This window comes from Pelophylax lessonae (assembly GCF_965119305.1).
Source record: "Pelophylax lessonae genome assembly, chromosome: 12".
Taxonomy (NCBI): domain Eukaryota; kingdom Metazoa; phylum Chordata; class Amphibia; order Anura; family Ranidae; genus Pelophylax; species Pelophylax lessonae.
The window spans coordinates 213,258,725-213,402,903 of record NC_138779.1 but is presented as its reverse complement, the minus strand read 5'-3'; the positions used below and the strand labels follow the sequence as shown (position 1 = coordinate 213,402,903).

Here is a 144,179-nt window from a genome sequence, read left to right as displayed (position 1 = left end):
CCATAATGAGCTAGTATGCATCGCATACTAGCTCATTATGCAATACTTACCTTAGAACGAGCCCCCGCCATGCCGCTCACTCACCTCTATGACGGGCGACATGTCCAGTCACCCGTCTTCCGGGATCGCGCCATCCGGCCATCTGATTGGCCGGAGCCGCGGTGACGTCACTCCCGCGCACAAGAGCCGACAGTCACGGCACGGGACTCTGAAGGAACGGCACGATCGGCCGTTCCTTCAGAGCGCATGCGCCAGTGACGTCACTGGCTGCATGCAAGGTAAATATCTCCTAAACTGTACTTGTTTAGGAGATATTTACAGTACCTATAGGTAAGCCTTATTATAGGATTACCTATAGGTACAAGTTGTAGAGGAGGGTTTACTTCCTCTTTAAGTCAATGACATCTATGGGCATGTGGCCATGTTAAGTCAATGACGTCTATGGACGCGTGGCCATGTTAAGTCAATGACGTCTATGGCCGCGTTGCCACTTGAAGTCAATGACCTCTATGGCCATGTGGCCATGTTAAGTCAATGATATTTATTGCCATGTGGTCACGTTAGGTCAATGATATCTATGGCCATATTACATCAACATTATCTACGGTTAAGAGGCCACATTAAGTCAATGATCTCCATGAACTAATATAGCTATGTGGCCGTTATAGGTTAATGACATTATGAACCTAATATGGCCATGCGGGCATATTAGGCCCATGATGTTACAGGTATTCCCATCCTTTTGTGTACATGTAGCAGCGGGGCCTCCCATGCCTGATTAATCCATCAATGACCGGTTCCTTTCAGGTTCAGACTGAACCCAAGCTCATTCCTACTAGAGACCAAATTAATACATTTGTTTAATATATTAAATGTTATATTTTATTTATTGTTTTCTCAACTAACACAAGGGGGGCTGACAAGCCCCCCCCAGTGACATAGCAATGGGCAGTTGACAGGTACTCTTTATGAAGACATCAGGGGTCTATTAGACCTCTAATGTCTCCCCTGCACTGCCTTGTTCTGCTGTACCTGGCCTCAAGCTGTGTTTAACCCTTTGGCTGCCAAGTAGCCATGAGCTTGTGTTTTTACCAAACCAAACCATGTGCCCATATGAGGTCATGAGCATCTCGCCCCCTGCTTTTTTTTTTTTTTTAGGTCAGCTGCAGGACAGGGAATCCCCCCAACTGCAGCTGATTGGTCTATGATGGTAGATACCTGGGTTCAGAACAAACACAAGCTCATCCCTACTGCCTTCACGTCACGACAATCAAAGGGTTAAACCAAACCGGGTCACGAAATGTAAAACAGCAGTTCTTGTTTTCTTGATCTAAGGGTGGGATTACTGCTTTAAGGGTATTCAAAAAAAAAAAAAAAAAAAAAGGCACTACAAAAAGCAATGGAAATGTACAGTATCCACAGCAGCTGGTTGGAACCACCCAACCGCTTTAAAGTACAGGGACACTATGAGTTAAAGGGGTTGTAAAGTCAGAGTTTTTTTTTTTGTTTTAATATCTTAATGCATTAAATTAAAAAGCCTTGTGTGCAGCAGCTCCTCTCAACCCCCTAATACTTACCTGAGCCCCCTCTCTATCCAGCAATGTTCACAAATGCCTCCAGCGTCCAGGACTTTCTCTCCTGATTGGCTGAGAAACAGCAGTGGCACCACTGGCTCCTGCTGCTGTTAATCAAAGGAGAGCGAGGGGGCGGGGCTGAACGGCAACTCCATGTCTGAATAGATACATGGAGCTGCAGCTTGGCTTAGGTGTCCCTATAGCAAGCAGCTTGCTATGGGGGCACTCAACAGGAGGGAGGGGCCAGGAGCTCCAGCCAGGGACACGAGAAGAGGAGGATCTGGGCTGCCCTGTGCAAAACCAACTGCACAGAGGAGGAAAGTATAACATGTTTGTTATTTTAATACAAAAAAAAAAAAAAACAAGACTTTACAATCACTTTAAGCCCAGGGAGGTGCATGATATCTCCTGAACTTATCTCTGTTGCTTCTATCTGACAGAATAACAGCTGTGCCGGAGGAGCTGTGAGAGGCAAACAGAGCAGCTATGCCTGTCCCTCCCCTCTGCTGCCCGTCTGAATGAGTCCGAATACCCGAATTAGTTCACATAATACAGAGGCGTTCTGTGATTGGGCAGGAGGATGGGAAGGTGCAGGCATAGCAGCTGCATCAACTCTAATTTTGAAGAGGATTAGACATGAAGCACCAGCATTGGGCTCCTGGGAATACAGCAATTGCACAATAAAAACTATAAAACTGTCAGATGTAGATAATAGAGATAAGCCCAGGAGATGTCATGCACCTCCTTAGACTTAACTCATAGTGTGCCTTTATTTATTTTTTTACAAAGGAGCTAAAATTGCTGAAATTTAGCTTTAATGATAGTAACTGGACATCTTATTTGTTGAGGTTTCTTAAAGCTGAACTTTTGTTGAGGTTTCCTAAAGCTGAACTTCAGGCAGAATTAATGTCATTAGGCATATATCAAAAACTAAGGAGCAGCTAGCACCTACTTATCCAAAATACTAGACCAATAAACGCAGTACTTTTAGAATTTGCATATATTAAAAACATAACCAAACGCATTTTAAATCCCTTTCTGCCGGAGGGGGGAGGGCCTTGAGTTTCCCGATCTTGTGATCAATGTCATTGGCTATCACAAGATTGCCAGCCTGTCCTATCACCTTCTGATCATACACATTGACCAGGAGATGTCTGTGGAAGTGGGCACAGTACTGAACAGTAATGCCGGGGGTACACATGTGTGGCAATACAAAATTACATAAAAACGTATATGCTAATTAGGTCAAAGCGAGCGCCAAATAAATTCTTAGGAGCCCAGAGTCTTTATTGTTCAACTGGTTCCAAGAAGCAGGGCAAAAGATGTCCAACTCGTTTTTGGGCCATGCCATCCCCCTTCATCATGGCCAAATAAAATGGCAGAATGTTACATGGACAGTATAAGGTCCAAGCCTTTCCACTTCTACTGTGCACACCCGCACTAACTATGGTCCTCAAGCTGTTCAGGAACTACAATTCCCATGAGGCATTGTAAATCTCTGACATTCAGAGACATGACCAGGCATGATGGGAATTGTAGTTCCTGAACAGCTGGAGGGCCATAGTTTGGACATAGCTGGTTTAGAACATTCTCACATAACATCTTTGAGTCCATTTACCAGTCTGGCATTTCACCAAGCCCTGATTAAGGTAGATTGCGTGGCCCCTGAAACACGTTGCCCTGCTTGGTATAAGTAGTTGAACAAGACTTTGGACTTTCATTTGGTGCTCTCTTTGACCTAATAGACTTGGACTTCTGAACTCGAGGGAATGTCCTCTTCTGGGGGGTCCCCGTCTTTGTGGTGAGCTGCCACATACAGGTCACTTGGGGTCAAGTAATGACTTTGTCCGCATTTTGAAAACCTGTGAAAATCTGCGCTCCTCTACCACAAAGTGTATGGCCAACGAGTATGAGTTAAATAACTCTCCACGCAACTAAGCTCAAGCTTGCCATACACAAATTTTTTGCCATTCAGCCCAAATCTAGCCGATTCCCCCATCCATGCTACACAGCGCGGAAGGGGCAAGTCTCTTAATGCAGCTGTTGTATTTTGACAGCTGGTGTCACGTCGGATAATGCCTTCTGTCGGATAGTGCATCCGACGGACCGCGCATGCGCGGTAAATGACGTCACTCCAGCTGACTGCTCCGCTCAGCTGGGGTTGAAGTCATTATTGCGCGTGTGCAGTCCCCGTCAGATGCATTTTTCGACGGGAGACAGTGCATGGGAAGAACTATAAGACATAGCAGCAAACAGCTGACTGAGAGGAGGCGGGGCTGCGGTGGGACGGAGATGCCGCCACGTCATCGAGGAGCTGCTATGTCGTTTAATTCTTCCCGTCTAAAAATGCATCTGATGGGGACTGCGCATGCGCAATAATGACGTAAACCCCAGCTGAGTGGAGCAGTCAGCTGGAGGGACGTCATTTACCACGCAGTCCGTCGGATGCACTATCCGACGGAAGGCATTATCCGACGTGACACTGGCTCCACCACCTGTCAAAATACCCAAAAACAGCTGCATCTGGTTGGATGAAGGCGCTGTTTTGACTGAAAATTTTTTGCCCAGCTACTTCAATTTTTTTAAATCAAGGAATGTCAGACAGGAGATGGCCGACTGGGCCACCCCGCTGAGCAAATTCAACTGGTGTAATTCCAACTTAAGTGCCAACTTCTTGTAAGCCCCTGTACAGTAGAACGTGGAATGGAAGAGGCAGCACTGCCAGCCAATCCAGTAAGCTGAATAGATGTGTTGACAAGAAACAAGTTGACATAGGGTAGAGACCAAAGTAGGTGGAAAGGTTTGTAGCTGCTGCTCCTTCTCTGTCCAATCACAGGCGAGCGGGTGGGGAGTTGAACTAGCTGTCATGCTTCACTGCAACAGAGAGCAGACAGGTCACCAGCCAGGCTGTACTGCCTGGCAGAGCTGTGCAAACCTTAAGGCTGTCTGGACAGAATTACAGGTAAAGTAGTCCATATACCGTATTTTCCGGCGTATAAGATGACCCCCCTAATTTTCATCTACCGGTAATACCTATACTTAGGTTACCTTGGAGATATTATACTCGGCGTATAAGACGACCCCCCATTTTTGGGGGATTTTTTTGAGGTTCAAAAGTAGTCTTATACGCCAGAAAATACAGTATATGCATTTCAGTTTTGAATTTAGTGGTCTGCCTGGAGTTCAGCTTTAAGGTAGCCACTGACTGAAGATAGTTGGCCGATCCACCATTTACAGCCCATTCAGACTGGCGCGACATGACTGTGGGGCGACCTGTGAAGTCGCGGTGCACAGCGACTTCGGCGCGACTTGCACGGACTTCATATAATTGAAGTCAAGGCAAGTCGCCTCCAGGTCGCCCCTAAGTAGTACAGGACCCTTTTTCTAAGTCGGAGCGACTTGTGTCGCTCCTATTAGAACGGGTCCTGTACTACTCAAAGGCGAGCGACCGACCGTGACTTGTCAGGCGACCAAGTCGCCTGACAAGTCGCGCTAGTCTGAATGGACTCTTACCATCTCAAGTCTGTGGGTACTTACAGGTGGGACCAGCTAGAGACTAAGAATTGAAATTGGCATCCCAGTCATATCTGTGCCACCTCAATCTTCTCGCTATACCTGGTCCCCTCTGATCCAAATTGGTAACCCTAGCATGGTCATCTCATGGAACTCCACTCTACACTGTACATCATGACTGCTCTTTGTAGTGCCCTTGAGTTGCCATACATGGTCTGTTGAAGACCCGGACTCAGGTATTGCCTGCGAAGGCGAGGCTGTGTAGGGGTTCACCAAGGCAAAAAACAAGCCATTCTGACCATCAGAGGAGCTTGTTGTTGCCCACAAAAAAACTTCAGTACCAGAAGGTTCCAATTCATCTTTTGGCGCTTTTTCACTGCATGGAACCGAACGGTTCGGCTCGCTTTTGTGCTTTTCCACTGCTGGTACCGCATGGTACGGTGTAGGAACGGTTCGGTACGGTGGCGCTTTTCCACTGCATGGAACCGAATGGTACGGCTCTCAAAAACAGTACCACCTCGATTGTGGTTCCAAGAGGTAGCATACCCGGTACCATATCCCACAATCCTTTGCATGCAGTCACTACTAGCCACTGATTGGTCAGAGAATCCCACCCACCCCGTTGTTATCCCACCCACTTAACTTTAGTACTACTTTAGTGGAAAAGCAAACCATACCGTACCGAACCGTTCCAACACCGTACCATGCGGTACCAGCAGTGGAAAAGCAAACCGGGCCAAGCAAGGTCGAGTAGAGCCGAGCCGGTACTTGCAGTGGAAAAGTGCCATTTGATTCACTCTTCCATAAGTGTACATGTGTGGGACCTCTGTTGGTCAACCAACTTGCACTGAAGTCTGCGACAGGTTTGAGGTCAGTGAGAAAGGAAGATAGGTCGACCGGAGTGGCACATCACACCAAAACCATCATGTAAAGAGTGGAAGCAGCCAAGGTGGGGGTGAAATGTCTGGGGCATAGTCTAGGCTATGGCAGCTTCCACTCTTTACATGATGGTTTTCTATGATGTGTGACTTCTGGTACTTCTCTTCCTTACTCATTGACTTCTATGGAGATGAGAACAGCTCTTTAACTGCCTGCACTCAGAGCCTGAAGTAGCCCCCCAAATTTCTTTGAGAGATTGGAGGTCAGGCCAATGCCTTGTTCCTCAAACCTGCCGTGATCTTCCTCATCAACTCAACTCAGGGGATCATTCACACATTTTCAGATGTTCTGACCTTTCACTAGATCCCATGCAACCAATCTGAAGGACATCTGTAGGTCAACATATCCAAAAAAGACAGCACATTCGATTTTTTGACCATTGTGCTGCAAAACACCTCTGTGTTGCAGGGTTAAGCTTTGTACACACGCAACAAATTTCCGCCGACCGGTCGTCCGTCTTTTGTCCAGAGTGGTGTCTGTTGGTAGGAATGTGCTCTAGACTGCACACAAATTTTCCCGTACGACAGAATTCTACTTCAGAAGTGATGTCATGTGTTGGATTGCTTTGTATGCATCCTTTCATCTCTGAGCATGCCTCGTCTTGCTCCTAAGATTTTTCCCCATCGAAATCTGTACTAATGAGACGAAAATCGGACGTGTTTTGATGGTCGACATAAATTATATAGCCTGCACACCAGGATTTTTTCGGCCGAAAAGTCGGAGTCGGTTGTCGGAAGCATCATACTAACAAGCCGAAAATCGGCAGATCTGTAGTCGGACTAAAATTCCCGGCCGAATTTTGACTTGTGTGTACGGGGCTTAATGCTGGTTGTGTGAACATGCCAAAGACGATGAAAATGTGTAAAAAAGGCCCCTTATTTTCTGCGGAGAAAAGGAAGATTCAAGATCGCTCAGGGATTTCCCAACACGGGGCAATCTCTGTGCGCAAATGCTACTCTCGTAAGTATGGATAACCCCTACTCAGCCTGGTTTTCGCAACCAATCACTGGTGTTCATCAGACCCTGCATGGATACCCTTAAGAAATAAGCTTGACTATCTTAATCTAGGAAATGCTATTAGAGTTTTATTTTCTACGTCTTGTCCTCCAAGACTGAGTGTTTAGATTGTTAGGGGTCTGCCCACAAGGGCTATCTGCTACAGGGGGAAATTCCCCAAAAATAGATTTGTTTTTGTTTAAATTTATGAGCAACGGAAGTGTTTATTAGACAGGAGAAGCTTGCATACTATCCTGATGGCAGTATTAGTTTAAACACCTAAATGAGGAATAATACCAATCACCTAAACCAGTGGTCTCCAAACTTCGGCCTGGAGGCCAACCAAGGCCCTTTGCTTGCTTTTATCTGGCCCATGGGACACGATTTCATTCACTGGAACCAATAAAGGGGCACAATTTCTCCCAATGACACCTAAGATGGGGCACAATTCATCCCAATGACTCAAAGGATGGGGTACAGTGCCTCCCAATGACACAAACAATGAGGCACAATTCATATCAATGACACAAACAATGGGGTCCAATGACACCAATGATGGGGTGCAATTCCTATCAATGACACCAACAATTCCTTTCACTGAGACCAAAGGCCCTTTGCTTGCCTTTATCTGGCCCTTGGGGCACGATTTCATTCACTGGAACCAATAAAAGGGGCACAATTTCTCCCAATGACACCTAAGATGGGGCACAATTCATCCCAATAACTCAAAGGATGGGGTACAGTGCCTCTCAATGACACACCAATGAGACACAATTCATCCCAATGACACAAACAATGGGGCACAATTCATCCCAATAACTCAAAGGATGGGGTACAGTGCCTCTCAATGACACACCAATGAGACACAATTCATCCAAATGACACAAACAATGGGGCACAATTCATCCCAATGACTCAAAAGATGGGGTACAGTGCCTCCCAATGACACAAACAATGAGGCACAATTCATCGCAATGACAAACAATGAGGCACAATTCATCCCAATGACACAATGGGGTCCATTGACACCAATGATGGGGTGCAATTCCTATCAATGACACCAACAATTCCTTTCACTGAGACCAAAGATGGGGTATTGTTTACGCCAACTGATGCTGGAATATTTTCTACTCCCAATGGCCACAGTCTAGCCCCCCTAAAGTCTGAATGACAACTGGCCCTTTGTTTAGAAAGTTTGGAGACCCCTAAGCTAAACCTTACCTAGAATCCATGCTCAATCTGTGAATGACGGCACAACCCAAATACTCGTATTAAGGCCAGCCAAAATCAGCTGAACGGTGGGATGCAATGTACCTACATTGTTCTGAAGCTAAACCCATAAATGTGGAGGTCTATTCACAACCCAGAGGTTGTCCAACAAAACTGGGCAGGGTTAAAATATTTTAAGGGAGATAGATAGCTGTAAGCTAGTCCAACTAAATAGAGTTAGCACCCGCCATTTTGTTTTCTCTTTGTATTGTTAACGATGGCATTTGTTCTCAGGCTCATTAAAATATCTGTCTCTTGATAAGACATGCATAGGTAAGGATTTGTTCTGACAAACTGAAACGCATAATTTCAGAAGTATGATGGTCTTCTAAAGGAGGTGATCCACCTGTCGGTCAAAATCTCTAGGGGCCCTGAAAAAAAAGGCCCATGGGGGATTGTGAGCATGGCAAAAGGACATGGTGGTTTAGAATTTTTGTATTGTTGGATCACCATTGACACCCATGGAGATTGGAAAAAAATGACATGGAGCCACATGGTCCTTCTTGGGTGCTGTAATGGGGGTTTAACCAGCCCTAAACGAAGCAACATAACCTATACCATCACAAATTGCATAACTAATGCTAAAGTGATTATCTGAATAATATAAAAACTATAGTGTTTGGGTAAAGGACAGCAACATTTGTAGGGATTATCTCATGAATTTTACTCAGCAAGCTAGCATCTACACTGCATTGTATTGGTGGATCACATTAGACCCCCATAGAGAGAAACAGAATTAAAATGGGAGCCACAGAAGGTGTGTGCATACTGTACAAGGGACTCCCTGTTCCTAAAAAGCATAACATAACATACAGTATATCCTCACAAACTGGATAACAACCTAATGCCAAAATAATTTTCTGAATAATGCAAATCTTTAGTGTTTGGGGAAATTATTTGGTTATTATTACAAATAATTATGCAACTGCCACAGTTACATAATACTCTACTAATGCAAGGGGAATGTCCAATTTTCCCATTCTCTCAATTCTGCTGTACTACCCATTTGACCTGTTTTGAGCCCATTTTGGGCCTGCTCACACTGGGCATGGCTACTAAGGGCAAATGTTCCACTGAAGTTCTGCTGGACCTAGGTGGTTATGTATTTTGGGAGAAATTCATCATTTTGGGCCAGGCTTGCTCTGTCTGATTAGGAAACATACATTGTGGGGTTGATTTACTAAAACTAGAGTGTGTAAAAACTGGTGTAGCTCTGCATAGAAACCAACTAGCTTCCAGGTTTTTTTGGTAAAGCTTAATTAAACACGCTGAAGCGAGAAACTGATTGGTTACCATGCACAACTGCACCAGATTTTGCACTTTCCAGTAAGAAAGGTATATTAGGTTAGGGCAGATGATAAACATATAATATGTTGAACTGAGACATCACCAAAAAGGAAACTAAAAAATGCTCTGGGATTAAAAAAAAAAAAAAAAAAAAATAAAGCTTGTGGTCTTAGGTAGTTACATTAGTTTTAGAATTTCTTCCTTTTTTTATGGCCAGGGAACTAGCATTCAGAAAAGACGATAGGCAATGGCAGCCCCTTGTACCAAAGTCTCATAAGAGAAGCTAACCAAAAAATGGCCCCTCGAACAGTAAGGAACTTCGATAGTGAGGAACTCCAACCCTTCGTACATTGTAGATAAAAAATATATTATATATATATATTTTTTTTTTTTTTTTTTTTAAATGGTGCTAAGCCATTTCAGAAATTTCTTTCTTTCTACATGTACAATCGATTCATTTCCTTCCTTCTAAAATCATTTCACTCGTCCCTAGTATCAAATTCTCAAAAATGTGAATACTTCACAGGAACGTAGGGCCCATTCACACCAGTGCACTGTGGTAAGGACCAGTACAAGCGTTGGTTGGATTTGGTCCTTACTTTCTGAATTAGCACCCCTAAGCACCTGCCGAGTGTAGTACTGTTGCAGTGCGTATGAGAAAATGGTGCATGCACGGTTTTTGGTTTCCTGTAGTTCAAATGGTCTGCCATATAGCAAGGCATGTTAACAGATGATGCAACATTCCTTAAAGCAGAGTTCCAGTCCCCTAATTCAATTTTTTATAAATGCTCCCCCATTATTGTTACCACTTCTGTTGTAACATTTGGATACAGTCACTAATTTGTTCCTCCTTGTTTTTTTTTTTAAATTGTTTAAAACGAACCTGATGTTGGAAGCTGGCAGGGTCCATTGCTGTTGTGGGCATCTGAAGCCTGCTTGTCTTTATTTCCAGGATTTAATGCAGCTGGCTACCCAGCATGCACTTCCCAATCTCGCACCTGCGCAGTAATACCTCTGCGCGCATCGGTTTCTTGCTTCCTAACTCCCCCCTGAAATCCCGTGAGGTTTCAGTATTAGGCAATACCCATGGACTACTGGGATAGATGACGCCGACATCCCAGGAGTCCATGGGAATCGCCTTGTGACAACATCGCCTAAGCCCACCGGACCAGAAGTGCCGCATTAAAACATCTAAAAAAAGGTATTTAGGAAAAAAATAAATAATAAATTAGCCGTTTGTAAATGCAATGCGATAGGCATGTGGATGTAAATTTTAAAAATGGGTGGAACTCAGCTTTAACACACCACAATTTACCTGAGTGATGTGAATGGGCTCCAACGCAGGCTGAAAATTGGTACAAGTTCACCAACATCTGGAGAAGTGGGTACACAGTACTTGGGATGCTCCCAGGAAATCATCATTTAGACAGAATGCGAAGGGTTAAGCTGGCCATAGAGTATACAATCCGATTGCACGGTTTCTGTACTCCTTTGGATTTACAAAAATATGTAATAGGTGAACAAACCTACACAATCCATTCATTGCATCCAATCTGGCAGGTACTTGCGCTACATAATTGATTGTAGATCTAAAGGTGATTGTACAAATCAGAGATTGTATAGTGTACAGTCATCTTTAGAAAGCAGGCAGTATATTAAAATCAAACCGAGGTTATAACCCTTCCCTAATTGGAAATCTGAAAAAGCATTGGTAGAAGTTTAGCTTAAAAACGGAAAACATGCTTTACCGAAAATCATTTTTTTTCTTTTTTTTTTTTAACAGCAGATTGGGATAAGGTCCCATTTGGATCACAAGGGCCATTTGGGTTATCGTTTTTATGATGTGACAATTTGGATCACATAATCATTTGGGGACAAGGTTGGAGGATACGTGCCATTTGGGGACAAGGTTGGAGGATACGTGCCATTTGGGGACACGGTTGGAGGATACGTGCCATTTGGGGGACACGGTTGGAGGATACGTGCCATTTGGGGGACACGGTTGGAGGATACGTGCCATTTGGGGGACACGGTTGGAGGATACGTGCCATTTGGGGGACACGGTTGGAGGATACGTGCCATTTGGGGACACGGTTGGAGGATACGTGCCATTTGGGGACACGGTTGGAGGATACGTGCCATTTGGGGACACGGTTGGAGGATACGTGCCATTTGGGGACACGGTTGGAGGATACGTGCCATTTGGGGACACGGTTGGAGGATACGTGCCATTTGGGGACACTGTTGGATCACATGGGTCGTTCTTTCCTTTAGAACACCGCTCATTAAGACGTTGCTTGCATACCCTAAAGTATTAAGAAAACATTATGCTGTATTAAAGACAATATCAGACTGAAAGCCAATCATATCTTCATATTTACAGATATTTTGTCTTAAAAAGCTGAACCCTGAAATAGCCTATTACACCTGAGTTAAAGAATATGTAAACCAAACACTTGTACTTGTATGAGAGAGTCTCCTGTTCTCTTTGTGTTGCTTTATTTCTGAGAAATCCCTGGTGTTCCTGCCAGTCCCTCAAACTTTCCTATTAAAAACTGACCACACTAGACATAACAGCACATCATGGTCAGTTTTCTAGCTAAGCTGGAAACTCAACCTTCTCTCCTCCAATATCAGACTTGTCCTGATACATCCCCACCACCGATCACTGGGAAGTGTGGTGCACTGCTGTTTCTCCTTCCCCAGCTCCCCAAGCCTCCTATGCAACTGAGGCCAGAGGGAATGTGACCACTTATAAAAAAAAAAAAAACAAAAAAAAAAAAACAAAAAAAAAAAAAAACACGGGAGCAGGACAAATATGTAGATTTTACAAAACTAGAAATAAATTACAATATCCATGCATTGTCAGTTTTTACACGAATAACCTAGTAAAGGACTAAGAACAATGGCTGTAGTGCATCTCAGGGGACCCAGTGTGGGGGTGGAATTATAGTCGAAACGCATTGGGAAACAATTGGTGGCAATACTATAGATACAGTACATGATACCTCTGCTTTTATAAAAGACTTCATTATACAACAGACTAGGAATTGGACTGTATAGACCAGGACAAGGTTTAATTCTATTATATTTATATATATATATATATATATATATATATATATATATATAAAAACACACACACACACACACACACACACACACACACACGCACACAGTTTGTAATATAATTGCTGTACCAAAATCCCATGGGAGATACTTCTATGATCCTGATCAGGAATCCAGCCACAGCACCCTACTGGCCCCTCCCACCAGCATTGCATAGAGAAGCACATATACCTATGTACAGGGCCGGCCCTACCATGGGTTCCACTGGGTCCACTGGACCCAGGTTGCACATTGGTGCCCAAGATTTTGTTTTCCAGCAGTTTTGTGTGTCATCAGTTTTCGGCCCGTTATGGGTGGCACTTCCCCCATCTCATACTGCCACTCGTGAAAACTGATGAGATGCTTCGCCTCCTCATACTCAGTTTGCACTATGAGTGGCAGTATGAGATGGGGAAATGCCACCCATAACGGGCCGAAAACTGATGACACGCATAACTGCTGGAAAAAAAAAAATCTTGGGCGCCAATGTGCCATTGGGGTCCAATGGACCCAGTGGGACCCATGGTAGGGTCGGCCCTGATCAGGATCATGGAAGGGGCTCCCATGGGATTTTGGTATGGGATTTTGGTACAGCAATTATATTGCAAATCAGATGTGTTTTATGTTTAAAAAAAATTAAAAAAAAAAAAAGTTTATTTAAACATTAGAATAAAACTTTGTCCTGGTCTAGCAAAACAAAATTGCAGGAAAAAAAAAAATCTAGGGCATCAATTTTCTGCCCCTCCCAAAGTCCCGCCTGGGTCCAATGGACCCATGGTAGGGCCGGCCCTGTACATAAGTATATGTGCTTCTCTATGCAATGCAGATGGATTATGGCTGGTGGGAGGGGCTAGTAGGGTGCTGTACATAATTTCTCTTCGCAAGAACCCCCCAGCCATGGTGTAAGCAGTGGGCTTGTGTTACACAAATCAAAAATGCCTTGAAGGCTGGAGGAGTGGGTGTTCCTCAGCAACCTGTATTGGCATGGTAATGCCCTCATGTAATGCACAGCCTCTATAATTGAAAGAACAGAAATGTAATGAATGACAGGGAGGCCAGGGACTGTCCAGTTAGGGAGGAGGGAGGATAGCACTAGATGATGCTGGATGTCCTCCAACCAATAAATGAAGCGGGGTTCTGAGTTGCTGCAGCTTCTAATGCAAATTATGAGAAGCTCACAGTGTGCAGTGAAATCAGAGGAAGCCACTTAGTCCAGGAGAAGAGCAGATTTATCGTTGGTGACTTACCAGATGAAGAAACAAACTACAGCAAATCCAAAGATTCCAGCGGCCCAGGGACACAAATGTTGCCTTTCCAATGGACTTTTGGTCTGCAGGTCTGGAAAAAAGAATTTTACACATACAAAGTATACACAATATGCAAACAATGTTAAAAGAAAGAAAAGAAGCAAAAAAAAAAAATTAAAAATAAATGTTATCCCATTGATAAATAGTATTCTTTTACATAATAGGTTGGAACTTGTGATAATCAGATGCTTGCTGTCACTTAGGGATGTCATAAAGGATTCCACAGTTATTACAGACTGCACCCCAACACCAGATGATAACTGTTATATATATATATATATATATATATATATATATATATATATATATATATATATATATATATATATATATATATATATATATATATATATATATATATATATATATATATATATATATATATATATGGTACCGGACTCCGGCTCTACTACATAAAATCAACCTGAACCTTCCCAAATATTGCTGGCAGTGCCACCAGGACAATGGCAGGTTGTTGTATATCTGGTGGGCTTGCCCTTGAATAAAACCCTTTTGGTCCAGAATACATTCTGTGATCTCCCATGTGACGACCTACACCTTGGACTACTCACCAGCGAGAAATCTTGCGATGGTCTACATTTCCTCATTGCCCTAAAACAGCTCCTACCCCCTACTTTCTCACCTCCACCCCTACTACTAATCCCTATTACCCCCCCCCCCCTTTTTTTTCTCTTTTTACCCATTGCGGTTACCAATTTAGCCCTTGTCGGGAGGGTCTCAATGGCATTGAGAGATCTTGCGATGGTCTACCTTCCCTCATTGCCCCAACACGGCTCCTACCCCCTACTTTCTCCCCTCCACCCTACTTCTAATCCCCATTACCCCCCCCCCTTTTTTTCTCTCTCTCTTCTTTTTACCCATTGCAGTTACCAATTTAGGCCTTGTCAGGAGGCTCACAATGGCAGCGAGAGATCTTGCGATGGTCTACCTTCCCTCATTGCCCTAATATGGCTCCTACCCCTTACTTTCTCTCCTCCCCCCCTATTACTAATCCCTATTGCCCCCTTTTTTTTTTCTCTCTTTTTACCCATTGTGGTTACCAATTTAGCCCTTGTCAGGAGGGTCGCAATGGCAGCTAAAGATCTTGCAATGGTCTACCTTCCCTCCTTGCCCTAACACGGCTCCTACCCACCTACTTTCTCCCCTCCACCCTACTTCTAATCCCCATTACCCCCCCCCCCTTTTTTTTCTCTCTCTTCTTTTTAACCATTGCGGCTACCAATTTAACCCTTGTCAGGAGGGTCTCAATGGCAGCGAGAGATCTTGCGATGATCTACCTTCCCTCATTGCCCTAATACAGCTCCTACCCCCTACTTTCTCCCCTCCCCCCTACTACTAATCCATATTACCCCCCCCCCCTTTTTTTTTCTCTTTTTTCTTTTTACCCATTGCGGTTACCAATTTAGCCCTTGTCAGGGGGGTCTCAATGGCAGCGAGAGATCTTGCGATGGTCTACCTTCCCTCATTGCCCTAATACGGCTCCTACCCCCTACTTTCTCCCCTCCACCCTACTACTAATCCCCATTACCCCCCCCCCCCCTTTTTTTTCTCTCCTTTTTACTCATTGCGGTTACCAATTTAGCACTCACTTAGGCTCACAATGGCCGTTGTATCTAGTCTCCTTTTTGCATCTTTCTATATCCTTACTATAACCTCCTACCTCAGCCAGATATGTTATCACCTACTTACATCTCTTCAAACAATGCCCTTTCCAAAACATGGTTATATTCTCAAATTGGAACATACACTTTATTGCCAAAAGTATTGGGACGCCTGCCTTTACACGCACATGAACTTTAATGCCATCCCAGTCTTAGCCCGTAGGGTTCAATATTGAGTTGGCCCACCCTTTGCAGCTATAACAGCTTTAACTCTTCTGGGAAGGCTGTCCACAAGGTTTAGGAGTGTGTCTATGGGAATGTTTGACCATTCTTCTAGAAGCGCATTTGTGAGGTCAGGCACTGATGTTGGATAAGAAGGCCTGGCTCGCAGGCTCCGCTCTAACTTATCCCAAAGGTGTTCTATCGGGTTGAGGTCAGGACTCTGTGCCGACCAGTTAAGTTCATCCACCCCAAACTCACTCATCCATGTCTTTATGGACCTTGCTTTGTGCACTGGTGCACAGTCACGTTGGAACAGGAAGGGGCCATCCCCAAACTGTTCCCACAAAGTTTGAAGCATGAAATTGTCCAAAATGTCTTGGTATGCTGACGCCTTAAGAGTTCCCTTCACTGGAACTAAGGGGCCAAGCCCAACCCCTGAAAAACAAACCTACACCATAATCCCCCCCCCCCCCACCAAATGATTTTGAGGGGTGGTCCAATACTTTTGGCACTTTAGTATGGATGAGCGAGTTTGGGGTGGAGGAACTTAAAGCGCAGTTCCACCCAAAAGTGGAACTTCCGCTCATCTGTTTCCTTCCTCCCTCCGGTGCCACATTTGGCACCTTTAAGGGGGAGGGAGGAACACATAACTGTTTTTGACAGGTATCCTTCCCCACTTCCGGGAGCAGTGGCGGCTGGTGCTCAAAATTTTTGGGGGACGCAAACAGAAAAATGTAATAGGCATTGCTTTGCGGCAAAAAACGCGTTAAATTGTGTGACTTTGAGGTCACAAAAGTGTGAAAGGGGCCTTCAGTAATCAGGGTATAGCGTGCCCCCTTCAATGCAGAGAGACCAGCTTGCCCCCTTCAATGCAGAGTGACTAGAGCACTTACCTAATTAGCAGTCCCCAGCGTCTCGAGTCCTCCCGCCTCCTCCTCTGCCAATGGCATGGGTTCGCCTTTCGGCCAATCAGGAAACGGGTCTCGGACCTGCATCCCGATTGGCCAGGAGGAGGATCCGTGTGACAATAGTGAATTTTCATTCGCTATTGTCACACAAATAGGTGGGCTAGGGTGCACTGCTCTGTGCCCCGGACCCACCCTTTTCTGAAGCCTATTAGAGCCTCTGGCTCTAATCAGGCGATTCAGAAAAAAAAAAAAACCCATTGAACTCCATGCGTCCGGCACCCTGCATGTAGATTAGGGGGCCGGACGCATGGATAGGAGGGGCGGCGCCCCTGCGCCCCCAACGCACCAGCCGCCACTGTCCGGGAGACAGCGCCGCGGTGCTGTCCTGCGGAAGTTTGGCCCCTCCTCCTTCCCCCGCTGCCAAGCCAATTAGAATGGGCATACACAGTAGGGAACCTCTGAAGCCGAAACGCTTCACTGCCGGTTTCCCTTAGAACGAATAGCGGGGGGCGGCAGCACCTGGCAGCCGATCCAAAAATTGTCTGGGGTACTGACATCCCAGGCTCCCTGGACAGGCAAGTGTCTATATATTAAAAGTCAGCAGCCACAGTATTTGTAGCTGCTGACTTAATTTGAACCCTACGGACTAAGACTGGGATGCCATTAAAGTTCATGTGAGTGTAAAGGCAGGCGTCCCAATACTTTTGGCAATATAGTGTATTCCCCCCCCCTCTTTTTTTTTTTCCTTTTTTGAATTCAAATACCCGCCTAATTATTTGTTTGGGATTTACCAAGTTATTTGTTGTTTTATGTCAGATGATCGACATATACTGCCTGCCTTGTCTTCGCACAATGAACGGCTTCTTGGTTAGCAATTTGGTTTTATCTGTAATATTTCTTACGATGATTTTTGCAACAAACCAATTATATGACTGTACGATTGACATTTTCTTTTACTGTACCCAATCTTTTTTTTTTTAATCAATCTTGTTTAAAAAAAAAAATAGTGAAAAAGGAAAAAAATTATGAGTACCTGGTTTGACCGGCTCAATAACCTCCTCCTTGTGTACTTTGCAGCCTGAAATAAAAGATACAATGTATACTTTAATGGAACATAACAGTAGAGCATAAATACACAACAAACCAAAACACATATAATGAATACACTTTAATAATGTGTAATAGTTTTACACAACTGTGTGACCACCAATGGTCTTTTTAATGGATTGTAAGGGTAGCCGTCTGACCAGCATGGGCATTCCTCCCACTGACCACCAATGTAAGGGGCATTCCTCCCACTGACCACCAATGTAAGAGGCATTCTTCCCACTGACCTCCAATGTAAGAGGCATTCTTCCCACTGACCGCCAATGTAAGAGGCATTCTTCCCACTGACCACCAATGTAAGAGGCATTCTTCCCACTGACCGCCAATGTAAGAGGCATTCTTCCCACTGACCGCCAATGTAAGGAGCATTCTTCCCATTGACCGCCATTGTAAGGGGCATTCTTCCCACTGACCGCCATTGTAAGAGGCATTCTTCCCACTGAGCGCCATTGTAAGGGGCATTCTTCCCAATTTTGTTTATTAAAAGTCTTGCAATCAATAAGCATAAAATCAATATACATAAATAAATATATACATATTTACATGAAAAGGGGGGAAAAAAAAAATACATAGCAAATTCTGCTCTCAAATAAAGACTGCCTTTACAGCAAAAACAAAACTCACATCATGAAACACATCATTACCGGAAAAAATTATCTTAATAAGACTCACACCACCACACCAGACATCAAACCTGCGAGGTCAAGAAACAAAACCACTCCCATTATGCATGCAGCCCTTCTTCAAAAATGAAGATATTAACTAACAAAAGCTAAGGGCGTGAAAGAAATAGCATAGGAAAAAAGCTTTTCACCCAGAGATGGACAGTTCACCAAAAGCAGGTCTGATATTCCTCCACGCCCTTATCCAGACCGCTCGAGGCTCCCTGCCCTTCTCAAGACCCCGAATCTTCCCAACCTCACCCAGAATATCGTACACCACCACCTCGACAGGGAGGACTTTCTTCCGCAGGGTAATCTGGCACCGTGCATTCCACGTGAAGTAACGGACAACTATACTAACTAGAAAAAGTGTATCCAAATCAAAATCCCAGCGAGTCGGGAATGCCCCGTACACCCACTCCGCATAACTCATGCGATAGAGAAAGGGGAGGCCTAGAGCCCTCCCCACCCTTTTATACACCTCTATGTTAAAGGGACACTGGAGCAAAAAGTGGTCCATAGACTCCACTTTACCAACACACTCCGCTCTAGGACAATCCCGATCATCCACAGGGCGATGCTTCAGGTTCCCTCTCACATAGAGCCTTCCATGGAAAGCGAGCCAGGCTTGATCCCTAAACTTCAAAGGGATTCTTCCTAAGTTAATTAAACGCAACCCCTCCCTCATTACGGGGCCTGGGCAATCCCTTAAGGTCAGCGACACACTGAAAGCAGAGCCCAAAATCCTCTTCTCCAGAAGCTTTCTGGGGAGGGACTTGATATCCCCCACTGTCACCTGCCACTGCCTAAGTATTTTCAGACACGGGGCAACATAAGCCGGAAGCTTGCCATGTCGGACTCTCAGACTTTTCACTGGCCCGCCATCTTCCCAGCATCGCAGAAAAGGCCTAAACCAAGATTGAAAAATACCCACCCATCCCGGCGGGGTCTCTGCTAACATATTACCAAGATTATACTTTAAAAAAAGCAGAGAAAAGAAAACTATAGGGTTGACCATTCCTAGACCACCCTCCCGCCTGGACAGGTAAGTTACATTGCGTTTGATCAGGTTCACCCTATTTCCCCATAACAGTTGGAAAAAGCAGCTGTACACCCTTGCATAGAGAGATTCTGGCAAGATACAGACAAAGCTGACATATAAAAAGATTGGGATCAGGTAAGTTTTAATCAAGTCAACCCTTTCCCTCAAGGAAAGTTTCCATTTCTTCCAGCTTGCCACCTTGGCATTGGCATTCAACAACCTGCTTTCCCAATTTCGATGACCATAGTCACCAGGACCAAATTTGATGCCCAACACTTTAATTTCCTGCTGGGGCTCTGGGAAGGCATCCGGAAGTTCGAAGCTTTCACCCTCCTCACCCATCCAGAAAACTTCACTCTTTTCATGATTGATTTTAGAGCCAGAAGCCTCAGTGTACTGCTCTATCACAGAGACCACCTCCTGCGCCTCCTCCATCCCAGAGATAATAACAGACACATCATCGGCATAGGCCACGACCTTCAAAGGTGGCACACCAGCAATGCCCAAAGGCACCCCACACAACGATCCACTCTCTAACCTTCTTATGAAGGGGTCGATTGCGAATACATATAGCAGGGGGCTCAAAGGACACCCCTGGCGCACACCAGAGCCAACCTCAAAAGGCCGTCCAACCCAACCATTAACAAGTGGGAAGCTCTCAGCCCCTTTATACAATGTTTTCAGCCAATCAATAAACCTCCCCTGCAGGCCATATCTACCAAGTAGCAAATACAGGTACTCATGATTGACTCGATCAAAAGCCTTCGCCTGATCCAATGCCAGCAAGTACTTTCTCCATTCAGCAGCCCTGCATCGCTCCAAAGCCTCCCGGACAGCTAAAATTGCTGAAAAGGTACTTCTGCCCTGGACCGAGCAGTGCTGATGATTGGACAACAAATCGCCTGCTACTGACGACAAGCGCCAAAAAAGAATCTTCGCCAAGATCTTTCTATCAACATTGAGAAGACTGATGGGGCGCCAGTTCTCAATTATTGAGGGGTCTTTACCTTTTGACAGAAGAATCACAGCGGATTGCCTCATGGAGGGAGGGAGAGAACCCTCTTCTAAACAGCTGTTATAAACCTCCGCTAAAAAGGGAGCCAGAATGGACTTAAAACACTTGTAAAATTCAGCTGTCAACCCATCTGGCCCAGGCGACTTTTTGGTAGCCAGCTTCTCTATAGCACGAACTACCTCATCCACTGAAATTGGTTCCGTCAAATCCATCAAAGGCAATGTATCATTTCCCAATCCTGGAGTAGAATCCAGAAAGCTTTCCATCCTGTCCCGACTAAGGTCCTTTCTTCCCAGAAGGTCTGCGTAATATGACCTGAAGATCTCCAGGATCCCTGATCTGGACTTCACCAGGGAACCCGTACTATCCCTCAGACCTATGACCGTCTTAACTGCTATGCCTTGCTTACAGTTCTGGTAAGGATCAGGCGAGTGATATTTCCCATAATCTCTCTCCAGAACCAAAGAGGCATGCCGGTCGTATTGACACTTCCTAAGAAGAAGCTTTACCTCCGAGATCTCCCCTGGATCTCCTCCATACGAGACAAGACGATCAAGCTTCCTCCGCAAATGCTGGTAGGCAATATACATACCAAGCTGCTTCTTCTTACTTATGGCCTTGAAAAGTCCAATCGCCCTTTGTTTCACAAGCTCCCACCACTCTGACTTACTGCTGCAAAAGTCCAGAATAGAAACCTGTGCCTGAAAAAAATCCTCAAAGGATTGTCTTACCTCTACATCTTCCAGGAGAGCCGAATTCAGTTTCCAGGTACCCCTTCCCCTGGGTGGAGTGTCCGAGGCATTCAGAGTCACAGACAGCATACAGTGGTCAGAGAACTCCACCGCCCTCAACTCAGGAGCCGAGAAAGCAGAGTTCTCCTTTAAAAAAAACCTATCTATCCTACTCTGACTATTCCCTCTCTGAAATGTGAATCCCGTGCTGCCAGGGCAGTGCTTAATGTGCACATCTACCAGGCCTGCTTGTCTAACCATATCTCTAAGAAAAACGCTATCATAACCCAGCCTGTCTATGGAGACCCTCCTGTCTTCAGGCCTAATTATGGTGTTAAAGTCACCTCCAAAGACAACCTGCTGGGATGTAAAAAGGAAGGGCTTGATCTTTGTGAGGAGGCATTTCCTGTCCCATTTTGACTGCGGTCCATAGATATTGATCAGGCGCAGGTCCTGCCCCCTAACAGAGACGTCTAAGACCATGCATCTCCCCATTTCTACCTCAATTATCCGCCGGCACGTTACCATATCGGTTTTAAAAAGAACCGCTACTCCGCTGCAAGGCTCAGCCGCAAGAGACCAAAAGGAGGGACCGCATCTCCACTCCCTTTTTGCTAGATGGACATCGGCCAAAGTATTGAGCCAGGTCTCTTGCAAAAATAAAATCTCAGCATCAAACTCACTGAGCAAAAATAAGGCAATATCACGAGCTCTTGCAGATTTCACGCTGGCGACATTAATGGTCGCCACCTTTATCAGAGCGGGCACTGCCATCAGGATGATTGGGGTAGTCGTTTCTTAACCTCCACCACACTCTCATCACCCGAGACAGCTCTCTTTACACTATGTGACTCCCCCTCATCCATAGATGATAAACAAATAGATAAATCCGACACCAACTCCTCCCCTGATAAAACCGAAAATGTGTTGCCAAGAGGAACCCCTCCTGGCTCTAACTGTAAGGAAGAAACGACCACTTTACTGGTCTTCCTCTTCTTCTTTTTCTTCCTCTTTGTCCTCTCCCACCCCTCCTCATCCGAATCCTCCACAACAGAGGGTGAGACATGGGACATGGACACCCCTCCCTCAACCCCATCGACCCCACCACCATCCAGCACCCCTGCACCCTCTTGGCCGCGTTTGCGGTGTCGAGAGACAGGGACTGGAGGTGGAGTAGGCCGAGGGGGAAGATCCACTATACCCGCCCCCCCAGCAGCTTCCGCTAGTCTGGAGGATCTACGCACAGTAGATGTAGGAACAACAGGAGGGACAGACTCAGGGACCACATCACTAGGGGAAACAAAATCTGACACAACAGACACAGGAAGGACAGACTCAGGGACCACCTCACTAGGGGAAACAGAATCTGACACAACAGACACAGGAGGGGCAACAACAATTTCCTCTCTAACTTCAGCTGCTTCATCTTCTTTATCGAGCCTCTGCAGCTCAGTCTCCAATCCTGGCAAGTTATGCAGTGCCTCTGGGCACTGGCTATATGGATGACCCAGCTGCTGGCACAAATTGCACCGAATCTGGGTGCATTCTCTGGCCAAATGGCCTAAATCCTGGCACAGTGAGCACTTCTTGTGGGTGCAGGACGATGCAAAGTGGCCTTTATCACCACATTTATTACATACCTTAGGCTGACCTTGGTAGAAAATGGTCAGCCTATCCCTACCCAGAAAGGCTGAGCAGGGAAGGTGCTGAACTACATCGCCCAGCACCCCCAATTTTAGTGACACTGTCCAGGCCCCTGTCCATATCCCATGCTCATCAAGGACCTTCCGCAGTGGAGTGAGGACCTCGCCATATCGGCGTAGCCATACTAATAAATCAGCCTCTGGTATGGATTCGTTACGCACCAAAATGGTCACTGATTTTATCAGAGGCTGTCTTGAAATCACTTTTGGCACCAAACCACTCCACTGCTGAAGGCCCTTGCACCTCCTAAATCTCTCCCAGAAGAGATCCAAACTTTCAGGTTTTACAAACGACAAATCAAATTCATAACTCCCCACCGGGCAAATTAAAGCAAAAATATCACAGACTTTAAACCCCATTTCCAAAATCAACTCAGCCACCCTCCCCCTTACTGGTGGAGTTCCATCCCCCACCCACCTCAACTGTACCACATTCCTCCTCCTATACCCACCAAACCTCCCTGAATTTTGACCAATAACAGAATTCCCACCACCCACCCTGGTGTGACTCCCCAAAGCTGAAGCATAGCTTCCAACATTCCTCCCAGCAGAAAATCCATCAGTTTTTTTTAAATTATCTGACACACACTTAGCAGATAACGATTGCACAGATTCGGGATTGATCTGTGCAATCGAATCTTTCCTCTGCTGAGCAGGAGGAGAAATGTCATTTTTATTTTTCCCAGCATTACTAACCCCTTCACCACCACCCACCACATTCATTGCTTTAACATTAATGTCATTTTTTATACTTGCTGGGATATTTATTATTGCTGTTGTCTTCACAGCAGAATCCATAGCTGCTGCACTGGTAAAAACTCCAGCTGTCATCTCCTCTTCCACTAGGACAGGGTTTTCAGCTGTGGAAATAGCATTCTGTTTTAACACAGCAGCAGGTAAAGCATTGCAGGATATTTCCATTGCTACTTCAATTCCACTTCCAGAACCATGTTGATCCCCTCCCCCATCAGCACTCAGCTGGTCAATCAGCACTGGAAGACTGGGAGGCTCAGGTGAACATGAAGCAGGCTCTTTGGAGCTGGCAGCCATTTTGCTTGCCGTGGGACTACTGGTCTCAGCCAGACCAGCAAAATCCATGCCTGGGGTGTTTAATGCAGGTCCATCCACATTCATCTGATGGTCCGGGGATTCCACGGTCAGGGATTTTCCTTGCATGTCTGTCGGTTTCTCCACAGCGGTAACTCCCATAGGTAGCTGTATGCAGAGCTCCTTCTCACCTGGGACACCATCCACTACAGCAGATGGGGCAGACATGTTGGATGGCAGCATGGTGTACTGGGATTTCTCCACCATTACTGGCTTTGCTGGCCTGTATCTCCTCTGCCCATCCTCAGGGATTTCTGATGGATCATCAGAAAAGACAAACTTGTCTGCTTTCAGGGGTGACTCCATCTGCTGGATGAATGTCAGGGATCCATGTCCACTCTCAACCCCCTGGCTGGTTGCCGCTGGTGATTCCCAGTTCTGGCATGGGGGGAGAGGTGCAGAGGCAGATGGAGCCTGGTCATCCATTAACTGAGCCTGCTGATCCACAGAACTTGCTGATGCTTGGCTGGTAAAACGCCTCTCATTGTCAAACTTTTCTTTAAATGCTCCACTTCTATCTTTCAGCCTTTCCAATAATAAAGATTGTTCCTTTACCTTTTCTTCCAATTCCTGTAACTCAGGCTTCATGGCTGTGCGATTTTTACTCCAGGCCTGGAAATACTTGGTTTTGAAGGATTTGTGTTCAGCCTTCAAAACTTTAAGTTTTTCTTCCGCTCTCCCAATCGCCCTAAAACGATTGATAACCTTCTGGCTGAAGACATCCGCATTCTCACCAGGGCCTGGACCCACAGACAGGTCCTCCACCTCCTCCTCACTAGGCCCTGTGTCATCAGGGGGATCCCTCCCAGGGCCTCCCCCAGGATCAGGCATTGTTCCTGGGCCAAGCTAGCAAGCAAGGCCCAGGCTTGAAAAAAGGCTGGATCTCACAGAGAGCTCCTTGGGTGTGTCCTCCTCCTTCTTCCCACTGACCACCAATGTAAGGGACATTCTTCCCACTGACCTCCAATGTAAGGGGTATTCTTCCCACTGACCTCCAATGTAAGGGGTATTCTTCCCACTGACCTCCAATGTAAGGGGCATTCTTTCCACTGACCGCCATTGTAAGGGGCATTCTTCCCACTGACCTCCAATGTAAGGGGCATTCTTCCCACTGACCTCCAATGTAAGGGGCATTCTTCCCACTGACCGCCATTGTAAGGGGCATTCTTCCCACTGACCACCAATGTAAGGAGCATTCTTCCCACTGACCTCCAATGTAAGGGAAATTCTTCCCACTGACCTCCAATGTAAGGGAAATTCTTCCCACTGACCACCAATGTAAGGGAAATTCTTCCCACTGACCACCAATGTAACGGAAATTCTTCCCACTGACCACCAATGTAAGGGAAATTCTTCCCACTGACCACCAATGTAAGGGGCATTCTTCCCACTGACCACCAATGTAAGGGGCATTCTTCCCACTGACCACCAATGTAAGGGGCATTCTTCCCACTGACCACCAATGTAAAGGGCATTCTTCCCACTGACCTCCAATGTAAAGGGCATTCTTCCCACTGACCACCAATGTAAGGAGCATTCTTCCCACTGACCTCCAATGTAAGGGACATTCTTCCCACTGATCACCAATGTAAGGAACATTCTTCCCACTGACCACCAATGTAAGGAGCATTCTTCCCACTGACCACCAATGTAAGGAGCATTCTTCCCACTGACCTCCAATGTAAGGGGCATTCTTCCCACTGACCACCAATGTAAGGAGCATTCTTCCCACTGACCTCCAATGTAAGGGGCATTCTTCCCACTGATCACCAATGTAAGGAGCATTCTTCCCACTAAATGTATTTATTGGTTTGGGCACAATATTCACAACCCATCCTTCACCCACCTATGAATACTGGTTCTTTGGTCTCTCCATGCATTCCATTTCCATCGAACTCCACTATGAATTCAGGAAGATCTTCTCCGCTCAGCTGGCAGGAGATGGTGATATTCGACTTGTCGTCGACGCACGCTGTACAGTTGTTGAACACCACGCTGGCAGGGCATAGCTGGTCCTTGAGTATAGTTCCTAAATGTTGCGTAGAGGCTTTGTCTTTTATGTCGACCCGTCCGTTGACATTGTGCGTCCACTGACAAACCTCTAAACAAACAACGATAGAAAACAGATTTCATACAATTGTCCAAATTGTCAAATCCATCAACTGTAGGGGTGTAATGACCAGAGCCTGATCAATAATGATTAAGAGTTTTCACCCCCCCCCCCCCCCCAGTTGGCACAGCTTTAGTTGGCTCAGCTCTAATTTAACCCCTTCCTGTCACCTGAACCCAGAGAAGGCGTTCCATGGGCTTCCCAATCTGTGATTGACTCTCACAGTGATCACATGATCCGGAGCCTATTCTACTGGCTCCCAATTTTGCCGGAGGCACAGGATTAAGTGCAAAACTGACTATAATATATATATATATATATATATATATATATATATATATATATATATATATATATATATATGATCTAAAAAGGTGAATACAGCTGCGCTAACAGAAACCCAAAATGAGATAGCAGTCAGCACAACAACTGACATCAAGTTGTTAGAACATAAATACAATACACAGTGCAGCGCTAAATACTGTAATGATGAGATACATTGTCACCAATAGAAATAAACTCTGACTACACATTCTTCTACAAGAACAAATAAAGGATGCAGGAAGTCCATAAAAGTGATAAAGTCCCCCAAAAAAAAAGTTCAGGTTAACAGATTTTTGGCTATATCCTTTTGAAAAACGTCTCTTTAGACGAAACGTGTCAAGGGCCATATAAATTTGTCAACCGCCGTCATTTCCCACTGCACTTTGTCATAAACAGTCCCAAAAAAAGTGAATTGTGAAACTTCAAAAATTATACATGTCACCTAGTGTAACCCAAGTGAAGAGCCGACACCCACAGGAAAGGGATAAACGTTTATGCTCACCAGATCCAGTGGACCCAAGTGCCGTATAGCAAGAGGGTCAAACATGCATGCTATTAATCCACAGCTCACAAGGTATAGGATGATCAGGATACCGGTAGTCTCCCATGTACTAATAGATCGCTGAGGATGGATGGATGGATGGCTCAGAACCACCAGAAATTCAATTTTCCATGAAAAAGATGGTAACCCCAACATAGTGTGATATTGCTTAACCACTTGCCACCCGCCCTATAACAGATTGACAGGGGCGATGTGGTAGTATTTTCCTGAGCCGCCGTCATATGACGTCCAGCAGGATAATGCGCTCTGCGCCCCCCCCCCGGGGGGGCGCGCAGAGTAGAGATTGGCCGAGTAGAGGAGAGCCATCCGGCGGCTCTCCTGACAGGGGGGGGGGGGGGTCTGTGCTGGTAATCAGAGCATTGATTACCATTGCAGACCCTTGGGGGGGGGGGTGCCACTAGAGCCACCAGGGATGCCCACCCATGGCCACCAGGGATGGCAATCAGAGCTCAGGGAGCCCACCAGTGCCCTCCCCATCAGTGCTGCCCACCATTGCCATCTATCGGTGCTGCCCACTAGTGCCTATCCTTGCCAACAATCAGTGCTGCCCACCATTGCCATCAGTGCTGCCCACCTGTGCCTATCCTTGCCATCAGTGCTGCCCACCATTGCCATCTATCAGTGCTGCCCACCATTGCCCATCTATCAGTGCTGCCCACCAGTGCCTAGCCTTGCCATCTATCAGTGCCGCCCACCAGTGCCCATCAATGCTGCATATCAGTGCCACCCCTTCAGTGCCCCCTCATCAGTGCAGCAAGCAAAAAAACGTATCCATCTACAAAATGTTATAAAAAAAAAAAACACTTTTTTTTATTCAAACTTTAGGTCTTTTTTTATTTGTTTAGCAAAAAAAGAAAAAAACTTGCGGTGATCAAATACCACCAAAAGAAAGCTCTATTTGTGGGGAAAAAAATGACAAATTTGGTTTCGGTACAGTGTTGCATGACCGCGCAATTGTCATTCAAAATGCAACAGAACTAAAAGCTGAAAATTGGCCTTGGCAGGAAGGGGGTGAAAGTTTCCGGTATTGAAGTAGTTAATAAATTACTATTAAAAACCAGAACGGTGCTTACAAACATCCATCTGACACAAGCATGATAAAAAGTCCAGTGGGAAATGGCGGTTGAAAAATATGGCCCTTGACGCGTTTCGTCTAAAGAGACTTTTTCAAAAGGATAGAGGCAAAAATCTCTGAACCTGAACAATTTTTTGGGGGACTTTTATGACGTGGTTTCCTTTTTTACTTTTATCACTTTATGGACTTCCTGCATTCTCTGTTTATTCTTGTAGAAGAATGTGTAGTCAGAGTTTATTTCTATTATATTGGTGACAATGTATCTCATTATTTAGCGCTGCAATGTGTATTGGATTTATATAGATCTATATTGCTGGCAGGAAGGGGTTTAGCTGGGTATATTGGGCAGGACTCCCAATCTTCTAGATCAGGGGGTCTCCAAAATTTACAGAATTAGGGCCACAGCAGATATCTTTGAAAATCAGTTTTACCCTGGAGTTATTTTGTATTCAGCATAACATTCAGAAATATGTTCAACTAAACAAAGCAAAGAAATTCCTAATAAAACGTCAGACATTAATAATAAAGGCTTAACAATAATAAATTTAGTCTGCACCTTTCTCACCAGAATCCCCCTTAAATCAGAGTCCATCAGACTCCCAATTTACATGAGGGTTCCCCATCAGAGTGGCCTCTACCTCAGAGTCCCCTTTACATCAGGTTCCCATCAGAGTCCCTCTTACATTAGAGTCCTAATCAGAGTCTTCCTTATGCCAGACTCCAATGAAAACATTTTCAGGAACCCTTATCCAGCAATCAGCTTCCCGGCACAGATTCAAACAGGATCTCAAGGTTCTCATTTTTAACTGAAGCCCTGATGAAGGGGGGAGTTCCTTTGACCCCCGAAATGCGTTGTCGGTCTTAACACAATATCAATAAATTAATTTGGACTATCTTTTGGTCTGGTGCTACTTCTATATACACACACACGCGCGTCTTTCTTATGACTCCCAGTTTACAGTCCACATTAGAGTCCCCATTAGAGTTACCCCATACATCAGGCTCCCCATCACAGTCCCCCTTACATCAGGGTCCCCATCACAGTCCTCCTTACATCAGGGTCCCCATCACATTACTCCTTACATCAGGGTCCCCATCAGTCCTCCTTACACCAGGGTCCCCATCACAGTCCTCCTTACACCAGGGTCCCCATCACAGTCCTCCTTACATCAGGGTCCCCATCACAGTCCTCCTTACATCAGGGTCCCCATCACAGTCCTCCTTACATCAGGGTCCCCATCACAGTCCTCCTTACATCAGGGTCCCCATCACAGTCCATCAGGGTCCTCATTAGAGTCCTCCTTACATCAGGCTCCCCAAAGTCCCCCATAACATCAGAGTCCCTCCTTACACGAAAGCTTAATTTTTGTCCAAGTCTATATCAGACTCCCACTTTACATGGAGGGTCCCCATCAGAGTCCGCTTTACCTCAGGAATCCCTTTTACATCAGGATGCCATCAGAGTACCCTTTACACCAGGGTCCCCATCAAAGTCCCTCCTTAAATCAGGCTCCCCATTAGAGTCCATCAGGATCTCCTTACATCAGGCTCCCCAAGTCCCCCCATAATACCAGAGTCCCTCCTTACATGAGTATTCTCTTTATGTCATAGTCCATATCAGACTCCCACTTTACATGGAGGGTCCCCATCAGTGTCCCCCTTTACATCAGGATGCCATCAGAGTACCCTTTACACCAGGGTCCCCATCAGACTCTATCTCATTTACGTCAGGAGGCAATTGCAAGATGATTTTGCATTTAGGTCCCGGACCTAAGACCCTTCAGTTCTAGCTCCCCAGTGTAGTGGATTTTCCGTCTGCTGGCCAGGAAATGTAAAGACATACAGCACTTAAGCTTAATGCAGATACATCTGATTTATTCCATTTCGGCTCCCATATTTATGGGACATTTGAGAGGGAAAAACCAGTTCAAACTAGTGTACAATCCATGGGTCAGTTTAACAATAGAATAAATCTACTTAAGACAATACATGAAAAGGCTTTTGTTTTCCCTAACACAGTGCTGTAAATGTGGGGTGTAGTGTCTGAAATTGCTTTTGTGGAAAAGCCGTTCCGTCTCTGCTCAGCTGTCTGATGTGTTAATATGTAAGTAATTGTCAATGTGTTTGTCTGTAATCCATATGCAAAAGTTAAGTGTCCAGGATGAATGAATGAAATATGTAAACACTTATCAATGTGTCTGTAATCTGTATGCGGAGCCTAACTGTTAAGTGTCCAGGATGAATGAGACTTGTTTAATATGCAATTGCAAGGGACCACATTCCATTGGAAAGTGGGCACTAGCTAAAATGAATTTTCTCTGGTATCATGAAATTTAATATTTCATTAAGGCACCTTGATACACTCTTTCAGACTCCCACTTTACAGTCCACATCATAACCCCCCCCCCTATACATCAAAGTCACCCCTTACATTAGAGTCCTCATTATGTCAGGATCCACATCAGACTTCCACTTTAGATTAGGGTCCTCATTACAGTCCCCCATACCTCAGGGATCCCTTTTACATCAGTGCCCCATTACTGTCCCCTTCACATTAGAGTCCCAATCAAAGTTCTCCCTTACATCAGGGTCCATCAAAACCCAATCAGAGCGTAGACTGTGCACATCAGCTGCTGGTCAGATACAATCTTGTAGGAGGCCACATGTGGCCCACAGGTCGTAGTTTGGAGACCCTTGTTCTGGATCCACAAATACTTAAAGTTGAACTCCAGGACGTAAAACTACAGTGTATTCTTCTATATATATATTTTTTTACTTTCTATAGACTGGAGAGTGGTTAGATCCCCTGCCAGGTTTTTATTATCGTCAGTGCCTACACTGGGGAGATTCAACCTTTGTGTCCTGGTGAGAGGTTCAGAGACCCCTGAATTAGTGGACTAGGAAAGGAGAAGTAAGAGACCTACCAGACAACACTTATACTAGATAACGGGATAAGGGATGGCCACGTTTTGTTAGTACAGCAGGGGAAGGGTTGCATGCGGAGGTCACATTCACATCTTATCACCAAATTAATGAAGGAAAAAAAAAAAGAGTTGCACGCTCAACAGCACAAAGCGAAACGCGTACCTGGCAGAGTGGAGTCAGGTGCAGAGCAGCAGTCATGATGTTAGCTTGTATGCAGGCACAGAAAAAAAGCAAGATAAAGACTGAGTACTCATTTCTAAATTATTTTCAGTGCAACACATGATTCCCCTTCACCCCCCCCCCCCCCAAATCCTTGACATATCAACTCTTTTAGTTTTGCCTATGGGCTGTGCTTATTATGCTTAGGTCTTTGTCTGAATTACAGAAATTTGTTTAAACAATCACTGTGGGCTTACAGAAGAACTCCAGGTATGATGTCTTTTATATAGTTACATTGTTCCAGCTTAGATCAATGCAACTATGTACACTGTACACAATGCCAATCAAGCTCCTCAGTGCTGGGCAGTGAGCACAGGGCCCAATAGAGGACATCGGGCCCTCAGGCCACCCTCATGAAGTCTGTTTCTGATTGTTTGGTCAGAGACATTCACACCAGTGGCCTGCTGGAGGTCATTTTGTAGGGCTCTGGCAGTGCTCATCCTGTTCCTCCTTGCACAAAGGAGCAGATACCGGTCCTGCTGATGGGTTAAGGACCTTCTACAGCCCTGTCCAGCTCTCCTAGAGTAACTGCCGGTCTCCTGGAATCTCCTCCATGCCCCCTAGACTGTGCTGGGAGAGACAGCAAACCTTCTGGCAATGGGACGTATTGATGTGCCATCCTGGATGAGTTGGACTGCCTGTGCAACCTCTATAGGGTCCAGGTATCACCTCATGTTACCAGTAGTGACACTGACCCCAGCCAAATGCAAAACTAGTGAAAAACAGTCAGAAAAGACGAGTAGGGAAAAAAATGTCAGTGGCCTCCACCTGTAAAATCAATTCTGTTTTGGAGGTCCTCTCATTGTTGCCCATCTAGTGCACCTGTTGGAAATTTCATTAACACCAAAGCAGCTGAAACTGATTAACAACCCCCTCCGCTACTTAACTGACCAGATCAATATCCCAGGGGTTTACTCAATGTTGTACTATGATTAAAAAAAAAAAAGTGTTGCTTTAAATTTGAGCAGTGTGTATTAGGGATGCACAAGTGCCGATACCAAGCATTTGCGCGAGTACCAATACTCGTCCAAATGCTCCGATACCGAAACCAATACTTTGCGGTGCGTTTTGCATTAATACAAAATATAATGGGCACAAATCGTACTGCAAAGAATTGCATGCGGTTTGAACAGGAATGCGGTGAGATTCCTCTCCGAATCACATGCAATTTCCCCCCCACCGCACGCAAGTGTAGAAAAGGAAAAGCGCCATCTAGTGGGCAGTTTAAAAGCGATTAGAACTAGCAATACATATGCAAAATCTACATAGGTGTCCCTGTCCGCTGATAACAAATCACGGACGCTGGAGGTGCTCACAGGGCTGGAGGAGTTGTAGAGGTGGTCAGCCCCCAAGCTGACATCACTTCCGCCCTATACATATGGGGTCCTGGAACTTCTCCTCCAGCCTGTGAGCACCTCCAGCAGCCATAAATTGCTATCATCGGCGGACTGGGACACCTATGTAGATTATTCTGCATGTGGTAAGATGTGTACTGTAAGTTCTAACATTTTTGGGGTGGGGTGGGGGTGGAGTGGAGGTGGGGTGAGACCAAAAAAGCTAGGCAGGCCATAGAGAATACAATATAACCCGTGGTTGCAGGAAAGCTAAAATTGATCGATTCCCCCATCAACACAGTCAGTGTTGATGGGAGAATTCCTCTGTGGAGCTATTGTGTTCTTCCGATGGGGGGGGGGGGGGGGTTTGCGGGGAGCCATCCCAGTCGGAACACAGTGGTTGATAGTGGCTATAGGCGCTGATAATAATTGCATGTAAAACTCCAATATGCTGGGGTTGTACCCAAGTCGTTCAATGGATCAACTTTGGTACAATCGGCCTGCATAGACATTGTTTAAATCTAGGCCGGTCCCTGCGGAACCATCTATGGCCGGCTTTAGAGGCTTACTGTCCCCCTCTTGCTATGAGGTCTTCAGCCCATATGGATGGTGTGTTGGGCTTGTTTCTTAAGGGGAGGCCAAATCACTTTTTAAATATTAAATTACGCAGAGATAAAATAATATTTAATAAAAATAATAATAATAAAAATAATAAATACGAAGAAAAAAAAAAAAAAAAAAAAAGGTAAAAATTCACAGAATCCAATCTGAATGTCTCGCCCAAGTCAAATCAATGCTACATGTAGTGGATGCAATAAATGAATGGTTCTCGTCTCCCTTGAATACCAATTATTAAACTTACTCTGCTCAGAGGTGGCGAAGGCAAAGAACAAGGCGGCGGCCAAAACAGGACGCACCCAACCGGCTGTGGACAATCAAAAAAAGGATTATATGAAAGATATATAAGAAATATAATATTATATATATATATATATATATATATATATATATATATATATATATATATATATATATATATATATATGAAAGATTGAATATCAAGAAAATGAGAAATATATATACACACACACACACACACACACACACACACACACACACACACACACACACATATATATATATATATATATATATATATATATATATATATATATATATATATATATATATATATATATATATATATATATATATATATATATATATACACACACACACACACATACACACTGTATACATAAAGAAAATACATCATGGGGCACTGGCTGGCAGGATTGTGGACAGTATGTACAGTATCTCACAGAAGTAAGTACACCCCTCACATTTTTGTAAATATTTTAGTATACCTTTCATGTGACAACACTGAAGAAATGACACTCTGCTACAATGTAAAGTAGTGTGTACAGCTTGTATAACAGTGTAAATTTACTGTCCCCTCAAAATAACTCAACACACAGCCATCAATGTCTAAACCGCTGGCAACAAAAGTGAGTACACCCCTAAGTGGAAATGTCCAAATTGGGCCCAAAGTGTCAATATTTTGTGTGGCCACCATTATTTTCCAGCACTGCCTTAACCCTCTTGGGCATGGAGTTCATCAGAGCTTCACAGGTTGCCACTGGAGTCCTCTTCCACTCCTCCATGATGGCATCACGGAGCTGGTGGGTGTTCGAGACCTTGCGCTCCTCCACCTTCTATTTGAGGATGCCCCACAGATGCTCAATAGGGTTTAGGTCTGGAGACATGCTTGGCCAGTCCATCACCTTTACCCTCAGCTTCTTTAGCAAGGCAGTGGTTGTCTTGGAGGTGTTTTTGGGGTTATGTTGGAATACTGCCCTGTGGCCCAGTCTCAAGGGAGGGGGGGGGGGGATTATGCTCTGCTTCAGTATGTCACAGTACATGTTGGCATTCATGGTTCCCTCAATGAACTGTAGCTCCCCAGTGCTGGCAGCACTCATGCAGCCCCAGACCATGACACTCCAACCACCATGCTTGACTGTAGGGAAGACACACTTGTCTTTGTACTCCTCACCTGGTTGCCACCACACACGCTTGACACCATCTGAACCAAATAAGTTTATCTTGGTCTCATCAGACCACAGGGCATGGTTCCAGTAATCCATGTCCTTAGTCTGCTTGTCTTCAGCAAACTGTTTGCAGGCTTTCTTGTGCATCATCTTTAGAAGAGGCTTCCTTCTGGGACGACAGCCATGCAGACCAATTTGATGCAGTGTGCGGCGTATGGTCTGAGCACTGACAGGCTGACCCCCCACCCCTTCAACCTCTGCAGCAATGCTGACAGCACTCATACGTCTATTTCCCAAAGACAACCTCTGGATATGACGCTGATTACTTGCACTCAACTTCTTTGGTCGACCATGGCAAGGCCTGCTCTGAGTGGAACCTGTCCTGTTAAACCGCTGTATGGTCTTGGCCACCGTGCAGCAGCTCAGTGTCAGGGTCTTGGAAATCTTCTTATAGCCTAGGCCATCTTTATGTAGAGCAACAATTCTTTTTCAGATCCTCAAAGAGTTCTTTTCCATGAGGTGCCATTATGAACTTCCAGTGACCAGTATGAGAGAGTGAGAGCGAGAACACCAAATTTAACACACCTGCTCCTCATTCACACCTAACTTCTGGAGGACAGAAAGCACCAAATTGAGGTCCCAAGGTGGCAACGGAGACTGCACTGGAGGAACCAAATGGCTTACACCTGGAAGACAGGTACGCACCCGGGGATGTGTGGCCAAGGGTTGTTGAAAGAAGACCGCCAAAGCCGACACCTGGCCCTTGATGGTACTCAAGGCCAATTTCTGTTCAAACCCCCCATGAAGGAAGGTCAAGATCCGAGCCACCAAGTAGAAGGATGAATCCCAAGGGACTCACACCACGCGATCTACGTCTTCCACGTACGATGGTAGATGTTCCTAGAGGTAGATTTCCTAGCTTTTACCAGCGTTGGACTTGCAGCCTGCAGTTTCTGGAGATTGTCCAGAGGAAGGAGTACTTTGGCTAAGGCCAAGTCCAGAGTCAGACCCAGATAGTCTAGTTTCATAGAAGGAACCAAGGCAGACTTCTGAAGATTCAGAATCCAGCCGAACTTCCTCATAGTCCGTATAGAGATCTCCAGGTTTTCCACCAGCACAGTAGGCTACTCTGCTCGCAGAAGAAGGTCGTCCAAGTAGCCTAGGACTGCGATCCCTGCTGACATAACAATACTAGCACCGGGGCAGACACTTCTGTGAAGACCCGAGGAGCGGAGGCGACACCAAAGGAGATTGACACAAACTGATAATGCTCCTCTCCCACGGCAAAGCAGAGGAAACGCTGGTGGCCGACATATTGGAATGTGAAGGTAAGAGTCCTTAATGTCAATGTAGGGAAGAAAATCCTCCTGATGCAGGAAAGCCACTACCATACAAACACACTCAATTCTGAACTTCTGCACCTGCACAAGCAGTTCAGCACCTTGAGGTCCAGGATTGGATGCACCTTGCCTTCATTTCTGGGGACTGTAAACAGGTTTAAGTAAAACCCCTGAAAACATTCCGAAGTCAGAACAATCACCCCTTGAAATAAAAGGTCTTGCACTACCCCAAAGAGCGGACCGAGGACAGTCGCACGTTGGAAGGAAAGAACCTGTCCAGAGGGTAAGAATGAAATTTTATCTTGTAGCTCGACTATATGACTTCGTGGACCCACTTTCCTTGTACTGGGGAAGTCCACGGGTCCGGAAACCATCAAAGACATCCCACCCCAGATACGGGTGAGGGTGCACCTTCAAGCTGAAGGGGCCTTGTCCTTGGGTTTTGAGAAGCCCGCTCCTGACTTGCCAGACCAAGTATGCTTGGATCCTCCAGAGGAGGCCCTGAAGGGCTTCGATCCCTTGTCAGTCAACCCTGAAGGATGAAAAAAAACGTTATGAGCCGAGGAGGGCCCACGTCTACGACGAGGGTCCATGCTCTTAGTAGCCTGTGGAACAACAGGCGATCTCCTTAAAAGGGAAGATCAGTCAAAGCTTTTTTAGAAGTTTGGTCCGCAGACCAGCATTTGAGCCAAAATACACGCCGAAGGACCACTGTTAAACAGAGCGGAGCTACTAGGGGAGCAGCATCAAAAGAGGCATCACAGAATCCAAAGAGGCATCATAGATAAACTGCAGCCCCTGGACTAGCTAGTCCGCCAACTCAGCAAAGGCGGGGGGGGGGGGGGGGGGAGGGGTTGCACCCCCTCCAGGTCACAGCTCATGGCGTAACAGCTTAGCCCATTCGGTCAGAGTCTGCAACACCAGGGCAATGGTGAATACTGGCCTCCGTGCCGAACCAGCCAGGGTGTACATATTGCGGGCCACAGCCTCTGCCTTCCTGTCAGCCGGGTCCTTAAAGGCCGGTGACTTTTCAACCGGATCATGGTTGCCTTGTTTAATCTGGAAACCAGAGGGTCCACCACCGGTGGAACAGTCAACTTCTTGAGAAGGGACTCCTTATAGGGGGTATCACCTAGCAAAGTGCTTAGGGACCCCAAGGGGATGCTTTGGTCATCCCCACATAGTGACAATTCTGTCCAAATAGTGCTTCCCCCAGCGACTTTTCATGTGCAGTTGCAGAAGTGGAGGAATCCTCCTCACTATCTAAGGATTCAGGGCACGTGGTCGCAGACCCATGCAGGGTGACCCACGTCCGCGGCAGCCAAATCAGATTCAGGATCTAAGGGGACAGATGAGGCAGAGGTGCTTTTTTGCCAGCCCGTCGCCCAAAAGCCAACTCCACCCAGGACACAAAGGACTCCAGGACCGCCACCAGTGCGTTGATGGATGGTTGGAACCCGCAGGGCCCCGCGGACTCAAAGAGGGGATCAGGTGGGGAGATGTGCTCTAAAAGATTCCATGAGTCACCAGGGGGGCCCCACAAAAAAGTGTAACACACTACCAAGAGACACCCCCCACCGCTCTGGCAGCACACCCGATTGCCAGTCAGAGCCTCAATCAACCCTCAGCAGGGAGGGAGAGGACCCCACCAGACTCACCACCCTGCTGAAACCAAGCACTGCAGCCACCAGGAGAATCTGCATTGCACGTACAGTGATCAGGAAAGGAAAGGATCCAGGAGTCAGCACCAGGGGATGAGGAGGGGCTCCCACCGCCGACATTGCTGCCCATAGGGCTCCACTGTCATGGCCTATGGCAAACCATGGCTCCACTGTCATGGCCTATGGCAAACCACGGCTCCACTGTCATGGCCTATGGCAAACCACCGCAAAATGGCCCGTCAGACCACACCAGACCACCCACACAGCCCCAGAATTAGTGGAGGGGGGGTAGGATGGGGGCACAGGTGAGGGGGGTGCCTAAAGGGAAGGAGGGGAACCCGGGGGTCCAACTGCCCCATGGAGGGGCCCGCGTCCACCCCAAAACCCTCCATGGGGAGATGGAGGGAGGCAGCTACTCAGTATACCAGGAACCAGACGGGCACCGCTCCAAAACAGAACCCCTCGCCATCTAAAATGGTGGGCTGTCGGCCAGGAGGAACGCTGCAACTTGGGCCGAGACCCGGCTGTATGCGACCTTGCGAGGCATTTATCTCACAGGCCAGCCCCCGTCCCCTGGATTACTACACGGATCTGTTGGCGAAAGATGAGCTTCGAGATTGTATCTTCACAAAGTAGACGTTTAGAGATCATGGATAATGCATCAAAAACAAACACAATTCACGATGCAAGGATGGAGACTTCTTCAGGAAGCTGTATGACACACATTTAAGGAATGAGCTCGTCCCCTCCCCTTTCCTGACCTGCATGCTGGGATAAGGGCCTGGTATGGATTTTGGGGGGGACCCTACACCTTTTTTTGCGCGTGAGGCTCCCCTCAAAATCCATACCAGACCCGAATGGCCTGGTTTGGAACCTGGGGGGGGGAAACCCCACACCGTTTCCACCCCCCCCCCCCCCCATTTTGGCGTGGAGTTCCCCCTCAAGATCCTCAGAGCGCAAGTCATCCTCATCCGACTTGTGATGCGGCTTCTATTCAAATCAATGGGCTGAAAGCCGTATCAAATGGCGCTTTTCCACTGCATGGAACCGTAACGGTTCGGCACGCTTTTGTGCTTTTCCACTGCTGGTACCGCATGGTATAGGGTCGGAACGGTTCGGTACGGTACGGTATAGGTTTGCTTTTCCACTGCATGGAACCGAACGTTACGGCTCTGAAAAAACAGTACCTACTCGATTGTGGTTCCAACAGGTACCAAACTGGTACCATATCCCACAATCCTTTGCATGCAGTCACTACTAGCCACTGATTGGTCAGAGAATCCCACCCACCCCGTTGTTATCCCACCCACTTAACTTTAGTACTACTTTAGTGGAAAAGCAAACCTATACCGTACCGTACCGAACCGTTCCGACACTATACCATGCGGTACCAGCAGTGGAAAAGCAAACCGGGCCAAGCAGGGCCGAGTAGAGCTGAGCCGGTACTAGCCGGTACTTGCAGTGGAAAAGTGCCAAAAGATGGCTCCTAGGCAACCAATGACAAACGCTGCTAAAAGCAAACGTGGCCAAACGTGCAATAACGACAATGGAAAAAGCTACTAAAAGCACGTTTTTTACAGCTGCTTTTTCCTGGCGTTAGAAGTGGCTCTGCAGCTCGTTATTTCTGACGCCCCGTGTGCATGGGGCATTATTCTGGCACAGATTTGTTTTTATTGTTGATTCAAATAGTTCTGATTTACCTTACCCACAAAAACAGGGACTCTTGTCGAATTATATTAAAGAACACATGGACAAATCTACTATGCATTCCCTTTAAACAAAATAGGTTGGTACCTTTGTCCATTAACGTGGCCTTCTTTTGCTTTTTATTTCGGTTTTCTTTCTAAAGATAAAAAAAAAAAAGCAATTTTTATTTGGTTTATTAGTCCTGTGGAATGAAAAAAAAAAAAAAAATACAAATTGTGTACACACACATATATTATATATATATATATGTTTCATTTAAGGTTTCCCTCCAAGCCTGGGCCCAAGCGGGGGAGGCACTACCATGAATCTGCAGTAACGTTTCATGCCCTGACTGTCTGGTTACCTCTCTGGTCTGTGTATCCGCTTTAGGGACTGTGCTCTCACACCTGTGTGTTTAAAGTAATCTTCGCTCAGCATGCCTCACCCCAGCCTCGAACAGGAAACACCATATTAACCCGCGCACAGCAAGCCATCTTTGCCTGAGCAACAATTGTGTAAAGGCTTGCCTGAGTGTTTCTTCCCGTGTGCTCTACGTCTGATCTCGGTGTACCGATTTTGGCTTGTTCACTTGACCATCCATGTCTGCTTGTTGCCCCAACCTTCGGCTTGTCCTTCTGACCATCCATGTCTGCTTGTTGCCCCAACCTTCGGCTTGTCTTTCTGAACATCCATTTCTGCTTGTTCTTCTGACTTTCTTTTGTGGCCCTGCACTGCTGCTTCCTCTCCGTCCACCAGAGCCAGCCGTGAGCGTGCGCTGGGAGACCCTGGGGGGCGCGACCTGGAGTCAACTGCAGCCAAGTCCATCCTCACCATCCGAGGCTCTGGTAAAAGCCTGCTGGCTTTTAGACTCCACGCCCTGGGTAATCTTAAGCTCTAGCTCCCTGTCCAGGACCGTGGCTGCGACCTTGTGTAGCTGCTTCTTTGAGCCATCGACCCTCAGCAGTCAGCCATTGGGTTCGCAACCCCCCCGTGCGGTGCACTCCCTGTCACTTGGTCCCGCAGGTGACGTGGACATCGCTGTTTTGTATAAATGTTTTTACATCTAATTTGAGATTTTAAAACTAGGTTTGTACAATAATTTTTTTTTTTGCTATAATGTGTATGTGCTCATCTCAGCGACAACACCATAACCTATAAAGTCCTGTTCCTTTATGTAGGGGTCATATTTCCCCTTTTTGACTACAATTTGATATATACTTAGGGTGTGGATGTGGGGAGTTGTCCCTAAAACTGGTATAATATACTAAGATTATATTAGAGTGCCCCCCACTCTGGAGGAAAGAGCACAGCAGACAGCAGCATTGTCAGTCTGGGGGGAGGAGAGTGTTAAATGTATTAGCAGATTTGAATACACTAAGCCGAACTCCAGCTCACACTTTATAATCAGTTACAGCAAACCGTTTTTTTCCCCCCCTTTATGGATAAAGGTTTTACATGCATTAACCACTTTACGTCTGCTCACTGTGCCTCTACTGCGGCAAAGTGGCTCGATAACGTCTGACGACGTAGACCTACGTCGCCAGACATTCCCCTCTCTTGGCGGCGCGCGCGCGCCGCCGGAGGCTCGCTCCCGCTGTATTCAGTCACAGCGGGAGTCGGGCCAGGGGAGGAGCGGCGGTGATCGCCACTGCTCTTCGTTGGGGAATCGAGTGTGGGGATCCGCCCGCTTGTGTAAACAAAGCGGGCGGATCTCCTAAGTGACAGGCAGGGTCAGATTGCAGGGTTCAGCATAGCTGAACATGCGATCTGTCCCTGTGTCACATAGTCACCTCCCCCCACACACGTTAGTAAGCACCAGGCATACATTAACCCCTCCCTCTCCAATAAAATTAACCCCTTCCCTGCCAGTGTCATTTTTACAGTAACAGTGCATATGTATAGCACTGATTACTGTAGTAATGTCACTGGTACCCCCAAAAGTGTCAAAAATGTCAGTCAAGGGTCCGATCTGTCTGCCGCAATGTTGCAGTCCCGCAAAAAAAATAAAAAAAAAAATAAATAAAAAATCGCAGATTGCCGCCATTACTCGTTAAAAAAAAAAACCCACCAAAAATGACAAATCTTTCCCCTAGTTTGTAGACATGATAACTTTTGTGCAAACCAATCAAAATACGCTTATTGCGATTTTCTTTACCAAAAATATGTAGCAGAAAACAAAATTGGTCTAAAAAAGGATAAAAAAAAAAAAAAAAAATTGATTACTACATTTTTTTTGGGGGGAATTTCATATAAAAAAAAAATGTTAAAAATATTGTTATTTTTTCAAAATTGTCGCTTTTTTTTTTTTTTTTACTAAAAAGGTGATCAAATACCACTAAAAGAAACCTCTGTTTGTGGGAAAAAGAGGATGTAAATTTCGTTTGGGTACGGCGTTGCATGACCGCGCAATTGTCAGTTAAGATCGCGCAGTGCCAAATCGCAAACAGTGGCCTGGACGTAAAACAGCAAAATCCTCCAGTGGTAAAGTGGTTAATAAAGGCTGATTATTGTAAAACACCCCTGTCAATTGTGTTGTCACATCCCTATAAACTGATACATCCTGCTGAAGAGCTTGCACTTCTGAAAAAACAGCAGGCTTGCTGGCTGGAACACCAGATAAAAATTGAAGAAAGAAGGAATAAAAAATAAAATTAATCTAAGAACTGGCAAGCTGCAATATAATGTTTGCTTTTCGGATTAAAACCACTTAAATAAATATAATTATGGATATAAAAAAAAAAAATAATTAAATGCATCTTAAAACACAAATAGTATAAAATACCTCAACTTGGCTGGATCTCAGCTTCTTGTGATCCCTGAGAGGTGCAAACAAGATGTAGGAATGCCACGCCCAGCTGCAGCCTGACAGGTGGAAAAGACAAACAATCACTGGAGGAATCATATTAAATGCAAGGTCAGAATTTTTACCTAAAAAGGCAATCACTGGTCCAGAATCTAAAAATAGCCTTATTACATTCTGTATATGAAATCACGTAATATGATCAAAGAGCAAACAGGAAGGGAAAATAAAGCACAAAAATTACAGCCCCATCTTTACCATCCCCCGCCCAATGTCATTATGTAGGAGGCTAGGCCCCCTAAGTTAGCAATAAAAGTTAAATCATTTTTTTTTTTTTTTTTTTTTTAATTGTTGAAAAATTATATGAAAAAAAATAAAAATAAATCTGAGCTTTTCTTTTAATTTTCATCATTTTAGGTAGAATTTGTGAAAGATTGTTCACTAAGCCTTTGATTTTATTTATTTTTTTGGTGTACTGCATCTTACTATTGTATACAGATTACATGTATTAAGCCTGGGCTACAGGGGGTTGTTTTTGTTTTTATGTATGTTCTGTAGCTTTTTTTTTTGTCTTGTAAAAAAGATAGATATATAGATATATATATATATATATATATATATATATATATCTCTATCTATCTATCTATCTATATATATATATATATATACACACATACATACACACACACACACACACACACATATATATACAATATATACATATATACACACATACAGTGCCTTGCGAAAGTATTCGGCCCCCTTGAACTTTGCGACCTTTTGCCACATTTCAGGCTTCAAACATAAAGATATAAAACTGTAATTTTTTGTGAAGAATCAACAACAATTGGGACACAATCATGAAGTGGAACGAAATTTATTGGATATTTCAAAAACTTTAACCAATAAAAAACTGAAAAATTGGGCGTGCAAAATTATTCAGCCCCCTTAAGTTAATACTTTGTAGCGCCACCTTTTGCTGCGATTACAGCTGTAAGTCGCTTGGGGTATGTCTCTATCAGTTTTGCACATCGAGAGACTGAAATTTTTGCCCATTCCTCCTTGCAAAACAGCTCGAGCTCAGTGAGGTTGGATGGAGAGCGTTTGTGAACAGCAGTTTTCAGTTCTTTCCACAGATTCTCAATTGGATTCAGGTCTGGACTTTGACTTGGCCATTCTAACACCTGGATATGTTTATTTGTGAACCATTCCATTGTAGATTTTGCTTTATGTTTTGGATCATTGTCTTGTTGGAAGACAAATCTCCGTCCCAGTCTCAGGTCTTTTGCAGACTCCATCAGGTTTTCTTCCAGAATGGTCCTGTATTTGGCTCCATCCATCTTCCCATCAATTTTAACCATCTTCCCTGTCCCTGCTGAAGAAAAGCAGGCCCAAACCATGATGCTGCCACCACCATGTATGACAGTGGGGATGGTGTGTTCAGGGTGATGAGCTGTGTTGCTTTTACGCCAAACATAACGTTTTGCTTTGTTGCCAAAAAGTTTGATTTTGGTTTCATCTGAGCAGAGCCCCTTCTTCCACATGTTTGGTGTCTCCCAGGTGGCTTGTGGCAAACTTTAAATGACACTTTTTATGGATATCTTTAAGAAATGACTTTCTTCTTGCCACTCTTCCATAAAGGGCAGATTTGTGCAGTATACGACTGATTGTTGTCCTATGGACAGAGTCTCCCACCTCAGCTGTAGATCTCTGCAGTTCATCCAGAGTGATCATGGGCCTCTTGGCTGCATCTCTGATTAGTCTTCTCCTTGTATGAGCTGAAAGTTTAGAGGGACGGCCAGGTCTTCGTAGATTTGCAGTGGTCTGATACTCCTTCCATTTCAATATTATCGCTTGCACAGTGCTCCTTGGGATGTTTAAAGCTTGGGAAATCTTTTTGTATCCAAATCCGGCTTTAAACTTCTCCACAACAGTATCTCGGACCTGCCTGGTGTGTTCCTTGTTCTTCATGATGCTCTCTGCGCTTTAAACAGACCTCTGAGACTATCACAGTGCAGGTGCATTTATACGGAGACTTAATTACACACAGGTGGATTCTATTTATCATCATTAGTCATTTAGGTCAACATTGGATCATTCAGAGATCCTCACTGAACTTCTGGAGAGAGTTTGCTGCACTGAAAGTAAAGGGGCTGAATAATTTTGTACGCCCTATTTTTCAGTTTTTTTTATTTGTTAACAAAGTTTGAAATATCCAATAAATTTCGTTCCACTTCATGATTATGTCCCACTTGTTGATTCTTCACAAAAATTACAGTTTTATATATTTATGTTTGAAGCCTGAAATGTGGCAAAAGGTCGAAAAGTTCAAGGGGGCCGAATACTTTAGCAATGCACTGTATATAAAACTCAAACACTGCTCAAAAAATATGAAAAGAACACTTTGAAAACACATCAGATCTCAATTTGGAAGAATCTCATGCTGGATATCTATACGGATATGGACTGGGTAATGCGTTGGGATCTGTACTGGTATGGACTGGGTTATCACCCTACAGAGGGCTGAATTCAAAGACACCCCAAAAATCAAAGTGAAAAATTATGCAGCAGGTGAGTCCATTTTGCTGAAAGGTCATTGTAGCAGCTCAGAATGGTCCTCAGTTTGTATGGCCCCCATGCTTGTATGCATGTCTGACAATGTCGGCTCCTAATGAGATGATGGATGGTGTCCTGGGGTATTTCCTCCCAGATCTGGACCAGGACATCACTGAGCTCCTGAACAGACTGAGGTGCAACCTGGTGGCATCAGATGGACCGAAACATAATGTCCCAGAGGTGTTCTATTGGATTTTGCTCAGGTGAGCGTGGGGGCCATTCAATAGTATCAATTTCTTCATCCTCCAGGAACTGGCTGCATGCTCTCACCACATGTGGTGCACCAGGAGGAACCCAGGACCCACTGCACCAGTGTAGGGTCTGACAATGGGTCCAAAAATTGAATCCTGAAACTCGATGGCAGTCAGGGTGCCATTGTCCAGCCTGTAGAGGTCTGTGTGTCCCTCCATGGATTTGCCTCCCCAGACCATCACTGACCCACCACCAAACCGGTCATGCTGAACGATGTTACAGACAACATAACGTTCTCCACGGCTTCTCCAGACCCATTCACGTCTGTCACATGTGCTCAGGGTGAATCTGCTCTCATCTGTGAGGAGCACAGGGTGCCAGTGGCAGATCTGCCAATTCTGGTGTTCAATGGCAAATGCCAATCGAGCTCCACGGTGCCGGGCAGTGAGCACAGGGCCCACTAGAGGACGTCGGGTCCTCAGGCCACCCTCATGAAGTCTGTTTCTGATTGTTTGGTCAGAGACATTCACACCAGTGTCCTGCTGGAGGTCATTTTGTAGGGCTCTGGCAGTGCTCATCCTGTTCCTCCTTGTACAAAGGAGCAGATACCGGTCCTGTTGATGGGTTAAGGACCTTCTACGGCCCTGTCCAGCTCTCCTAGAGTAACTGCCTGTCTCCTGGAATCTCCTCCATGCTTCTGAGACTGTGCTGGGAGACACAGCAAACATTCTGGTAATCACCCGTATTGATGTGCCATCCTGGAGGAGTTGGACTGCCCGTGCCACCTCTATAGGGTCCAGGTATGGCCTCATGCTACCAGTAGTGACACCGACCCTAACCAAATGCAAAACTAGTGAAAAACAGTCAGAAAAGATGAGTAGGGAGAACATTTTCAGTGGCCTCCACCTGTAAAACCATTCCTGTTTTGGAGGTCGTCTCATTGTTGCCCATCTAGTGCACTTGTTAATTTCATTAACACCAAAGCAGCTGACATTGAGTAACAACCCCCTCTGCTACTGAGAAGATCAATATCCCAGGAGTTTAATTGACTTGATGCTTTTCGAGATGGTATATTACACCAGTCAGGGCGCAGTATTGTCAACCTGAGAGATCTAAACGACTAGAAGTCTACATACGAATTTGGGAAAATTTGAAAAATCATAAGTAGGACGTATAGGAGTCATATGAAAGTCGAGTAGGACATATATTGGAAGTTAGTTTCGTACATTTAAAAAAATTTAATTTTTTATTTTTAGCACTTGACAGGTACTCTTGTGGAGGGATCTGAGGGTCTAAAAGACCCCAAACCCCTCCTCTGCACTTAAAAGCCTTCAAAAACGCCAAGTTTGGTTGTTTTGAATGCTATCTTTTTTTAACCTGGCGCCGAGTACCCGGAAGTGACGTCATGACATCACTTCCGGGTTTTTACATGGAGACCCGATCAGAGCCGAATGTGGCTTTGATCGTGTGTTCGGCGGTCTCCTGCCAAGGACAGCGGCCGTGCAGGCTGGTTGCCCAGTGTTGTGCCGAAACCAGGCACTCAGCTCTGATCGGAACTCCGCCTCTCTAGCCGTCTGCATTTCAGCTCCACCCAGATCCGCCTCCCCAGCTGAAATGAATTCTGCCCCCCCCAGCCTTCTGCTCTCCAGCTACTCCCATGCTCCCTCCACTCCGTGTTTATAAAAGACTACACTACTTTAGCCGAGTGCCTGGGGAAACTGATCTGGGTCTCCTCCTGGAAGGCGGTGGGAGGGGGGCATACGGTTCTGATCGGGCCTTCGGCGGCCTGCAGGCTGGTTGCCCGGGTCTCCCACTGGTATGTGATGGTGAGCAGCGGAAGGCAGAGGGGGGATGTCCCCTCCCGCTCCTTGTAATGACAGCCAAGCGGCTTCTCAGCCACATCGGTTGTCATTACAAGACAGCCGACCCTCGGCTATGGATGCCGGTACCGGGGTGATGGCTCTAGCTGCAGGCATCACTCTGGTACAGCACTTTCTGAAATATCGGCAACCTTGGTGGCCGATTCCGATATATCGGGGAAAGTGCATATCGGCCCCCGATAATCGGCCGATCCCTAATACATACTGTCTATGTATGCATCCAATATTAATAAAACATATTTTATACATGAAATATAGGCTCTATGAACACTGGTGTTTTTAAGCTCAAAAAAACGCATGAAAACAATCCTGGGTGAAAAATGAAGAGAATAGCATTTTTGTGCCGGCTTGTAGTAGCGTTTTTACAGTACATGCAAAAAAAATTGCTCGGAAAAAGTGGTTAGGAGCGTTTAACATTTTTTTATGCGGGGAGACGCTCCCAAAAACTATTTTTTTTTCTGCTCCTAAATGCTGAAGCTTGAAAAGTGCTTCTAGTATAAAGTAGTGTGGATGGACACAGGATAAGACTATCAACTTCTAGGAGCATAAAAAAACAACACTAGTGTACATGGAGCCATAGCCACTGCACACAATGTAATTTCATCCTGCAGGAACTTTCTTCCATCAATAACAGAAGGCTGGGACTGGGCTTCAGCATCCCTGTGTCACAGCCCCGCCCAATATCAAAAACAACAGCCTCCACCACCAATAAATGACAGCAGCACAGCGCTCCACTTATTAGTCAGAGATCCTCCTAAAACTCCTCCCCTTTCATCAGTTACCAACCCCAGAGTGTCCCCCAAAGCCACCACTCAGGTCAGCCCAGCATTAGATTCCAGAGTCGATCTGACAATACATACAAGCCACACTCTACCTCCGACAATACACACTGACAATGCCTCCTCCCCCCCGACAGTACATACTGTGGGCCGGGGGGGGGGGGGGGGAGCCGAGACCGCCCCCTCCCTCCCCGGGGAGAAGAAGACGTGGCCTCCCCCTCCCTCCCCGGGGAGAAGAAGCCGAGGCCTCCCCCTCCCTCCCTCCCCGGGGAGAAGAAGCCGAGGCCTCCCCCTCCCTCCCTCCCCGGGGAGAAGAAGCCGAGGCCTCCCCCTCCCTCCCCGGGGAGAAGAAGCCGAGGCCTCCCCCTCCCTTCCCGGGGAGAAGAAGCCGAGGCCTCCCCTTCCCTCCCCGGGGAGAAGAAGCCGAGGCCTCCCCTTCTGGGGCAACAGAACAGATCATGTACAGAACATCCCTCAGGAACAGCACAGACAACAAAAACCATGTGAAGACCACCCCAGGAACAGCACAGACCTCCTTCAGGAGTAGTTCAAAGCATGAAAAAAAAAAAAAATACCCCTTCGGGTCAGCAATGAGTAACAAGCCAGGGCATACTTTTGAATGAAGCTCAGTACAGAGCTCTATGGGGGAGGAATCTTGGAGTTGGGATTTAAGTAGATGCCCCACCCTAGAGAGACAGGGACCGCCCCTCAGGAACCAAGACAGAGTGTGAGCAGACCGCCCCTCAGGAACAGCACTGAGTAACATGTACAGGCATTGCCTTGTCTTGGTGTTTTGTTGGCTATTTTAAGACTACAAGTCCATGAACTATCTTGTGGCCTAAGATTTCTGACACAAAGACACGGCTAGGACCTGTATTCCCACAAGTGCTAGGACCAGTAATCCCACAACAGCCAACAGAACGCCAAGACAATCCAGGAAATGCCTGGACTGGGAACTCCAATTTACAGCAACTACAAACCTGAGCTAAATAATAGAAACAGTAGCAATAAAATACCCTGACATGAAAAATGCTTAACACTAAACTCCTGGCAGATAGTAAAAAAATAAATACCCTCACATAGCGATACATTATATGTATTTTAAATGCAAAAATAGTATAAATACCTAAACTTGGCTTGTTTTGAGCTTCTTTAATCCCAAAGAGAAGAGAACAACGCAGATATAAGACCGACACCGACCACTCCCGGCTGCAGCAGGAAAGAAAATTAAAAAAAAAGGAGGAGAAGTATCCAAGATCACATCTATTTATGTGGATGTTACTAGGATATTAGAATCTGAAAACAGCCCCAACAAGTTTTTGCCGTCACATCTGTAACCAACACATTGTAGTTTGAAATTGTGAGGAACAAAATACCCAACCTCAGAGGTCTAAGCATTAAAAAAAAAAAATAGTGGCAAGGTGAAGCAGCGGCCTTGCCGCATTCTACAGTCAGTTGTCCTCAGGATTTGTGCATCGTTAATGTTAGGAGTGTACCCCTCATCCCAGTTCTAAATAAAACACAAAAACCAACACCCCCTGAAATGATCATTGACTGAGCCAAGGACTGTATTTGATGTTTATCTGCTTTCAGTTGCTAGGGGTAACCCAAGAAGTATATATATATATATATATATATATATATATATATATATATTTTACACACATACATACACACACACACACATACACATATATATATATATATATATATATATATATATATATATATATATATATATATGTGTGTATATACGTGTGTATATTTATATACATACACACACACACACATATACATACATATATACACACAGAAAATCTCACCATTGCACACAATGCAATTCCCCAAGGAACTGGCTTTCATTAACCACTTGCTGACCGCATAACGTACATTTACTGCGGCAGGTCGGCTCTATTGTGCAAAATCCCGTACCTGTAGGTCATTTCGTGTAATAGCTGACTGAGGACAGAGTGCATGCTGATTGGACAGAGGGGGGCACACGGTTAACCCTTTGATCGCCCCCTGATGTTAACCCCTGCCAACGTCATTGCAGTATAAAAGTGGATATTTCTGCGCTAGTATAATTAATTATGTGAAAAATTAGTATTGTAGGGTGAGCTGCTGCACAAAGGAATCATAGAAAAAACCCCAAGTGAATATTGAACGATAATGTGCTGCGCTAAAATATAGTGAATACTGAAATCACCAAAAATATATATATATATATACAAGAAATATATAATACAAAAAATTATATATACCACTCAAAGTGTGTGTGAGGAAAAAGGTAACAAGAAATTAATCAGTGTTCCTTAAAAATGTGAATATCACCAATGTGAATCAATAATTAAATAAACATAAATCATCAAGTGCAAATTATAATGAAGTGAAAAGATAAGGATATTAATTAAATTCAATCCCAATAAAGTCCATACAAAAATTAGAAGAAAATCCAAGAAGGTGTGCCACAGGGTCCCAAAAAAGTGCATCCACACAATTCCTTGTGAAAATATAATAGACACCGATGTGCAAATCACCCAGGGAAAATCAGATGGCTGCTTACCAGAACGGGTAGGTCTCTCAAATTAATGAGTAGACCACAGAAAGCATGAGTGTAATGCCAAGGATGGCCACAGGATGTCTCCTTTATATTCTCAATGGCGATGTCCACATAGTAGGAAATAAATTAGGACAGGGACCAGACTTGTATAAAGTACTCGAAATTTCTACTTGAGTAAAAGTACAAGTGCTCGATCAAAAAGTGACTTGAGTAGAAGTGGAAGTGCTCGCAGAAAAAGTTACTTAAGTAGAAGTACTAAAGTATTCAACATTTTTTTTACTTAAGTATTGCAAGTATTTTTTTCAAAAAATTTGCTACTTAAGTACTAAAAGTAAAAAGTACCAGTAGTTTTGAAAAAAAATTTCTACTCAAGTACTGAAAGTAGAAGTACAAGTACTGTGTTATGTAGTTATTAAAGAAAGAAGTCAAAAGTTCGAACATCATATTGGTTTTTATTATTTCAAATGATTTATTCAAATGATTAACCTGTGTTTGTTAGTAGTTTCTTGATGCACTTTAAGCGCTGTAGCACCATTTATTTGTTTGTTTCATATTTTCTTTTTATTGGAAAGATTTGGTATAGCAGCTTTTATTATACACAGCCTTTATTTTCGTATGCGCTGATTTACAAATGACATTATACACATTTTTTTGAGCTTTATGCAACCTGCCATCTACTGTTCTGGCAGTGGTAATTTTTTTAAAAGTAACGAGTAACTATGCAGCACAAAAAAAAAATACTTGAGTAGAAGTATCGAAATCATCGAAAAAATGTAGTGAAGTAAAAGTAGAAGTAGGAGAAAAAAATTCTACTCTAGGAAAGTACAGATACCGCATTTCGGTACTTAAGTACAGTACTTAAGTAGTTGTACTTCGTTACTATACATCTCTGACAGGGACATAGTGTAACTCCGTATATAAGGCATTTATTAATAATAAAAGGCAGATAAAAACACTCACATTTGCGATGTGAATTCAAGGCATCTATAAGTTACAGGTACGCTGGAAACGAACGAACATCTCCCTCGCTGTTAGTGTCTAAGGAGCCGGCTTGTTGGGGGCGTGGTCTCGTCACGTCTGGGTCACCCGACCGGTTTCGCTATAGGTTAGCGTCATCAGGGGTGTCATTGCAGTGCATATTTTTAGCACTGATCACTGTATTAGTGTTGCTGGTCCCCAAAAAAAGTGTCAGAATGACCGTCGCAATAATGCAGTCCCGCTATATTATTATATAGGATTTATATAGCGCCGACAGGTTACGCAGCGCTTTACAACTTGAGGGTAGACAGTACAAATACAATACACTTTAATACAGGAGGAATCAGATGACCTTGCACGTTAGAGCTTACAATCTAAGCTATAAGTCGCTGATCGCCGCCATTACTAGTAAAAAAAATATATATCCCATAGTTTGTAGACGCTGCAACTTTTGCACAAACAAATCAATATACACTTATTAGGATATTTTTTTTTTTTTTTTTTTAACCAAAAACATGTAGCAGAATACATATTGGCCTAAATAGAATGAAGAAATTCGATTTTTTTTATTGGATGTATTTTATAGCAGAAAGTAAAAATTGTTTTTTTTTTCTCAAATTCTTTTTTTGTTTATAGCACAATAAAAAAAAAAAAAAAAAAAAAAAAAAAAAAAAAAAAAAAAAAAAAAATCGCAGAGGTGATCAAATACCAGCAAAAGAAAGTTATATTTGGGGGGGGGGGGAGGACATCAATTTTATTTGGGTACAGCGTTGCACGACCGCGCAATTGTCAAAGTAATGCAGTGTCAAATTGCAAAAAATAGCCTGGTCATGAAGGGGGGTAAAACTCCAGGGCTGAAGAGGTTAATAACAGAAGACTGGGCACATGACATCCCCCTCACCATTGGCTTCCCCTATGTCACTGCCCCGCCCACCATCAAGGCAAGGTGCTGTGAGCTGTCAGAGGGGGAGGGGGCGGGGTCTAAGGTGACAATCAGGCTGGTGGGTAACTACAAGAGTGAAGGGGAGTGGGCGGAGCCTCAGGGGAGAGGTGTATAGCGGTGTCCAGCATTGGATTCCAGGGTCATTCTGACAAGACGGCCACGCCCTCTTCCTCTCAGGACCATGCTGGCCACACATACACAAACACTGAGCCCGGAGCCCCTCCCACCTCAGTGAGCCCCGGAGCCCACACACGGCACGTTATAATGTATCAGTCCCCATATCATAAGCTGCCTCGCTCCCCCCCCCAGCCAGCTTCCTACCCCGGAGTCCCCTCCTTCCCATTACCTTCATCCCGCTGCACGTGTGCCGCACTCACCTCTCCCCGGCTCTCTGTCCAGGATGTACACACTGTGCTCACTTTGTAGGACCCGCCCATCCGTAGGCGGTACGCTATACGTATCACCCTAGCAACCTGCAAGGCGCCATGATGACGGAGGAGGGGAGAATTCCCTCGATCTGCTGGTGTGACTGCAATCAGACAGAGGGATGAGAATCTAATGTCAGATTCTGCTTGGCTCTCTGCGGTATCTGCGCATGCGCGTGACTGAAAAGGGGCTCTTATTGGGTGGATTATTCTTATTTGAGATTCTTATTGGGACTATTGTCGTGATTACAGAACACACAGCTCTGCCCGGGGCTCATAAAGGAGGACTCTGACCGGGACACACTGGATGTAAAGGAGGACTCTGACAGGGACACAGACACGGGCTAAATGACAGCAGAGGACATGGGCTGCAGGACGGCGGGGGGTACGAGCCATCATGCAGCCCGTGTCCCCGCCGTCATCCAGCCTGTGTCCGTGTTTCCCACCGTCATGCAGCCCGTGTCCCCTGCCGTCATCCAGCCTGTGTCCCCCGCCGTCATGCAGCCTGTGTCCCCTGCCGTCATCCAGCCTGTGTCCGTCTTTCCCACCGTCATGCAGCCCGTGTCCCCGCCGTCATGCAGCCCGTGTCCCCGCCGTCATCCAGCCTGTGTCCGTGTCCCCTGCCGTCATCCAGCCTGTGTCCGTGTCCCCTGCCGTCATGCAGCCCGTGTCCCCTGCCGTCATCCAGCCTGTGTCCGTCTTTCCCACCGTCATGCAGCCCGTGTCCCCGCCGTCATGCAGCCCGTGTCCCCGCCGTCATCCAGCCTGTGTCCGTGTCCCCTGCCGTCATCCAGCCTGTGTCCGTGTCCCCTGCCGTCATGCAGCCCGTGTCCCCTGCCGTCAACCAGCCTGTGTCCGTCTTTCCCACCGTCATGCAGCCCGTGTCCCCGCCGTCATGCAGCCCGTGTCCCCGCCGTCATCCAGCCTGTGTCCGTGTCCCCGCCGTCATGCAGCCCGTGTCCCCGCCGTCATCCAGCCTGTGTCCGTGTTTCCCACCGTCATGCAGCCCGTGTCCCCTGCCGTCATCCAGCCTGTGTCCGTGTCCCCGCCGTCATGCAGCCTGTGTCCGTGTTTCCCACCGTCATGCAGCCCGTGTCCCCTGCCGTCATCCAGCCTGTGTCCGTCTTTCCCACCGTCATGCAGCCCGTGTCCCCTGCCGTCATCCAGCCCGTGTCCCCTGCCGTCATCCAGCCTGTGTCCGTCTTTCCCACCGTCATGCAGCCCGTGTCCCCTGCCGTCATCCAGCCTGTGTCCGTCTTTCCCACCGTCATGCAGCCCATGTCCCCTGCCGTCATCCAGCCTGTGTCCGTGTCCCCGCCGTCATGCAGCCCGTGTCCCCGCCGTCATGCAGCCCGTGTCCCCGCCGTCATCCAGCCTGTGTCCGTGTTTCCCACCGTCATGCAGCCCGTGTCCCCTGCCGTCATCCAGCCTGTGTCCGTGTCCCCTGCCGTCATCCAGCCTGTGTCCGTGTCCCCTGCCGTCATCCAGCCTGTGTCCGTGTCCCCTGCCGTCATGCAGCCCGTGTCCCCTGCCGTCATCCAGCCTGTGTCCGTCTTTCCCACCGTCATGCAGCCCGTGTCCCCGCCGTCATGCAGCCCGTGTCCCCGCCGTCATCCAGCCTGTGTCCGTGTCCCCGCCGTCATGCAGCCCGTGTCCCCGCCGTCATGCAGCCCGTGTCCCCGCCGTCATCCAGCCTGTGTCCGTGTTTCCCACCGTCATGCAGCCCGTGTCCCCTGCCGTCATCCAGCCTGTGTCCGTGTCCCCGCCGTCATGCAGCCTGTGTCCGTGTTTCCCACCGTCATGCAGCCCGTGTCCCCTGCCGTCATCCAGCCTGTGTCCGTCTTTCCCACCGTCATGCAGCCCGTGTCCCCTGCCGTCATCCAGCCCGTGTCCCCTGCCGTCATCCAGCCTGTGTCCGTCTTTCCCACCGTCATGCAGCCCGTGTCCCCTGCCGTCATCCAGCATGTGTCCGTCTTTCCCACCGTCATGCAGCCCATGTCCCCTGCCGTCATCCAGCCTGTGTCCGTGTCCCCGCCGTAATGCAGCCCGTGTCCCCGCCGTCATGCAGCCCGTGTCCCCGCCGTCATCCAGCCTGTGTCCGTGTCCCCACCGTCATGCAGCCCGTGTCCCCGCCGTCATGCAGCCCGTGTCCCCGCCGTCATGCAGCCCGTGTCCCCGCTGTCATCCAGCCTGTGTCCGTCTTTCCCACCGTCATGCAGCCCGTGTCCCCGCCGTCATGCAGCCCGTGTCCCCGCCGTCATCCAGCCTGTGTCCGTGTCCCCTGCCGTCATGCAGCCCGTGTCCCCTGCCGTCATCCAGCCTGTGTCCGTCTTTCCCACCGTCATGCAGCCCGTGTCCCCGCCGTCATGCAGCCCGTGTCCCCGCCGTCATCCAGCCTGTGTCCGTGTCCCCGCCGTCATGCAGCCCGTGTCCCCGCCGTCATGCAGCCCGTGTCCCCGCCGTCATCCAGCCTGTGTCCGTGTTTCCCACCGTCATGCAGCCCGTGTCCCCTGCCGTCATCCAGCCTGTGTCCGTGTCCCCGCCGTCATGCAGCCTGTGTCCGTGTTTCCCACCGTCATGCAGCCCGTGTCCCCTGCCGTCATCCAGCCTGTGTCCGTCTTTCCCACCGTCATGCAGCCCGTGTCCCCTGCCGTCATCCAGCCCGTGTCCCCTGCCGTCATCCAGCCTGTGTCCGTCTTTCCCACCGTCATGCAGCCCGTGTCCCCTGCCGTCATCCAGCCTGTGTCCGTCTTTCCCACCGTCATGCAGCCCATGTCCCCTGCCGTCATCCAGCCTGTGTCCGTGTCCCCGCCGTCATGCAGCCCGTGTCCCCGCCGTCATGCAGCCCGTGTCCCCGCCGTCATCCAGCCTGTGTCCGTGTCCCCACCGTCATGCAGCCCGTGTCCCCGCCGTCATGCAGCCCGTGTCCCCGCCGTCATGCAGCCCGTGTCCCCGCTGTCATCCAGCCTGTGTCCGTCTTTCCCACCGTCATGCAGCCCGTGTCCCCGCCGTCATGCAGCCCGTGTCCCCGCCGTCATCCAGCCTGTGTCCGTGTTTCCCACCGTCATGCAGCCCGTGTCCCCTGCCGTCATCCAGCCTGTGTCCGTGTCCCCTGCCGTCATGCAGCCCGTGTCCCCTGCCGTCATCCAGCCTGTGTCCGTCTTTCCCACCGTCATGCAGCCCGTGTCCCCGCCGTCATGCAGCCCGTGTCCCCGCCGTCATCCAGCCTGTGTCCGTGTCCCCGCCGTCATGCAGCCCGTGTCCCCGCCGTCATCCAGCCTGTGTCCGTGTTTCCCACCGTCATGCAGCCCGTGTCCCCTGCCGTCATCCAGCCTGTGTCCGTGTCCCCGCCGTCATGCAGCCCGTGTCCCTGCCGTCATCCAGCCTGTGTCCGTGTTTCCCACCGTCATGCAGCCCGTGTCCCCTGCCGTCATCCAGCCTGTGTCCGTCTTTCCCACCGTCATGCAGCCCGTGTCCCCTGCCATCATCCAGCCCGTGTCCCCTGCCGTCATCCAGCCTGTGTCCGTCTTTCCCACCGTCATGCAGCCCGTGTCCCCTGCCGTCATCCAGCCTGTGTCCGTCTTTCCCACCGTCATGCAGCCCGTGTCCCCTGCCGTCATCCAGCCTGTGTCCGTGTCCCCGCCGTCATGCAGCCCGTGTCCCCGCCGTCATCCAGCCTGTGTCCATGTTTCCCACCGTCATGCAGCCCGTGTCCCCTGCCGTCATCCAGCCTGTGTCCGTCTTTCCCACCATCATGCAGCCCGTGTCCCCTGCCGTCATCCAGCCTGTGTCCGTGTCCCCTGCCGTCATGCAGCCCGTGTCCCCTGCCGTCATCCAGCCTGTGTCCGTCTTTCCCACCGTCATGCAGCCCGTGTCCCCGCCGTCATGCAGCCTGTGTCCCCGCCGTCATCCAGCCTGTGTCCGTGTCCCCGCCGTCATGCAGCCCGTGTCCCCGCCGTCATGCAGCCCGTGTCCCCGCCGTCATCCAGCCTGTGTCCGTGTTTCCCACCGTCATGCAGCCCGTGTCCCCTGCCGTCATCCAGCCTGTGTCCGTGTCCCCTGCCGTCATCCAGCCTGTGTCCGTGTCCCCTGCCGTCATCCAGCCTGTGTCCGTGTCCCCTGCCGTCATGCAGCCCGTGTCCCCTGCCGTCATCCAGCCTGTGTCCGTCTTTCCCACCGTCATGCAGCCCGTGTCCCCGCCGTCATGCAGCCCGTGTCCCCGCCGTCATCCAGCCTGTGTCCGTGTCCCCGCCGTCATGCAGCCCGTGTCCCCGCCGTCATGCAGCCCGTGTCCCCGCCGTCATCCAGCCTGTGTCCGTGTTTCCCACCGTCATGCAGCCCGTGTCCCCTGCCGTCATCCAGCCTGTGTCCGTGTCCCCGCCGTCATGCAGCCTGTGTCCGTGTTTCCCACCGTCATGCAGCCCGTGTCCCCTGCCGTCATCCAGCCTGTGTCCGTCTTTCCCACCGTCATGCAGCCCGTGTCCCCTGCCGTCATCCAGCCCGTGTCCCCTGCCGTCATCCAGCCTGTGTCCGTCTTTCCCACCGTCATGCAGCCCGTGTCCCCTGCCGTCATCCAGCCTGTGTCCGTCTTTCCCACCGTCATGCAGCCCATGTCCCCTGCCGTCATCCAGCCTGTGTCCGTGTCCCCGCCGTCATGCAGCCCGTGTCCCCGCCGTCATGCAGCCCGTGTCCCCGCCGTCATCCAGCCTGTGTCCGTGTCCCCACCGTCATGCAGCCCGTGTCCCCGCCGTCATGCAGCCCGTGTCCCCGCCGTCATGCAGCCCGTGTCCCCGCTGTCATCCAGCCTGTGTCCGTCTTTCCCACCGTCATGCAGCCCGTGTCCCCGCCGTCATGCAGCCCGTGTCCCCGCCGTCATCCAGCCTGTGTCCGTGTCCCCTGCCGTCATGCAGCCCGTGTCCCCTGCCGTCATCCAGCCTGTGTCCGTCTTTCCCACCGTCATGCAGCCCGTGTCCCCGCCGTCATGCAGCCCGTGTCCCCGCCGTCATCCAGCCTGTGTCCGTGTCCCCGCCGTCATGCAGCCCGTGTCCCCGCCGTCATGCAGCCCGTGTCCCCGCCGTCATCCAGCCTGTGTCCGTGTTTCCCACCGTCATGCAGCCCGTGTCCCCTGCCGTCATCCAGCCTGTGTCCGTGTCCCCGCCGTCATGCAGCCTGTGTCCGTGTTTCCCACCGTCATGCAGCCCGTGTCCCCTGCCGTCATCCAGCCTGTGTCCGTCTTTCCCACCGTCATGCAGCCCGTGTCCCCTGCCGTCATCCAGCCCGTGTCCCCTGCCGTCATCCAGCCTGTGTCCGTCTTTCCCACCGTCATGCAGCCCGTGTCCCCTGCCGTCATCCAGCCTGTGTCCGTCTTTCCCACCGTCATGCAGCCCATGTCCCCTGCCGTCATCCAGCCTGTGTCCGTGTCCCCGCCGTCATGCAGCCCGTGTCCCCGCCGTCATGCAGCCCGTGTCCCCGCCGTCATCCAGCCTGTGTCCGTGTCCCCACCGTCATGCAGCCCGTGTCCCCGCCGTCATGCAGCCCGTGTCCCCGCCGTCATGCAGCCCGTGTCCCCGCTGTCATCCAGCCTGTGTCCGTCTTTCCCACCGTCATGCAGCCCGTGTCCCCGCCGTCATGCAGCCCTTTTCCCCGCCGTCATCCAGCCTGTGTCCGTGTTTCCCACCGTCATGCAGCCCGTGTCCCCTGCCGTCATCCAGCCTGTGTCCGTGTCCCCTGCCGTCATGCAGCCCGTGTCCCCTGCCGTCATCCAGCCTGTGTCCGTCTTTCCCACCGTCATGCAGCCCGTGTCCCCGCCGTCATGCAGCCCGTGTCCCCGCCGTCATCCAGCCTGTGTCCGTGTCCCCGCCGTCATGCAGCCCGTGTCCCCGCCGTCATCCAGCCTGTGTCCGTGTTTCCCACCGTCATGCAGCCCGTGTCCCCTGCCGTCATCCAGCCTGTGTCCGTGTCCCCGCCGTCATGCAGCCCGTGTCCCTGCCGTCATCCAGCCTGTGTCCGTGTTTCCCACCGTCATGCAGCCCGTGTCCCCTGCCGTCATCCAGCCTGTGTCCGTCTTTCCCACCGTCATGCAGCCCGTGTCCCCTGCCATCATCCAGCCCGTGTCCCCTGCCGTCATCCAGCCTGTGTCCGTCTTTCCCACCGTCATGCAGCCCGTGTCCCCTGCCGTCATCCAGCCTGTGTCCGTCTTTCCCACCGTCATGCAGCCCGTGTCCCCTGCCGTCATCCAGCCTGTGTCCGTGTCCCCGCCGTCATGCAGCCCGTGTCCCCGCCGTCATCCAGCCTGTGTCCATGTTTCCCACCGTCATGCAGCCCGTGTCCCCTGCCGTCATCCAGCCTGTGTCCGTCTTTCCCACCGTCATGCAGCCCGTGTCCCCTGCCGTCATCCAGCCTGTGTCCGTGTCCCCTGCCGTCATGCAGCCCGTGTCCCCTGCCGTCATCCAGCCTGTGTCCGTCTTTCCCACCGTCATGCAGCCCGTGTCCCCGCCGTCATGCAGCCCGTGTCCCCGCCGTCATCCAGCCTGTGTCCGTGTCCCCGCCGTCATGCAGCCCGTGTCCCCGCCGTCATGCAGCCCGTGTCCCCGCCGTCATCCAGCCTGTGTCCGTGTTTCCCACCGTCATGCAGCCCGTGTCCCCTGCCGTCATCCAGCCTGTGTCCGTGTCCCCTGCCGTCATCCAGCCTGTGTCCGTGTCCCCTGCCGTCATCCAGCCTGTGTCCGTGTCCCCTGCCGTCATGCAGCCCGTGTCCCCTGCCGTCATCCAGCCTGTGTCCGTCTTTCCCACCGTCATGCAGCCCGTGTCCCCGCCGTCATGCAGCCCGTGTCCCCGCCGTCATCCAGCCTGTGTCCGTGTCCCCGCCGTCATGCAGCCCGTGTCCCCGCCGTCATGCAGCCCGTGTCCCCGCCGTCATCCAGCCTGTGTCCGTGTTTCCCACCGTCATGCAGCCCGTGTCCCCTGCCGTCATCCAGCCTGTGTCCGTGTCCCCGCCGTCATGCAGCCTGTGTCCGTGTTTCCCACCGTCATGCAGCCCGTGTCCCCTGCCGTCATCCAGCCTGTGTCCGTCTTTCCCACCGTCATGCAGCCCGTGTCCCCTGCCGTCATCCAGCCCGTGTCCCCTGCCGTCATCCAGCCTGTGTCCGTCTTTCCCACCGTCATGCAGCCCGTGTCCCCTGCCGTCATCCAGCCTGTGTCCGTCTTTCCCACCGTCATGCAGCCCATGTCCCCTGCCGTCATCCAGCCTGTGTCCGTGTCCCCGCCGTCATGCAGCCCGTGTCCCCGCCGTCATGCAGCCCGTGTCCCCGCCGTCATCCAGCCTGTGTCCGTGTCCCCACCGTCATGCAGCCCGTGTCCCCGCCGTCATGCAGCCCGTGTCCCCGCCGTCATGCAGCCCGCTGTCATCCAGCCTGTGTCCGTCTTTCCCACCGTCATGCAGCCCGTGTCCCCGCCGTCATGCAGCCCGTGTCCCCGCCGTCATCCAGCCTGTGTCCGTGTCCCCTGCCGTCATGCAGCCCGTGTCCCCTGCCGTCATCCAGCCTGTGTCCGTCTTTCCCACCGTCATGCAGCCCGTGTCCCCGCCGTCATGCAGCCCGTGTCCCCGCCGTCATCCAGCCTGTGTCCGTGTCCCCGCCGTCATGCAGCCCGTGTCCCCGCCGTCATGCAGCCCGTGTCCCCGCCGTCATCCAGCCTGTGTCCGTGTTTCCCACCGTCATGCAGCCCGTGTCCCCTGCCGTCATCCAGCCTGTGTCCGTGTCCCCGCCGTCATGCAGCCTGTGTCCGTGTTTCCCACCGTCATGCAGCCCGTGTCCCCTGCCGTCATCCAGCCTGTGTCCGTCTTTCCCACCGTCATGCAGCCCGTGTCCCCTGCCGTCATCCAGCCCGTGTCCCCTGCCGTCATCCAGCCTGTGTCCGTCTTTCCCACCGTCATGCAGCCCGTGTCCCCTGCCGTCATCCAGCCTGTGTCCGTCTTTCCCACCGTCATGCAGCCCATGTCCCCTGCCGTCATCCAGCCTGTGTCCGTGTCCCCGCCGTCATGCAGCCCGTGTCCCCGCCGTCATGCAGCCCGTGTCCCCGCCGTCATCCAGCCTGTGTCCGTGTCCCCACCGTCATGCAGCCCGTGTCCCCGCCGTCATGCAGCCCGTGTCCCCGCCGTCATGCAGCCCGTGTCCCCGCTGTCATCCAGCCTGTGTCCGTCTTTCCCACCGTCATGCAGCCCGTGTCCCCGCCGTCATGCAGCCCGTGTCCCCGCCGTCATCCAGCCTGTGTCCGTGTTTCCCACCGTCATGCAGCCCGTGTCCCCTGCCGTCATCCAGCCTGTGTCCGTGTCCCCTGCCGTCATGCAGCCCGTGTCCCCTGCCGTCATCCAGCCTGTGTCCGTCTTTCCCACCGTCATGCAGCCCGTGTCCCCGCCGTCATGCAGCCCGTGTCCCCGCCGTCATCCAGCCTGTGTCCGTGTCCCCGCCGTCATGCAGCCCGTGTCCCCGCCGTCATCCAGCCTGTGTCCGTGTTTCCCACCGTCATGCAGCCCGTGTCCCCTGCCGTCATCCAGCCTGTGTCCGTGTCCCCGCCGTCATGCAGCCCGTGTCCCTGCCGTCATCCAGCCTGTGTCCGTGTTTCCCACCGTCATGCAGCCCGTGTCCCCTGCCGTCATCCAGCCTGTGTCCGTCTTTCCCACCGTCATGCAGCCCGTGTCCCCTGCCGTCATCCAGCCTGTGTCCGTCTTTCCCACCGTCATGCAGCCCATGTCCCCTGCCGTCATCCAGCCTGTGTCCGTGTCCCCGCCGTCATGCAGCCCGTGTCCCCGCCGTCATGCAGCCCGTGTCCCCGCCGTCATCCAGCCTGTGTCCGTGTCCCCACCGTCATGCAGCCCGTGTCCCCGCCGTCATGCAGCCCGTGTCCCCGCCGTCATGCAGCCCGCTGTCATCCAGCCTGTGTCCGTCTTTCCCACCGTCATGCAGCCCGTGTCCCCGCCGTCATGCAGCCCGTGTCCCCGCCGTCATCCAGCCTGTGTCCGTGTCCCCTGCCGTCATGCAGCCCGTGTCCCCTGCCGTCATCCAGCCTGTGTCCGTCTTTCCCACCGTCATGCAGCCCGTGTCCCCGCCGTCATGCAGCCCGTGTCCCCGCCGTCATCCAGCCTGTGTCCGTGTCCCCGCCGTCATGCAGCCCGTGTCCCCGCCGTCATGCAGCCCGTGTCCCCGCCGTCATCCAGCCTGTGTCCGTGTTTCCCACCGTCATGCAGCCCGTGTCCCCTGCCGTCATCCAGCCTGTGTCCGTGTCCCCGCCGTCATGCAGCCTGTGTCCGTGTTTCCCACCGTCATGCAGCCCGTGTCCCCTGCCGTCATCCAGCCTGTGTCCGTCTTTCCCACCGTCATGCAGCCCGTGTCCCCTGCCGTCATCCAGCCCGTGTCCCCTGCCGTCATCCAGCCTGTGTCCGTCTTTCCCACCGTCATGCAGCCCGTGTCCCCTGCCGTCATCCAGCCTGTGTCCGTCTTTCCCACCGTCATGCAGCCCATGTCCCCTGCCGTCATCCAGCCTGTGTCCGTGTCCCCGCCGTCATGCAGCCCGTGTCCCCGCCGTCATGCAGCCCGTGTCCCCGCCGTCATCCAGCCTGTGTCCGTGTCCCCACCGTCATGCAGCCCGTGTCCCCGCCGTCATGCAGCCCGTGTCCCCGCCGTCATGCAGCCCGTGTCCCCGCTGTCATCCAGCCTGTGTCCGTCTTTCCCACCGTCATGCAGCCCGTGTCCCCGCCGTCATGCAGCCCGTGTCCCCGCCGTCATCCAGCCTGTGTCCGTGTTTCCCACCGTCATGCAGCCCGTGTCCCCTGCCGTCATCCAGCCTGTGTCCGTGTCCCCTGCCGTCATGCAGCCCGTGTCCCCTGCCGTCATCCAGCCTGTGTCCGTCTTTCCCACCGTCATGCAGCCCGTGTCCCCGCCGTCATGCAGCCCGTGTCCCCGCCGTCATCCAGCCTGTGTCCGTGTCCCCGCCGTCATGCAGCCCGTGTCCCCGCCGTCATCCAGCCTGTGTCCGTGTTTCCCACCGTCATGCAGCCCGTGTCCCCTGCCGTCATCCAGCCTGTGTCCGTGTCCCCGCCGTCATGCAGCCCGTGTCCCTGCCGTCATCCAGCCTGTGTCCGTGTTTCCCACCGTCATGCAGCCCGTGTCCCCTGCCGTCATCCAGCCTGTGTCCGTCTTTCCCACCGTCATGCAGCCCGTGTCCCCTGCCATCATCCAGCCCGTGTCCCCTGCCGTCATCCAGCCTGTGTCCGTCTTTCCCACCGTCATGCAGCCCGTGTCCCCTGCCGTCATCCAGCCTGTGTCCGTCTTTCCCACCGTCATGCAGCCCGTGTCCCCTGCCGTCATCCAGCCTGTGTCCGTGTCCCCGCCGTCATGCAGCCCGTGTCCCCGCCGTCATCCAGCCTGTGTCCATGTTTCCCACCGTCATGCAGCCCGTGTCCCCTGCCGTCATCCAGCCTGTGTCCGTCTTTCCCACCGTCATGCAGCCCGTGTCCCCTGCCGTCATCCAGCCTGTGTCCGTGTCCCCTGCCGTCATGCAGCCCGTGTCCCCTGCCGTCATCCAGCCTGTGTCCGTCTTTCCCACCGTCATGCAGCCCGTGTCCCCGCCGTCATGCAGCCCGTGTCCCCGCCGTCATCCAGCCTGTGTCCGTGTCCCCGCCGTCATGCAGCCCGTGTCCCCGCCGTCATGCAGCCCGTGTCCCCGCCGTCATCCAGCCTGTGTCCGTGTCTCCACCGTCATGCAGCCCGTGTCCCCTGCCGTCATCCAGCCTGTGTCCGTGTCCCCGCCGTCATGCAGCCCGTGTCCCTGCCGTCATCCAGCCTGTGTCCGTGTTTCCCACCGTCATGCAGCCCGTGTCCCCTGCCGTCATCCAGCCTGTGTCCGTCTTTCCCACCGTCATGCAGCCCGTGTCCCCTGCCATCATCCAGCTTGTGTCCCCTGCCGTCATCCAGCCTGTGTCCGTCTTTCCCACCGTCATGCAGCCCGTGTCCCCTGCCGTCATCCAGCCTGTGTCCGTCTTTCCCACCGTCATGCAGCCCGTGTCCCCTGCCGTCATCCAGCCTGTGTCCGTCTTTCCCACCGTCATGCAGCCCGTGTCCCCTGCCGTCATCCAGCCTGTGTCCGTGTCCCCGCCGTCATCCAGCCTGTGTCCATGTTTCCCACCGTCATGCAGCCCGTGTCCCCTGCCGTCATCCAGCCTGTGTCCGTCTTTCCCACCGTCATGCAGCCCGTGTCCCCTGCCGTCATCCAGCCTGTGTCTGTGTCCCCGCCGTCATGCAGCCCGTGTCCCCGCCGTCATCCAGCCTGTGTCCGTGTTTCCCACCGTCATGCAGCCCGTGTCCCCTGCCGTCATCCAGCCTGTGTCCGTGTCCCCGCCATCATGCAGCCCGTGTCCCCGCCGTCATGCAGCCCGTGTCCCGCCGTCATCCAGCCTGTGTCCGTGTTTCCCACCGTCATGCAGCCCGTGTCCCCTGCCGTCATCCAGCCTGTGTCCGTCTTTCCCACCGTCATGCAGCCCGTGTCCCCTGCCGTCATCCAGCCCGTGTCCCCTGCCGTCATCCAGCCTGTGTCCGTCTTTCCCACCGTCATGCAGCCAGTGTCCCCTGCCGTCATCCAGCCTGTGTCCGTCTTTCCCACCGTCATGCAGCCCATGTCCCCTGCCGTCATCCAGCCTGTGTCCGTGTCCCCGCCGTCATGCAGCCTGTGTCCCCGCCGTCATGCAGCCCGTGTCCCCGCCGTCATGCAGCCCGTGTCCCCGCCGTCATCCAGCCTGTGTCCGTGTCCCCGCCGCCATGCAGCCCGTGTCCCCGCCGTCATGCAGCCCGTGTCCCCGCCGTCATGCAGCCCGTGTCCCCGCCGTCATTCAGCCCGTGTCCCCTGCCGTCATCCAGCCTGTGTCCGTCTTTCCCACCGTCATGCAGCCCGTGTCCCCTGCCGTCATCCAGCCTGTGTCCGTGTCCCCGCCGTCATGCAGCCCGTGTCCCCGCCGTCATCCAGCCTGTGTCCATGTTTCCCACCGTCATGCAGCCCGTGTCCCCTGCCGTCATCCAGCCTGTGTCCGTCTTTCCCACCGTCATGCAGCCCGTGTCCCCTGCCGTCATCCAGCCTGTGTCCGTGTCCCCGCCGTTATGCAGCCCATGTCCCCGCCGTCATCCAGCCTGTGTCCGTGTTTCCCACCGTCATGCAGCCCGTGTCCCCTGCCGTCATCCAGCCTGTGTCCGTCTTTCCCACCGTCATGCAGCCCGTGTCCCCTGCCGTCATCCAGCCTGTGTCCGTGTCCCCGCCGTCATGCAGCCTGTGTCCCAGCCGTCATCCAGCCTGTGTCCGTGTTTCCCACCGTCATGCAGCCCGTGTCCCCTGCCGTCATCCAGCCTGTGTCCGTCTTTCCCACCGTCATGCAGCCCGTGTCCCCTGCCGTCATCCAGCCTGTGTCCGTGTCCCCGCCGTCATGCAGCCCGTGTCCCCGCCGTCATCCAGCCTGTGTCTGTGTTTCCCACCGTCATGCAGCCCGTGTCCCCTGCCGTCATCCAGCCTGTGTCCGTGTCCCCGCCGTCATGCAGCCCGTGTCCCCGCCGTCATCCAGCCTGTGTCCGTGTTCCCTGCCGTCATGCAGCCCGTGTCCCCGCCGTCATGCAGCCTGTGTTCCCCACCGTCATCCAGCCTGTGTCCGTGTTTCCCACCGTCATGCAGCCCGTGTCCCCGCCGTCATCCAGCCTGTGTCCTTGTCCCCGCCATCATGCAGCCCGTGTCCCCGCCGTCATGCAGCCCGTGTCCCCGCCGTCATCCAGCCTGTGTCTGTGTCCCCACCGTCATGCAGCCTGTGTCCGTGTCCCCGCCGTCATGCAGCCCGTGTCCCCGCTGTCATCCAGCCTGTGTCCGTGTCCCCGCCATCATGCAGCCCGTGTCCCCGCCGTCATGCAGCCCGTGTCCCCGCCGTCATCCAGCCTGTGTCCGTGTTTCCCACCTTCATGCAGCCCGTGTCCCCTGCCGTCATCCAGCCTGTGTCCGTCTTTCCCACCGTCATGCAGCCCGTGTCCCCTGCCGTCATCCAGCCCGTGTCCCCTGCCGTCATCCAGCCTGTGTCCGTCTTTCCCACCGTCATGCAGCCCGTGTCCCCTGCCGTCATCCAGCCTGTGTCCGTCTTTCCCACCGTCATGCAGCCCATGTCCCCTGCCGTCATCCAGCCTGTGTCCGTGTCCCCGCCGTCATGCAGCCCGTGTCCCCGCCGTCATGCAGCCCGTGTCCCCGCCGTCATGCAGCCCGTGTCCCCGCCGTCATCCAGCCTGTGTCCGTGTCCCCACCGTCATGCAGCCCGTGTCCCCGCCGTCATGCAGCCCGTGTCCCCGCCGTCATGCAGCCCGTGTCCCCGCTGTCATCCAGCCTGTGTCCGTCTTTCCCACCGTCATGCAGCCCGTGTCCCCTGCCGTCATGCAGCCCGTGTCCCCTACCGTCATCCAGCCTGTGTCCGTCTTTCCCACCGTCATGCAGCCCGTGTCCCCTGCCGTCATCCAGCCTGTGTCCGTGTCCCCGCCGTCATGCAGCCCGTGTCCCCGCCGTCATCCAGCCTGTGTCCGTGTTTCCCACCGTCATGCAGCCCGTGTCCCCTGCCGTCATCCAGCCTATGTCCGTGTCCCCGCCGTCATGCAGCCCGTGTCCCCGCCGTCATCCAGCCTGTGTCCGTGTTCCCTGCCGTCATGCAGCCCGTGTCCCCGCCGTCATGCAGCCCGTGTCCCCGCCGTCATCCAGCCTGTGTCCGTGTTCCCTGCCGTCATGCAGCCAGTGTCCCCGCCGTCATGCAGCCTGTGTTCCCCACCGTCATGCAGCCCGTGTCCCCGCCATCATCCAGCCTGTGTCCGTGTTCCCTGCCGTCATGCAGCCCGTGTCCCCGCCGTCATGCAGCCCGTGTCCCCACCGTCATGCAGCCCATGTCCCCCGCTGTCATCCAGCCTGTGTCCATGTTCCCCGCCGTCATGCAGCCCGTGTTCCCTGCCGTCATGCAGCCCGTGTTCCCTGCCGTCATGCAGCCCGTGTTCCCCGCCGTCATCCAGCCTGTGTCCATGTTCCCCGCCGTCATGCAGCCCGTGTTCCCCGCCGTCATCCAGCCTGTGTCCGTGTTCCCCGCCGTCCTGCAGCCTGTGTCCCCCGCCGTCATTCAGCCCATGTCCCCAGCCTGTGTCCGTGTCCCCATCAGAGTCCTCCTTTACATCCAGCGTGTCCCCGTCAGAGTCCTCCTTTACATCCAGCGTGTCCCCATCAGAGTCCTCCTTTACATCCAGTGTGTGATTCTCATCCCTCTGTCTCTCGTCGGATAACGCATCCGACAAACTGCGCATGCCAGTCTAATCGTCACGTCAGGTGATCGAGGGATCAGCTGGAGTGACTTCATGTACTGCGCATGCGCTGTTCGTCGGATGCATTTTTCGATGGGAGGCATTATTGGACAGAACACCGGTGTTCCGACTTGCAGAGATCTCCTGCTGGGTTATTTCCGGTGAGTGTACAGGAGGAATCATTGGAGATCTCCACCACTTGGTGTTTTTACAGAACAACCGGAAGTGACGTTCGGATGAGAACACTTACTGCGCATGCGGCATGCGTTCCAACATGGCCGCTATGCGTTCCAATAGGTAATGTGACAGAACACAAAGCAGCGGCGGACATCTTCTTACACCCACGCAGGTCCTGAATTTTACATTTATTTTACCAGTAAACTCACCTTATTATGGAATCACAGTATTAAATTTCTATTATAAGTATAGTGAGAAACCTGCAAGCAGAAGGTGGTGACGGCCATCTTGATACGTCATCAGGTACAGAAAGTGACGACAGCGACGATTCTGATGTCTCTTTCTGGCATCGCTTGTGGAATTTTGGGAAGTATATCAAATGATTCTTCAGAATTTCCAACGGAGCGATGTGCCAGAAAGAGACATCAGAATCCTCGCTGTCGTCACTTTCCGCACCTGATGACGAATGTTCCCACCAATCGCTATCGCTCAGTTCTTCAAGTAACTCCGTTTCACTGCCGCTGTTTTCCAGTTCGTCCAAAAGTGCTTTTGCGCAAAAAGAATGCTTTTTGGACGCCATGGTCGTTCTCTATTTTTCAGCCACAAAGAAGTGGAAAAGCACAGGCAGGGCACTGGAAAAGTCACCAGGTGAAATCCTGTGGTGAGATGGGATGATACAGTGTAATCCGTCAGGATCACAGCTTTCTGTCATCTCATTTGGTGTATTTACACTTTTGCTTCACAACGCTCGCAGGGAAAGGAACCGGAAGACAGGTGCCAGTGTTCTGTCAGAATACCATACCCTATCAGAAAACCATACCTCCGTCATTTCCGGTTGCGGATCAGCTGTGGCTTCGTCACAAGTCCTATTGCGCATGCGTGGACTAGGTAGGGAATTTTGATAACATCGCAACGAGTCAGGCTAAAGTCGTAGTGCGCATGCGCACCAACGGGTCGGGCCGCGGCATCTCTTATAACAAACATGCATACGATCTCCATGCCCCACACTGCACCGGCCCGGCACTGCACCGACCCGACAATGTAACAATCCTATTCCCTACCCCCAGGCCCACTGTCCATTTCATAGCTATGTGCCATTGTCAAGACGGTGCAGTATGGGGCATTGAGATTGGATTGTCGGGTCGGTGCAGTGTGGGGCATGGAGATCGGATGGATGTCTGTTTATAAGAGATGCCGCTGCCCGACCTGTTGGTGCGCATGCGCAGTAGGACGTTTGCATGATCCGTTACGATGTTATCTAAATTCCCTACCTATTACGTGCATGCGCACTAGGATGTGTGACGCGGCTACAGCTGGTGCATGACGTAGCCACAGCTGATCCGCACCGGAAATGACGAAGGTATGGAATTTTGATCGGGTATGGTTTTCTGATAGAACACCGGCATCAGCTGAGCACACAGCAGGAGGACAGTGGGAGAGGACGGCGGGGGATCGCAGGAGAAGGTGAGTTTTAAAATATAAAACAACAGATTTCCATGCAAAACAATGTACCACTTTTAGCACAGAAATCCGGACATAATCAGACCGCCAGGGAGGTTAACTTGAGTACTGCACTAACGTACGTCAATGTACTGCAGTAAAACTGCACTGACACACTACAATATACTGCCATAAAAGGTGCACTAACGCACGTCAATATACTGCAGTAAACCTACCCTGAAACACCAAACGGACACTAAAGTAAAAATTAATGGTCACTACACTCACGCTGCACTATCACTATATTCACACTAAACTGACACTCTACATTCACAAGAGAATCACAATAGCACAATATACAGTCAGGTCCATAAATATTGGGACATCGACACAAGTCTAATCTTTTTGGCTCTATACTCCACCACAATGGATTTAACTGCAGACTTTCAGCTTTAATTTGAAGGTATTTACATCCAAATCAGGTGAACGTGGTAGGAATTACAACAGTTTGTATATGTGCCTCCCACTTTTTAAGGGACCAAAAGTAATGGGACAGATTAACAATCATAAATCAAACTTTCACTTTTTAATACTTGGTTGCAAATCCTTTGCAGTCAATTACAGCCTGAAGTCTGGAACGCATAGACATCACCAGACGCTGGGTTTCATCCCTGGTGATGCTCTGCCAGGCCTCTACTGCAACTGTCTTCAGTTCCTGCTTGTTCTTGGGGCATTTTCCCTTCAGTTTTGTCTTCAGCAAGTGAAATGCATGCTCAATTGGATTCAGGTCAGGTGATTGACTTGGTCATTGTATAACATTCCACTTCTTTCCCTTAAAAAACTCTTTGGTTGCTTTTGCAGTATGCTTCGGGTCATTGTCCATCTGCACTGTGAAGCGCCGTCCAATGAGTTCTGAAGCATTTGGCTGAATATGAGCAGATAATATTGCCCGAAACACTTCAGAATTCATCCTGCTGCTTTTTTCAGCAGTCACATCATCAATAAATACAAGAGAACCAGTTCCATTGGCAGCCATACATGCCCACGCCATGACACTACCACCACCATGCTTCATGCTGATGAGGTGGTATGCTTTGGATCATGAGCAGTTCCTTTCCTTCTCCATATTCTTCTCTTCCCATCACTCTGGCACAAGTTGATCTTGGTCTCATCTGTCCATAGGATGTTATTCCAGAACTGTGAAGGCTTTTTTAGATATTATTTGGCAAACTCTAATCTGGCCTTCCTGTTTTTGAGGCTCACCAATGGTTTACATCTTGTGGTGAACCCTCTGTATTCACTCTGGTGAAGTCTTCTCTTGATTTTTGATTTTGACACACATACACCTACCTCCTGGAGAGGGTTCTTGATCTGGCCCACTGTTGTGAAGGGTGTTTTCTTCACCAGGGAAAGAATTCTTCGGTCATCCACCACAGTTGTTTTCTGTGGTCTTCCGGGTCTTTTGGTGTTGCTGAGCTCACCAGTGCGTTCTTTCTTTTTAAAGATGTTCCAAACAGTTGATTTGGCCACACCTAATGTTTTTGCTATCTCTCTGATGGGTTTGTTTTGTTTTTTCAGCCTAATGATGGCTTGTTTCACTGATAGTGACAGCTCTTTGGATCTCATATTGAGAGTTGACAGCAACAGATTCCAAATGCAAATAGCACACTTGAAATGAACTCTGGACCTTTTATCTGCTCCTTGTAAATGGGATAATGATGGAATAAAACACACCTGGCCATGGAACAGCTGAGCAGCCAATTGTCCCATTACTTTTGGTCCCTTAAAAAGTGGGAGGCACATATACAAACCGTTATAATTCCTACACTTTTCCCCTGATTTGAATGTAAATACCCTCAAATTAAAGCTGAAAGTCTGCAGTTAAAGCACATCTTGTTTGTTTCATTTCAAATCCATTGTGGTGGTGTATAGAGCCAAAAAGACTAAAATTGTGTCGATGTCCCAATATTTATGGACCTGACTGTAGCTAGCACTGAACAGGGCCCTGTTCTATCTATCTTCACTCCAACCCCTCCCTCCGCTTCTAAAAGTGATTCAGCGGCTAATCAGCCGCTCGGATTGCTTTTATGAGAAAAGGAATTGGCGGCTGAAGAAAAAATACCAGGGTTAGGGCTGGTTCAGCCCTAACCCTAGTAAACAACTTGAAAGCTGCACAATATATATATATATATATATATATATATATATACATATTGCAGGCTTGAAGTGGTTAAAGGAGACCTGTCATGTGCTCTTTTATGGTAAAACTATAGGCACAACTTTTAGTTCATTTTGGAAAGTGTAAGGGAGGGTTATAACCCCTGACAGTTTTTTTTTTAACATCTGTGTCCCCATTGGGAGATTTCACATCACTTCCTGTCCTATAGCCAAAAACAGGAAGTGAGAGGAAATCACTCCAAAGTGAAGGAATCCCTGGTTGTCACCAGAACTAGTGTCCCCATTAGAAGATTGCCCCTACATTCATGTTTTGATGACAACCCAAAAATTTTTTTTTCACTTTTGGTCATTAAAGTAAACAGGACGAATAGAGAAGGTGACTCTTCCTAACGGGGACACAGACAGCAATAAAAACCTGATAGGGGTTCTTATCCTTCTCCACTCTATCCACAAATGAAAAAAAAAAAGTTTGTTTGTTAAACCTCCTGCCTTGCTGCAGCCATGATTCTGGAATTGCATTTTTTTTTTTTTTTAAGCAATGATCAATTTTATAGAGTTCAGAAGGAGATCCCCCATTTTTTTTTTTTTTTTTAAGAAAATTGGCATTTGATAAACATATGTGCAAATTTCATGTGTTTTGGGGTTTTAAGTAATTAATTCTAGCAAAGAAAATGCTGATTTTAACTTGTCTACCAGGGCAGGTTTTTCATTTTTCACACACAAATGGTTACAGATGATTACATTTTTATTTACATCTATAGAAATATAGTTAAAGTGTGACATTGTTGTGTTTATTTTGTAAATATTTCAGCACAGCAATGTAACATTCTGATTCATGTTTCAGATTCCTGGAAATCACTCACCTTCCTATAAGGAAGTTTAAAATGCTGATTGCTTTGCTATCCAGAGTTCTTCTTCTATGCTGTGATGATGGTTTTATCCAAGGACAGACTGGGAATAAAATTCAGTCCTGGAAATAATTTCATACCAGCCCCATAGCATTATTATACCGAACCCACATCATTTTTTTCTTGTTTATAAAATGAAAACCATGCATTTTAAAGCACATTTGAAGAGTGTATTACAAATAGATACCACAGATATGAAACGATATAGGGCTTTATAAGAGCAAATGCTGGTTTAAACGTGTGGACATGGTACAGTAGGTGATCAGAGGCTGTTGACACTGTACAGGAGGAGGTGGTCAGAGGCTGCGGACATGGTACAGGAGATGCAATGGCTGCGAGCATGGTACAGGAGATGCAGGGGCTGCAGGCATGGTACAGGAGATGCAGAGGCTGCAGGCATGGTACAGGAGATACAGAGGCTGCAGGCATGGTACAGGAGATGCAGAGGCTGCGGACATGGTACAGGAGATACAGAGGCTGCAGACATGGTACAGAAGATGCAGGGGCTGCAAACATGGTACAGAAGATGCAGGGGCTGCAAACATGGTACAGAAGATGCAGGGGCTGCAGGCATGGTACAGGAGATGCAGGGGGTGCGGACATGGTACAGGAGATGCAGAGGCTGCGGGCATGGTACAGGAGATGTAGGGGCTGCAGGCATGGTACTGGAGATTGCAAATAAAGAAAGAAAAAAGAGGGCGCACCAGCCTAGCGCATTATCCTCAGCGGACTTTTTAATGTCATAAAATTTTAAAATTTAAAACCTGAGGCTCTGAGGAAGAGGCACAGCCTCGAAACGCGTCAGACCTCCTTTTGTAAAGAGACTGCTCTATGGAATTGAAATGCTGGAATATCACGAATGTTTGTGAGTAGCTGATTTTAAAATTTTATGACATTAAAAAGTCAGCTGAGGATAATGCGCTAGGCTGGTGCGCCCTCTTTTTTCTTTCTTTATTTGCAGTGTTTGGTCGACCGTCCCTGGTCGTTGAGGGCAGCAAAGCTTAGCCTTAAGTGGATGCCAAGTGGAGTTCCGTGTAAGAGGCAGCCTGAAGACTCGGTTCTGAGCGCCGGAGCAGGGTGCTCAGCATCCTTCTTTTTCGTTTTTGGATGGTACTGGAGATGCAGAGGCTGTGGGCATGGTACAGGAGATGCAGGGGGTGCGGACATGGTACAGGATATGCAGAGGCTGCAGACATGGTACAGAAGATGCAGGGGCTGTGGGCATGGTACAGGAAATGCAGGGGCTGTGGGCGTGGTACAGGAGATGCAGGGGCCTGCGGGCATGGTACAGGGGTTGCAGGGGCTGCGGGAATGGTACAGCAGATGCAGGGGCAGTGGGCATGGTACAGGAAATGCAGGGGCTGTGGGCATGGTACAGGAAATGCAGGGGCTGTGGGCATGGTACAGCAGATGCAGGGGCTGGGGGCATCATACAGGAAATGCAGGGACTGCAGGCATGGTACAGGAGATGCAGGGGTAGTGGGCATGTTACAGGAAATGCAGGGACTGCGGGCATGGTACAGGAGATGTCAGAGGCTGCAGTGGGGGCTTACCGGGCTGTGATGAGGCGCGTGCCACCACCAGATGGAACACCACTACTGCCTTACATTTAAAAATTGGGCCACCATTGCGTTACTGCGCATGCGCCTGCCTGCCCAAGTAATGTTGAGCGCGTATGGGCTTTCCTGAGCAGTGGCGGCACATGCGCAGTTGACATGTTGGCCAGGGCCCGGCCACAGCCATATTTTTTATGACCACTGCTGCCCTCAAAGCAGCTCCAGGGCATGTGGCCATACTGGCCTACTGGGAAATGTCCTGGTATCCCAGTAGGTCAGTCCGGCCCTGGTTTGATCTGATTGTCAGAAACTGTGAATAGATCATCACAGTCAGCTGTAATTATTTGCTTTCCTACTTATGGAAATATATATAGATACATCAATAAAGTTTTGGATTTGTACTATATGTCATCATGCACTCAGCATGAAGCAATCATCCCTATAGACCAGCCTTCTTCAACCAGCCTGCCCGGGCACCCTAGGGTGCCTTGAGGTTTCTCCAGGGGTGCCTTGGCAAAAATGCCTAAAAATGTATCAAAAATTGTATATAAGCCAACAGGTGGATTAAGCCATCCTTTTAGTTACACAATGCGCTCGGCGGACTCGGTTTTTCTCAGCGGGGATCGATCCGCTGAACCCAGGCGGATGACAGCTCAGTTTCCACTTACTTTGCAGAGACGGAGCTGTCAGAGCCCCGCTCTCCTCTGTAAGAGATCAGATGAAAATGGACCGTCTGTCTTTTTTCATCTGATCCTTTCCGATCCGATCCTCCAGACGGAAGGAAAATAGGGTTTCCATCCGTCTGGATTTCGCAGGCAGGATCAGATCGGATAGCAGCGGGTGTCAGCGGACATGTCTCTGTTGACATCCGCTGCCCCATATAGGTATAGGGAATTTTCTAGGGACCGGGGGGGGGGGGGGTTGTTTTGTGCCGGGGGAGGATGTTGGTTGCAGTGGATGGGTTCAGGGATGGTCTGTCCTCAGCCCCCTTCCAACCACATGACCACAACCCCCCTTTACAGCACAGTACCCCCTTTATATCAGTGTTCACAGTCCCCCTTTAAATTACAGTTCCCCTTTTAAAGCAGTTACACAGTGTCCTCAGTTTCACATCACAGCCCCCCTTTACATTACAGTGCTCCCTTTACAGTGCAATCCCCTTTACATGAATGTAACAGGGACTGCTCTGTAAAGGGGGCACTGTAATGTAAAGGGGACTGCACCGAAAAAAGGGGACACTGTGATAAGGGCCTGGGACAAGGGGTGGGCAGAGGGGGAATCTGCCCTGGGAACTGTGGTATCATGCAAGGTTGGGGGGGAGGGGATTTGGGGAGTAGCAGGTGGTAGGAATTGACCTAGGAAGGGAAATTTGGGAAGGGATGCTAGGAGTGGTGATTTGGGGGGAACTTGTGTTGGGATAGGGGTGGAGGAAGAGGATTTGTGCTAGGAGGAGGATTTGAGGGATTTGTGCTAGAAGAGGTCACATGGTAGAGGGGGGTGGGGATTTGTGCTAGGAGGGGAAATATGAGGGGTAGAGTATTTGTGCTAGGAGGGGAAAAATGAGGGGTAGAGGATTTGTGCTAGAAGAGGTGATTGGGGAGGGGGGCAAATATTTCTACTGGGAGGGGAGATTTGTACTAGGAGGAGGGAGGATTTATGCTTAGTGAGTAAGCCTGTAGATTAGTGCTCAATTTTTTTTCCGGGGGGAGGGGGGGGATTTCTTCTGACATATAATTCTCAAACATCTTGGGGGGGGGCAGTTTGGCTTATTTGCCCTGGGCTCGAAATTACCTTGTTCCGGCACTGACTATGATCTAAAGGGAACTGCACTGTGTAAAGGGGCACTGTAATCATGCCCGTTTACAGTGCAGTCCCCTCTATATTACAGTGCCCTCCCTTACATCACAGCCCCCCTGTACATTACAGTGCCCCTGCAGTCTGCCCCCTCCCCTCCTTTCCTCTCCAACATCAATCTTTGCCTCCCCTGCTCCGGACTTCTACCTGCACGGCAGAAGCTAACAGTTCATGTGTCCTCTCCCAGCTCCACTGACCGCCAGCCCGGCCGATGATGTCTACCTATCCGCAGGGCAGGGGGGCAGGAGGAGCTCTCCATTTTTGATCTGCAGCTCTTCCCACCCCCTGCCCTGCAGATAGGATGATATTGTTAGCCAGGCGGGCAGATGAGCCCTAAGAGGACACACGGGCATGGCCGCACAGCAGGAGGTGAGCGGCAACCGCTGTTTGTGATAGCCATGTGCGGCGCGCGGTCACCACTCATCTCCTGCTGTGCGGTCTAGTCAGCAACAGGCCACAGACCGGCATCTGTCCGCGGCCCGGCAGTTGGGGACCCCTGGTATACAGAATGCATACTTACATTGTACCAAGCAGTACCAATAGAACTATGCAATAGAGATTATACCTGAAGTTCAGCTACTTTCCATACAAACATGATTTCTTGCATAGAAGCTGTGATAACCCAGATGGAATTTACAAGAATTTTAATTGTGTCATTATCTCTTGTTAAACAACTCAACTGAACCTTTGTGTTTAATGAGCATCCAAATTTGCTGGTTTATACTGGATATGCCTGCACAACTATTTGTAACTATTGACAAAGCAAAGATATAACATAAGAACTCTTTATCTACATGTTTGAACGTTTCAGGATGATCAAATACAGTAAACATTTTTGTGACCAATTAAAATTCCTCTTCAGCTAAGATTATGCTTTCCTGGCCTCGTACTAGGTAATGTAAGATTTCCAGACTCTAGAGACTGGTTTTCCAGCATGTATCAGGGTAGAAACAGCAGGGGCCTGATTTGCCCCGCTCTTTCAAAATCAAGGCTTCAATAGCCAAGCCATCAAATTTAGAGACTGTACAGCAGGGTGGATATTGGACCTTGAGAGAGCAGGTCTGGACACAGTGGAGGAACCCAAGGTCTTGCCGCTGCCAATTTTTGAATTTGTGCATACCAAAACCTCCTCAGCCATGCTGGAGCTACCAGGTTTACTGGTTTCCCCTCTAGCTGGATACTGCATAACAGATGCGACAGCAGCTGAACCGGAGGAGAGGCAATGATCAGGGAAAGATAAAAAGACAAGGCGCCTCTAAGTGCAGCAGGCTCTGAGTATTTATTAGGTTAAAAGTATAAAAGCACTCACATTTGGTAAATGTGGCATGGGCATTGCAAAGATCTGTCTGGAGTCTTCTTATCCGCTGTGCTGAGTGATTGCAATGAGGACATCCGGTGATCCACTTCCTGTGGACGCAGCGGCTGGTGTCCAATACAGCGGGTGGTGGACGGTTACATGTTTCGGAGCTCAGCTTCTTCGTCAGACCTCCGAAACATGTAACCGCCCACCACCTGCTCTATTGGACACCAGCCGCTGCGTCCATACCCTGCCTTCAGGAAATCTCATGCCGACCAGGCTGAGACACAGACGAAAGGACGCATCTACAGGAAGCGGATCACCCGATCTCCTCATTGCAACCACTCAGCACAGCGGATAGGAAGACTCCAGACAGACCTTTGCTATGCCCATGTCACATTTACCAAATGTGAGTGCTTTTATACTTTTAACCTAATAAATACTCAGAGCCTGCTGCACTTAGAGGCACCTTCTCTTTTTACCTTTATCAGCTTCTCCTCTCCAGTGCTGCCAAAGTGCAGTGTCTCACCTAAAGCCTGCTGTATTCCACGGAAGCGCCCATACAACAAACCCTTTTTCAATGATCAGGGAAAACTCCTCCCAAGGAATCATCAAGGCATCTACACTGAATGCGAGTGGATCCCTGCTCCTGGAGACAATTCTCTTCAACTTGGAGTTGAACCTGGATGCCAATAGATCTACATCTAGGACCCCCCAGCATTGGCAGATCAATGCAAATATCTTGGGGTGTAGGGACCATTCTCCCGGAAATATCCATTGACGACATTAAAAGTCTGCCTGCCAGTTTTCTTTTTCTGGAATGAAAACCGCTGATAGGCATGGAACAGATTTTTCTGCCAAGGATAGGATGATATCCACCTCCTTCTGGGCTGACAAACTTTTGGTGCCTCCCTGATGGTTGATATAAGCCACAGCTGAGGCATTGACGGATTGTACCCTGACACGGTAACCCAGAAGTCTGGGCATCCAGTACTTTAAAGCCCGACAAACTGCTCGGATTTCCAAGACATTGATGGAAAGACTCTTCTACCTCAGACCACTTTCCCTGGACAGTGGCTTCCTCCAGAACTGCTCCCCAGCCGTAGAGACTGGCATTTGTAGTCACTACTTTCCAGACTACTAGAAGAAAGGAATTCCCCTTCTCCAAATTTATGGTCAACTTAGACTCTGACGCACTCTTGGCACCAGAGACATGCACCAGTCTAGGGACTGGAACTTTCTGGTCCATGCTGGCAGAATGTTGTTCTGTAAAGGTCTGGCACGGAATTGAGCACAGGGAACTGCTCCGGCTGAGGACATCATCTTCCCTAATAACCTAATGCAAAGATGTACCGAAGGATACTTTTTGTCTTCTTATGGATTGAACCAGATCCTTCAGGTCTGTGACCTTTCTTGATGGCAAGATCATCTTCGCCTGCATTGTGTCCACAAGGAAACCCAGATATTCCAGATGCTGGACCGGCTGTAATGCTGACTTTGCCAATTTCAGAATCCAGCCCAGACATTCTAAGAACTGAACTGTCTGGAAAACATTCCGGCTTGAGCCGAAGCCGATCGATCTATTAGTATTAGATTGTCTAGCTATCCTACTACTGATATCCCTTGAGACCTTAGAGCAGCGAATACTGGAGCTAGGATCTTTGTGAACACTCTTGGAGCCGTGACCAATCCGGAAGGGCAGGGCCACAAACTGAAAATTAGTTTTCTACTGCAAAGCGTAAAAACCTTTGATGGGCCTGAAAAATAGGCACGTGAAGGTATGCATCCTTGATGTCTATGGATGCTAGAAATTCCTTCCCCTGCAGGAAGGCCATGACTGAGCGAATTGACTTCATTCGGCAAGTACGAATGATTAGAAACTGGTTCAGAGCTTTGAGATTCAGAATAGGTCTCATGTCTACATTTGGCTTGGGGACTACAAAAAGGTTTGAGTAAAAACTCCTAAATCTTTTGTCCTCCGGAACCTCTGTAATCACTTTTTGAGACGACGAGTGGGAGGGGACGTCCCCCCCTCCCGCTGCCTTCCGTGGCTCTGCCCGGGTATCCCGTCCCACCAGGAGACCCGAGCACCCAGCCAGGACGTCCGCCAGCTGGATGGAGTCCCGATCAAAGCCGGATGTGGCTTTGATCAGGTCTCTGATGACGTAACCCGGAGGCGGCATCCTCAACGTCACTTCTGGGTTACTCGGCTGCTAAAGGCGGCAGTTTCAAAAAGTGAATGAATTAAAAAATTGAGTTTTCAGCGTTTTGAATACATGAAAGTGTAGTGGAGTGGTTTGGGGTCTTTAAGTGCTGGTTCACACTGCAGCGGCACGACTTCGGGGGCGACCTGTGAAGTCGCGTGCACCGCGACTTCGGCGCGACTTGCACGGACTTCATAAAATGAATGTCTATGCAAGTCGCTCCAGGTCGCCCCGAAGTAGTACAGGACCCTTTTTCTAAGTCGGAGCGACTTGTGTCGCTCCTATTAGAACGGTTCCTGTACCGAACAATGGGAGCGCGACGGACCGCGACTTGTCAGGCTGACAAGTCGCGGTCCAAGTTGGATCAGTGTGAATGGGCTCTAAGACCCTCGATCCCTCCATAAAGAGTAGCTGTCACTGCATATTGCTGTCACAAGGGATGTTTACATTGCTTGTGACAGCAATAGAAGTGATCAGATTTTTATTTTTTTTTTAAAACCCTTGTTAAAATTAAAAAAAAAAAAAAATAAAATAAATAGGAAAAAAAATAAAAATGTAGCCGCCCCCGTCGCCGTTAGCTCGCGTACAAAAGAAAACGTATATGGAAGTCGCGCCGCAAAAGAAATTGCTGTTCAAACCACACATGTGAGGTATCGCCGCGATCGCCAGAGCGGGAGCAATAATTTAAAAAAAAAGAGCTACCCTCTAACTCTAAACTGGTAACCGTTAAAATTTTTTAAAGCGCCGCCTATTGAGATTTTTATTGACCGTAGTTTGTCGCCATTCCGCGGGTGTGCGCAATTTTAAACCGTAACATGTTTGGTATCTATTTACTCAGCATGACATCATCTTTCACAATATACAAAAAAATGGGTTAACTTTACTGTTTAGTTTTTTTAATCACTTTGCCGCTGCTCACTAGAGCTCTACTGCGGCAAAGTGAATCGATAACATCTGGCGACATAGACCTACGTCACCAGACATTCCCCTCTCTCGGCGGAACACGCGCGCCGCCGGAGGCTCGCTCCCGCTGTATTCAGTCTCAGCGGGAGTCGGACCAGGGGAGGAGCGGCGGCGATCGCCGTTGCTCTTCCCCGATCGTCAGGGAATCGAGTGTGGAGATCCACCCGCTTGTGTAAACACAAGCGGGCGGATCTCCTAAGTGACAGGCAGGGTCAGATTGCAGGGTTCAGCATAGCTGTCCCAGTGTCACTCAGTCACCTCCCCCCACACATGTCAGTAAGCACCAGGCATACATTAACCCCTTGAGCACCAATAAAAATTAACCACTTCCCTGCCAGTGTCATTTTTACAGTAACAGTGCATATTCATAGCACTGATTACTGTAGTAATGTCACTGGTACCCCCAAAAGTGTCAAAAATGTCAGTCAAGGATCCAATCTGTCCGCCGCAATGTCGCAGTCCCGCAAAAAAAATTGCAGATCGCCGCCATTACTCGTTAAAAAAAAAAAACACCAAAAATGACAGAAATCTTTTCCTTTGTTAGTAAACGCAATAACTTTTGCGCAAACCAATCAAAATACGCTTATTGCGATTTTTTTTTTTTACCAAACATAGGTAGCAGAAAACAAATTGGCCAAAAATTTTTAAAAAAATTTAGATTTTTACATTTTTTTGGGGGGGGAATTTCATATAAAAAAATGTGAAAAATATTGTTATTTTTTCAAAATTTACACTCTTTTTTTGTTTATAGCGCAAAAAGTAAAAATCGCACAGGTGATCAAATACCACCAAAAGAAAGCTCTGTTTGTGGGAAAATAAGGACGTAATTTCTTGCAGGACCGCACAAATGTCAGTTGAATTTGCAAAGTGCCGAATCGCAAAAAGTGGCCCAGACGTAAGACAGCAAAATCCTCCGGTGGTAAAGTGGTTAAATGCAGTGAAATGTGATTTTTCGCAATTTTTCCAAAAAAATGGCGTCTGAAAGACCGCTGCGCAAATAGCGCGTGACAAAAAATATTGCAATGACCGCCATTTTATTCTCCAGAGTCTTTGCTAAAAAAAATATATATAATTTTTGGGGGTTTTTAGTAGTTCTCTAGCAAAAAATACTGATTTTAACTTGTAAACAAAAAGTGTTCATAATAGGTCTGGTCTTAAAGTGGTTAAAATATGAACGGACGTTACATGATCAGTTATGTCAATGAAGTCATCATGGTGACTCACCTTCAATTCCTATAAATGCTTCACTTTCAAAGAAAATGAATCTCTGTTGTAAAAACATTGTTGCTCTTCCAAATCTTTGCAGGAAACACAGGTGTGGTTATGGGAGTTCCTTTTATAATATAGAGTATCTCACAAAAGTAAGTACACCCCTCACATTTTTGTAAATATTTTATTCTATCTTTTCATGTGATAACACTGAAGAGATTACACGTTGCTACAATGTAAAGTAGTGAGTGTACAGCTTGTATAACAGTGTAAATTTGCTGTCCCCTCAAAATAACTCAACACACAGCCATTAATGTCTAAACCGCTGGCAACAAAAGTGAGTACACCCCTAAGTGACAATGTCCAAATTGGGCCCAATTAGCCATTTTCCCTCCCCGGTGTCATGTGACTCGTTAGTGTAACAAGGTCTCAGGTGTGAATGGGGAGCAAGTGTGTTAAATTTGGTGTTATCGCTCTCACTCGCTCATACTGGTCACTAGAAGTTCAACATGGCACCTCGTGGCAAAGAACTCTCTGAGGATCTGAAAAAAAGAACTGTTGCTCTATATAAAGATGGCCTAGGCTATAAGAAGATTGCCAAGTCCCTGAAACTGAGCTGCAGCACGGTGGCCAAGACCATACAGCGGTTTAACAGGACAGGTTACACTCAGAACAGGCCTCACCATGGTTGACCAAAGAAGTTGAGTGCACGTGCTCAGCGTCATATCCAGAGGTTGTCTTTGGGAAATAGAGGTATGAGTGCTGCCAGCATTGCTGCAGAGGTTGAAGGGGTGGGGGGTCAGCCTGTCAGTGCTCAGACCATACGCCGCACACTGCATCAAACTGGTCTGCATTACTGTCATCCCAGAAGGAAGCCTCTTCTAAAGATGATGCACAAGAAAGCCCGCAAACAGTTTTCTGAAGACAAGCAGACTAAGGACATGGATTACTGGAACCATCTCCTGTGCTCTGATGAGACCAAGATAAAATTATTTGGTTCAGATGGTGTCAAGCTTATGTGGTGGCAACCAGGTGAGGAGTACAAAGACAAGTGTTGTCTTGCCTACAGTCAAGCATGGTGGTGGGAGTGTCATGGTCTGGGGCTGCATGAGTGCTGCCAGCACTGGGAAGCTACACTTCATACTGAAGCAGAGCATGATCCCCTCCCTTCGGAGTCTGGGCCACAGGGCAGTATTCCAACATGATAATGACCCCAAACACCTCCAAGATGACCACTGCCTTGCTAAAGAAGCTGAGGGTAAAGGTGATGGCCTGACCAAGCATGTCTCCAGACCTAAACCCTATTGAGCATCTGTGGGGCATCCATAAATGGAAGGGGGAGGAGTGCAAGGTCTCTAACATCCACCATCTCTGTGATGTCATCATGGAGGATTGGAAGAGGACTCCAGTGCCAACCTGTGAAGCTCTGGTGAACTCCATGCCCAAGAGGGTTAAGGCAGTGCTGGAAAATAATGGCGGCCACACAAAATATTGACACTTTGGTCCCAATTTGGACATTGTCTCTTAGGGGTGTACTCACTTTTGTTGCCAGCGGTTTAGACATTAATGGCTGTGTGTTGAGTTATTTTGAGGGGACAGCAAATTTACACTGTTATACAAGCTGTACACTCACTACTTTACATTGTAGCAAAGTGTCATTTCTTCAGTGTTGTCACATGAAAAGATAGAATAAAATATTTACAAAAATGTGAGGGGTGTACTTACTTTTGTGAGATACTGGGTGTATATATTAAAAGCACATGTTCACTGTCATTGCCAGTATAAAAAGAAAAATGAAATACAAATTCCAGTATATACACTGTATACTATAGATTGTAGACACCATAACTCTACTTGCAAATATATGTGTAAAGTGAAGTTTAAGGCTCTATGGCTGAAAAAAGCTAGAAAAAAAATGCATACGCAAGTCACGCCCACATATGTAAACGGTGTTCAAACAAGGGATGATCGAACGGTTCGGGTCGACCATCGGTTCGACCCGAACATTGGCCATCGGCCGAATTCCGAACTCTTTGCGGTAAAAGTTTGGAATTCGGCCACCAGAACCGCCCAAAATGCAATGGGACAGGAACTGGGCTTTAAAAGCCCGTGATTGGACTAGAAAAGTCAGTAAAAGCCAATTGAGGGGGGCAGGAGTCTGCTAGGAATGTGATTGGAGTGACTACGGAGTCCAGAGGCCAATCAGGATTGAATACGCCCCCCAGTATATAACATAGCCCCGCCAAATCTCTAGCACTGTAATACAGAGGCTGTGGAAGAGAGTGGAAGCATTTGTGTTTCTCCTGCTGCTTGTAAAGCTCCAGTGTCATTTTGCAATTATCTTCTGCTGTATGGAGCTGTTCTTTTAGTGTGAGGAAAGGGATATGCGGTGTAGTTAGGGTACTATATACCACTATAGTTAGGTTCAATAATCTAGTTTCTGTAGGGATACCTTTAAGTTTCAGGGAGACTGTAGTATAGTTTAGCTGACTCTGCCTGCCATACCAGGGTGACCGAACTCTTCCATGTCAGGGTGACCCCCACTATGCAGATTTTGGGTTAGGGGTATACATATATGTATATGTATATATGCAAACACACACACACACACACACACACACACACATATATATATATATATATATATATATATATATATATATATATACCCCTATACAGAAATTCAGATGTCATGCCTGCCTCCAAACGCCTTCAAAAAATGCCCAAAAAACGCCTGAAAAACGCCTGAAACAAAAACGCCCAGGTGTGAAAGGAGGGTAACACCATCCTTGCTCTACTGAAATTCTAAGAAAAACAATCAGTTTTTTTTCTGGTTCTGGACATGCTACAGAGATGGAACTTCACAGGTACACTTTTTAGACCCCCCAGACACTAAATCCAAAGAAAACTCTTTTTTTTTTTTCCAATAATTTTTTCAATAATTGGCTCTCTATCAAAAACGACAATTTTTAAGAACTTTTTTTTGACTGATTCATAGTCCCTGGGGCATGACCCAGAACCCTAGTCACTTTTTAGGGGCATTTATTGGGTTTTAGGGCTTCAAAATGGTGTGTTTTGATTCCAGAAGTTCGGGTCCCATTGATTTCAATGGGGTTCTAGAATCCAAACCGAACTTTCGGGAAATTCGGGTGTTCTGGTCCAACCGAACTTTTCAAAAGTTCGATCATCCCTAGTTCAAACCACACATGTGAGGTATTTCTGTAACTCTAAGCTGGTAACCTGTAGAAATTTTTAAAGTGTCACCTATGGGAATTTTTAAGTACCAATGTTTGTCGCCATTCCATGAGCGTGCGCAATTTTAAAAGCATGACATGTTGGGTATCTATTTACTCTGTGTAACATCATCTTTCACATTATAGAAAAAAATTGGGCTAACTTTACTGTTTTCTTATTTTTTAGTTCAAAAAAGTGTATTTTTTTTTTTTAAAAAATGCGTTTGTAAGACTGCTGCACAAATACAGTGTTATAAAAAATATTGCAACAATCTGCATTTTATTCTCTAGGGTCTCTACTAAAAAAAAAAAAAAATATATATATATATATATATATATATATATATATATATATACACAGTATATATATATATATATATAAAATGTTTGGGGGTTCTAAGTAATTTTCTAGCAAAAAAAAATAAAAATGATTTTAACATTTAAACAAGTGTCAGAGATAAAAAAAAAAAAAAAAAGAAATAGGCCGGTCCTTAACCACTTGCCGACTGCCTAACGCCGATCTACGTCGGCAGTCAGCCCCTCACAGGCAAAGTGACGTAGGTCTACGTCACTAGCCTGTGAGGGTTTAGGGATTGAGCGTGCGCCCCGGAGGCGCGCTCCCGCGCGGTCAGGAACCCACCCGCGCGTGTGACCAGCGGACCCGATGTCCGCCGGTCACTCGGCGATCGTCGGGGGAGAGGGAGAAAGGCAGGCAGCTTGTGTAAACAAGCTGCTTGTCATTCTCCCCTGTGTATGACAGATGATCATACGGTTCTACTATGTAGAACCGTTGATCACTGGTCATACACCAGTAGCCACAGCCAATCACAGTAGAAAGCACGCCCCTAGGGACACACATAGCCCCGCCCTTTAAAAAAAAGTTAACCCCTTCACTGCCAGTGTATTTTTACAGTAACAGTGCATATGTATAGCACTGATTACTGTAGAAATGTCACTGGTAACCCCAAAAGTGTCAAAAATGTCAGTCAAGGGTCCGATCTGTGTCGCAGTACCGCAAAAAAAATCGCAGATCGCCGCCATTACGCGTTAAAAAAAAAAAACAACAAAAATGACAAAAATCTTTCCCTTTGTTAGTAAACGCGATAACTTTTGCGCAAACCAATCAAAATACGCTTATTGTGATTTTTTTTTTTTACTAAACATAGGTAGCAGAAAACTTTGGAATTTGATTTTTACATTTTTTTTGGGGGGAATTTCAGATAAAAAAATGTGAAAAATATTGTTATTTTTTCAAAATGTACGCTCTTTTTTTTGTTTATAGCACAAAAAGTAAAAATTGCACAGGTGATCAAATACCACCAAAAGAAAGTTCTGTTTGTGGGAAAAAAAGGACGTAAATTTCGTTTGGGTACGGCGTCGCACGACCGCGCAATTGTCAGTTAAAGTCGCACAGCGCCGAATCGCAAAAAGTGGCCCGGACGTAAGACAGCAAAATCCTCTAGTGGTAAAGTGGTTAATATTATGCTATGGATTTATCTTATATTATCTTATTTACCATGTCAATTGCCTTATGTACCCTTCTTACCCCCCTTTTTTATTCTTTCCCCCCTTGTTTCTACACTTGATCTTAGTCAAAAGGGAAGATCAGTGTACTGCTGGTTCTCTTCCCCCAGCTCTTTCAGCGCTTAATGCAACTAGTTGAGCTAGATGTACTTGTGTCTTTTTTCGACCTAACTATGTAACTGAGAACAGAGGGAATGTTATCACCTATAACAAAGATAAAAAAAAAAAGGTATTTATAATGTTTTTTATATCTATGCACAAATGTTTTGCCTTTCATTTTTTTATTTTTTAACTGAATGGGTTGTTTTACAAGGTGAGAATTCTCATTGACATTAAATGAAAGTGTTCTAATTATGGGACACTTTGATATGAAAGCAGACGGAAGTCGCATTTCCTTTGTGATATTTAGAGGCATTGTATTTATATCAGAACCCCCTGGAGGAAACAGCTGAGTGAAAACCATGAGTATATCTTATTTTTATATTATTTGGCAGGTGTCTTCTCTGGTAAACCCTCACAAACAGGAAAAGACAAGGAAATGACATGGTATTCAGGTTTTCACATGCCAAGAACGTTGTTGCTGATAAACCTATAACCAATTCCAGGAAGACGGCTCAATACGCAGATGAAACTTCTATGGGATTTGTATTTCTGTTCATCCAGCCCTCCAGATGTCCTCATTTAGGTCACCCTGCCAGAAAACACAGCCAGCTCACTTGTAATAATTGTATTTATTGTCATCTTCAGCAAAGGATCCCAGATGGAGAACCCTTTAACCACTGGCCGACCGCTCACTGTGCTGCTGCTGCGGCACAGTGGCTCCCCTGGGTCCAGCGAAGTAGACCTACGTCGCTGGACTTCTAGTGGTCTCGGCGGCGCGTGCGCGCCGCCGAGACCGCTAGGAGTCCAGCGACGTAGGTCTACTTCGCTGGACCCAGGGGAGCCACTGTGCCGCAGTAGCAGCACGAAGTCTGGCCGGAGGAGAGGCGGCGATCACCGCCTCTCTTCCCCGATCGTCGGGGAAAGTGTGAGAAGATCCGCCTGCTTATCAGTGGTGTATTTTGGTTTTGTGCTGCCCTAGGCAAGACTAAAATTGGGCGCCCCCCCCCCCTTCCGACTCCTATGTAAATTTGCCCCACTCCTTCCTTTTTAATGGATGCGACTTCCTCCAAAATTGAAGGACTCCAAGTCCCAGCATGAACCCCTGAGATCTCACGGGGGGGGGGAGGGGGGTAAGAGAGGGGGGGTAAGAGAGGGTGGGATAGAGAGAGAGGGGGGTGGGTGAGGGAGGGAGAGAGAGAGAGAGAGAAAGAGAGGGGATGAGGAGGGGTGAGGGGGGTGGGTGAGGGAGGGAGACAGAGGGGGTGAGAGAGAGAGAGAGAGAGGGGGTGGGTGAAGGAGGGAGGGAGAGAGAGGGGGTGGGTGAAGGAGGGAGGAAGGGAGGGGGAGAGAGAGAGAAAGAGAGGGGGTGAGGAGGGGTGAGAGAGGGGTTGTGAGAGAAAGAGAGGGGGGTGTATGAGAGAGAGAGAGGGGGGTGTGAGAGAAAGGAGGGTTGAGAGAGAAAGGAGGGTTGAGAGAGAGATGAGGAGAGGAGGAGAGGAGAGAGAGAGAGAGAGGTGGGAGAGGTGGCTCTAGCAACCAGTGGCCAAAAGAGTGTCAGGTGGAGGGGGTTTGCTGCCCCCCTGCAAAGTGCTGCCCTAGGCCTGGGCCTTGTTGGCCTAGGCCAAAATACAGCACTGCTGCTTATGTAAACAAAGCAGGCGGATCTTCTCTGTGACAGACAGGGAGAGATCACAGGATTCAGTATAGCTGAACTTGCGATCTCTGTTTGTGTCACAGACCCCCCCCTCCCCCCACACACGTCAGTAAGCATGAGGCATACATTTAACCCCTTGATCACCAACAGTGTTAACCCCTTCCCTGCCAGTCATTATTACAGTAACAGTGCATATTTTTTAGCACTGATTACTGTAGTAATGTCACTGATCCCCCCAAAAGTGTCAAAAATGTCAGTCAGGGGTCCGATCTGTCCACCGCAATGTCGCAGTCCCGCAAAAAAAAATCGCAGATCGCCGCCATTACTAGTAGAAAAAAAAAACAATAAAAATGACAAATCTTTCCCGTACTTAGCAAACGCGATAACTTTTGCACAAACCAACCAAATACACTTATTGCGATTTTTTTTTACCGGAAATATGTAGCAGAAAACAAATTGGCCTAAAATGTTAAAAAAGTTTGATTTTTTAATTATTTTTTTTTTGGGAATGTTATATATCAGAATGTGAAATTTTTTTTTTTTTTTTTTTCAAAATTGTCGCTCTTTCTTTCAAAAATTTAAAATCGCACAGGTGATCAAATACCACCAAAAGAAAGCTCTATTTGTGGGGAAAAAAAGGACGTAAATTTATTTGGGTACAGCGCACAATCGCAAAATATGACCTGGTCAGGAAAGGGGTAAAATCTTCCGGTCTTAAAGTGGATAAAAAAAAATTTTTTGTCAAAGACATGTAGCTAAATACATTTTGGCCTAAATATATGACAAACATTTAATATATTGGATATTTTTTAACAGCCAAAGTAAAAAAATGTCAATTTTTCGCAAACTTTTCACTATTTTTTTATAAATATCGCAAAAAAATAAAAAGCGCAGAGGTGATAAAATACCACCAAAAGAAAGCTCTGTTTGTGGGAAAAAAAGGACATAAATTTTGTTCGGGTACAGCATTGCACGACCGCGCAATTGTCAGTTAAAGTCGCGCAGTGCCAAGTTGAAAAAAGTGGCCTGGTCATTGAGCAGCAAAATCTTCCGGGGCTAAAGTGGTTAAAGGCCGGGCGTTTTCTGTCACTTTTTGTTTACATGTAACAATCAGTATTTTTTGGTAGAAAATTACTTAGGCTGGCCATACATTATCTAATTTTCTTATCCAATTTTTCTTTAGATTTACCAAAATCATTTAATATGAGGTCAGACCCAGGGTTTTTTCAGTTCCACCACCTCTGGCTCAGGCCCTCTGCTCCTTGCTCACCACTATCACTTGTAAACACTGAAATCTGGCTTCTCTGTTTACAAGTGTAGCACCCTACAAGGTAGGTGCTAGGCAAAGTATAGTGGGCCTTGGCTGCCTAACAGCAGGGTCATGATTTTCAGCTGGGCTGTCATGTCTCCCAGGTGTGGCCACTGAGGCTGGGGAGTCTCCCCACTGGCTCCATGAGAGGGTTCTCATTGGGCAGTGGAGGAAACCCAATCAGTGGCACATTCAGGCCTGTATCTACCCCAGAAAGGCAGATTCTGCCGCACAGCATTCTGGGAGTGGGAATAAGTTTGAGGGGAGCGCATGACGCAGCGTCTTTGGTGGGAAGCAGAGTCCCAGGAGGGAAGTTTCTACGCTTTTAAACTCTTGAAAAGGAAAGTTTGATGTTTATACCCGTTCCTGTGCTTTCAAAATTAAAAGTTAGTGTTTTTCTGTTAGTCCAACATTTCGTTTTTATATTTTTTTGAATTCTGAATATTTTTATATTTTTCAGCCCTAACATAAGATTTTGGTAAATTAGACAGGGAAAGGAAAGTAGGTATTTATATCTCTCTTACGTCCTCTGACAGTCGCAGCCCGTTCAGTTAGCCTTCACTGGTGGGTAATGCGCCTCTCTGCAGGAGTAGGCTAGGGAGTGAAAAGGTTAACAAACCAAAGCTTTTACACATGACACACCTCTAGGGGGCTGTTCCTCAGCTATTACCCATCAGCCACTAGGAGCTGCTCTTCAGTTTTATGCTGCCTAGCGTAGGAGTATGTCATAGGTTTACCTGCTGGAACCTATGTCTCAGTTTTTTTTTGTCTTTTTCTTTGAAAACATTTTTTTCTTTTTATTTCTTTCCTCACTCATTATCGCTAGTTAGCCAGAAGGATCCCTGGAGGACTACAAGCGACAGCAGAGCTGGGCCTCACACTGGATAATATAGATCCTTACGGAGTCCCAGCCTGCCAACGAGCGTCGCAGGTCATTGGTGCGCCCAGGCCTCGCAACGACAGTGCCCCTGAGGACAGCTTTTCAACCTCATCGTTGTTTTCTTCCGTTGCTTCTGCCTTGGGCGCAGCCCAAGCATCCCAAGGACTTTGTCCTGTGTTCCTTGAATGTGGTCCGGGCAATCGGGTTTTTGCCTATCTGCCACGGAGTCTTTTGGGAAGTCTGATTCCCTGCTTGTCCTTCCGAGGGCCCTTGGAAGAGTTTGGCTGCGTCCGCTGCAGCTCATTCCGGTTTGGATCGGACGGACTTTGGTTTTGGGCCTATTCACTATAGGCTCCGGTGCCTCCTTTTCCTGTGAGGTCATGGTCTACTAGAACCGTCATTGCCTCTTGGTCTTTCCGCCATCAGGCTTCATGTGGCTAAGGTGTGTGTGGCGGCGGTGTGGTCGTCTGTGCGCACTTTCACACAATTCTAATGGCTTGATGTACTGGCATCCTAGGATGCTTCCTTTGGCCGCAAAGGTTTTGAGCGTGGCGGTTGTTTTGCGGAGATGTGTTGTTCTGTCTCTTCTTGGAGTGTTATGGTGCTTTTCCACTGCATGGAACCGAACGGTTCGGCTTGGTTTTGTGCTTTTGCATGGTACCAGCAGTAGGAACGGTTCGGTACGATACGGTACAGCGGCGCTTTTCCACTACATGGAACCGAACGGTACGACTCTCTAAAAACAGTACCTCCTCGATTGTGGTTCCAAGAGGTACCATACCGGTACTATATCCCACAATCCCTTGCATGCAGCTGACTGTTTGTCACTACTAGCCACTGATTGGTCAGAGAAGCGTTGTTATCCCACCCACTTACTTTAGTACTACTTTAGTGGAAAAGCAAACCATACCGAACCGTTCCAACACCGTACCATGTGGTACCATGCAGTGGAAAACCAAACAGGGCCAAGCAGGGCCAAGTAGAGCCGAGCCTGTACTTGCAGTGGAAAAGTGCCATATTTGTTCAGGGTTGGCTCCTGTTGAGCTTTGTTGCCCTGTTGGCTCAGTTTTTTAGTCTCTGGCCTGGTTGACACGTTGCCTTTTCCTTGGTTGAGTCCAGGGGCTGACTGACAACGTTTGGCCCAGGGGTCAAGTACAAACCAGAAGCCCATGGTGCAGCGAATCGGCCACACTATCCGTCTTCCCGGTCTCCTCCTTACCCCCATTTGAGGCTGAAGCTCCACTCCACTCCAGGTACTCTCTACTCACCGGCCAAATCCGGCCAGCAGGGGGTGGTTAGGGGCAGCTGGGACAGCGTCATCTGGGCTGGCTGGGGGAGGAGAGTCTCCAGTGGTGCATGAAACTGGCCTCTGTTCAGACACAGTGTACACCATCCATGCTGGAGGGGGAGGCCTGCCCTCTGTATTTGTCCTTATCCCGCACTCAGTAGGTCAGAGCGGGACCTACTGTCAGCAGTTACTTCTCTTCACCAGGCATCCTTTAGGCATGCCTGTGGCAGAAGTGGTGCAGCTTTATTACGGGGCCATCAGAGTGGGCCGGGGGGCATTTTCCCCCCTGCCCCCTGGCCCAGTCCTCCCCTGGTTGCGTCTTCCCACCCCTCACACCTGCACTGCTTTGGGACATCCCACTCATGAAGGCTACCTGAACTGAAGGCGATTGTCAGAGGATGTAAGAGAAAATAGATTTTTTGTAAGAACTTACTGTAAAATTATTTCCTCTGACAGTAGCAGCCCCCACCCCTCTTCTTTTTTGGGGTTGATAGTCTTCCTGTGCTGCTTGCTACAAAACTGAAGAGCAGCATCTAGTGGCTGATGGGTAATAGCTGAGGAACAGCCCCCTAGAGGTGTGTTATGTGTAAAAGCTTTTGTTTGTTAACCTTTTCACTGCATAGCCTACTCCTGAGAGAGGTGCATTACCCACTAGTGAAGGCTAACTGAACAGGCTGCGACTGTCAGAGGACTCAGAGAAAAGAATTTTACGGTAAGTTCTTACAAAAATTATATTTTTAGATCCCTGTTGTGGAAATTGCATATTACATATTTCCTTATTAATAAAGTGGCACACTGCATTCAAGAAGCCATATAAGGTGATATGTATAGCTTATACCTTTCTGATGTAAGGCTTGACGAATGCGGTATGACCAAGCCCACCTTTCCCCCTTAAAAGGTGAAGTCACTGTCCAAACAATGGATAAGCGAACCCTTTCTCCTCAGGATAAAGGGTGTTGGCTTGGGGGATGGTATATTCCTTATACACAGGTCTAAATACCAATGCCCAAGCTGCTAGAGTTTAGTCTCACCCAGAAACATCTTTAGTTAAGTATTCTTGATATATTTTCTTCTCTTTATCTGTATCTGCCAGTCTTGTATTATGTTCCTAATATTGTAATAGTTTTGTATGTACAGATTGCTTTTGTATAGTAAAAGCACATTTATACACTGCAGAGGTCTGAGCTTCCTGGATTATACCGCAAAGTAACCTTGCTAGATAGATGCAAAGCAAAACAATCCCCCATTTTTCATTTCTATATTTATGCCAAGGCAATACCATATCCTGGGGGAACACAATACCTTTATATGCTGGGATTGAGTTATGGAACAGAATCTGAATGAAATCACTATATTTGAAAGTGATTTAAGAGGGTATTGAAGGAATATTTATCCTCCATTTAGTTTTTTTAACTCCATTTTGTTCCCTCGACTCCATGTTGTGATTAAAACTCTAGACTCAGCTTAATTAAAAAGCCTATCTAAGCAAATACCCTTGAAAGTGATTCAACAAGAACATTCTGCTTTTGTGGTCAAAACTAGGGATCGACCAACTATCGGCAACACCGATATATCGAGGGCTGATCTGCACTTTCCCCGATATATCGGAATCGGCCCCTCAGGTTACCTATATTGCCGGTATTTCGGGAAAGTGCTTGTACCGGAGTGATGCCTGCAGCTAGAGGCATCACCCCGGTATCGGCATCCATAGCCAACGGTCGGCTGTCTTGTAATGACAACTGATGCAGCTGAGAAGCCGCTCAGCTGTCGTTACAAGGAGCGGGAGGGGACGTCCACCCCCCCTTCTGCATCCTTCCGTGGCTCAACTGGGAGAACCGAGCAACCAGCCTGCACGGCCGCCGAAAAGAAGACCCGATCAAAGCCAAATTCAGCTCTGATCAGGTCTCCATGTAAAAAACCCGGAAGTGATGTCCTGACATCACTTCCGGTTACTGGCGCCAGATTAAAACAAATTACAGCATTCAAAACAGCCAAACTTGGCGCTTTGAATACTTTTAAGTGCAGATCCCTCCAGAAGAGTACCTGTAAAAAAAAAAAAAGAATAATTTTTTAATGTCCGAAAATAGCTTCGATACCGATATCCGATGACCAAAATATCTGTATCGGCAATAAAAAAACTATATCGGTCGATCACTAGTCAAAACGACCCTGAGAACACGCTTGATACAGTGTCAATTATATTTTATCTTTTATTGGTTTGCACACAGGTACACTACTTGAAGCGCGTGATGCAGAGTCACTGAAACAATTGATATATAAATTTTATGTATAATACTGAAAAAGGGACTTCCCCTTTTACTTTCTCTATAAAACGTTCTTTACTGTCTGAAAACAGCCGAGCATTCTGTGACATCGTACCCGCCGTCTCTGTGTTCTCATTAAGTGCTCCCAGATATCTGAAGAAACTTTGATGCCTAGGGCCATGCGAGTCTGAATTATTGCCAACAAATGCTACATATCTTTCTTTAGTTTCCCTTTACATACATGGTGGAGAACCATAGGAACATCACCTTTAAAATGTAGAAAATGATTGAAATTGTTCTAAACAAAAAAAAGAAATTGTTCTAAACAAGAGGGGGCGCCGATGCAGCACCTCGTCAAGGGCGCTGGAGACCCTAGGTAATCCTCTGTGTGCTTATTTGGGAAAACCCCCTCCAAACCTCCTGAGGACTCCTGGGATGTATGAGATCATTTGCCTAGGCCTGGAAACCAGGAAGTAACTGAAGAAATGTAAAAAACAATACAAAGTATAAAACAAGTAAATTTAATATATTTTTATAATCTATTTGATAATGCCAACTGTACAAAAATTAAATTAATTCCCTTTGCATTGCTGTATTGAAAAGTGCAGTATAATTCTAAACCATTTCTTCCTCAGTCAATGCATTCCTTTCATTCTGTTCCTGAGCAGTCATTCCCTCGTTTCGGAGATCTTGTTAAATCCGGTCATCATCATCACAGTGGCTGTAAGATACAGAAATACATCTTATAAATTCCCAGAAGAAGCCAGTTATACAGAACATAGATTTATAGAACGACTCCATACAGGGCTGCTGTTAGAAATTACAGGGCTCCGCACAGCCTACCTGGCAGCCCCCCCCCCCCCAAATATATCAAGACAATATTTTCACAAAAAAATACATTAAAATAATTTTCAGTGGACACAAACATAACAGAGAACCTTGTTAAATTAGCCCTTTTTTAATTGTTTTTTACATTTAAATTTTTTTTTTTTAAATGTTAAAAATAATTATAATTATTTTATTGTACAATTTTTTTTAATTATTTATTACAATTTTATATTTATTAATATTTTATATTTATTAATATATATATATATATATATATATATATATATATATACATATATATACATATATATATATATATATATATATATATATATATATATATATATATATATATATGCATTGTTATTTTTAACAGATAATTTAAAGAAAAAAATGTATAATTTTTTTTAACAATTATTTTATTTTACAATTTTTTAAAATTATTTATTACAATGTGTAATGATTATTTTTTTTATATTTTTTTTACAGGACAGGGAAGCCTTCAGCGCTGAAGGGGGGGGGCATCAGAGTGATCAGGGCTGCTGTTTGAAATCACAGGGCTCCGCACAGCCTATCTGGCAGAGCCCCCCGAATATATCAAGACGATATTTTCACAAAAAAATACATTAAAATCATTTTCAGTGGACACAAACATAACAGAGTACCTGTGTGAAAAAGCCCTTTTTAAATTGTTTTTAACATTTAAAATTTTTTTTTTTTAAATGTTAAAAATAATTATAATTATTTTATTGTACAATTTTTTTTAATTATTTATTACAATTTTATATTTATTAATATTTTATATTTATTAATATATATATATATATATATATATATATATATATATATATATATATATATATATATGCATTGTTATTTTTAACAGAGAATTTAAAGAAATAAAATGTATAATTTTTTTTAACCATTATTTAATTTTACATTTTTTTTTTAATTATTTAATACAATGTTTCATGATTATTTTTTTTTACATATATATATTTTTTTTTTTTTTTACAGGACAGGGAAGCCTGCAGCGCTGAAGGGGGAAGGGGGGAGGACATCACAGTGAAAAAGGGGCACATGGGGTGGGGGGGGGGAATCAGAAGAAAAATTTGTATTTTTTTTAAATTAAAAGTATTTTTTTTTACAATTTGTTTTTCTTTTGTTTTTTTTTTACAGGACAGGGAGGCCTGCAGTGCTGCAGAAGGAAAGGGGGGGGGGGGGGATCACAGTGAAAAAGGGACACATCCATTCAGGACTGCTGTTAGAAATCACAGGGCTCCGCACAGCCTACCTGGCAGAGCCCCCCTCCCCCCCCAAATATATCAAGACAATATTTTCACTAAAAAAACACTAAAATAATTTTTTAGTGGACCCAAACATAACAGAGAACCTGTGTGAATTAGCCCTTTTTAATTGTTTTTTACATTAAAAAAAAAATTATAAATTTTTTTTAATGTTAAAAATAATTACAATTATTTTATTGTACAATTTTTTTAAATTATTTATTAAATTTTTTTATTTATTATTTTTTTTTTGTTTTTATATATGCATGGTTATTTTTTAACAGAGAATTTAAAGGAAAAAAATGTATAATTTTATTTTTATATACTAACAATTTTTACAATTATTTTATTTTACAAATTTTTAAATTTATTTATTACAACGTTTAATAATTATTTATTTTTACATTTTTTTTTTACAGGACAGGGAAGCCTGCAGCGCTGAAGGGAGAAGGGGGGGGGGGCATCACAGTGAAAAAGGGGCACATGGGGGGGGGGGGGTCAGAAGAAAAATTTGTATTTTTGTTAAATTAAAAGTATGTTTCTTACATTTTTTTTTTTGTTGTTTTTACAGGACTTTTTTTTACAGGACAGGGAGGCCTGCAGTGCTGTGTGTGTTTGTGTGTGTGTGTGTGTGTGTGTGGGGGGGGGGGGGTTGGTATCACAGTGAAGAAGGGGCACATTGGGAGGGGGGGGAAAGATCAGAAGAAAAATTTGTGTTTTTTTACTTTAATTAAAAAAATTCTACTTTTTTAACAGCTTTTTTTGAGAAGCCGCTCGGCTGTCATTACAAGGAGTAGGAGGGGATGTCCCCCCCCCCTCCCGCCGCCTTCTGCGGCTTGCCCAGGGTCTCCCATCCCACCGGGAGACCCGGGCGACCAGCCTGCACGGCCACGGAAGGGAAGACCCGATCAAAGCCACATTCCGCTCTGATCGGGTCTCCATGTAAAAACCCGGAAGTGATGTCATGACGTCACTTCCGGGTACTCGTCGCCAAATTAAAAAAAATGACAGCATTCAAAACAGCCAAACTTGGCGTTTTTAATGCTTTTAACTACTTGCCGACCACCGCACGACTATTTACTGCGGCGGTCAGCCCCCACTGGGCAAAGCGACGTAGTACTACGTCACTCGCTCACGAGCCTCTAGGGGGCGAGCGCTTGCCGCTGGGGGCACGCTCCCGCCCCCGCTCGGTCACTAAAATCCCCGCGCGAGTGACCGGTGGCTCCGATGTCCGCCAGCCACTCGCGATCTCCCACTGGAGAGGGAGAAAGGCAGGCGGCTGATGTAAAAAAGCCGTCTGTCATTCTCCCTGGTGTAAAAGCAGAGACTATATGATCCTGCTATGTAGGATCGTATGTCTCTGTGGTTACTTCACAAGCCACGCCCCCCACCGTTAGAATCACGCTCCTAGGGATACATTTAACCCACTGATCACCAATGAAGTTAACCCCTTCCCTGCCAGTGTCATTATTACAGTAAAAGTGCATATTTTTAGCACTGATTACTGTAGCAATGTCACTGGTACCCCCAAAAGTGTCAAAAATGTCAGTCAGGGGTCCGATCTGTCCGCTGCAATGTCGCAGTCCCGCAAAAAAAAAAATCGCAGATCGCCGCCATTACTAGTTAAAAAAAAAAGAAAACAATAAAAATTACATAAATCTTTCAACTAGTTTGTAGACGCGATAAACTTTAGCGCAAACCAATCAAAATACGCTTATTGCGATTTTTTTTATACCAAAAATATGTAGCAGAATACAAATTGGCCTAAAATGTTAAAAAAAAAATTCATTTTTAAATTTATTTTTTTGGGAATGTTATATAGCAGAATGTGAAAAATATAGTTCTTTTTTCATAATTGTTGGTATTTTTTTGTTTATAGAGCAAAAAGTAAAAATCGCACAGGTGATCAAATACCACCAAAAGAAAGCTCTGTTTGTGGGAAAAAAAGGATGTCAATTTCATTTGGGTACAGCGTCGCATGACCGCGCAATTGTCTGTTAAAGTCACGCAGTGCCGAATCGCAAAATAGGCCCTGGTCTTTGAGCAGCCAAATCCTCCGGGGCTTAATTGGTTAAGTGCAAAGAAGGGGTTTTGGGTCTTTTAGACCCCCTGATCCCTCCGCAAGAGTACCTGTCAAGTGATAAAAATAAAACATTTTTTTTTTTTAAATGTACAAAAATATCGGCCAATATCGGCCGATACCGATATGCATTGGCCAAAATAGCAGTATCGGTATCGGCAACGAAAAACCAATATCGGTTGATCACTAGTACCTGTCAATAACAGGTACCTGTTCCCCCCTCCCCCCTGAAAGGTGCCAAATGTGGCACCGGCGGGGGGGGGGGGGTTCCACTTTTGGGTGCAACTCCCCTTTAAGTGCGGCTGCCGAATTTTTAATATCTAAGAATTGCAATATGTTTACATTTCATATTAATTTCCAAATTCAAATCAAATTTGAATTTCAGTATTTCAGATGGATTTTGTTTCGTTATTTTGGAGGACTAATTTACATTTGTTACTATTGTGATTCCGGATTTGGATACATCAGAATTTCCAAATAACGAAACATTTGGAATTGAAGGAATTGCACATGTCTACAATGAAATAATATGATTTTTTTTACATAGTCTCCTCCAATGTTCACACACGTAGCCCAACGGTGCTCCACTGCTCAGATCTCTTAACCACTTGCCGACTGCGCACAGTATATTTACTGCGGCAGTCAGCCCCGGCCAGGCAGAGTGACGTAGGTCTACGTCGCTCGCCTGTCACTCCTTCTAGAGCCAATAGCGGGCGGGCGCGCACCCGCTGAGGCGCGTGCCCGCCTCGGCTCGTTTACGGAGGAGTGCGGAAGTGTGACTAGCGGACCCGATGTCCGCCGGTCACACTACGATCGCCGGTACAGCGGGAATAAGACAGAGCGGCTTATGTAAACAAGCCGCCTGTCAGTTCTCCCTGTGTAAAAGTGAAGATCAGACAGTTCTACTATGTAGAACTGTTGATCTTTGTTTTTACACTAGTAGACCTGTCCCTGCACAGTTAGAATCACGCCCCTAGGACACACTTAGCCCATCCCTGTCCAATACTGTTAACCCCTTCCCTGCCAGTGTCATTTTTGCAGTAACAGTGCATATATATAGCACTGATTACTGCAGTAATGTCACTGGTACCCCCAAAAGTGTCAAAAATGTCAGTCAAGGGTCCGATCTGTCCGCCGCAATGTCGCAGTACCGCAAAAAAAATCGCAGATCGCCGCCATTACTCGTTAAAAAAAAAAACACCAAAAATGACAAAAATCTTTCCCTTTGTTAGTAAACGCGATAACTTTTGCGCAAACCAATCAAAATACGCTTTTTGCGATTTTTTTTTACAAAACATAGGTAGCGTAAAACAAATTGGCCGAAAATGTTAAAAAATTTTGATTTTTACATTTTTTTTGGGGGGGAATTTCATATAAAAAAAAGTGAAAAATATTGTTGTTTTTGCAAAAATTACGCTCTTTTTTTGTTTATAGCGCGTGATCAAAAAATCGCACAGGTGATCAAATACCACCAAAAGAAAGCTCTGTTTGTGAGAAAAAAAGGACGTGAAATTCGTTTAGGTACAGCGTCGCACGACCGCGCAATTGTCCGTTAAAGTCACGCAGTAAAAAATCGCAAAAAAACCCCTTGTCTTTTAGCAGGAAAATCCTCCGGTGGTAAAGTGGTTAAAAAAAATAAAACATCTGAAGCCTGGTCATCCAAAAAATTAGTTATGGTATCAATGACATCATCATCACTGGCAAGATGAACACCAGACAGCAGGGGCGTAACTACAGGGGTTGCAATTGCAACTGGGCCCCATGCTCCAGGGGTCCTGTGCGGCTCCCCTGTACACCTGGATAGGAGGGGCGATGGGGGCAGCATGTAGAGAAATCACTGTCCTCCTTATTCCTTCTGTAGCTGCAGGAGGATAATGGAGGAGATTGGTTCCTCTGTATACTGCCCCCGCCACTCCTCCTACCCAGTTCACTTGAGTTCTGCTGTCTCTGGGCCCCTGTGTGCTCCCCTGGTCTCCCCCCCCCCCCCACTGTGCTCCCTTCCCTCTCCTGCCGGCTGCTGCAGGGGATTTGTCCCAATAGAGAACCAGGAAGGGGTCGGTAAATATGTAATTTACCAGCTCCTTCCTTTTCTGAATGGACAGAGTCATAGTCAGTGACTTTGTAAAAAAATAAAATAAAATTATAAAAAATAATACAATTAAAATACCAAAAAATAAAAACTACTGACACCAGTGGGTGAACTTCCAGGATCGCAAAGGTCACACTTGCAACCAGGCCCTGGCATTCCACCACTGTGGGGCGTCCCCAGGATAGCAGGAAGGGGGACCACTGCAGAACTTGTGAAAGGGTCCCGTTGCGGGACTGTAATAAAGGGCCCTGCAACGTGAGTAAAGGGCCCCAGGATCAGTGGGAAGAGCCCCAGGCTTGAAGGGAAGGGCCCCGGCCAGGGGTCCAGGGGGCCCTTCATGGTTTCTTGCACCGGGGACCTTTAGGTTCTAGTTACGCCTATACCAGACAGTTCCGTTTTAGTTTTCCGAATAGGTCCAATGTTGCAAGATCTGGTGAGTATGGCAAAGGGGGAAAAATGGGGAGAGATTCTGTTCTGACACCATTAAAGACAGCAACAGTGGTTATGTGTCAAGGCCCTATCCCTCAGAAAATAAAGTAGAAAGGAGGGAGATCCCACCCTCTTTTTCTTCCTTGGGAGGACGCCATCATCAGCTCAGCTGTTTGAATCCAGGCGGCGCGTGGAGACGGCGTGTGTCAGTGGATCGGCTGTTCCACCTCACTCAGCAGCAGGATCATGGGCTACACTCCTAACTGAGAACTATTTGGTCCGCTTCCCGGTAAGAGAGGGAGTGTTAGTGTGGGATCCATTGACCTTGCTCAACTCACTTAATTTATATGTGGAGTGGCTCCCTGTAAGCCCATTCACCCATGATATATACCCCCCCCCCCCCCTTTGTTTCTGATATCCTCAGGCTGAGGAAGTGTGGTATTTTTTCAGATTCTTATAGAGTTTCCACTAGCTGGTCGATTCACAAGCTGCTATTGATGACATTGATTTTATATCTTTTCCGTGGTGTTTTCCACTTGAGTCAGCGACAGTTTTTGGTGTCTCCATCTGGATAGTCTGGCATTTTTTTGCCTACGACTGAACTGGTGTTAATTCAATTATCTTGGGTCCTGAAGAAGCCCCTAGCTTTTGGGTGAAACACGTAGATACGGAATTACCCACATTTGCTTCAACTACTACTTTATGCTTATGGCAATTTATGAAAATAAAACCTTGTTTCTGGCTTTTTATGGGTAAACTGTGAAGTGTGTTGGTTAATGGGTCGGCAGTGGTTGTTGCTGAATTGTTAACATACCGGTAATGTCCGTACAAAGGTTTCAGCAGACAGCTCCTAGCAGACTAGCTGGTCAATTCACATGCTGCTATTGATGACATTGATTTTATATCTTTTCCGTGGTGTTTTCCACTTGGGTCAGCGACAGTTTTTGGTGTCTCAATCTTCTAGATAGTCTGGCATTTTTTTGCCTACGACTGAAGTGGTGTTAATTCAATTATCTTGGATCCTGAAAAAGCCCCTTGCTTTGGGCGAAACCCGTAGATCCGGAATTACCCACATTTATGCTTAGTGAGTTACTACTACTTTATGCTTAGTAAGGCACACCATGTGAAAGAATGTATTGCTATTGCACTATTAAATGTTAATGGTTTTTATTGATGGCATATTAATAAAATGTATTGTTTTTAACTATTGTTTATGTGCAAATTTCTAACAGGCACCTCCAAATCCCTCTTACTGTTTTCATCCCTTTTCCTCCCAAGGGAGAAAAAGAGGGTGGGATCTCCCTCCTTTCTATCTGGTGAGTATGGTGGATGGGTAACCAGAGAAAAGCCCCAGGAATGGATAGAAGCCATCAGCACAGCAGATTGGAGTGATATAGCATTGTCCTGATGGAACAAGACTCCCTCCCATCCAGGGCATACCACGTCTTTTCACCATGATAGCATGGAAATGATGAATCACTGTTGCACAGTAGTCCCCAGTGATTGTCTGTGCTTTCTGAAGGTTATCGATGAGCAGAAGACTGTTGCCATCACTTTGCCCACTGATGGAACACCTCGAGCCTTCTTCAGCGTAGGGGGAGGATGTTTTGACTGAGATTTGCTCTTAGGTTGGAAGTGGTGGACCCAAGATGACTGCATGTGTCTTCACTTTTTCCATTTTCCTCTTCTCTTTTTTTTTCCTAGGGGGGAGGGCGGGGCAGGACGGTTCAGCGGGTGGAGGGCGCAGAGGAGGTAATCTCCCTTGCCCTGAGCCACGGCGACGGCTGTAACGTTGGGCGCGACAGGCTCAAGCAGGAGGGTTGACCCCCCTCACTTTCTCCATTTTCCTCTTCTCCTCTTTTTTTTTCCTGGGGGGAGGGTGGGGGCAGGATGGTTCAGTGGGTGGAGAGCACAGAGGAGGTAATCTCCCCTTGGCCCTGGGCCATGGTGACTGCTCTTGCCTGGGAGGGGAAGGGGAGGCTGTAACGTTGGGCGTGGCAGGCTCAAGCCAGAGGGTTGACCCCCCCCCTGACTTTTTCCATTTTCCTCTTCTCCTCTTTTTTTTCCTAGGGGGGAGGGCGGGGGCAGGACGGTTCAGCGGGTGGAGGGCGCAGAGGAGGTAATCCTTCTTGGCCCTGGGCCACGGCAACGGCTGTAAGGTTGGGCGTGGCAGGCTCAAGCCAGAGGGTTGACCCCCCTCACTTTCTCCATTGTCCTCTTCTCCTCTTTTTTTTCCTGGGGGGAGGCGGGGGCATGAAGTTTCAGCGGGTGGAGGACGCAGTCACGCAGAGGAGGTAATCCCCCTTGGCCCTGGGCCATGGCGACTGCTCTTGCCTGGGAGAGGGAGGGGGGGCTGTAATGTTGGGCGCGGCAGGCTCAAGCCTGAGGGTTGAGCCCCCCTCACTTTCTCCATTGTCCTCTTCTCCTCTTTTTTTTTCCTGGGGGCAGGGCGGGGGCAGAATGGTTCAGCAGGTGGAGGGCGCAGTGGAGGTAATCTCCCTTGGCCATGGGCCATGGTGACTGCTCTTGCCTGGGGGGGGAGGGGGGGCTTTAACATTGGGCGTGGCAGGCTCAAGCCAGAGGGTTGACCCCCCCCCCCTGACTTTTTCCATTTTCCTCTTCTCCTCTTTTTTTTCCTAGGGGGGAGGGCGGGGGCAGGACGGTTCAGCGGGTGGAGGGCGCATAGGAGGTAATCTCCCTTGGCCCTGGGCCACGGCGACTGCTCTTGCCTGGGAGGGGGAGGGAGGGGGCTGTAACGTTGGGCGCGGCAGGCTCGGCCGGAGGGTTGAGCCCCCCTCACTTTCTCCATTTTCCTCTTCACCTCTTTTTTTTCCTAGGGGGGAGGGCGGGGGCAGGACGGTTCAGCGGGTGGAGGGCACATAGGAGGTCATCTCCCTTGGCCCTGGGCCACGGCGACTGCTCTTGCCTGGGAGGGGGAGGGAGGGGGCTGTAACGTTGGGCGCGGCAGGCGCGGCCGGATGGTTGAGTCCCCCTCACTTTCTCCATTTTCCTCTTCTTCTCTTTGTTTTCCTAGGGGGGAGGGCGGGGGCAGGACGGTTCAGCGGGTGGAGGGCGCAGAGGAGGTAATCTCCCTTGGCCCTGGGCCACGGCGACTGCTCTTGTCTGGGAGAGGGGTGCGGCAGGCGCGGACGGAGGGTTGAGTCCCCCTCACTTTCTCCATTTTTAACTCGACTACAAACGATTGCAAGTATCGCTTGAAAGCCGGTACAGCGTGCATACGCCATCTTCAGCACCGAACATCTGGGAAAAAATTGGCTTGGAGCAGTGATAAAGTTTTGAGTCTACATGGTCACTCCTTCAAGGTCAGGCCATGAACTTTGGGACTTTTGGGAGTTGTTTCCACTTTTATTATTCTACTCTCTTTCACCACTTTTTTGTATTATTCAACATTAAAACTCTAATTTAACAAATCAACACTTAAAAAAAAAGGGAATGTTTGTAACGTACCTACTAAGGCAAAGCAAGGCACATAGGTAGAGTATCAGTATGGCTGCTACCACTGGAGCGGCAATCATAGATAAATATAACCTTGTTTCTGTCTTTTTAATGGGTAAACTGTGAAGTATGTTGGTTAATGGGTTGGCAGTGGTTGTTGCTGAACAGGTAACATAATGATCGTATAAAGCTTTCATGCTTTCATCAGACAGCTCCTCTGAAATATAAATATCAGGTTATTAATAAAAAAAAAAAATATATATATATATTTAATACATAAAAACAGATGTATATACAGTACTTCATACTCCCTGTGGCATGATCTCTATAGCAGATTGCCTTACACTGCCCCATTGGTGTGGGCAGACTGTTGCATGAGTGTCTGTGTATGTGTATATATGCTGTATATCTATCTATCTACAGTATCGCACAAAAGTAAGTACACCCCTCACATTTTTGTAAATATTTCATTCTATCTTTTCATGTGACAACACTGAAGAAATGACACTTTGCTACAATGTAAAGTAGTGAGTGTACAGCTTGTATAACAGTGTAAATTTGCTGTCCCCTCAAAATAACTCAACACAAAGCCATTAATGTCTAAACCACTGGCAACAAAAGTGAGTACACCCCTAAGTGACAATGTCCAAATTGGGCCCAGTTAGCCATTTTGCCTCCCCGGTGTCATGTGACTCGTTAGTGTTACAAGGTCTCAGGTGTGAATGGGGAACAGGTGTGTTCAATTTGGTGTTATCGCTCTCACTCTCTCATACTGGTCACTGGAAGTTCAACATGGCGCCTCATGGCAAAGAACTCTCTGAGGATCTGAAAAAAAGAATTGTTGCTCTACATAAAGATGGCCTAGGCCAGGGCTTTTTTTCAGCGGGAACAGGGGGAACGCAGTTCCGGCACCTCCAGTCTGAATGCACGCAATGGCAAAGGGGTGCTGGGGTCAGTGGGGTGAGCTGAATGGCCTATTGATCCTGGCTCCTGGGGGATCTATTGTTGTTGGGTTGAATCTTTTGTTGCTGGAGGGCATTTTGTTGGGGGGGGGACTATTGTTGCAGTGGAGGATTTATTTTTGCTTGGGGGAACTATTGTTGCTGGGGAGCTATTGTTGTTGGGGGGGTCTATTGTTGCAGGGGAGGATTTATGGGGGGGGGGGGTTGTTGCAGGGGAGGATTTATTGTTGCTGGGCTGGGGGTCTTGTTGCTGATTGCAGGGGATCTATTTTACAGTTTTTTCTATTGTTGCAGGGGAAGATTTATTGTTGCTGGGGGAATCTATTGTTGGGGTGGGGGGTCTATTGTTTCTGATTCCACTGCTTTCCTAATTATCATTAACAAATTCTATACAAATTACCTAGAACCACAACATGATACTTGGTTCTGTATTCTCTAAAAGGGTAAAAGGGGGGGGATACTGGGAGGTGGGTAGAGAATGGAACCAAAGGACAGCGTTGGGTCAGCTTCACTGTACAGCGAATGAAAGGGAAATGCTTTGTATTGAGCGTCTTTCTGTTCTTTTACAAACTGAAGCCTACTAAACACAGTTATGAATGAACACAGTCAGGGATCTGTACCAATCACTCACTGTGCTCATTCAGAAAAGGAAGGGGCCGGTGAATGACACAGGCCTGGGCAGCAGGGGGAATCTACACTGCACAGGGGATGATTAGGGTGTGCCCAGGCACACCTGGCACACCCCCTACGCACGCTTATGCACCACCCATACACATAGCAATAAACCATCAAACACAGATGTGACCATTCCCTAAAAAAAGTTTGGGCTCTAGAGATACTATATTTTAATGCAGTGGTCCTCAACTCCGGTCCTCGGGGCCCACTAACAGGCCAGATTTTAAGTATTACCTTGGGGAAATGCAGACTAGAGTACTGCAATCACTGAGCAGCAAATGAGATCACCTGTGATGTAATTTAGTTATCTTGCAAACCTGGCCTGTTAGTGGGCCCCCGAGGACCGGAGTTGAGGACCACTGCTTTAATGCAAAAGATTTCTGAGAGGTATACTGTATATTGAAGAAACTGGTACATTTCTCAATTATATCTTTGTGTGCATTATATTGCCCTGATGCCAGGGGCCCTCACTTTTGCCTCTGGCTCCTGTAATTCCTGGCCGGGCCGGGACAAGGGGTTGGCAGAAGGGATGGCTGACCTGGCCGCAATGGATTATTACAGGGATGGGGGCACCCTGACCCTAACCCTAATTTAAGGAGGGGCCGCAGTTTGGCATATTTGCCCTGGGCGCTGAATGACCTTGTTCCGGCACTGATTCCTGGTATATATAACTTAAAGCGGTAGTATACTCTAAAAAAAAAAAAAAAAACCCGCAAGACAAATGCATTATTAGCTAGAATGCATCGCATACTAGCTCATTATGAAATACTTACCTTAAAACGAAGCTCCAACACAGACCCCCGTACACCGCTGTGGGAGTGGACATGATCCCTCGGCGTCTCTTCTGGGTTCGGCGGCTCTGGCGATGTGAGTGGCCGGAGCCGCGACCTTCAGAGCGCTTGCACCGCTAGCGTCAGCGGCTGCATGCAGTGCAAATATCTCCTAAAGGAGATATAAATTGTACCTACAGGTAAGCCTTATTATAGGCTTACCTGTAGGTAAAAGTCACAAAAATCGGTATACTACCACTTTAAACAGGGCCAGACTGGGTATGAAAACCAGCCCTGGAAAAATGACATACCAGCCCCATAGCATTGCGTCATTATACCAGCGCAACGTCCCTCCCCCTAATACAATGCTGACCCTCCCTCCCCCTAATACAATGCTGTTCCCCCCCTATACCTAATACAATACAGACCCCTCAGCAAGCCCCCCTCCCAGTACAGACCCCTCAGCAAGCCCCCCTCCCAGTACAGACCCCTCAGCAAGCCCCCCTCCCAGTACAGACCCCTCAGCAAGCCCCCCTCCCAGTACAGACCCCCCAGTAAGCCCCCCTCCCAGTACAGACCCCCCAGTAAGCCCCCTCCCAGTACAGACCCCCCAGCAAGCCCCCCTCCCAGTACAGACCCCCCAGTAAGCCCCCCTCCCAGTACAGACCCCCCAGTAAGCCCCCCTCCCAGTACAGACCCCCCAGTAAGCCCCCCTCCCAGTACAGACCCATCAGTAAGCCCCCCTACCAGTACAGACCCATCAGTAAGCCCCCCTACCAGTACAGACCCCTTAGTAAGCCCCCCTCCCAGTACAGACAGACCCCTTAGTAAACCCCCCTCCCAGTACAGACCCCTTAGTAAGCCCCCTCCCAGTACAGACCACTTAGTAAGCCCCCTCCCAGTACAGACAGACCCCTTAGTAAACCCCCCTCCCAGTACAGACCCCTTAGTAAACCCCCCTCCCAGTACAGACCCCTTAGTAAACCCCCCTCCCAGTACAGACCCCTTAGTAAGCCCCCTCCCAGTACAGACAGACCCCTTAGTAAGCCCCCTCCCAGTACAGACAGACCCCTTAGTAAGCCCCCTCCCAGTACAGACAGACCCCTTAGTAAACCCCCTCCCAGTACAGACCCCTTAGTAAGCCCCCTCCCAGTACAGACAGACCCCTTAGTAAGCCCCCTCCCAGTACAGACAGACCCCTTAGTAAGCCCCCTCCCAGTACAGACCCCTTAGTAAGCCCCCTCCCAGTACAGACCCCTTAGTAAACCCCCCTCCCAGTACAGACCCCCCAGTAAGCCCCCCTACCAGTACAGACCCATCAGTAAGCCCCCCTACCAGTACAGACCCATCAGTAAGCCCCCCTACCAGTACAGACCCCTTAGTTAGCCCCCCTCCCAGTACAGACAGACCCCTTAGTAAACCCCCCTCCCAGTACAGACAGACCCCTTAGTAAACTCCCCTCCCAGTACAGACCCCTTAGTAAGCCCCCTCCCAGTACAGACCCCTTAGTAAACCCCCCTCCCAGTACAGACCCCTCAGTAAGCCCCCTCCCAGTACAGACCCCTTAGTAAACCCCCCTCCCACTACAGACCCCTTAGTAAGCCCCCTCCCAGTACAGACAGACCCCTTAGTAAGCCCCTCCCACTACAGACCCCTTAGTAAGCCCCCCTCCCACTACAGACCCCTTAGTAAGCCCCCTCCCACTACAGATCCCTTAGTAAGCCCCCTCCCAGTACAGACAGACCCCTCAGTAAGCCCTCCCACTACAGACCCCTTAGTAAGCCCCCTCCCAGTACAGACAGACCCCTTAGTAAGCCCCTCCCACTACAGACCCCTTAGTAAGCCCCCCTCCCACTACAGACCCCTTAGTAAGCCCCCTCCCACTACAGACCCCTTAGTAAGCCCCTCCCACTACAGACCCCTTAGTAAGCCCCCTCCCAGTACAGACCCCTTAGTAAGCCCCCTCCCAGTACAGACAGACCCCTCAGTAAGCCCCCTCACCTGCGATCACATCACATGTGGAGCATGACGTCTTGTCTGTTTCACAGGAAGAGGGACCATCCTTGTCGGCGCCGTGACAGACATTCCTTAGCAGCCGCGTCAGCCACAGCCAGTCAGCTCGCCTCAGCTCATGCACTGCACCAGTACCGCCTGGCGATCCGCCGCGCAGGGGCAGCCGCCTCGTGACGTCACGCCGCCCACATCGGCTGACGTAGAAGAGACGGAGCCCAGCGGGGGGCGGGGCAGTGCAGGCCTGCAGCGGCCAACCATAATCATCGGTGACCGGCGAGCGGCCCCAATCAATGCAGCGGCCGCCAATGCTTAAAGCGGCGCTGCTGGCGGCCTTGTCTCAAAGCGGCCCCAGGGCCGGCGGCCCACCGGGAGATCTCCCGCTATCCCGATAGGCCAGTCCGGCCCTGACTTTAAATGTTTCCATCCACTATATATTCAGCCAACAGGTGGCGCTCTGGTCTTCTTTTTCACATTTTCATCTACTTCATCTTTCAGCTGCGCAGACAGAAGCCTAGAGTTCAGAGAACTCATCAAAGCTTTGTCTTATCCCTGATCAGGCAGCACAATAAGGTTTTAGTTATAACAAAAATCGCGCTAAATGAGATAGAACTGATAAAATAAGGGTTTCATCAAGATAAAGGGATCCTCAAAGCAGTGCCAGGACAAGGTCATCCAGCACCCAGGACAAAGATGCCAAACTGCGCCCCCATCTCCAGTTCATGATGTGCAAGTTTAGGGGATCCTACACCCAGCATTTACTGCTGTTGTCACTTCTCCTGTACGAAAGCGCCCCCATCCCTACAGAAAACCATTGGGCCAGGACAACCGCCCCTCCTGCCCACTGCTTGTCCTGAACCTGCCTCAAAGCAAGCTTCATGTTTAATGGTCTCTCTTTAGCTAACCCATAGCACTTTGGGATTATTTTGTTATATATAAAATGTTTATCCTTAAAACAAAGATTGAATATACAGGCATACCCCACTTTTAAGTACACAATGGGACCAGAGCATGTATGTAAAACGAAAATGTACTTAAAGTGAAGCAATACCTTTTTTCATTTCCTAGGCAAGCTGGCTGGCCACAAATATTATATGTTGTAGTCCTGGGTCCCCTCACATCGCTCCCTAAGTTTGGTATCCCTGTCACTTATGGTTTGGGAGTAGTGCCATGTCAAGCTGACCACAATTTCCCATAGACGCCAATGTTAAAAACTGGGAGTAATGCCATGCCAAGCGGACCAGTGTCCGTACTCGCGAGTCTACGTAAAGTGAGTGTACATAAAACGGGGTATGCCTGTATGTAATACAAACTATATTAAAAAACAACCATATATATACCACCATAAGACCTTCAAAAATAAAATGTAACCAAAAACGATACACATTTTATTTATCTGTACTTATGAACTGGCAATGTTCAAACCCAATTTTATTCGTCACACAGGGTTTACGTACCTAGGGATGATGGGTGGACGGTAGTTCTGCTCTGTCCATGCTCCAAAATTAAGGCCTCTACGCTATTTATTTTGTTGCAAAACTTCACATTGTAGCCATTGATTATAAAAAACAACGACCCATTTGTGCAATTACAAAGGTTTGCATAATGATTGTGGATACATATGTTCTCCGTACCCAATTTTATAGAAAAGTTTGATATTTTAGCGGCTAAAGTCTCAAACGTACAACACTTGTAAGGCTGAGGGGGAATCGTTGCACCTGCCAAAAAAAAAAGAAAGGTTTTCAAATCAGTTTTTTATAGCCTCAATCTAGGATATGTGCCCCCCCCTCGGCTGTATTATATTATGCTTTTTTAGAATTTGCACTCAATTTTTCCAGGTTAACAGGCCAGACAAATGATGCCGCAGGGTCTTCTTACTTTTTTCACCATCCGGCTGGGCAGGTCCTACCATGGGTCCTGTTGGGTCCATCGGCAGAACTTTGAGAGGGACAGCAAGAGGTGGAAGATGGGGGGATCTATGATGGGATGGTCTGTGATGAGGGGAGTCTGTGATGGGGGGATCTATGATGGGATGGTCTGTGATGAGGGGAGTCTGTGATGGGGGATCTATGATGGGATGGTCTGTGATGGGGGAGTCTGTAATGGAATGTTCTGTGATGGGGGGGATCTGTGATGGGATGGTCTGCGATGAGGGGAGTCTGTGATTGGGGGGGATCTTTTATGGGGGGGGGAGGATCTGTGATGGGATGGTCTGTGATAAGGGGAGTCTGTGATGAATCTGTGATTAGGGGAGTTTGTGATTCTGTGACGGGATGGGACGGGACGGGACGGGGGGAAGACTGTGATGGGATGGTCTTTGATGAGGGGAGTCCGTAACGGGATGGTCTGTGATGAGGGGAGTCTATAATGGGGAGGGGAATCTGTAATGGGATGGTCTGTGATGAGGGGAGTCTATAATGGGGAGGGGAATCTGTAATGGGATGGTCTGTGATGAGGGGAGTCTGTGATGGGGGGGGTCTGTGATGGGGGGGTCTGTGATGGGGGAGGATCTGCGATGGGATGGTCTGTGTTAAGGGGAGTCTGTGATGAGGGGAGTCTGTGATTCTGTGATGGGGGGGGGGTGATCTGTGATGGGATGGTCTGTGATGAGGGGAGTCTGTGATGGGGGGATCTGTAATGGGATGGTCTGTGATGAGGGGGGTCTGTGATGGGGGGGATCTGTAATGGGAAGGTCTGTAATAAGGGGAGTCTGTGATGGGGGGGTCTGTGATGGGATGGTCTGTGATGGGAGGAGTCTGTGATGGGGGGATCTGTGATAGGATGGTCTGCGATGAGGGGAGTCTGTACTGGGATGGTCTGTGATGAGGGGAGTCTGTGATTGGGGGGGGGGATCTTTTATGGGGGGGAGGATCTGTGATGGGATGGTCTGTGATAAGGGGAGTCTATGATGAGGGGAGTTTGTGATTCTGTGACAGGATGGGGGGTAATCTGTGATGGGATCGTCTTTGATAAGGGGAGTCCGTAACGGGATGGTCTGTGATGAGGGGAGACTATAATGGGGGAGGGGGATCTGTAACGGGATGGTCTGTGATGAGGGGAGTCTATAATGGGGAGGGGGATCTGTAATGGGATGGTCTGTGATGAGGGGAGTCTGTGATGGGGGGGGGTCTGTGATGGGGGGGGGGTCTGTGATGGGGGAGGATCTGCGATGGGATGGTCTGTGTTAAGGGGAGTCTGTGATGAGGGGAGTCTGTGATTCTGTGATGGGGGGGGTGATCTGTGATGGGATGGTCTGTGATGAGGGGAGTCTGTGATGGGGGGGATCTGTAATGGGATGGTCTGTGATGAGGGGGGTCTGTGATGGGGGGGATCTGTAATGGGAAGGTCTGTAATAAGGGGAGTCTGTGATGGGGGGGGTCTGTGATGGAATGGTCTGTGATGGGAGGAGTCTGTGATGGGATGGTCTGTGATGGGAGGAGTCTGTGATGGGGGGATCTGTGATAGGATGGTCTGCGATGAGGGGAGTCTGTACTGGGATGGTCTGTGATGAGGGGAGTCTGTACTGGGATGGTCTGTGATGAGGGGAGTCTGTACTGGGATGGTCTGTGATGAGGGGAGTCTGTACTGGGATGGTCTGTGATGAGGGGAGTCTGTGATTGGGGGGGGGATCTGTTATGGGGGGGAGGATCTGTGATGGGATGGTCTGTGATAAGGGGAGTCTGTGATGAGGGGAGTTTGTGATTCTGTGACAGGATGGGGGGGGGGGGAGTCCGTAACGGGATGGTCTGTGATGAGGGGAGACTATAATGGGGGAGGGGGATCTGTAATGGGATGGTCTGTGATGAGGGGAGTCTGTGATGGGGGGGGGGATCTGTGATGGGGGAGGATCTGCGATGGGATGGTCTGTGTTAAGGGGAGTCTGTGATTCTGTGATGGGGGGGGGGGAATCTGTGATGGGATGGTCTTTGATGAGGGGAGTCTGTAATGGGATTGTCTGTGATGGATGAGAGGAGTCTGTAATGGGGGGGGGGGGGGCTGTGATGGTGGGATCTGTGATGAGGGGAGTCTGTGATGGAGAGGGGTCGGTGTTGGGATGGTCTGCAATGATGGGAATCTTTGATATGGAGTTTGTGGTTTGGAATGGAACATAATGGTATGTTATATAATTGACAAGTTGCTGTTGCATGTAAATCTGAATTCCTGATAAATTTAATTTTAGTTTTAATTTTCCTGATATAAAATAATGGATGTGGGGGGTTTTGGTGGGTGTGATTTTTTTGGGGGGGGTTGGGGGCAGCATTTCATTCTTGCACAATGTCTTGGGCCAGCCCTGCCATCCAGGGTACGCTTTTTAATAATGGAGATGAGCTTTAAGAAATTGAATATTTGAAACACAATAATCTTGTTTTCTGTTATTATCATTTTTATTATGAATATTATTTTAAACAATCTGAACCCTGTTGATTAAAGTGTCTATATTACTCAAGAGCTCCCAATCCAAATTTGCAGCTGCATGGGAACATGATTTATTTGGGCTTTTAGAGCCAGTTCACATCTGTGCGGGGTCGTTTTCAGTGCGATTAAAAGGAGTCCAGTGCAGTTTTGTTCACCGGTTCAGGCGCGATTCAGGTGCTAATTTTTAAAGTTCATGGCACTTGAAATCACACCATAACCAGACTGAAAATTGTATGTCTCTTTTTAAAAAGGTGCTGTAGCCGGCCCACACAAGTGTAAATAGGCTCCATAGAAAGCTGGTTTTGTTCACATCATGTAAATCGGATGTGGTTCAAGACGCCTCCAGTTTGCATACATGTGAACTGAGCCTTAAGATACTCCGTCGCTTTATTATTAAAAATTACAGAGTCTCTCTAAAGGCACGCCATATTGTAAATGGAAATGCAGTACTGGTTATCACCAACAGGTGGCACCCATGGTTCACAATGCATTGTGCTTCCCCTCATCTTGCTCACAATCAAGCAGTCTCAGTCAACAGGGTGTCAACCTGGGGGTTGGGGGCTGAGAGGGAGAGCAGTAATTTTAGCCATCCTGATGTCCAAATTTTTTACCCCCAGTAGTCCTAGATTAGTACCATTCAATTCTTGTGAACTCAGCCTATTTACATACCTGCTGATGAGTTTATCAACGCCATTATTTTTACCAGCAGTAGTAACTCTATTTTCCAGTGAAATCCTAAAAAAGAAATGATAGGTTATTACATTCAAATTAAATAAAAAAATATACTGAATCAATTTAGTTACTTGCAATGTAGGAGACCAAGGGCACTGGCAAGTGCTGGATCCTCTGTATTCTTAAAGGAACCTACCAATTGGAAAAGTCCAAGCATAATGATTAATTATAAAATAGGGGTGTGCAGGGTTTAGCGGTGCAGTATTTACAGAATGCAGGATTTAGGAGTGTGCTACATACATGGTTTAGTAGTGTGCTATGTACAGAGTGCAGTGTTTAGGGGTGCGCTACATGCAGAGTTCTGGAGTGCATAAGGTAAAGAGTGCAAAGTTCAGGAGTATGTGACATACATAGTTTAGGGTTGAGTAGTGTGCTATATACAGAGTGTAGAGTTGAAGAGTGTGTTGCATACAGAGTGCAGGGTTAAGAAGTGTGCTACATACAGAGTGCAGGGTTAAAGTGGATGTGAACCCGATTCATGAAACTTGACCTGGGCACATATCTGTAGTGTTTACTTATCTCTCTCCAAAGCACTAAGTCCAGTGACTTTCTGCTGCTCCATTACTATGTTATCAGCATGCTTCTTACAAGTTCTCCCATGCTGGAGTTAAAACCAGCTAAAAATTTGTGTCTGGTGGGTGCTATAAATAGATTAGCAGAAAGCTGGTCTATTCACAGCACATCTCTGCAAGTATTTTGGATCTTCTGCCTATGTGGGGTGCCTTTCCTCCAATCAGCTGTCACACAGTATATGCCAGGACTCCACTCCCACTGCTGAAACAGGAAGAACAAATTGTAACACAATGCTCACTTCTAAAGAATATTGCAAGATGAAGAGAGCAGACATACTTGTCAAACTTACACGGGGTGATTTGTTTCATCTCTGTGTATCATCTGAAGCTGTTAACTTCACTGGGTATAAGTGAGGGTTTACATCAACTTTAAGGAGTGTGCTATATACAGGGTTCAGGGTTGATGAGTGTGCTACATACAGACTGCAGAGTAGAGGAGTATGCTACATACAAAGTGCAGGGTTGGGGAGTGTGCTACATACAGAGTGCAGGATTGAGAAGTATGCTACATACAGAGTGCAGGGTTGAGTAGTATGCTACAGAGTGCAGAGTTGAGGAGTATGCTACATGCAGAGTTCAGGGTTGATGAGTGTGCTACATACAGAATGCAGGGTTGGGGAGTGTGCTACATACAGAGTGCAGGGTTGAGGAGTGTGCTACATACAGAATGCAGAGTTGGGGAGTGTGCTACATACAGAGTGCAGATTAAAGGAGTATGCTACATACAGAGTGCAGGGTTGAGTAGTATGCAACAGAGTGCAGAGTCGGGAGAGTGTGCTACATACAAAGTGCAGGGTTGAAGAGTATGCTACATTCAGAGTTTAGGGTTGATGAGTGTGCTACATACAGAGTGCAGGGTTGAGGAGTATGCTACATACAGAGTGCAGAGTAGAGGAGTATGCTACATACATAGTTCAGGGTTGATGAGTGTGCTACATACAGAGTGCAGGGTTGAGGAGTATGCTACATAGAGGGTGCAGAGGTAAGGGGTGTACTACATACAGAGTGCAGGGTTGAGGAGTATGCTACATAGAGGGTGCAGAGGTAAGGGGTGTACTACATACAGAGTTCAGGGTTGATGAGTGTGCTACATACAGAGTGTAGGGTTGGGGAGTGTGCTACATGCAGACTACAGAGTGGATGAGTATGCTACATACAGGGTGCAGAGTTGGGGAGTGTGCTACATACAGAGTTCAGGGTCGATGAGTGTACTACATACAGAGTACAGAGTTGTGGAGTGTGCTACATACAGAGTTCGGGGTTGATGAGTGTGTTTACATACAGAGTGCAGAGTAGCGGCGTATGCTACATACAGAGTGCAGGGTTGATGAGTGTGCTACATACAGAGTGCAGCATTGAGGAGTATGCTCCATATAGAGGGCAGGGTCCAAATCTCACTTCCATCCCTCCTTTAATCTGACCTCTGCTCCACTCTCCCCCATCCCCCACCTCTGTACACATCACCCTTCACAGCCCTCATCCCTCCTTCCCCAAAAGCTTTCTGGCATCTCACTTACCCAGCCTGCCTCTATTACTTCCCGGCAGTGTAGGTGACTCCACCACTCGCGGGGAGAACGTTGGACGGCATCTATCCCCGTCGTAAGTGCGTGCAAGGCAGACAGGGATCTGTGAGAGCCTTGAGCCGCCGAGAGGAAAGCTGTCCTTGTAAACACAGAGGCTTCCATGTGTACAAGTAACAGTGGTGAACGGGGAGTGGAGGGTCAGAGATGAAGGGGGCAAAACGGAGACATGTTTCGGCTGAAAAAAGCCCTGGGTGCAAGGGCCACATGAAATGTCCTGGTGGGCCAGATTCAGGACGCGGGCCTTGAATTTGACACATGTGCTCTAAGACATTCGGCACTACCTCCGTCACTGCCACTGGTATGGTTATTGCCATGTTTGTTTGGCTTATACCTCTCATCAAATATCAATTAACAGCAATAAACAGACTTGTTTTATGAAGGACACGAGCAAATGCCGGGGCCTCTGTCATATATAAAATATCACCTACCAAATTGAAAAACCCATTTCATTTTCACACTCAAGGTTCTAAGACATTCGGCCTCAACTCCGTCAGTGCCGACGTCATTGTCATCGCCATGTGTGTTCGGCATATACTCCTCCGGAGTTCTTGTGTTTTCATATTTGGACTTTTCCTTTGGTATTTTATAAATCCCACTCGAGGCTCTAAAAGCTTCGACTCCACCTCCATCCCTTCCATCATCATAGTCATCGCCATGTATCTTCACCATATGCCCCTCTGGACATTTTACATCTTCGACTTTGGACTTTTCCTCTGTTAAATTATAAATCAACGCAATGCAATTAACAGCAATAAACAAACTTGTTTTATGAATTAACTATTTTTTTTTTTTAATGTATGTCCAGCCAAATCTTTTGGATATAGTAAGGAATGTTAACCACTTAAGCCCCGGAGGATTTGGCTGCTAAAAGACCAGGGGGTTTTTTGCGATTTTTTACTGCGTGACTTTAACGGACAATTCCGCGGTCGTGCGACGCTGTACCTAAACGAATTTGGCGTCCTTTTTTTCCCACAAACAGAGCTTTCTTTTGGCGGTATTTGATCACCTGTGCAATTTTTTGATCATGCGCTATAAACAAAAAAAGAGTGACAATTTTGCAAAAATAACAATATTTTTCACATTTTTTTATATGAAATTCCCCCCCAAAAAAATGTAAAAATCAAAATTTTTTAACATTTTCGGCCAATTTTTTTTATGCTACATATGTTTGGTAAAAAAAATCGCAAAAAGCGTATTTTGATTGGTTTGCGCAAAAGTTATTGCATTTACTAACAAAGGGAAAGATTTTTGTCATTTTTGGTGTTTTTTTTTTAACGCGTAATGGCGGCGATCTGCGATTTTTTTTCGGTACTGCGACATTGCAGCGGACAGATCGGACCCTTGACTGACATTTTTGACACTTTTGGGGTTACCAGTGACATTACTGCAGTAATCAGTGCTATAAATATGCACTGTTACTGTAAAAATGACACTGGCAGGGAAGGGGTTAAATGTATTGGAGAGGGAGGGGTTAAGTGTGTCCTAGGGGCGTGCTTCTAACTGTGATGGGACATGGCTATTGGTGTAAAAACAAAGATCAACGGTCCTACATAGTAGAACCGTCTGATCTTCATTTTTACACCAGGGAGAATGGCAGGCGGCTTGTTTACATAAGCCGTCCGCCTTTCTCCCTTCACCGGAGCGATCGTGAGTGACCGGCGGACATCGGGTCCGCCGGTCACACGCACTGACTTGTCAGTGAACGAGCCGGGGCGGGCGCGAGCCCGCCCACAATTGGCTCGCAAGTCAGTGACAGGCGAGTGACGTACCCATACGTCACTCTGCCTGGCCGGGGCTGACCGCCGCAGTATATAGTCGTGCGGCGGTCAGCAACCGGTTAAAGGACTTGTGACCCTAGCATTTCAAATTCCTTATATGTGCCTGCTGTACCATGTACTTGTATGAAAAAGTCTCCTGTTCTCTTTGTATTGCTTACTTTATGTGAAATCCCTGGTGTTCCTGACATTCCCTCTGCTTTCCTGGTAAAAACTGATTACGCTAAGCAGGAGAGCACAACGTGGTCAGTTCCCTAGCTGTGCTCTCCTCCAATGATCAGACTTGTCCTGACATGCCCCCCCCCCCCCTTCCCACACACACACACAGCCTTTTTCTGGGAAGATTAGGGTGCTGTTGCTTCTCCTCCCCTCATCTCTTATACAGCTGAGAACAGAGTGAATGTGATCACTTATAAAAAAAAGGGAATTTATAATGTTTTTTATATATATATACACAAACACAAATGTTTTGCATTTTATTTCTGATTTGAAATTCACCACTTTACCACAGGAGGATTTTGCTGTCTTACGTCTGGGCCACTTTTTGCGATTCGGCACTGTGCGACTTTAACTGACAATTGCGCGGTCACGCAACGATGTACCCAAACGAAATTTACGTCCTTTTTTTCCCACAAACAGAGCTTTCTTTTGGTGGTATTTGATCATCTCTGCGATTTTTATTTTTTGCAATATTAATAAAAAAAGGTGACAATTTTGAAAAAATAACAATATTTTTCTACTTTGACAGTTAAAAAATTTCCAATATATTCAATTTTTGTCATATATTTAGGCCAAAATGTGTTTAGCTACATGTCTTTGACAAAAAAATTCTCAATGAGTGTATTTTTAACCGCTTTAAGACAGGAAGATTTTACCCCATTCCTGACCAGGCCATATTTTGCGATTCGGCACTGCGTTACTTTAATGGACAATTGCGCGGTCGTGTGACGCTGTACCCAAATTAAATTTATGTCCTTTTTTTCCCCACAAATAGAGCTTTCTTTTGGTGGTATTTGATCACCTCTGCGATTTTTATTTTTTGGGCTATAAACAAAAAAAGAGCGACAATTTTGAAAAAATAACAATATTTAAAAAAAAATGTTTTATATGAAATCCCCCCCCCCCCCCAAAAAAAAATGTAAAAATCAAAATTTTTTAACATTTTAGGCCAATTTGTTTTCTGCTACATATTTTTGGTAAAAAAAATTGCAATAAGCGTATTTTGATTGGTTTACGCAAAAGTTATCGCAGCTACTAACTACGGGAAATTTATGTAATTTTTTATTGTTTTTTTTTTAACTAGTAATGGCGGCAATCTGGCGTCGATCTGCGATTTTTTTTTTTGCGGGACTGCGGCGGACAGATCGGACCCTTGACTGACATTTTTGACACTTTTGGGGGTACCAGTGACATTACTGCAGTAATCAGTGCTATAAATATGCACTGTTACTGTAAAAATGACACTGGCAGGGAAGGGGTTAATTTTTATTGGTGATCAAGGGGTTAATGTATGCCTGGTGCTTACTAACGTGTGTGTGGGGGGAGGGGACTATGTGACACAGGCACAGATTGCAGGTTCAGCTATGCTGAACCCTGCAATCTGTCACTCCTTGTCACTTAGGAGATCCGCCTGCTTTGTTTACACAAGCAGGCGGATCTCCACACTCGATTCCCCAACTATCGGGGAAGAGCGGCAGTGATCACCACCGCTCCTCCCCTGGCCCCACTCCCGCTGTGACTGAATACTGATGACCCATAAAAAAGGCTGCACTGCTTCTGCCACAGACATGCCTAAAGGATTCCTGGTGAAGAGAAGTAAAAAGCCCCCACCGCTGACTTACTGAGTGCAGGATAAATACAAGGACAGAGCCCAGGCCTCCCCCCAGCATGGATGGTGTAATCTGTGTCTGAGCAGAGGCCGGTTCCATGCCCCACTGGAGACTCTCCTCCTCCGGCCAGCCCCGACCGAGCTGTCCTAGCTCCCCCCAACCGTCTCTGCTGGCCAGGTCGGGAAACCAGATTTGGCCGGTGAGTAGAGAGTATCTGGAGTGGAGCTTCAGCCTGGAATGGGGATCAGGAGGAGGCCGGAAGGAGAGAGAGTGGGAGGAGGGGTTGGGTCACTGCACCATGGGCCTTTGGTTTGTACTTGCTCCCTGGGCTGAAAGTTGCCAGTCAGCCCCTGCTTGGTTTAATAAATTTCAAGGTTACTGATACTTCAGCATTTAAATTTCCCCATAGTAATCTTAGAAGGCTTCAAAGAGGAGTCACTCTCTCACAGATGTTCCCTTGCTAAAACATAGGCCTTGCATAAAACACACTACTAATGTCGGCATGCGGGATGAATAACTCACCATTCCAAAAACTCTTCAATGAAGTCTTTCTTCTCGACCCTGAAATATTTTTTTTCCCCTTTTTCAAGGCACTACTGGATTTCACGTTGGACACAGCTTTGATATCACTTATGCAAGTCTTGGGGACTTCCGATTTTGTATTGATCTTGGAAATGGTATCAGAATCTGCCAAAGCACATTGGATATTGCCTTCATTGGCTTTCGGGACTTCTTCATTATTTTCTGAGCACTCTTCGTTGTCAATGACTTTCAAACGTTCAGTTGAGTTTTCCTCCTCAACTTCTTGCATGGAATTGCTGCTGTCCTCCTTCACAGGTTCAGCACAGACTTTTGGGAACTCTTCTTCATTTACTGAGCAGTTTTCATTTTCAGTGACTTTAGAACATTTAGTTGGTGTCTCCTTTTCGGGTTCTTGCATGGAATTTCTGCTGTCCTCTTCCACTGGTTTATCATTGGCTTTCAGGATCTCCTCACCATTTACGGAGTGATCTGCATTTTCAGGTACTTTCGAAATTTCAATTGAGTTGTCCTTTTCAAGAGCTTGCATGGAATTTCTGCTGTCCTCTTCCACTGGTTTATCATTGGCTTTCAGGATCTCCTCACCATTTACGGAGTGATCTGCATTTTCAGGTACTTTCGAAATTTCAATTGAGTTGTCCTTTTCAAGAGCTTGCATGGAATTGCTGCTGTCCTTCACAGGTTCGGCACAGACTTTTGGGAACTCTTCTTCATTTTCTGAGCAGTTTTCATTTTCAGTGACTTTAAAACATTTAGTTGGTGTCTCCTTTTCGGGTTCTTGCATGGAATTTCTGCTGTCCTCTTCCACTGGTTTATCATTGGCTTTCAGGATCTCCTCACCATTTACTGAGTGATCTGCATTGTCAGTGACTTTCAAAATTGAGTTTTCAAGTGCTTGCATGGAAATACTGCTGTCCTCTTCCACTGGGTCACCAACAGAGGCACCAAACTTATCATCCTTTTCAGCATCCGTCCCAGCAGATGGCTCTCCAGCTGCAACATCGGCCAGTTCCTTTGCAGGTTCTCCAATCTCATCAGCGATGTTGTCTACTCCATCGCCTTCATTGCTGTTGCCTTCATCAGGATCACCCACACCTGAGTCGTTGAATAATACAGCCTCTTCTCCCATGTGGTTGATGTCTTCCTCCTCCCCAGTGTTTATAAAAGTAAAGGCCTTCATTTCCTTTGGGGGTCCTTCAATCATTTGGGAAAGGCTGGAATATAGAAGCAATCCCTTGTTATTATCCTACATTATTCATTATTATCTCATTATTAAGCTCAGAAAAATATAGTAGGCCCAACCCAAGGAAATCAGAAACCTCCTTCTTGAAACGGGGCTGTGCCTGCACTGCAAGGGTTTACTGCTCTTTAGGTCTAGGTCAGCTACCTTCTAAACATAAATGAGTTAACCCTTGAGGGTGTGGGTGCAACCCCACTGCAAGGAGGATTTTTTTCAAGCTTCCCAAAGTCGGGATTTAGAGTATCTTGATGGCGCATCCCCCATGCTCCTATGTAAGTTCCACATTGGTCTATGCCAGAGCTTACAATGGGTTAATGACATTCTACCCTGATAAGGTGACAGTATTTGGGACTGGCAATAAGCCTCTTAAGCCCAAACTCTGCATTCTGGGAGGAAATGGAGACGGTCACATGCTTCCTATAACAACAAGTAATGGGAATTTCTGAAGGCTCTGATGAATAAATGGAGAAATGTGGAAGGGCAGTAAAGGTAAGAATAAGTTGGTGGAGGGGATTGCCCTGTATGGGCTATCTTTGTCCAAGCACCTGCATGATCTGGAAAAAGTGCACATGTTAAACTTGCAGTCCAGAACGGAATCCATCACCCTATGGCAGTGGTTCTCAACTCCGGTCCTCGGGACCCACCAACAGGCCAGATATTAAGTATTACCTAGCGGAGATGCAAACTAGAGTACTGCAATCACTGAGCAGCAAATGAGATCACCTGTGATGTAATTTAGTTATCTTGCAAACCTGGCCTGTTGGTGGGTCCCGAGGACCAGAGTTGAGAACCACTGTCCTATGGTTATTGCCTTACAAGCCCTGAAGGAAAGGGAGTGTTGAGCCCCCAAAAAAAAATTTTTGATTTTGTTGCAGACTAGAATATAGAAGCAATCTATTTTAAGGGCCTCTTTCCCATGGGTGGTCATTTTTTAGGCCCCGTTCCCATTGGTAGTCCGATTGAGTCCACCTGTCAGTTTTTCAGGCGGACCTAATTGGGGGGGTCCATGCCTACCTCTGGGTCCAATCCGGTCCGCCACAAAAAAATGAAAGGGATCTGTCCTTTTCCATTTAGGTGGATTGGATCAGAGGGTAGTCCGGTGTAAATGGATAATGGAGTAGGGGATCTCTAAGCGGTTCCGGGACAGAGTCTGCCTGTGTAGAAGAGACCCAATGGACTGTGTGCATGAGTGTGGGGCTGCCATCCTTTTAATATATTTCTGAATGTGCAAAGTGACAGGAAGGATTGATTAAAGGTTCAGTTGGGTTTTAAAGCCCATACCTGGTGTTGTTTTCACTGTCCATTTTAAGCAATCCCGTCTTCTTTAAATCAGCAAACTGTGATCGTTTTTGGTCTATTTAAAGAAAAATCACAACAAAAAAAAAATTAATTAATTGGGAAATTATCATTTTCTTTCTCACCTCCTCAGTCATATAGATACTGCATTTATGCAATATTTATATATTTAAAATATATTACTATTTTTCATACAAGTTTCAGAGCTTTCCTGGAGATTATTCTTTTGTTATTTAGATGCATGCATTATCATGTTTTTTTATAAATTGCATGTTATAATAAACAAATGCATAGGAGAGGAAATATGATGAAAGACTTCACATCCTGTGAATGCATTGTGGACTTTCCCCTTTCCATTCCCTTTTACCTCAAGTTTCTAAAAATTCCTTTCTGGAACTTTTTGTTTAAAAAATGTTAAATCAGTATTTTTTTGCTAGAAAATTACTTAGAACCCCCAAACATTATATATTTCTTTTTTTGCAGAGACCCTAGAGAAAAAAATGGCGATCAATGCAATATTTTATGTCACACAGTATTTGCGCAGTGGTCTTTAAAACGCAATCTTTTGGAAAAAATACACTTTAATGAAAAAAAAAATAAAAAAAACACAGATAACCCCAATTTTTTTGTATAATGTGAAAGATGATGTTATGCCTAGTAAATAAACTCCCAACATGTCATGCTTTCAAATTGTACACGCTTGTAGAATGTCAAACTTCGGTACGTAAAAATCTCCATAGGTTACATATATATAGTTACATAGTAGGCGAGGTTGAATAAAGACAATAGTCCATCCAGTTCAACCTGTGTAGGTGTGTGTGACTGTAATCATCTAACATAGCCCTCAATCTCCTGATCCTTGAGATGTAAGTCTAAGAGTCTTTTGAAAGTCACCATACTACCCGCAGTCAACATACAAACTATTTAAAAATTGTTACAGGTTACTGTTTAAAGTTACAGAGGAGGTCTAGTGCTAGAATTATTGCTCTCGCTCTGACGTTGGCAGTGATACCTCACATGTGTGGTGTGAACTAGTGTCGACCGATATCGTTTTTTTAATGGCGATACCGATATTTTGGTTATCAGATATCGGTATAGGCCGATATTTCCGGACATGTAAAAAATTTTTTTTTTTTTTCCACAGGAACTCTTGTGGAGGGATCTGGAGGTCTAAAAGACCCCAAACCCCTCCTTGGCACTGAAAAGCATTCAAAACGCCAAGTTTAACTGTTTTGAATGCTGTCAGTTTTTTTTAATTCGGCGCCGAGTACCTGGAAGTGACGTCATGACATCACTTCTGGGGTTTTTACATGGAGACCCGATCAGAGCTGAATGCGGCTTTGTTCGGGTCTTTTCTTCGGGTAGGATGCCTGGGTCTCCCGGGGGGGATGGGAGACCCGGGCGAGCCGCGGAAGGCAGTGGGAGGGGATGGGGGTACGTCCCCTCAATCTCCTTGTAATGACAGCCGAACGGCTTCTCAGCTTGGTTGTCATTACAAGACAGTCGACCTCTATGGACGCCGGTACCGGGGTGATGCCTCAGGCACTTTCAGGCACTTTCCTGAAATATCGGTAACCTCAGGGGCCGATTCCAATATATCGGGGAAAGTGCAGATCGGCCCCCGATATATCGGTGTTGCCGATAATCGGACGATCCCTAGTATGAACACCGTTTACATATGCTTGCGCGACATACGCATGCTTTCACTTCTGCGCTTCAGCACGGAGGGATAGGGCGTTTAAAAACATTTTTTTTTCTTATTTATTTTACTTTTTATTTTTACTCTGTCCCTTTATTTATTTTATTTATTACTTTTATTCCTTTTACAAGGAATGTAAACATCCCTTGTAATAGAAATAAGGACAAGTCCTTTTTTCGAGAGATCCTGGGGTCAAAAAGGCCCCAAATCTCTCATTTACCTTTAGGCCTCATGCACATTGGACGTTATCAAAACGTCTGTAAAAAGCTGTAGAAGGAGTTTTTCAGCTTTTTAGCAGTAGCGTTTTTTTAGCTTTTGTTAGCAAAACGATACTACCACAAATGCTTATGGCTATAAATGCACCCCCCCCCCCCCCCGCATGTCAGTGGGTAATGTGATCATCTGAGCCACACATGCACAGCTTAGAGCACATTTACGGTCTGCTCTGAGTGCCTCAGCGATGTGAATCCTGTGTGCATGTGCAGGAGTGACGTCGTTCAAGCCCCTGAAGATCGGGAACCTGCAAGAAAGATGGGGACTGGGCGAAGATGCTGGAGACCAAGAAGAGGCATGCCAATACAGCGCTGGAAGGCTCCATTGTAATGTACTAGTATGCAGTGCATACTAGTAAAATATGACCTAAGCCTGCACGGGGGACCATTTTTTAAATCGTAGCACTACCCCCGTAAGAGTCGCTAGTGTTCCTTCATACATTACAACACAGAAAACAGTCCTTGGCTTGTCTTTTACGTTTTTTTTTTTTTAGGGGTTGATAACTTGGATGGGGTAGGGAATTATGGGATGCTCAACTTGAGAATGTCCAAAAGACTAAACAACGGACAACTTTCTCCCTATTTACAAAAAGTCCTCTTCTTCCTTCCACCTGAACAACCTTGGTTTTCAATGCACAGCAGCTGCTGCTCAATCCTGTGGGAACTAGCAGGATATTGCTAGTTCAGAAAAGGCCCATTACAGGCAGGAACTCTCACTCCCTTGACAAAGTCATTCAATGAGAGTGAACAGCATGACATCTTTCCTTCTGCTTCCCTGTGGCCACTGATTCCCTAGCTCCACTTGCTTGCAGAAAATGCTAGCCCACCAGCCACACCTGACTAGGGTGACCACGTGTCCCGGATCGCCCGGGACAGTTACACATTTGGAGATTCTGTCCCGGGTCCCGGTCACCCTCATTCTGGGACAATGCAGTGTCCCGGAATGATCTGAGCCCGTGAGCCGCCGTCCGCCGACCGCTGCTGTCAGCCCACCATGACAATAAACAGAGGCAGTGTGGAAGGTGAGAGGACAGACCAGGAACACTGACACTCATGCCACCTACTGCCAGCCCTTCCCTCACCTTTCACACACTTTCCACAGATTAGCCGGCGTCACGTGCTTCTCCGGCGCCGGCCGATGACGTAGCCGGCAGTGTTGTTGCTGTGAGGAGAGCAGTGATCACCGGGCTGACATTGACATGAGCGGGTTACATAGACTGTGTGTCCACCTCGGGCGGGTAGCCCGGGTATGGGGGGCTCCGGTACAGGTTCGTCCAGTCAGACTCTTCCACACCGATCCCCGGTGTCTGGCTTACGCCAAGCAACTCTGCCTGGGCCAAATCAGTAAGGTAATACTTCTGTACTACAAGTCCCAGCGTGGCCTGAGAGTTCACACTGGAGGGGGTGGGCCTGTATGGTGTCTCCTGTACTCACATTACCCTGGGCTCACACTTGGGGCTTATTGACATCAGCAGGCAGGTACGTTTTAAATGCAGGAGGAACACACATGCAGGAGAAATGATTGTATTCTAATGGGCCAGCTTCACACCATTGTAATGCATTCATGTGTGTTTAATAAAAGTACAGTGTGCTGCATTGTTCTGCCCCACAAACAGCTGTAAGTTGAAATGAAGAAAATGATTATTTAAAATGGGTGCAAACGCAGAGATTTTGGTGCAATCGAGCCCTTAGTGTTTTTGTAAATATATGCAAAATCGTGCTGCGCATTTCCATGTGTTCTGCGCTGAGTGTTGGGGGCAGCCCTTTCATTTGAATGGCCGGCCCTTCGTGCGACAAAGCCAGGTGAAGTAGCTCATGCAACATTTTAAGCTTGGAGATTTGCGTGTTTTGCCACATGTAATGGCCCATACACACGATAGGGAAATCAGAAGCAAAAGTTCGTCCGGCGACCGGATCGCTGGTATGGTGCTTTTTTTGACGAAATGCGCTTGGGAAAGTAAGTGTCCCTGAATGGCAGTTAGGAAATGTGGTCACCCTACACCTGACTGATCCTCCTCCCAGTCCTCCTTACAGACTTTCTGCTCCAGTCCTGCCCAACTGGCACACACATGGAGACCTCTCAGGGAAAGGTTAGGAGAAGACTTGGCACTATGCAGACTTCAAGAGAGGCCTGCTACAGCTGGCAGTCTCTCCCCTTGTCTGTCCCTTCACTGTGATGTTTCACTCAGTGTCTCTCTTTGCTCCTTCCCGTTGCCTCTCTGGCATGAATCTTTCTGTTTTAGGATCCTTCCAGGCCATCTTTCCTGAGCACCCAGCCCGAGGTAACACACACCCCCCCACAGGTAAGGGGTGCCCAAGGGCCACTAACAGCCTTTTCTCAGCACTCCATCTTCCGCTGACTTCCCTGCTGGAATGGCCTATGTTTATTTATAGGGTTGTCCCAGTCCGCTGCCAGCCCACCTCTGGGGATTGGCCCCATAAATATTCATGGCGGCTCCTCCTAACCCCCGCCCTCTAGTTCTAGAAGGCTCTCCAACCTTCCAGATACCAGTGAGAGGAACCAGAGAGCTGCCAGGATGAGTCATCCGGCCCTGGCCTCTAGTTACCCTGACCCAATTCCATGACTCCTAGCCAGAAATATGCTTTTAGATACTATTACTTCTAGTAACACACGCTAGAGGGTACTAAATAAATAAAGAAAAAATATTTTTCTACCGCTTTAAGCTGGGTACACACTATAAAAATCATACAAGGAACGATCGGTCAATTATCTGTTCCTTAGTATAGTGCTTTTAACAGGCAATTCCTACTGTTCAGATGAAAAAAAAAAAAACAAAGGTGTAAGCTAGAAAATTTTTATCGTATGTGAACACAACGTCTGATTTTCGCTCAATGTGTACAGTAATCGTATGGAAATAATCAAATAGAAAAAAAACACACATGATTAGAAGCAAAGAATGACCCGGAAGAAGGTGGCAATGAACATAGAAATCAAACACAAGAAAGAACGTTTGCCTTTGTGGTTCGAGAATTTTCATACAAGTTAATACCTTTGTCGTTTACATCATGGCGAGCACCTTTATGGAAATTCCGACAGTTGTTCTCATAGTGTGTACCCCACTTGAAGATAGACAGGCAGACAGACATTGGATGATAGATAGATAGATAGATAGATAGATAGATAGATAGATAGATAGATAGATAGATAGATAGATAGATAGATAGATAGATAGATAGATAGATAGATAGATAGATAGATAGATAGATAGATAGATAGATAGATAGATAGATAGTGCTGTATGCCATATAGAGGTACTGTAGACAGGGCAGCCATCAGAAATTTTGGGACCCCTTACACAGCTTTAGGCCTGGGCCCCCCAGGCCTGACCACCAAGTTACAACCTCCTCCTCTGCCTGGACCTGTGAATGCATATGTTCGACTGCTAGGATGGCAGGCAGTCGTAGCAACCAATCATTTTGACAGCGGCAGCCAGTGGGAGGCTGGGAGTCAGGTGCCAGTGCAGCGGGTGGCACCAGCGAAAGTCGGGACTAGTTGCCAGTGTAGTGGAGGAAAGGAAAAAAGGGGAGGTGTCAACTTGGAGCCCGGGCATCCTGAGGGACTGGGCCCCCTTAGGACGCCCAGGCCCCATACATCTGTATGGGCTGTACCCCCCTGATGGCAGCCCTGACTGTAGATAACCATGCATGTCTTTGGCAAACAACCAGAAACACTGGACTGCCAGTAATAAATTGTCAACGAGTGTCAGGAACATTGTACCAGTGGTATGAGCATGTGCTTGATACCCAAAGTGGGGCATAATGCTACTGCTACTACTACTAGACCAGGCTTTGGAACCGACTTTGCCTTGAACTGCAATAGTAACATCCTCAGTGTGCCACCACTTGTACTCTTGCTCACCAGATATCAGTGCTCTCAAGTTCCAGTCCATAGTGTTGGCACCCTGACACTTGTGTCTTTCCATTGCCCTTGCAGACCCTGTCCAGGGGAGATCAGATGGGAACTGTGTGAGAGGCCACTCTCATCATCTCAGGCTCTGCATGTAGGTACATGACAACGTCTGGAAGAATGCAACCTGATCAGATGTAGTCAAGTTCAAAGAGCATTATGGTAGACCCAAGATGGGGCATATTGCTACTGCTACTACTACTACACCAGGCTTTGGACCCGACTTTGCCTTGAACTGAACTTGGAACATCCTCAGTGTACCACCACCTGTACCTTCTGCTCACCAGATATCAGTGCTCTCAAGTTCTAGTCCACAGTGGTGGCACCCTGGCACCTGTGTCTTTTCATTGCCCTTGCAGACCCTTTCCAGGGGAGCTCAGATGGGAACTGTGCGAGAGGCCATCCTCATCATCTCAGGTTCTGCATACAGGTATATGACAATGATTGGAAAAATGTAACCTGGTCAGAGGGGAGTCAAGTTCAAAGAGGATGATGGTAGACCCAAGATAGGGTTTAATGCTTTTGCAAGATTCCTAAAAGGACACATCCATTCATTAAACTTTGGCTGGTGTCTGAGCGGTCCACTTTAACCAATAGACTCCAGCAGAATCCTTGTGAGGTCAATGACACCATATGGAATCTGTTGGACAGATGAGCTCCAACCTCCAACTCAGTGCTACGCAGAGGTAATTCTACAATGTGTTTTACATATAGAAAAAAAAAACTGCTGCTTTAGAGGTCATCATAACTAGATATCATATTTACAGTGTTTGTAGTTTGCGGCTTTCTAAGTCAAACCACATCTCACCGCTATCTCTATAAAAACATCCTTTTTAAATGATTATTATATCAGAGATTTGATATGTGTGTTGTGAATACTAATATATGATATCAGATGTCACCACCAGAGTCCTAAGTTCACTCAACCATGGTTTAAAGTCAGCTATGAAAATATCTGTTTTTAGAATAATGAAACCTAATGAAGTGTAAATCCACACTTACACCAGCCACTCACTGCCAATAAATCACCGGATTCATAAATGATACAATTCAAAAAGCTGTTAACTGCTTTGCCTCCTTGGCCACACTACGCGCATAGGGAGAGTGAAAGGCTTAAAATAGGCTGAAGCCCTGAGCTTGGGTTTGTTTCTTTCAGCCAATTCTTGGCCGTCATGAAAAAGTGATCCAGGCGGCACTCACTTAGGTTGGGTGGTGTAACAGTCCTTGTGGTTCCTCCTAGGCTTTTCCCAGGACCAGATCAAACGATTTCAGGATGGCAAGCAGAAGGAGATTTTGGAACACTGATTCCCCAATCTCTGCTGTCAATGAAGATGGAAGTGCTCAGCTCTGCTCTGCTCAGCTGCTACAGCTAGAGAAGCAGCCTTAGGTGTGAGCAGTCTATTCAGGGCCGGTGCTTCCACTAGGCAAACTAGGCAGCCGCCTAGGGCGCATTGCCACCTAGGGGCGCAGCCACGAGTCGGAACTCTCCTTTATTAATGATCCCTGTGAGCTGAGGGGAGGGGCAGCAGTGGGGGAGGAAGAAGGGACGGAGGAAGATGCTAGGTGTCTGGGGCAGTGGCGGAACTGCCAAGCCTTGGCTTTCCACCAATGTTGGGGGGGCCCCAAGAGGCAGGAAGGGAGTCCACCGGAGTGCTGCCTGCATGATGATCCTCTTCGGCTGGAGCTGTGGTGAGTACTGTGGTCCAGGAGAGGAGTGTCCTAGGAAAAGGAATCACAGTGAAGGAGGACAGAGCGCGGGCCACTCTCTTCATACCGCTCAGTGAGCGTCCCCAGAACAGGGGATCGGAGTCCCTGGGTGTGACATGGAGGATCCCTGGTGTGAAAGGGAATCGGGGTCACCAGGTGTGTCATGGGGAATTGGAGTCAGCAGGTGTGACATGGGGGATAGGGGTCACTGGGTGTAACAGGGAATCGGGGTCACCAGGTGTGTCATGGGGAATTGGAGTCACCAGGTGTGACATGGGGGATAGGGGTCACCGGGTATAACAGGGATTCGGGGTCACCAGGTGTGCCATGAGGGATTGGGGTTCCTGGGTGTGCCATGGGGGATTGAGGTCCCCAGGTGTGACATGGAGGAACATCAGGGTGCCCAGGTGTGACATGAAGGAACATCAGGGTCCCCAGGTGTGACATGGAAAAACATCAGGGTCTCTCCGGGTATGACATGGAGGAACATCAGGGACCCCTGGTGTGACATATAGGAACATTGGGGTCACTGGGTATGACAGCATGACATGGAGGAACAAGGGGTTCCCTGGGTGTGACATGGAGGAACATCGGGGTCAGTGGGTATGACAGCAAGACATGAAGGAATATTGGGGTCCCAGAATGTGACATGGAAAAACATCAGGGTCCCCAGGTGTGACATGGAGGAATATGGGGGTCACTGGGTACGACAGCATAACATGGAGGAACCATCAGATCAGGGTCACTGGGTATGACATATAGAAGTTTTTAACCCCTACCCTTTTTATTTTTTTTGGGGGGGCGCAAGTAGCTGGTCTTGCTTAGGGCGTAAAATAGTCTAGCACCGGCCCTGAGTCTATTGCATTAGGGTGTGCACCCCAAAGCTCAAACGCACAAGCATGTGTATTTATGTATATAGGGCCGTAAATAAGGGGGTACCACCGGTCCTCCTGTATGGGGCCCAGGCCAGCAGGGGGGGCCCAGGATGCAGGGTGAATTGGATGTGGGCAGGCAGGGTGATCAGTGCAGCAAGGGGACAGTTACTGGAACCAATCCCCTGTATAGCTCTCTCTGCAGCAGCTGAAAGCTGGCTTTTTCTCCTCTCTCCCGTTGGCTTTCAGCTGCTGCAGAGAGAGCCATACAAAGGATCGATTCTGATAATTGCCCTCCCCTGCCACAATAATTACCCTACCTGTGCACCATACGTTTCCCCCTGCTGCCCAGGCCCCCTGTGTGCCTCCCTACCCCCACAGCACTGCTGGCTTCCCTCCTCTACTTTCCACTGACAGCTGCAAGCACACAATAAGTTCCTTCAAGATTGGGAGAGGGGAAAGGTTTAGGTAAATATGTCATATACAGTATACCATCCCCTTCCTTTTTGGAATGGACACAATGAGTGATCGGTATTGATCACTCACTGTGTTCATTTATTGCTGAAGCATTTGCGTGTTAGGTTGTCTGTATGGGGCCCCATGGTTTCTAGAAGCATCCCTGTATGTATATATAGCAGTATGGCAATGAACAGTGTCAGAAGAGCAGTGGCTGATGTCAGCAGGGCAGAGGTTGGCGTCAGTAGAGCAGTGGCTGAATTGAGCTCAGGGGCATCCTGTTTCCACTGATCTTCCTTGAGATGTCGCTACAACTTGATTGGATTCCACCTGTGGTAAATTCAGTTGATTGGACATGATTTGGAAAGGCACCCACCTGTCTATATAAGGTCCCACAGGTAACAGTGCATGTCAGAGCACAAAGCAAGCCATGAAGTCCAAGGAATTGTCTGTAGATCTCCGAGACAGGATTGTATGGAGACACAGATCTGGGGAAGGGTACAGAAATATTTCTGCAGCATTGAAGGTCCCAATGAGCACAGTGGCCTCCATCATCTGTAAATGGAAGAAGTTTGAAACCACCAGGACTCTTCCTAGAGTGGGCTGCCCGGCCAAACTGAGCGATCGGGGGAGAAGTGCCTTAGTCAGGGAGGTGACCTAGAACCCGATGGTCACTCTGACAGAGCTCCAGCGTTTCTTTTTGGAGAGAGGAGAACCTTCCAGAAGAGCAGCCATCTCTGCAGCACTCCACCAATCAGGCCTGTATGGGTGTGGCCAGATGGAAGACACTCCTCAGTTAAAGGCACACGACAGCCGCCTGGAGTTTGCCAAAAGACACCTGAAGGACTCTCAAACCATGAGAAACAAAATTCTCTGCTCTGATGAAACAAAGATTGAACTCTTTGGCCTGATTGGCAAGCATCATGTCTGGAGGAAACCAGGCACCGCTCCTCACCTGACCAATACCTTCCCTACAGTGAAGCATGGTGGTGACAGCATTATGCTGTGGGGATGTTTTTCACCGGCAGGAACTGGGAGACTAGTCAGGATCAAGGGAAAGATGAATGCAGCGATGTACAGAGACACAAGATAAAAGCAATGTGGGACTTTAATTGAGGTGTGTCCAGCTGTAAAATTAAATTATAAATATATGGTAGAAAGAACCAGATAGGTAGAGATAAAGTAAATCATTTATTAAAAAGTCTATGGACCAAATATAGGTAGAACCAAAGTATTCACTATACAAATGTATCCCATGGTAGTGGGAATTACATAAATGAAATACATATGGGTATAAGTGATCTAAAGACAATAATAATGGTAATCAGATAATACAATTAGACTTGATACATTCTGGTATATGGTAGAACTCGTAAAAGGGTCAATAAATAAAGATACATAATAAACATTGTAATTGATGGATTGCCTGTAGATAACTCAACGCGTTTCGTGAACACAAATCACTTCGTCAGGAGTAGGCAGTAAAAGTAAGTACAGTTCAAAAATCTGAAAAAAGAAATACATAAGGTAAATAACAATATATGTCCAGTGAGCAGGTAGACCTGAGGCACCTGACAGTGATGTAACTTACAATGCGATATCAGTTTGAGTTTTCAAGGGGTAACCAGATTGTTCGGGAATATGTCCAACCTGGGAGCTGAGGGAGCGAAACCCCCGTGCATCGAGCAGGTGTATATAATATAGAGTGTAGACAGCGGCTCTCAAACATGGGGGGATCCCAGAACTTAGCCATAGTAATTGGGTATGTCTGTAAGAATATGAACGCTAAATGGGTAAATGTTATAGGCAAGGTATGCATGATAATATGGGGATACATATGGTAGAAACCTCAGGAGAGCCTAAGCCACGAAAAAGTGAAATAAGGTATAATGTAGTGATTGTAGCCGTGCCAAACATATCAAGGGTAGGTGAGACAAGGAAATAGCCAATTGAATATAGCCATAGTGAACAGACAAGAGACTGTGAGATCATGTGAAACACACCAGGATAGTGAAAGGGAAAAAGGGATAACCCGTGGACTAAGATTGTGATTAATGAGAACGATATCTGAAATAGGTAACTACAATGAGACTAAGAGTGGGTGGCAATTTGCCGTGAAAAGGATGAGAAGAATACGATGGAGTAAAGTAAAGAGTGAAACAGCCGAAGATGTGCTCACCTGCATAGATCCACAGCGAGAATCGCACCCAGCGTCACACTAATGCTCAAACGATGGGAAGCCGCCGGGCCAACTAGTGAGCCGGGCGGACATTCTCCCTTATGAGCATGGTTGGAAAACACGTGACAGGACGTCGGCGTCAATACTGACGTCACGTCCCGCACGGAGATGTGTGGCGCCGATGCGCTGCGGCCGCCAGCCACCCCCACGCCGTCAACCCCGCCCACCGTCAACCCCGCCCATATATTGCAAAAGACCTTAGGAGGAAAAATGGATAAATATAACTTATAGCAAAGCCATATATGTTCTATTTCTATGTTTCATTTTTACCAGTGGGGTCACGGTTAGATTCGTGGCTCTGTCCTTCCCCGGGAGCTGCGATGCGCTCCGCCCGTTTTCCTCCCCCCCTCCTCCTCTTCCTCCTCCCACTCCGGTGGGCGGGGTTGACGGCGTGGGGGTGGCTGGCGGCCGCAGCGCATCGGCGCCACACATCTCCGTGCGGGACGTGACGTCAGTATTGACGCCGACGTCCTGTCACGTGTTTTCCAACCATGCTCATAAGGGAGAATGTCCGCCCGGCTCACTAGTTGGCCCGGCGGCTTCCCAACGTTTGAGCATTAGTGTGACGCTGGGTGCGATTCTCGCTGTGGATCTATGCAGGTGAGCACATCTTCGGCTGTTTCACTCTTTACTTTACTCCATCGTATTCTTCTCATCCTTTTCACGGCAAATTGCCACCCACTCTTAGTCTCATTGTAGTTACCTATTTCAGATATCGTTCTCATTAATCACAATCATAGTCCACGGGTTATCCCTTTTTCCCTTTCACTATCCTGGTGTGTTTCACATGATCTCACAGTCTCTTGTCTGTTCACTATGGCTATATTCAATTGGCTATTTCCTTGTCTCACCTACCCTTGATATGTTTGGCACGGCTACAATCACTACATTATACCTTATTTCACTTTTTCGTGGCTTAGGCTCTACTGAGGTTTCTACCATATGTATCCCCATATTATCATGCATACCTTGCCTATAACATTTACCCATTTAGCGTTCATATTCTTACAGACATACCCAATTACTATGGCTAAGTTCTGGGATCCCCCCATGTTTGAGAGCCGCTGTCTACACTCTATATTATATACACCTGCTCGATGCACGGGGGTTTCGCTCCCTCAGCTCCCGGGTTGGACATATTCCCGAACAATCTGGTTACCCCTTGAAAACTCAAACTGATATCGCATTGTAAGTTACATCACTGTCAGGTGCCTCAGGTCTACCTGCTCACTGGACATATATTGTTATTTACCTTATGTATTTCTTTTTTCAGATTTTTGAACTGTACTTACTTTTACTGCCTACTCCTGACGAAGTGATTTGTGTTCACGAAACGCGTTGAGTTATCTACAGGCAATCCATCAATTACAATGTTTATTATGTATCTTTATTTATTGACCCTTTTACGAGTTCTACCATATACCAGAATGTATCAAGTCTAATTGTATTATCTGATTACCATTATTATTGTCTTTAGATCACTTATACCCATATGTATTTCATTTATGTAATTCCCACTACCATGGGATGCATGTGTATAGTGAATACTTTGGTTCTACCTATATTTGGTCCATAGACTTTTTAATAAATGATTTACTTTATCTCTACCTATCTGGTTCTTTCTACCATATATTTATGACTTAATTTTACAGCTGGACACACCTCAATTAAAGTCCCACATTGCTTTTATCTTGTGTTAACCAAATTAGGGATGGAGACTCTTTTGGTCAGGAGTCTCATTTAAAGTCCCACTTTCCCTCCCCTTGCTTGATGTACAGAGACAGTCTTGATGAAAACCTACTCCAGGGCGCTCTGGACCTCAGACTGGGGCGAAGGTTCATCTTCCAACAGGACAACGACCCGAAGCACACAGCCAAGATAACAAAGGAGTGGCTACGGGACAACTCTGTGAATGTCCTTGAGTGGCCCAGCCAGAGCCCAGACTTGAACCTGATTGGACATCTCTGGAGAGATCTGAAAATGGCTGAGCACCGAAGCTCCCCATCCAATCTGATAGAGCTTGAGAGGTCCTGCAAAGAAGAATGGGAGAAACTGCCCAAAAATAGGTGTGCCAAGCTTGTAGCATCATACTCAAAAAAAGACTTGAGGCTGTAATTGGTGCCAAATGAGCTTCACCAAAGTATTGAGCAAAGGCTGTGATAATTATGTGCATGGGAATTTTTTCATTTTTTAATTTTAATAAATTTGCAAAGATTTCAAAACAAACTTCTTTCATGTTGTCATTATGGGGGATTGTTTGTAGAATTTTGAGGAAAATAATGAATTTAACCAAATTTGGAATAAGGCTGTAACACAACAAAATGTGGAAAAAGTGAAGCGCTGTGAATACTTTCTGGATGCTCTGTATCTTGCTGGACCCTCAAAGCTTAGTGCCGGAACCAAGGACTTCATCGCAGCTCCGGCCAATCACATAGCAAACAAACCTGGAAGAAAGACCGGTGGTAGATGTCAGCCCTATCAGCGGTGACAGAACTGCACTGGAGGGCTTCATTCCAAGGTGAGTATTTCATAATGTGCTAGTATCCTATGCATACTAGCTCATTATTCCATTGCCTTGCAGGTGTTTTTTTTTTTCTACAACAGCCTCGGTTTACTACCACTTTAACCACTTGCCGACTGCGCGCCGCAGTTTTACTGCTGCAGGCTGGCTCGGCTGCGCGAATCAGGTATGCCGGTTTGCAGGAGTGGTGCTGGGGCCGAGCATGCGACACCGGCGGCACGCCCCTGCCCCAACTAGGCAGCGGGGATGCCGATCCACAGGACCGGCGGTCGCGATTGCCACCAGGCACATGCGATCGCTCCCCGCTGAGAGAGAAGGACGGTCGGCTGTTGTAAACACAGCAGACAGTTGTTCTGTCTGAAATGATCACAGAGCGCCTGTGATCCTTCTGTATGGGAACACAGATCTCTATAATTTCACAAGCCCCTCCCCCACAGTTAGAAAACACTCCCCTAGGCTCATAATAAATCCTTTGATCACCCCTAGGTTAACTCATTCCCTGCCAGTGTCATTAGTACAATAACAGTGCATATTTTTAGCACTGATTACTGTAGTAATGTCACTGGTCCCCTCAAAAGTGTCAAAAATGTCAGTTAGGGGTCCAAACTGTCCGCCGCAATGTCGCAGTCTTGCTAAAAATCGCAGATCGCCGCCATTACTAGTAAAAAAAATAAAGATAAAAAAAAATTACATAAATCTTTTCCCTAGTTTTTAGATGTGATAACTTTTGCACAAACCAATCAAAATACGCTTATTACGATTTCTTTTTTTTTTTTTTTTTTACCGCAAAATACAAATTGGCCTAAAAGGATAAAAAAATTAGATTTTTACATTTTTTTTTTGGGAATGTTATATGGCAGAAAGTGAAAAATATATATATTTTTTTTTTTCAGAATTGTCGCTCTTTTTTTGTTTATAGCGCAAAAAAAAAAAAAAAAAAAAAAAGCACAGGTGTTCAAATACCACCAAAAGAAAGTTATAATTGTGGGAAAAAAAGGAAATCAATTTTATTTGGGTACAGCGTCACACGACCACGCAATTTTCCGTTAAAGTAACGCAGTGCCGAATCGCAAAAAAAAATGGCCTGGTCATTAAGGGGGCAAATCCTTCCAGTCCAGAACTGGTTAGGCTTTGAAAAAAAAAAATCCCCATAAAAATCAATTAGATCACATAAAATTGCACGATATGCACATTTTCACACACTGCAAATGCTTGACTACTGAGACCCCCTCCCTGCAACAGGTCATGTTCTCCTGGCCTACCTACACTTGGACAATTATAGGCTCATCTTACACCTCCCTAACTGCTCAGCACAATGGATGAGCCAATGCATGCGATTTTGCATGTCGGTGTCAATGAAAGAAGGGGGAGCTGTGGGCATCGGCATGTGACGCATCTGTCACGGTCTTTTGGGGTAGAGAAAGCCCGTAGTGTATGTGCCCCTGGGGTGGCAGCCCTGGGGTGCCTTAATTCTCACTGGTGAGGGGCAGCTCGCCTTGAGTTTTTCGGCACCATGGTCACTGCACCTACGCACACTTTTTTAAGCACCTGCCTCTTGGGCAAGGCCTTTTGGCTTCGACCAGAGGAATTTTTATTCCGGCCGGAAGGCCTGCCCTTGTATTTTCACAAGGGCACTAATTCACCTCTCCACTTCCCCTTCCCCACTTTTTTGTTTGTGTGTGCTTTTTCTTTGTAGTTTGTCACTTTCTGTCACCTTTTTTTCACCTGCACGACTTGTAAGGTGTGGGTCCTCGGGTCCTGCCTTGAGTCTTGGGAGGGGGTGGATATGGCCTTTTGGCTTGGTCCGCCCTCTCTCATGGGATCTCCCTTCGGGGGAGCCCCACTTAGTACTCGGTGGGGGCTGTTTCGGCAGTCCCCCTGAAGAACGGGGTCAGTCTGGTTTTGGCCAGACAGACCATGAGTACCTTAAATCCCTGTCAGGAGTCTTGCGCCCCGGGGGATCGAGGTTCGGGTCCTACCTCTTCGGAGGGAAGACCATTTGTATTCGCACACCCTGTGCACTTTTTGTGTTCCTCACGTTTGTGTGCGTGCACTTTTTTATGCACCAGGTGTAAGTCTTTTGAGTGTGTTCACACACCACGGGCTTTAATAAAAAAAAAAAAATCTGTCACAGTCTTTTGGCTAAGATCAAGTGTAGCGACTGTTCTCATCAGTTGGTATGGACCTTGATGGTTAGTATCGGCAGGGGCTGAAATGAACCGGGGCGCTCCAGGCGAAACTGGGGGACTGGGAAGTAGGCACTGTCAGAGAAAGCCGGGTGGGTCCGTTGCCTTCTGATTTGAATGGGTCCGCCCCTATCAGTTTGAAAGGAGCAAGAAAGCTGGGCAAAGACGGTTAGTATTGCTCCTGGATGTAATTGGTAAGGAATTTGGATGGTGGTGGGAGGGCGTTTCCTCCTGGGTTAAATCTGGCCTTGCAAAAGGCTTGTCCCCAGTTGAAGGTAAGCTCTCACTAAGCTGTCTACGTTCCAAGCCTCCTGGTAGGTAAGGGCTACACTGGGTCTGGCCGGGGGCTGAGACCGAAAAAGCCAGTGGTGTACGTGCTCCTGGGGTGGCAGCCCAGGGGTGCCTTAATTCTCACTGGTGAGGGGCAGCTCGCCTTGAGTTCTTCGGCACCTTGGTCACTGCACCATACACACCTTTTTCGCACCTGCCTCTTGGGCCAGGCCTTTAGGCTTAGACCAGAGGAATTTTTTATTCCGGCCGAAAGGCCTGCCTTTGTATTTCACATTGGAACCTATGCACTTCTCCACTTCCCTTCCCCCACCTTTTTGTTTGTGTGTGATTTTATTTGTTGTGTGCCACTTCACTTTCACCTTTTTCTACCTGCAAGACAAGTACGGTGTGGGTCTTCGGGCCTACCTTGAACATCTTGGGAGGGGGTGGATATGGCCTTTTGGCTTAGTTCGCCCTCTCTCATGGGGTCTCCCTTCGGGGGAGCCTCACCTAGTACTTGGGGAGGGCTGTTTAGGCAGTCCCCCTAGAGAACGGGGTTTGCCTGGTTTTCGGCCAGGCAGACCATTGGAAGTACCTCAGTCCCTGTCAGGAGTCTTGCGCCCCTGGGGATCAAGGTTTAGGTCCAACCTCTTCAGAGGCCAGACCATTTTGCACACCCTGTGCATTTTTTGTGTTCTTCACGTTTGCGTGCGTGCACTTTTTATGCACCAGGTGTAAGTCTTTTGAGTGTGTTCACACACCACGGGCTTTAATAATAAAAAAAAAAATCTGTCACGGTCTTTTGGCTAAGATCAAATGTAGTATCTGTTCTTATCAGTTGGTATGGACCTTGATGGTTAGTATCGGCAGGGGCTGAAATGAACCAGGGAGCCTCAGGAGAATCTGGGGGACTGGGAAGTAGGCACTGTCAGAGAAAGCCGGATGGGTCCGTTGCCTTCTGATTTGAATGGGATCCGCCCCTATCAGTTTGAAGGGAGCAAGAAAGCTGGAAGTCCTGAGCCAGTTAGCATTGCTCCTGGATGTAATTGGTAAGGAATTTGGATGGTGGTGGGAGGGCTTTTCCTCCTGGGTTGAATCTGGCCTTACAAAAGGCTTGTCCCCAGTTGAAGGTAAGCTCTCCCTAAGCTGTTTACGCTCCAAGCCTTCTGGTAGGTAAGGGCTACACTGGGTCTGGCCGGGGGCTGAGACTGAAAAGAGCCTGTGGTGTACGTGCCCCTGGGGTGGCAGCCAAGGGGTGCCTTAATTCTCACTGGTGAGGGGCAGCTCGCCTTGAGTTTTTCGCCACCTTGGTCACTGCACCATACACACTTTTTTCGCACCTGCCTCTTGGGCCAGGCCTTTAGGCTTAGACCAGAGGAATTTTTTATTCCGGCCGAAAGGCCTGCATTTGTACCTCACATTGGCACCTAAGCGCTTCTCCACTTTCCTTCCCCCACCTTTTTGTTTGTGTGGGTCACTCTGGCACTGAAAGCGTGCCCCTTTCAATGCCAGAGTGACCACAGCGTGCCCCCCTTTCAATGCCAGAGTGACTCACAGCATGCCCCCCTTTCAGTGCCAGAGTGACCACAGCGTGCCCCCTTTCAATGCCAGAGTGACCACAGCGTGCCCCCCTTTCAATGCCAGAGTGACCACAGCGTGCCCCTCTTTCAATGCCAGAGTGACCACAGCATGCCCCCCTTTCAATGCCAGAGTGACCACAGCGTGTCTCCCTTTCAATGCCAGAGTGACCGCAGCGTGCCTCCCTTTCAATGCCAGAGTGACCTCAGCGTGCCCCCCTTTCAATGCCAGAGTGACCACAGCGTGCCCCCTTTCAATACCAGAGTGACCACAGCATGCCTCCCTTTTAATGCCAGAGTGACCCCAGCGTGCCCCCTTTCAATGCCAGAGTGACCACAGCGTGCCCCCTTTCAATGCCAGAGTGACCACAGCGTGCCCCCTTTCAATGCAAAGTGACCAGTGTGCAGAGACTGCCAGAGAGTCCAGTGCACTTACCTGCAGTGGCGGGCGGCTTTTCCTCAGTCCCCCGCGTCTCCTCGAGTCCTCCCGCCTCCTCCTCGGCCAATGGCATGGGTTCGCCTTTTGGCCAATCTGATTGGCCAGGAGGAGGATCCATGTGACAATAGCAAATTTTCATTCGCTATTGTTACACAAATGGGTGGGCTAGTGCGCAGCGCTCTGTGCCCCGGGTCCACCTTTTTCTGCAGCATATTACAGCTTCAGTGAGTGACGGACAGTCAGCCCTATGCCGATCTCGGCCGGCGGGCCACATGCGGCCCGCGGGCCATAGTTTGAGGACCCCTGGTTTACACGAACAATATAGAGTCCACAAACTATGTTGTTTAATAATGGAATTTTAATTTTTTTTATTTTTATACTAGTAATGGTGGCGTTTAGTCACTTATAGCAGGATGCAATATTGTGGCGGACAGTTGGGACACTAACTGATACTTTTGACACTTTGCGGGAACCAGTGACAATTTTGAAAAAAATATATATTTTTTTTACTTTCTGCTATAAAACATATCCAATAAAAAAATGAAAAAAAAAAAAAAAATCAACTGTCATAATAAATTTAGGCCAATTTGTATTCTGCTACATATTTTTGGTAACAAAAATCCCAATACCTGTATATTGATTGGTTTTACACGAACAATATAGAGTCTACAAACTATGTTATTTATTTATGGAACTTTTCTTTTTCTTTTTTTTCTTTTATAATAGTAACGCCAGCGTTTGGCGACTTATAGCGGGACTGCAATATTGTGGCAGACAGTTCGGACACTAACTGATACTTTTGACACTTTGCAGGAACCAGTGACACTAATACAGAGATCAGTGCTAAAAATATGCACTGTCACTGTACCTATGACACTGGCTGGGAAGGGGTTAAACATCTAGGAGGATCAAAGGGTCAACGTGTGCCTAACCAGTGTTTATGTGTACTGTATGAGGTTCTTTTACTAAGGGAAGAGATGGATTTTATACCCTGCTTTGCAGGGACACGAAATCCATCCCCCCACCCCCTTTAGAACAGAGATTTGCCTTATTTACTCCATTCTGAGTCTCTGCCCGACAATCAATGGTTGCTGGCAGACATTGAGTGCCCTGCACCCACAGATTGGCTTCTGCTGTGAGTAATCAGAGCAGAAGCGACCCGTCCGCAAGACACACTTGTTCCCCTTTAAATCAGGGTCCCTAGCAGGACTCCGCTTACATCAGTGTACACCTTAGGTACCCTCCTTCTCTCCTTACATCAGAGTCTCCCCTTACCTCATGGTCTCCAATAGAATCCCCCCTTACATCAGAGTCTCCCTTACATCAGGGTCCCCATCAGATTCCCCCTCATATTAGTGCCCCCATCAGAGTTTCCCCCTACATCTGGGTCCTCACCAGAGGGAATCGGGGTGCTCATCAGAGCTCCACTTACATTAGAGTCCACCTTATGTGCCCCCCTTACATCAGAGTCCCCCCCTCCCCTTACACCATATTCTGCAATAGAGTTTCCTCTTATATCAGTGTCCCCATCAGAGTTCCTCTGACCAGTGCTGTATCTTGGCCTAGGCCAACAAGGCCCAGGCCTAGGGCAGCACTTTGCAGGGGGGCAGCAAAAAACCTGATGGGGCTGCACTGATATGCTGCCCTTATGGGCACTGATATGTTGCACTGATGGGCACCAATAGACTGCACTGATGGCCACTGATGAGGCAGGACTTATAAGCTGCACTGATAGGGCTGCACTGATAAGGCAGCACTGATGGGCACTGATATGATGCACTGATAGGCTGCACTAATGGGCACTGAGAGGCTGCACTGGTGGCCACTGATGGGGCTGTACTGATGGCCACTGATGAGGCTGCACTGATGGGCAGTAATGAGGCTGCACTGATGGGCATTGATAAGGCTGCACTGATGGACACTGATGAAGCTGAACTTATGGGAACTGATGAGGCTGCACTGATAGGCACTGATAGACTGTGGTTGTAATCTATGGTTTACATATTACAGGGCGGGTCATAAACAGGAAAGGGTGCGTCGTTTACAGGAAGGGGTGGGTAATATTTAAATTAGGGGTGCCCAAAGTTTAGTCAGGCCTAGGGCAGCACAAAACCTAAATACACCACTGCCTCTGACATTAGGGTACCCATCAGAGTCTCCTCTTACAACAACTTTCCCATCAGAACCCCTTCTACATCAGAGTCCCCCTCATTTCAGCACCCCCATCAGAGTCTCTCGTTACATCAGAGTACTCACCAGAATTCCTCCTTAAAATCGGGGTCCCCATCACAGCTCCACTTACATCAGAGTCAACCTTAGGTACCCCCTTCTCCCCTTACATCAGAGTTTCCCCTTATATCATGGTCTCCAACATAATACCCCCTTACATCAGAGTCTCCCTTACATCAGGGTCCCCATCATATTAGTGCTCCTATCAGAGTTTCCCCATACATCAGAGTCCTCATCAGAGGAATCAGGGTCCTTATCAGAGCTTTACTTACATCAGAGTCCATCTTAGGTGTCCTCTTTACATCAGAGTCCCCCGTTACATCATGATCGTCAATAGAGTTTCCTCCTCACATCAGTGTCCCCATTAGAGTTCCTCTTACATCATTAACCCCATCAGAGTCCCTCTTACAACAACGTTCCCATCAGAACCCCTCATAGTCTGCATCAGTGGAGGCCAATTGATCTGGACCCTCAGTCTATGCAGGTAGAATCTTGTATTGGCCATAGTTTGGAGACCCCTGGACTAGAAGAAGCATGCAGTGTATATGGGTAGAGTAGGAGATAGGGGAGAAATGTTACACAAAGTAAATGTTGTCATTTCTTGTAGCAAAAAAAAGTAACAAAGTAACAGAACAATCCCAACCCTGAATAAATGTTTATATAAATAGATACAAAGTGGCCATCTAATGAAAATAATAACAGTAAAGGAAATGAATAGAAAACAGCAAACAAGGTCAGTGAGGAGTAGGTCAAGATCCGGCAATCTTATTACCTGGAGTTTCAAGGTGATCCAGTAGATTCCAGTGTAGCCTTACAGTTCCTGGATCTGTCTGCTCTAATCTGGTCCTTTTATTTATGATATGAGCCCAGTAAAAGTAGAGATCTGGTAGAAAAACAACACCCCGTCCGTGCCAAAAGCTCATACAGAGTATATAGTCTGAAATAAGTTTCACTTTCTAAGAAAGCTTCTGATATTTAGCTTCTAAAATCCTGTTGCTGTAGGCCATTACGTTGAGGAAGTAGGCGTTAAAAGTTTTAAAACATGTGCAGAGGGAAATACAGACACTGCTAATGGTTTCCTCTTCTGAAAATACTAATTGCCTGGCTGTCATGCTGATCCAGGGGTTTCAGTAGCTTGTGACCCGCTGATTTGAAGAGAGTTTTGACTTCACTTGCTGCCTGCTTGTACAGAGCCAGTGATTTAGAAAAGTATTGAGGCCAGAGGCAACCAGGCAACTGGTGATTTCAACTGACTCCCAATTTGGGGCCTTCATTTCACTGAACAGTGTTAAAAATCTCCCTTCTGCTTTATCTCTTATCCCTGAGACGTAGAGAGGGAGCTGCTACACTTTGCTGAGACATGCATTTCCCCCACCCCACCCCCTTTATCCCCCCCCCCGCCCAGGGCCATCTTACCAAATGGGCACACTGGGCAGTTGCCCGGGAGCCCCACTTGCCTGTGGGGCCCCACCTGCCCAGTGACAAAGCTCCAGCCAAGCATTAGTCCCGATTCTCGTGTGCATTCCATCACCAAACTTAGCAGGTGGCAAGCACCTGTCGGCCCTGCGCTGCTGTCAGGCCACTTGGGCAGTGGAGAGGGAACCCACAACTGCAGGAATGCCTGTCCGCCTCCACGGGAACAGGCACACACAGGACAGTCGAGTCTGATTCCCGTCCGTGTGTGTGTTCACCGCCAAACTTGGAAGCTATCATTAGCCTGGCACTGCTGTACCAATAAATATCGCCTTATCGATAATTTGCATTTTTATTCTCATTGGTGATTGTGTAGGTGGGGCCCCAGTGCACTGCATTGCCCGGGGCCATTTTATGCTATTAGGATGGCACTGTCCCCGCCCCCCATCTTCCCCCCTTCTCTCTTTCTCACTCTGCCTCCATCCTCCCTTTCCATCTCTCTCCCCCTTTCTCTCTTCCTATCTCCCTCCTCCTTTTTTTCCCCTCCCAACTCTTGCATTAGTTCACCCCCTCTCCCTTACTCCTCCCTTTTTCTCCCCATCGCCTCTTTATCTCCCCCCCCCATCTCTTGCACCCCCTCTTGTTCCCCCTTTCCTCTCTCCAATTCGCTCTCTTCCCCCCTTCTCTTTCTCCCCTTCTACCTTTTGCTCCCCATCTCTTTCTTCCATTTCTCCTACTTTCTCTCCCAACCTCTGTCTCCCCCACCTTCCCCCCCCCCCACACTCACTCTTCTGCGTTTTTCTCCCACCCTTTCTCTCTCCCTATCCCCTTTTTATCTTCTCCTCA

General features: G+C 47.7%; 1 protein-coding gene across 1 annotated transcript; it reads right to left on the bottom strand.

The window, feature by feature from the left end:
• Window positions 1-25,950: 25,950 nt before the first annotated feature.
• LOC309568359 (uncharacterized protein) lies at window positions 25,951-127,440 on the bottom strand (the record flags this gene model as incomplete). Its single annotated transcript, XM_082274024.1, has 8 exons — window positions 25,951-26,213; window positions 33,524-33,586; window positions 109,000-109,260; window positions 112,506-112,693; window positions 115,270-115,558; window positions 118,972-120,203; window positions 121,511-121,583; window positions 127,236-127,440. The coding sequence occupies 8 exons, from the start codon at window positions 127,438-127,440 to the stop codon at window positions 25,951-25,953; spliced, it is 2,574 nt and encodes an 857-aa protein (XP_082130150.1).
• Window positions 127,441-144,179: the final 16,739 nt, after the last annotated feature.